The sequence below is a fragment of the Bos indicus genome, chromosome 6, assembly GCF_029378745.1.
Source record: "Bos indicus isolate NIAB-ARS_2022 breed Sahiwal x Tharparkar chromosome 6, NIAB-ARS_B.indTharparkar_mat_pri_1.0, whole genome shotgun sequence".
Taxonomy (NCBI): Eukaryota; Metazoa; Chordata; class Mammalia; order Artiodactyla; family Bovidae; genus Bos; species Bos indicus.
The window spans coordinates 117529652-117668303 of NC_091765.1; the positions used below are offsets into that span (position 1 = coordinate 117529652).

The following is a 138652-nucleotide window of genomic DNA, read 5'->3' on the forward strand; positions in this document are numbered from 1 at the left end:
AGTTTAGCATCTGGGAAAGCGAGCTCCCGCTCTAGCCTGGGAGTACTCTGGCCCCTGGACTGGGTGGGAACGCTGGAGGACGCGGCAGAGTCACGTGGCAGCCCCTGTCAAGGCCGACGTGGCCCCCAGCGGTCCTGGAGGCACAGGCGGGGGCCTTCAGCAGGTGCAGACGAGGCCCACCCTGGGCCCGGCCCCTTTCCAGCCCTGGAGGCTGTCAGGTCAGTTGGCTCAAGGGTACCATCTCCGCACCTGCCACCCATGAGCTAGCTGTGGCAGGGCCTCCTGTCCACCAAGCTCAGCTGCTGTGTCAGGGGTAGGGAGAGCCAGGCATGCGGGGAGCCCACATGTGGCCCTGGAGGCAAGCTGATCTCAGCAGCAAGGTGGGGGCTGCTGCAGGGCACATGGGGCGGGGGGCTCATGAGCCCCCAACTCCCGCTGACGTATCTGTCCTACGCCCCGTCTCTGCTCGAGTGTCCACCCAGAACTAGGGAGAAGGGCCAGGGCAGGCGGTCAGCCAGGCCGCCTCCCCCCACACTCCTGTGTGGCCATGGCCTGCAGTCACCTGGCTCAGATGCCAGGCTGTGAGGTACCCTGCGGGGCAGGGGCCACGGGCAGGTCAGTGTCTGCAGATAGGAGATGGGGAGCGGGGGGGATGACCGGGCCAAGCCCCTGCCATGGGCCCTGTCCCCCAGGCACAGGGGCCTGGCCGAGCCCCCAGCACAGCTGTCTACCCCCTTGGAGGCAGGCGGAGACGCTGGGACCCCGGAAGTCACGTCGCGGGCACGGCGAGTGCATGGCGGTCTCTACCTGCTGCGGACGACATCGGGCCGCCCCTGCCGCCACCGTGCCCACCCTGGGTCTTGGTGCCCGGCAGCCCTGAGTACGGTGGGAGAACCGGATGCAAGCCACTCTGCCCTGCCCCATGCCAGGCACTCGGGTGCCCAGTGAGGGCGGGGCCCATGTGCCAGGCCTCCCACTCTCACCCCAGGGGGACCCCACCCAGTGTGCCAGGCTCCCTCCTGCCAGCCCTGGGCAAGCAGGACAGGGGTGTGTGGACCCCCGTGCCAGGGGAACAGCAGGATCTACCATGCAGTGGCCCTGCGGGTGCCCGGCCTGGCCAGCCCACCAACCAGAGGGACGAGGGGGTGAGCCCGGGGCCAACTATTCCACCCGTGGAACCAGGGCCTCCCCCCACACCTACAGACAGCAGTGGGGGCCGGGGAGACTCAGTTCTGTACTAAAAGGACCGTCTTCTGAGCTCCGTCCTGCTTCGTTAAAGATCGCTTGCAGTTGGAGATGGGGGTGCTGACCAGCTGTAGGACACCTCCGCCTGCCAAGCGGCCCTCCCGAGACAGTGACCCATGGCCAGTATCAGCCGGTCCCCGTGTCTGTGTGGCCGCTGACCTCTGCGCAGTCGTTGGCTGCTTTTTAATTAACTTCTGCCATCTCATCCCCAGCAAGGAGGCCCCGGAAGAGGGAGGGGTCACTGTTCCTTCTGAAGCCTCTCTGGGCTGACTCGGGGGTCCCTGCCTCCACACCCCCAGCCCTGCGCCCCTCCAGCCCACAGTGCTAGGAATCCCACTGTGTGACCACAAGTCCCTCAGCCCTCACGGGCATCCTCCCTGGGACACTGCGTTTGCAGAGGAGCCAGGGGCCTTGGAGAGGCTGGGCCGTCCAGGGGACCCCTGGGGTGGGGAGGGGGTGAGGCCGCCCAAGTGTGGACAGGTTCCCTCGCAGGAGGTGGAGCTGCTGGCCTGGGGCCCGCTCCCCACAGCGGGGCTGCTTCTAGGTCCGTGGCCAGAGAGGACCCTGGGGGCACCCGCAAAGTGCTGGGCCTGGGGAGGAGTGGACGGCACACACGGAGGGGGCGCCATCTCCACCTGGTCAGGTCAGGGGGTGCCTCCCAGAAGCGGCAACGATGAAGTGAGGCCACGGTCCTAAGGCTGCAGGTGAGCTTGGCTGGAACACAAGAGCGTGTGACTGTGGGCTGGACAGGGGAGGCAGGAGATGGGGCGGGGAGGGGCTCTGGGGGAGAGGGGAGGCAGGAGACGAGGTGGGGAGGCGCTCTGAGGGGAGTGGGGGGTCCACTCTGGGAGGCTCTGCAGGCCAAGGCCCCAGCAGCTGCCTGGACCCCAGCCCGCGGCTCCCGGAGGGCAGGCAAACACTGCCAGGCAGTTTGCCACTGGGACCCCAAGTGAATCAGGCACAGACCTGTGCCCACCCCGCCCTGCCCCACCCCATCTCACCCCGCCCCACCTCACCCCACCCCGCCCAGCCTCACCCCTGCCCCATCTCCCCACTTTCCTCCCCCCACCCCATCACAGGCTCCTGTGCTTCAGCCACGCTGACCCCTGACCCCCAGGACGAGGGAGCAGATGGGGTGGGCCACACCCGAGGCTGCAGAGACGCACGCTCACGACCACCAACGCAGCCGTGACACTGACACAACCAGCGACACACACGCAGCAGCACACGGGGTCACCTCTGCGAGCACTCGGAGGCTCCCTAGTGCACACACACGTGCACTTGTGAGCACACGCACACGCACACTTGTGAGCACGTAGCTCACAGCAGTGGCACCAGCCCCCGCACGGCGCATAGGGGCATGCAGCACCTCACCCCAGCCGCCTCACTCACCAGGCGCCCTCTCGGGACAGCAGGGGCCACGGAAGCCAGGGTGGCCGCCGGGAAGCCTAGGGGCCCGTGGCCATGTGGGTCCTGCGTCTCGCCGACAGGCCCCCTGGAAGCTGCCCCCCAGACGGAAGGTACCCACACTGTGGGCTCGTCTCGGGGGAAACAGTCCAGCGCAAGGCCACCTGGGCCGTTGGTTGGAGGACGGCGCCTGGTGGGGGCGTCTGGGCTCGGCCGTTTCTGTCTGGAGGGGCCACTGGGGCTCAATGGGCGGCCCCAGGGCAGGCGGGGACCCAGCTGTACCCCGAACTCCAGCACATGTGGTGGGGACAGAGCCCAGCCCACGGGCATCCTGCAGCCCTTCCCCTTGCCAGTCCATCCCCACGACCGGCCCAGGGCTGGTGGCCCCCACACGGGGCAGGCTTTAGCGGTAGGCTCCCAGCCATCCCCCCCACCAACCTCCCCACCACCCGGCTCGGGCTCCTCCCTGCCCGCACCCAGGGTGAGGGGCCTCAGGCCCCTTTGTCCCCTCACTGTGCCGGGAGGTGCCCCCTTTGTCCCTGATGCCAGTTCAGGATGCCCGCCGCTCCGAGGAGCCTGCCTGCCCCTGCAGGAGGGGTCTCGGGCCTCCGTATGGCCCCAGAGTGGGCGGGCCCAGCCCTGCCCTGTGTGAGCACCAGATCCGGTCAGGCTGGGGCTCCTCAGGGGCACATCTGAGGGTCCGTCACCATGTCCAGAGCTCCTGGGTGGGCACAGGTGGGCGCGCAGCAGGCCCAGGGTTGGGGGGAGCATCACCAAAGCTGGTCGCCCTGAGCACGCTCGTGGGAACGGGGCCTCCTTGGAGCTGAGAGCCGCCAGGCAGGGTCCCGCTGGGGGGCGGGGGCAGCCAGGCGCCGGGGAGAAGCCAGGATTTCCTGAGTCAGGCCCCGCGGGTGAGCGGTCAGGGCCCCCACTGAGGTTCCCCAGCCGGAGGTGCCCCGCAGCTCAGCGCAGGGCGAGGGGGCAGCCTCTGCCTTCATGCTTTATTCCCTGACAGTATCCATCTTTCCAAATTGATTTTTGATATCCATAGTGACCTGGAAGGGAGACACGGTGATAACTCTCGGAAAGTGGAAAACAATATTATCGCCACAAATATGAATTACTGGCCGCCAGGTTAAATCTACTGTGCGATGAGTTATGTGACCCCGGCGCTCCTATAATTCTTGGGAATTTTATAGAGTCAGGAGAGGACTGTGGACGCTGACAAGCACTTAACAGCCAGAGCCGGCCCCCAACAAGTCTCGGGGCCATTTGATTTAGCCGCCCCGGGCACCGCGGGCCACTCGGTTCTGCCTTGGGGGCGGGAGGCGAAGGGCAGTCACTCCCGGACTCAGAGACTTCGTTTGTCGGTTCCTGCCATTCTCAGGGCTGGGGACGCCCACCTGCCACCCGGACAGAGCAGCAGAGCCGCCCACCCACTGGCACTGTCGTCCCGGGCCTGGCAGGGAGGGCCATGCAGACCAGTCTGGGGCTTGCTGAGTGACCGCATGCCCTCCAGGGGTGGGGGGCCCATGGGGCTCCCCGGGCCCCTCCCAGAAGTCACAGCCCCCAGGAGCAGCCTCCACCCCAGCGGGTGACGACTGGGGGCCAGCAGGACCCAAGGTGAGAGCCTGTGGTGAGGAGTGGACCAGCTCCCCGGGGGGCCAGGCCCACCCCCAGGTGGGCCATGTGGCACGGAGCGGGCACCGGGATCTTGCTGCAAGGCTTGCCTGCAGCTACCATCTCCTGAAGGAGAATTTACAAATGAATGAACAGGTGAATGAGCCAGAGAACACGTGAGCACGGAGCCTGGCCTGCACACGAGGCTGGGGGCCCCGGCCCACCACCACCCCCATCAGAAGGGGCAGCTGGGGGCCAGGGGAGGGGCGCTCTGCCCGGGCTGAGGTAAAGCCCACGAGGGTACCTCCTTCCTTCCTGCGGTGACCTCGGCCAGCCTGCCTCTGCCCCGGGGAGGGGCTCGGGCCTGAGCCCAGAGGTGTGGAGCCAGACACCACAGTAGGGGGCCGGGGGTGCAGAGGCCAGGGGCCGCCCAGCTGGGAGGGAGGGGCCGCCGGACGCAAGGCTGCTCAGGGCACCCTCCCCGCAGTAGCAGGGATGGTGCAGGCCCCTGGGTCATGCCTCTGGGACCCCGGCCTGAGCAGGACTCCAAGCAGGGCCTGGGGGGGCTGCGGAGAGGCCTGGTCTGTTCTGGGTCCCTCGTGCAGAGGAGGAGGGTCTGCGCCTGGTCCAATGCCTGTCAGCCCCCAGCTCAGGCTTTGGAACCATTCGGGGGGTGGTGATGGTGGGCTTCAGGTGGGCTGCAGGGCCCGGCTCTTGCCCCAACATTTGCAGGGCCGGCTGGTGTCCTCCCCTCCGCTGCCCTGGAACGCTGAGACCCGCCCCTGCAGGAGGGGCCTGGGGGCCGCACCAGGAGGGGCCTGGACACTGGCGCAGCTGAGGGGCGGGGTAGCCCTGGGAACCTGCTGTAAGCTGAGACCCAGAGCTGTGCGGGGTCTCTCTCGGTCCTGGGGTCTGGGGCCCGCGCTCTCCTGGGGTGGGGGCACCCAGCGTCCTGCCCGCATCGGGCGGCCCTCGGGGTTGGGGGACGGGCTGGCCTGGGCTCCCCCCGCCCCCTGCAGGGCCGCTGGGCAGGGACAGGCTGGAGGCAGGCCCTGCGGCCCGAGGCCCGTCTCCCACGAGCCGGGAGACAACAAACGGCGTCATTTAATTTACATGACAAAGTGCCGCCATTATTGCAGGCTGACAGAGAGCCGCTCAGGGCAATTTCCGAAAATTATTTAAACAATGTAATGAGTTAAATGTCAGCGCTGGCTAATTATGTTTATGCTAATTGTTAATTAGCCCCATAATGGAGACAGTCTTAATTAACAATAGTTATGAGTGTGGGAGGTGGGCTCCCCACTCGGGAGGAAGCAAGCCGGGCTGTGGCGCCTCTGGCCTCCACCCGGAGACCCCTGCCAGCCAGCCCGGGGTGGGGGGGGCACTAGCCATCTGCCCCTTCCTGCCCAGGGGGGAGGGGCCCACGCCCACCAGCCTCTGCCCACCTCAGAACGGCCCAGGCCCAGTGCTCCCCTCCCATCCCCTCCCACGCAGGGAGCCACCATCCCGGGAGATAAAAGGCAGCAGCGGCCACAGGTGCCCAGCTGGACGGGGGACCTGGGAGCTGAGGCCAGTGGGGCCCCACACCACCCCTCAGGTGGGAACCGGAGGCGCCCAGCCCTGCCCCAGGCCCACCCTAAAGGCGGGCTCAGCTCCTTGGAGGGACGTCACGGGGAGAGGGGTGTCCCACCCGCGGGCCCCTTCTGCGGGGTCACCTGGACGTCTGGGAGCCCCGGCGGCAGCTTGTGTCAGGAGAGAGGGCTGGGCAGACCCGGGGTGGGGTGCTGCAGGGGGCAGGGTGGGAGAACAGCCCAGGGCCGCCCTGTGGGGGCCGGGCCAAAGCCTGGAGACCACGCAGAGTTCCCACCCTCTGCGGGGACAGTGAGGACAGACAGGGACACAGGACGCGCAGGACACCAAGCCCACACTGCACCTGCGCCCCGTCCACCCACTGCAGCGCAGGTGGGGCGCCGGGGGGCGGGCGACGGCTCCCCAGAACGTGGGGGTCGGTGCCCCAGCGCTGAGGTTCCCAGGGTAGGTTGCCTGGCAGCACTGCTGGGCACCAGCTTCCTCGGCTCAGCAGGGACGGGGCTCCACAGGGACAGCGGGCGGGGGGTCGGGGCGGCCGGGGGGTGAGCAGCGTCTCCTCCATAGCTCCGTGGAGGGAGGCACACAGCGGCTCCACACACACGCACGTGAACACACACACACCTGCCTCATGCCAAGCCTCACCCCAGCTCCGGCTCTCCTGCTTCCTAGACTCGGAGTCACAGCAGGAAAAGGCTCCATGGGTGACCCCTCCGCGGGGGTCCCTCACTCAAAGCGGCCGTGGCAGGAGGGAGTGAGGGGCCCAGGACAGAATCTACCTGAAAGACTTCGAGCCTGAGACAGACAGACGGGAGGGAGAGACAGGCAGGCAGACAGACAGACAGAAAAACCAAAGCAAAGGAGCACTTTCCAGGAACATCTTGCCAAAGAAGAGACAAAAATTTGACCACAGTTCTCTATAAAAAGCAATGGATTTGCAGATGACAGAAATGGCCTTCGAGAGACGAATCCAGAGTTCAAACCAGAAATATAAAAGCTCGAGAAAGAAAGACAATGAAAGGGAATGACAAATGAGCTGACAGTCCTCAGGGAAGGAGCTGGAGTGAAAAATAAAGCTGCGCGTGAGCCGCTCGACCTGTTGATTCAAACGCGGGTGTGTTGGTTCCAGCAAAAGAGGGCACCCCACCACAGAGTGGGGGCCACGGAGCGGGGGCCACGGAGCCGGGGCCACGGAGTCGGGGTCACGGAGTCGGGGCCACGGAGTCGGGGTCACGGAGTCGGGGCCATGGAGTTGGGGGGTCACGGAGTTGGGCCACAGAGTTGGGCTGCTGGGATCCGTCTGAGAAGCTGACGCCCACGAGACAGGCGAGCGCTGCTGAACCAAACCAACACACGACACCAAGATTCCAGGAAATTTTAAAAATTAAAGAAAACATCACGGAAACTTGAAAATATGGTCCAGGACGCATAAGCCAAGAAAGCGCGCACCCAAGGGGCCCCCACGGGGGAACAGCAACGAGACCCGAGTCAGACCCCCGGCGGCCTCAGATTCCTCCAGGAGAGAAAGTCTGCTGGAAGGGACATCCCTGAAACATCACACAGACACTTCCTAAAGGGCCCCCGCAGCCAGTCCACCTGACCGGGAGAGACATGGAGACCGCGGTGGGAGGGCCAACACGGGGCTCCGTGCGGGAAGCAGACCGCTGCGAGCCAGCCACCTCCAGCCTCCAGGACTGCTGCCGGGAAGGGAGGGGATGGGGGCACAGGGAGCCGTGTGAGTGAAGGGGTCCCAGAGGAGAGGCCGGCCTGGAGCCCGTCTTCCCAACCCCCCATCTTTGGGGCAGCAGCTGGTCCTGGAGTCCCAGCCCCTCCTCCAACCCCGCCTGTGGCAGCCCCTCGTGCAGATGCGCTGCATGTGGCGGGGGCACGGGACACACACACACACACACACACACACACCCCGGCATCCACGGCTGCCGCCCACACACAGCCGAGAGGCCTTCCTGTCCGGGCTCTGTCACCATGGGCCACCCCCTCCCTGGGGGTCACAGCCCCAGCTCGGCCTGGGGGCTGGGCCTGAGACCCCCGCCTCCAGCCTGCAGGAGGCGGCGGTGGGCTGTGCGTGGAGCAGAGATGGGGACGCGCAGACTCTGTAACACAGAGGCCCCGGTCCCGGCCTTGCTTGATTTCTGGCAGCAGCAGTAAAAGTTCCATTTATGGGGCCTCCTGTTCCTGGCTCCCCACTTTCACAAGGAAGCTAACCAAGCCACTTCCTAGGCTCTGGGTCCAGGGGGTGGATGCCCGCGAGGTGCTGGGTTTCGTCGGCATGAAAGCCGGGGGCGGGGAGCACCGACCCCCTGACCCACACCCGCCCCTGACGGCGGCCTGAGGTCCCGGCTACCACCCCGCAGGCCCAGGAGGGTCTGGGGGCTCGTGGCCCCTCAGGGTCGCAGCCCAGGCAGGCAGGAAGAGTGGGGGTCGAGCAGCTGACTCTCAACCCGCCAGCTGGCGGTCTGTCCTGCATGATCGCTGACTGCGGCTCTGGGCCCCTGCTTGGGGACAGACCAGCCCCCGTCACACAGCGCGCCACAGCTGTGCCAGGGAGGGGTGCCCAGCCCAGGTGAGAAGTCAGCTCAGGCCTCTCAGAGGAGGGGCACCCCCAGCTGTGCTGGGGAGGGGGCGGCTGCAGGACCTCACTGGGGGACTGGGCATCCAGGCGGATGGCATCCTGAGGCATCCCCAGGATGCGGGGAGGCCTCCTGGGTGGTGCACCATTAGGGACCTGGTGAGGAGGGTTCTCGGAGCCCAGGGCGGCCCCTCAGGCAGTACCCGAGCCCAGAGTGTGAGGACTGTGTGGGCAGAGAGGGGGTGAGGAGAGGCTGGGCAGGAGTGGTGGTGATGTCACCCCGCAGGCCAGGGTCTCCCTGGATGTGCGGCAGAGAGGAGCTCTGGGCTTAGGGTCCCCGGAAGGGCCTGTCCCGGGGACAGCCAGTGGATGGGCCTGGAGCCCAGGGAGAAGGCCTGCCCTGAAGCGTGCAGAGGAGACAGGAGCGGGCGGGGCCCAGGGGGGAGGGGTGACAGGAGAGAGCCAAGGGCACAAAGTGGGGGGCCGTGGGGGGCAGTGGGACCCCCCTCAGGCCCCACCTGACCCAGAGCGCACGGGCCCCACCATCGGACGGTCTGATGCAGAAAGCTGCTCCACCCAGCTGGGCTGGGAGGAGGACAGAGCGGGCCCGGCTCTGACTGTGCCCTCAGGCCTGGCCTGGCGCTGGGGGACAGTTCAGGGTGTTGACCTTGGCCTAGATGTGGAGCCGGTGCAGACGCACAGGCGGGAACATCCGTGGGACCACGACCTTCCTCTGCCGCAGACGACTGACGCTCAGAATCGACTCTCAGGGCTTCTCTGACGGTTAGCATCTTGGCCCTTTCTCCTGCCCCTTCTCGTCCTTCCTGTAGCTGCAGAACCAAAATCCCACTGCTGGGCCTCGAGGTGGGAGCACTGGTGAGATTGGATCTGGAGCCTGCGAGCTCTGAGAGGCCCTGGGGGCGCTGGGCTGGGTTCCGGGCGCCTGCTGGGGGTGGGTGCTCCTGTCCCCTGGGAGGGAGGGGCCCTGAGGACACTGCAGTCATGGCAGCCCCCTGACCCCGGGTCCCTGTGCTGCCCCTTCACTGCCCTGGGTTTTCCCTGAAATGGGTCCAGGCTTCCAGAGGAGCAGCCAGAGGGACGTGTCTGCACCTACATGGAGCTGACTGGCGCTGTGGGGCCGGCTGCGGCTGGGCCAGGGGGAAGCCCGCAGGCAGGCGGGCGGTAGTGGGTCTCAGCACCCGCACGGCCCCGGCTCAGGGGAGGCTGCCAGGGGAGACCACATGCATCTTCCTGACATCCATGTCCTGCCTGACTGGACATGACCCACACCTGCTGAAGACCCAGGGCATCAGCTGGGGAGTGAGCGCGTCATGGGACTGCGCCTGCCTGCCCCCACCCTGCCTTCAGCCACACCTGCCGCAAGCTCCTGAGGCTCCTGAGGATGGGACGTCTGCTGCTCTGTGCTGGGGTGGGGTGGGGTGGGGTCGTGCACAGAGAACAGGCCGCCCCGAGGCTGGGGCTGGAGGGGAACCAGCGGTGCCCAAGGCCGCCATGCGCCAGCCCCTGGCAGAGGGGCCCCAAGGTCTGCAGCACCCCCGCCTCCCTCCCGGCTCCTTCCAAGCCCAGCCGGGAGTCTGCTCTGCAGATCGGGGTTTGGCCTGCAGCCCCTTGACGCCTGTCCCAGAGGCCTCGGCCCTGGGGAGAGTCGTCCCGGCTCAGGGACCCTGACCTGGGCCTGGAGCCTGGAGATGGTGCGGGGGGCTCTGTAAACATTTCTGGTTGTGGGCGGGGGCCCGCCAGGCCTGCGGGAGGCCAGACCAGGTGTGTGGCCAGCACAGACGTGTCCCAGGAGGCCCTCCCAGTGGCTGCAAGGGTGGGCAGGGCCTCCAGCACCCAGAGCCCAGCTCAGACCCCCTTCACTGCCCCTCGGGGCCAGTGCTCCTGCAGCCAGAGCCTGCCACCCCATTTCTCTGTCAGCAGGTCGTCGGGAGGGTCCACCCGCCCTTGGTCCCTCCCTCAACCCCGGCCCAGGATACGGCCCTCCCCGCGGTGTCCACAGTAAACCCCTGGTGTGGGCCCGCCTGAGCCCGCTCTGCTTGTTTGGGCATGTCTGCCCTCGAGGTGGGACGCTCCCGGGCAGGGAGCGCTGAGCGTGCTCACTCCTGTGTCCCCAAGCCCCGTGAGGTTTGTTGACCGACGGACTGACCGTGCTCTGAAACCGAGCCTTCTGCGGACCCCGGAGCCCAGCCCTGGCTGTTGGGTTGCTGGCCACGTTTCGGCTCTCACAGCGGCCTGGGCCCAACCCTGCGGGAAGCCCCATTTCATCAGGGGGTGGCAGGGGTAGGGGGATGGGGAGGCTGACCCGCTCCCCCTAGAGGCCCACCTGCCCGCAGGCCAGGAGCAGCACAAGCTGTCGCAGCGGCCACCCCAACCCTCAGGCCCCTGGCTTCCAACCAAGCAGTGGCCCTTGGGTGGCTGAGCCCCACATGGGAGCCGTGGCCAGGGCACATGGCCGGCCACCCTCCCGCCCTGCGGTCCCCGCACCTCCCCTTACACCCCGTCCCGGAATGGCCGATGCCAGTGCTGGGGCTCCGGCCCTGGTCCCGAGAGATGGCGCTGAATGAGGGCCTGGAGGCCTCCCTCCCAGGACCAGCCCCCTGGCCTTCTGACACGCGGTCAGCCTGGTGGACAGAGCTGAGAGGCGACCAGGACAAAACCAGAGAGGCCGGGCCCGGGTGCCTCCTACAAGCCGAACGTGTCGGACGCGCTTCCAGGACGCCTTCCAGAAGGAAGAGCTCCTGTTCCCGCATCACCGCCTCTACATATTGGTAAACTAGGGCTGGGGACTGACGTTGTCACAGATCCCGTTCGTTAAAGGCCCACCCAGTCCACTCAGCTCCCAGGAAGGAGAGCCTCAGACACCAGGCGGGGGCTTACAGACCCTCACCCGCTGCAGTGGACAGGCGTCCTGCAGCCCGGGCGTCAGCAGCCCAGACCCCACATCGGCAGCCTGTCCAGCTGTGGAGCAGGACAGTGCGGACTCCTTGCTTCCCAGCCCCCGTCCGCCAAGTGGTGGTCGGGCTGGGGAACAAGGACCCGGAGAGGGGGGACAAAGACCAGGAGAGGAGACCAGAGGCAGCAGACCTGCAGGGGGCTGTCGGACCACTGGTCCCAGACCACCTCCCCCAGCCACGAGCCCGGCCTCTCCTGCGGCCTCTGGGGCTCCTGCCCTGTTCTACGTGCTGTGCAGGCGCCCAGGCCCCGCAGCGCTCACCACTGTGCTTCAGGCCTGTCTGTCGGATGCGTAGATGGACCGCGAACATGGCCGAGACCAAACACGCTGTCACGTGGAGTTTTCCGAGACCCCCAAAGTGACGGGCGTGCAGGAAGGCCCCGCCCAGTGCAGCCCGGAGGCGGCCCAGCCAAGTGCGGCACGGAGGAGGCCCCCACAAAGGCGGGTGGGGGTGCTTGAGTCGTGGCCTCAACCGCTGGCTCAAGGGCCAAGGCATCTTAAGAAGACAGCCTCTCATGGGGCACAGGGGCAGTGGGGGTCATTTTAAAGCCAAACCCCAGGGCACACTCCCTTGCCCGGCCGAGCAGACACCCCAGGAGCAGGGTGGGGCGGTGAGGAGGGAAGGGGGAAAAGCGCCACCCTTGGGTCCACGTGGGGCACGATGGATGGTACCTCTCTTTAGGAGAAGAGAGGAGACTATGGACGCTGTGCCCACCGCCTGGATTTTCAGAAAAGAGGGACGAGAAGGTGAACAGAACGTGAATGAAAGCAGTTACCTCCGGGGTGGAGAGAGCAGGTGGCGCTGGGAGGGAGGCAAGACCGCCGTGGAGACACTGGGCCGTGGGGTTTGCACGCTGGGACCACAGTCTTACAACACCCTGGCCACAGAGCCCACTCACCGGAAAAGACCCCGATGCTGGGAAAGGTCGAGGGCAGGAGGAGAAGGGGGTCTCAGAGGATGAGGCAGTTGGATGGCATCACCGACTCGACGGACGCGGGTTTGACCAAACTCCAGGAGACGGTGAGAGAGGCGCTTGGTGTGCTGCAGTCCTTGCAGAGTCAGACGTGACTTAATGACTGAACAACAAAGGCTTTACAAAATAAAAAATTTAATAAACAAAGAAAATATCAATTCACCAAATTTTAAGACAAAATACGACCAGTGATCCAAACACAGAAAAAGGCTCACTCCACCTGACCGCGGCGCCCAGCGTTTTTATTGACGTGTATGTGCCGAGTGAAGCGCAGTCCAAGCACAAGCAAATGAACTGCATTAGGAAATCTCTAGACTTGGTGACCTTCTTACTGACACAGACTGGCACTGCTACTTTGAAATTATTGTAGGTATATTGTAGGATGAGGCACACAAGTAATTATGTTAACATCATTAGGAAACAGAATTTTTAGCATAAGAGAAGAAAAATGAAATTGCAAATCAAAGAAATGAAATGTAAAAGTGTAATCTTAATAAACTATCTGAAAATGAAACTAAGAAAACAATTCCATTTAAAATCCCATAAAATTTTTTAAAATAAAGTTAACCAAGAGGGTGTAAGACGGGCCCACTGAACACTACAAAACATTGCTGAGAGAAATTAAGAGCTGATGAGATGGAGAGATATCCTGTGGTCATGTTTTCAAAGACTTAATACTGTTTTCAGATGACAGCACTCTACAAACTGGTCTTCAGGTTCACTGAAATCCCTTTCAGAATCCAAACTGACTTCTTTGTACAAAATGACAAGCTGATTCTGTAATTTCCATGGAATCGTGCGGTACTCAGAATAGCCGAAAGAATCCTGAAAAAGAAGGAAAGAAGGACTCACTCTGCCCAGTTTCGAAGCCTGCGAAGTAATAATCATTCAGACAGCGTGGCGCCGCCACAGGCACAGACAGAAAGGAGAGTGGGCTCGAACAGAGTCTAGAAGCAGCGTGTGTCTCTGGTCAACTGATTCTTTACAATGGCGCTAAGACTGTTCAGTAAGGAATACTCTTTTCAACAAATGGTATTGGGAAGACAGAATATCCACATGCAAAAATACAGCTTAACCCTTTCCTCATAGCACATCCAAGGATTAACTCAGAATGGATTGAAAACCATGCAAAATTATGTAGCTCTTAGAAAAACAGATAGTGGTAAATGTTCACTGTCTCAGACTTGCCAGTGGCTTCACAGATGCGACACCAAGAGCGTCGGCAACAACCAGGAAAATAGACGCCCTTAAAGTCACTAATACCTGGGCTTCAAGGGCGCTATCAAGAAAGTCCAATGACATCCGTGAGAACAGGAGACAGTGTTTTCAAATGATTTATCTTATAAGTAGGCTGTATCCTGAATGCATAAAAAATTCTTAAAATTCAATAATAAAAGATCAAATAATTGCTTAAAAATAGGCAAATGATCTGAATAGACATTTCTTCAAGAGACATATACAAATGGCCAATTAGTTCAGTTCAGTCGCTCAGTCGTGTCCGACTCTTTGTGACCCCATGAACCACAGCACGCCAGGCCTCCCTGTCCATCAGCAACTCCCGGAGTTCACTCAGACTCGCGTCCATCGAGTCAGTGATGCCATTCAGCCATCGCATCCTCTGCCGTCCCCTTCTCCTCCTGCCCCCCAATCCCTCCCAGCATCAGAGTCTTTTCCAATGAGTCAGCTCTTCGAATGAGGTGGCCAAATATTGGAGTTTCAGCTTTAGCATCAGTCCTTCCAGTGAATATTTAGCATCAGTCTGTCCAATGAACACTCAGGACTGGTCTCCTTTAGGATGGACTGGTTGGATCTCCTTGCGGTCCAAGGGACTCTCAAGAGTCTTCTCCAACACCATAGTTCAAAAGCATCAATTCTTTGGTGCTCAGCTTTCTTTATAGTCCAACCCTCACATCCATTCATGACCACTGGAAAAACCATAGCCTTGACTAGACGGACCTTTGTTGGAAAAGTAATGTCTCTACTTTTGAATATGCTATCTAGGTTGGTCATAACTTTCCTTCCAAGGAGCAAGCATCTTTTAATTTCATGGCTGCAATCACCATCCACAGTGATTTTGGAGCCCCCCCAAAATAAAGTCTGACACTGTTTCCACTGTTTCCCCATCTATTCCCCATGAAGTGATGGGACCAGATGCCATGATCTTCGTTTTCTGAATGTTGAGCTTTAAGCCAACTTTTTTACTCTCCTCTTTCACCTTCTTCAAGACGCTCTTTAGTTCCTCTTCACTTTCTGCCATAAGGGTGGTGTCATCTGCATATCTGAGGTTATTGATATTTCTCCAGGCAATCTTGATTCCAGCTTGTGCTTCTTCCAGCCCAGCATTTCTCATGATGTACTCTGCATATAAGTTAAATAAGCAGGGTGACAATATACAGCCTTGACGTACTCCTTTTCCTATTTGGAACCAGTCTGTTGTTCCATGTCCAGTTCTAACTGTTGTTTCCTGACATGCATACAGGTTTCTCAAGAGGCAGGTAAGGTGGTCTGGTATTCCCATCTCTTCGAGAATTCTCCACAGTTTATTGTGATCCACACAGTCAAAGGCTTTGGCATAGTCAATAAAGCAGAAATAGATGTTTTTCTGGAACTCTCTTGCTTTTTTGATGATTCAGCAGATGTTGGCAATTTGATCTCTGGTTCCTCTGCCTTTTCTAAAACCAGCTTGAACATTTGGAAGTTCATGGTTCACGTATTGCTGAAGCCTGGCTTGGAGAATTTTGAGCATTACTTTACTAGCGTATGAGATGAGTGCAATTGTGCGTTAGTTTGAGTATTCTTTGGCATTGCCTTTCTTTGGAATTGGAATGAAAACTGACCTTTTCCAGTCCTGTGGCCACTGCTGAGTTTTCCAAATTTGCTGGCATATTGAGTGCAGCACTTTCACAGCATCATCTTTCAGGATTTGAAATAGCTCAACTGGAATTCCATCACCTCCACTAGCTTTATTCGTAGTGCTGCTTTCTAAGGCCCTCTTGACTTCACATTCCAGGATGTCTGGCTCTAGGTCAGTGATCACACCATCGTGGTTATCTTGGTCATGAAGATCTTTTTTGTACAGTTCTGTGTATTCCTGCCACCTCTTCTTAATATCTTTTGCTTCTGTTAGGTCCATACCATTTCTGTCCTTTATCAAGCCCATCTTTGCATGAAATGTTCCCTTGGTATCTCTAATTTTCTTTAAGAGATCTCTAGTCTTTCCCATTCTGTTGTTTGCCTCTATTTCTTTGTATTGATCGCTGAGGAAGGCTTTCTTATCTCTTCTTGCTATTCTTGGAACTCTGCATTCAAATGGGTATATCTTTCCTTTTCTCCTTTGCTTTTCACGTATCTTCTTTTCACAGCTAAGGCCTCTTCAGACAGCCATTTTGCTTTTTTGCATTTCTTTTCCATGGGGATGGTCTTGATCCCTGTCTCCTGTACAATGTCACGAACCTCATTCCATAGTTCATCAGTCACTCTATCAGATCTAGCCCCTTAAATCTATTTCTCACTTCCACTGTATAATCATAAGGGATTTGATTTAGGTCATACCTGAATGGTCTACTGGTTTTCCCTACTTACTTCAATTTAAGTCTGAATTTGGCAATAAGGAGTTCATGGTCTGAGCCACAGTCAGCTCCTGGTCTTGTTTTTGCTGACTGTATAGAGCTTCTCCATCTTTGGCTGCAAAGGATATAATCAATCTGATTTCGGTGTTGAGCATCTGGTGATGTCCATGTGCAGAGTCTTCTCTTGTGTTGTTGGAAGAGGGTGTTTGCTATGATCAGTGCACTTTCTTGGCAAAACTCTATTAGTCTTTGCCCTGCTTCATTCCGTACTCCAAGGCCAAATTTGCCTGTTACTCCAGGTGTTTCTTGAGTTCCTACTTTTGCATTCCAGTCCCCTATAATGAAAAGGACATTTTTGGGGGGTGTTAGCTCTAAAAGGTCTTGTAGGTTTTCACAGAACCATTCAACTTCAGCTTCTTCAGCGTTACTGGTTGGGGCACAGACTTGGATTACTGTAATATTGAATGGTTTGCCTTGGAAATGAACAGAGATTATTCTGTTGTTTTTGAGATTGCATCCAAGTACTGCATTTCAAACTCTTTTGTTGACCATGATGGCTACTCCATTTCTTCTGAGGGATTCCTGCCAGCAGTAGTAGATATAATGGTCATCTGAGTTAAATTCACCCATTCCAGTCCATTTCAGTTCGCTGATTCCTAGAATGTCGACATTCACTCTTGCCATCTCCTGTCTGACGGCTTCCAATTTGCCTTGATTCATGGACCTGACATTCCAGGTTCCTATGCAGTATTGCTCTTTACAGCATCGGACCTTGCTTCTATCACCAGTCACATCCACAGCTGGGTATTGTTTTTGCTTTGGCTCCATCCCTTCATTCTTTCCGGAGTTATTTCTCCACTGATCTCCAGTAGCAAATTGGGCACCTACCAACCTGGGGAGTTCCTGTTCATGGGGTTCTCAAGGCAAGAATGCTGAAGTGGTTTGCCATTCCCTTCTCCAGTGGACCACATTTTGTCAGATCTCTCCACCATGACCCGCCCGTCTTGGGTTGCCCCACGGGCATGGCTTAGTTTCATTGAGTTAGACAAGGCTGTGGTCCTAGTGTGATTAGATTGACTAGTTTTCTGTGATTATGGTTTCAGTGTGTCTGCCCTCTGATGCACTCTTGCAACACTTACCTTCTTACTTGGGTTTCTCTTACCTTGGGCATGGGGCATCTCTTCACTGCTGCTCCAGCAAAGCACAGCCGCTGCTCCTTACCTTGGATGAGGGGTATCTCCACATCACTGCCCCTCCTGACCTTGAACGTGGAAAAGCTCCTCTAGGCCCTCCTGTGCCCGCGCAGCCACCGCTCCTTGGAGGTGGGGTTGCTCCTCCCGGCCACCACCCCGGGCGTGGGGTAGCTCCTCTGGGCCGTTCTTGTGCCTTCGCAGCCTGGCACTCTCAGTCACCGCCCCTGGCCTCGGGCATGGGGTAGCTCCTCTCGGCCGTTCCTGTGCCGTTGCAGCCTGGCACTCTTGGCCGCCGCCCCTGACCTCGGATGTGGGGTAGCTCCTCTCGGCGACGCTATGGTGCTGTCGCAGCTGCCCACGTGATGTAATATGGTGTAGCCATTTTAAAACTTTCAGAACAGTTTGGCAGTTCCTCAAAAGATTAAGCATAGAGTTACACAGTGACCCAGCAATTCCACTCCTAGGTATCTACCTAGGAGAAATAAAACCTTTACATCCACACAGAAACTTGCACAGGAATGTTCATAGCAGCATCATTCATAATGTCCATCAACAGACGATTAGATAAAGAAAACGTGGTCTATCTGTATAATGACATACTAGTAGGCAAGAAACAGGAATGAAGAACTGACAGATGTCACAACACGAAGTCCCAGAGGAGGGGAGAGAGTATCGAACACATATTTGAAGAAATAGAGATGCCAAACATCCAAAATCTGCTAAAAGACATACATTTACAGACTCAAGAAGCTCAGTAAACTCCAAAGAAGGTAACCTCAAAACAAATTCATTCCCAGAAACATCATAATCAAACCACTGAGAACCAAAGACAAAAAAAAAAAAAAAAAACCCACGAGAGCAGCCAGAGGAACATGGTTATCTGCAGGGAAATAGCATAGAAAAGACTGTGGGCTTCTGGCAGAGACCATGAGAACAAGAAGGCTGCTAACAGGAATGAAATATCAACCCAGATTCTGTAGCCAGTAAAAATGCCCTTCAGATATTAAGCAAAATAAAGATACTCTCAGACAAAGGAAAACTAAGAGGATTTGTCGCTAGCAAACTTGTTCTAGAAGAAATGCTAAGGAGGGGGGCGGATTTCAGGTAGAATGAAAATTATACCAGAACGAAACTTGGAACTTTAGAAACAATGCAAGAGAAATCATAAGTGTCTGGGTAAAATCGTGTTTTCCTTCTTACTTTTTAAAATTTATTTTTGTTTTAAAAAAACTTTTGGCTGCATAGCAGCGCAGCACCTCAGTTCCCTGGCCAGGGATCGAAGCGGTGGAAGCAGGAGTCCTCCTCACTGGACCATCAGGGCGGTCCCTCTTCTCACGTCTTTAAAATACATGATGGTAGAGGACAAAAACTACAACATCGTCTGAGGGAATTGTGAACAGCTGTCGATGCAACGGGACGTCCCTGGTGGCTCCAAGAGTAGATGTGACAAGGAGACAGCTGCAAATGAAAAGAGAGGAAAAGGTTTGCATGAAGCTTCCCACATTCCACTTAAAGTGGAAAAATACAGATTGTGACAAGTTCAGTATCTGTATTATAATCTCAAGAACAATCACTAAAAAAATAATGATCCAAGATGTTCCCTAAGTGATTGTGATGACCACTTTGTGATACATGTAAACCAGATTGTTATGCTGTACACCTTAAACTTATGCAGAGCCATATGTCAATTATATCTCAATAAAACTAGGGGAAAAGGTAAAGAATGTAAAAAGATATCACCTGGAAACAATAATGAAGAAAGCTGAAGTGGTAATAATAATATCAGATGAAAGAAAACTGCTCGGGGTAATTAGAAACATTCAGTTCAGCTCAGTTCAGTCGCTCAGTTGTGTCTGATTGTGACCCTGTGGACTACAGCACACCAGGGCCCTACCCATAGGTAACTAATTACTCTGATTTATATAAGTTTCAGCTGTTTTTGAAATTTATATCAGTGTAATTATACTGTCTGAATTCTTTTGTGTCCAACTTCCTTTGGCTTCCCTGATAGCTCAGTTGGTAAAGAATCCTCCTGCAATGAAGGAGACCCCGGTTCGATTCCTGGGTCAGGAAGATCCCCTGGAGAAGGGAAAGGCTACCCACTCTAGTATTCTGGCCTGGAGAATTCCATGGACTGTATAATAGTCCATGGGGTCTCTAAGAGTCCGGCATGACTGAGCAACTTTCACTCACTTTCCTTTACTCAGGATTGTTTTTGAAATCCATTCATGCTGCAGGTGGTCAGAATATGTTCACTCTCCTTGCTCCGTAGCATTCAGTTCAGTCGCTCAGTCGTGTCCGACTCTTTGCGACCCCATGAATCGCAGCACGCCAGGTCTCCCTGTCCATCAGCAACTCCCGGAGTTCACTCAGACTCACGTCCATCCAGTCAGTGATGCCATCCAGCCATCTCATCCTCCTTCGTCCCCTTCCCCTCCTGCCCCCAATCCCTCCCAGCATCAGGGTCTTTTCCAATGAGTCAGCTCTTCACATGAGGTGGCCAAAGTACTGGAGTTTCAGCTTTAGCATCATTCCTTCCAAAGAAATCCCAGGGCCGATCTCCTTCAGAATGGACTGGTTGGATCTCCTTGCAGTCCAAGGGACTCTCAAGAGTCTTCTCCAACACCACAGTTCAAAAGCATCAATTCTTCAGCGCTCAGCCTTCTTCACAGTCCAACTCTCACATCCATACATGACCACAGGAAAAACCATAGCCTTGACTAGACGGACCTTTGTTGGAAAAATAATGTCTCTACTTTTTAATATGCTATCTAGGTTGGTCATAACTTTCCTTCCAAGGAGCAAGCATCTTTTAATTTCATGGCTGCAATCACCATCCACAGTGATTTTGGAGCCCAAAAAATAAAGTCTGACACTGTTTCTACTGTTTCCCCATCTATTCCCCATGAAGTGATGGGACCAGATGCCATGATCTTCGTTTTCTGAATGTTGAGCTTTAAGCCAACTTTTTTACTCTCCTCTTTCACCTTCTTCAAGACGCTCTTTAGTTCCTCTTCACTTTCTGCCATAAGGGTGGTGTCATCTGCATATCTGAGGTTATTGATATTTCTCCTGGCAATCTTGATTCCAGCTTGTGCTTCTTCCAGCCCAGCATTTCTCATGATGTACTCTGCATATAAGTTAAATAAGCAGGGTGACAATATACAGCCTTGACGTACTCCTTTTCCTATTTGGAACCAGTCTGTTGTTCCATGTCCAGTCATTATGATAAAAGGGCCAATTAATCAAGGAGTCAGGCAAGGCCAAATGTGCGTTCACCTAACAGCCTGAGCAACACGACCTTCAGAACACATGGAGCAAGAACTGAGGACCAGAAGCAGGAATGGGAATCCCACAGCTGTGGGGCCTGCTCTCCATGTCAGTAGAATAAGCAGACAGACCATCACCGGGAAAATAGAGGAGCTGGGCAACACCACCAGCCAGTGTTTCTAAACAGCGTTATAGAACAGCACTCCATCTAACAACAGCAAAATAATATCCTTTTCAAATGCACCTGTAACGCTCTCCAGAGAGACCATATGCCAGGCTATAAAACCAACCTAAGAAATTTGAAGAATTCAACTTACGTAAAATGTTCTTGACCACAATGAAATTAAAGTAGATATCAATAACGGTAAGAGACCTTAAAAAATCCCAGATGCAAGGCTTCCCTGGTGGCTCAGCGGTAAAGACTCCAGCTGCCAATGCAAGAGACGAGGGTTCCATCCCTGGTCTGGGAAGATCCCACACGTCGCAGAGCAACTGCGCCCTTGCACCACAGCCACTGAGCCTGTGCTCTAGAGCCCCTGCCGTGCAACCGGGCGAGCTGCCACAGTGAGAAGCCCGCTCTCCACAGCCAGAGGAAAAAGCCCCAGCAGCAACAAAGACCCAGCACGGCCAAAAATAAGCAAGCGAAAAATCCCCGATGCCTAGCAGTGAGCAAACTTCAAAATAACCTGTGGATCAAAGATGTCTCAAGGGAAATTGGAAAACATTTTTGAACTAAATGAAAATGAAAAACTTAAGTATCAAAACCACTTGTGGATTTCAGCTGACGCTTGGAAGGGAAGTTTATGGCATTAGTGATTATGTTGGAAAGGAAGAGAGACGACCTCAGTGATCTAAGCTTCCTTCTTAGCAAACTAGAAAAATAAGAGCAAAGCAAATGCAAAGCAGCCAGAAGAAAGGACATAACAAAGGTGAGGCCCAGATCACTGGAGTGAAAAACAGAAAAACGTTAGGTAAGATCAATGAAATCAAGAATCACTTCTTTGGGAAAGTCAGTTAAATTCCTTAATCTCTAGGTAGAATGAAATGGGGGGGAAGACACACATTACTAATAACAGGGGTGAAGAAAGAGCCATCACCACGGAGCCCACAGACACGCAAAGGACACCTGGGAATGACTCTACACGCTCAGATACAGCAGTGTCAGTGAACGGACCAATTTCTTGAAATCCACAAACCATCAAAACTTACCCCCTATCTAGTAAAGCAGTTGGCTCCATAGTTAATGACCTTTCAAATAAGTAAACTCCAAAGTCTGATAGTTTCACTGACAAATTCTTCAAAACACTTAGAGATAAAAATAACACCAATTCTACCTAACCTCTAAGAAAACAGAAGAGACAACACTCCCATTTTATGCGGCCCGCATTACCCTAACTCCAACAGCCGACAGAGGCAGAACCAGATAAAAAGCTACAGAACAACACCTGTGATGAACAGCCATGCAAAAATCTTCAACACAAAACTAGAAAACTGGATCCAGCAGCAGATAGAAAGAGCAAGCACGCTAAGACCAAGAGGCAGAGAGGTTCAACACTGCGACAGCCGTGATCATCCTCCAGCCAAGGCTGGTGGAGCAAGCGCTGCAGGCACAGGCTGAAAAGCGCACGTGGCCATACCAGCCGCTGCAGAAAAAGCACGTCCCAGAACGTGACATCCGATCACCACAAAGACTCAGAGGACCGGGGATGGGAAGGGGCCCCTAGGCCTGAAGCTACTGTACGTTTTTCAAGTTTCCAGTGGCCGATCGCTAGCAGACGGAAATTGACTTTTCCAGGGCTCGTGCTCTGAGCTGCCAACCTCCTGAGCCCCAGGAGGTCAGTGCGTGGGATTCTCTGGGTAATCGTGTGGTCTGTATGTGGGACGGTTGTGTTTTTTTCCTTCCCCATCTGGACACCTGTTTTTCAGCTTGTTTTCCTTGGCTGAAATAGTCACAGGCGAAAGGGTTTGATACCTGGAGATACAGTTTAAAACATTCTGGAAAGAAAAGTGTGGCTGTGAATGGATGAACCCGCAGAGACGAGCTGTCGATGGTTGTTGATCTGAGTGATGGTGCGAGGGAGCGGATTGTGCGCTTCTCTCTCTGTGTGTCTCAAGTATCTTATAATTAAGACATTTTAACCTGTTATTGCAGCACAACAACCCCAACAGCTGAACAAATAGGAGAGGGGCAAAGGCAGTTCCCGAAACCCACACAGGACCAGTGTCCGCCGAACAGAACTCACAGCCAGACAGCAGATCCACCTGCCTGGCGTCTGGGAGCTTGGGGCCAAGCAGGACTTCACTTCAACCTGGCCGCTGGTGCCTGCTGTCTCTTAAAGAGGGGACCCAAGATAAACCAGGACCCCTACCGTGGCACACAAGCAGCCCGTGCCACCTGGGTGCAGGGAGCCGGGCTCAGCTGAGGGTCAGCCCCGGCTTGTGACGTCACACGGGGTGGAGGACCCGCGGCACCGACGGCTGAGCTTCCAAAAGCAGAAGAGAGGATGGGAGGGGAGCGGGCGCAGGAGACGTTTTGGCTTCTCGGCACCTTTGTCAGCGGGTCCCCCCTGTGGTCAGAGGGGACACTGCGGGGCTTCCCCCTTCCGCTGGGAGCCTTGCCCCAAACCCATTGTCTCCGCGGCCCTCGATCCCGGGGCCCGAGTGTGCCACCCCTTCCCTGCAGACAGCGCTGGGGCGAGTCCACATCCGCTGTACACGGGAGGTGAGCGGGAGCCCAAACGCCCACCCGTGCCGGCGGGAGGGTGACGGAAGGCCCCGGAGAGGGGAGAGGCGCAGGGAGGAGCCTGGGGCAGGGGCGCTGTGTGCAGGGCGTCGGCACTGCGGCCCCAAGAGCCGTGGCCACCAGGATTTTAGACCAGGGGCACACGGACGGTTCTTGCCAGCAGTCATCAGAAAATAAGCAACCACAGCAAGGCGATCCAACCAGTCCATCCTAAGGAAAATCAGTCCTGAATATTCATTGGAAGGACAGATGCTGAAGCTGATGCTCCAACACTTTGGCCACCTGATGCGAAGAACTGACACTGGAAAAGACCCTGATGTTGGGAAAGACTGAAGTTAGGAGGAGAAGGGGACGACAGATGAGACGATTGGATGGCATCACCAACTCCATGGACATGAGTTTGAGTAAACTCTGGGAGTTGGTGATGGACAGGGAGGCCTGGCATGCTGCAGTCCTTGGGGTTGTAAAGAGTCAGACACGACTGAGCAACTGAACTGAACCAGACAGACAATAAACACCAATGGTGAGGATTTTCTTTTATTGAATTTTTATATCATCAATAAAAAATTTAACCAATTTAATACTAAAAATGCAAAAAAAGGGAAAAGGTAATGGGTTGGTACTTTTAGATCACATGAAAATTTTAGTAATTTTAATAATTTTTACTAAAATTTAGTATTTTAGTAAAATTTTCATCTGAGAATAACTTCAGGTCTGAGGGACAGTTGCAGAGTGCGGCAAAGAGCTCTGGAAGACTCCTCCTGGCCCCCAGGTCAGCTCCTCCCCACTACCCTCCGCACACCTGTCCCCACGGACAGCAGGGCTGGGAAACGGTCAAGGAAAACCTGGGTGGGGTTTCGCCAGCTTTCTCCCACTACCGTCCTTTCTTAGCTCCTGGAGCTGGGGCAGGACCCCCTGGTGCACTGGAAGCTGCGCTTGGGGTCTGCTCCGGAGCTGTGAGGGTGGCACCGGGAAGGGCACAGCAAGGTCACACCCTGCATCTGTCTCTGGGTCTTTAATTGGGGCCTGCTGTTTGCACGAGGCTGAGACTGGAGCACCGGGAGGGTGGCAGGTGTGGCCGGTCTGGGGCCCGGGGTCCCCATCAGCGTCTGCGTGGGTGACGCCCACACACAGGGAGAAGCTGACGTGGAGTCGGAAGTTCACAGACGTTTGTACAGACGACAGCAACCACAGCCACCGTCTAGAGCTTGGACCGACAAGGCATTTTTTTTCTGGGAGGAATATTCATCACTGACATCCTTTAGACTTGCCACGCTGGTGACAGTCGGAAGGGGCCAGCTGCTGCTGGTCTCACTCCTGTTTAAATTCCCTGCAGATGGAGTGGCCTCCTCCCGCCACCCAGCACCGCAGCAGCTGGCTGTGAGGAGGTGCGGGCGGGAGAGGGCAGGCTGGGCGGCAGCTGGGGGCTGCCGGGAAAGAGGAGGCACTGGGGTGAGGAGTGGCAGCCGCGCGGGGTCCTCACCCCGTCAGGACATCCAGACCCCAGGCTCTTCTGAGGCCCCAGGCCCCCGAGCAGGCAGACGCAGCGCCCCTTCCCCCCTTCCCACGGCCCATCCTAGCAGGACCGCACTCCTGGGAAGCAGCCACAGCGTGGTTTGGGGGAGGACCACAGCGAGGGCAGGGCGGCTCCGGTGGCTGGAGCACAGCCCGGGGCGGGGGAGGGGCGGGGGGAGGGGCGGGGGGGGGCGGGGCGGCGGCCCCACTGAGCTCCGCCGGCCCGCGTGTGGCCCTTGTCCAGACCCCAGCTCCCTGGTTCTGTGCCCTCAGGAGCAGCAGCACCGGCCCACCGTTCCTGCTCCAGCAAATCGACAACCGTCTGTGGTGGGGGTATCTGAGACAGGACCTTCGGGGAGGCGCCGCTGGAAATGAGCATCAGCGAGAAGTGAAATGTGTGTCAGTGAGAAGGTGGGCAGTTGGAACAAGGCAACAGCCAGTGCAAAGGCCCTGGCACCGCAGCAGGAAGGCCTCCTGGCCGGGGGTGGTGGGGTGATCCGGAGAGGTCCTCCAGACCAAGAGAGCAGGCCTGAGTTTTGTTCCCTGTGTTGGGAAGAGGTTGGATGGGCGTGAGGCGAAGACTGTGATCTGAGCTCTGGATCACAGCTTGGACCAGGAAACCCCAGGCCGGCTCTCACGTGAGAGAGAGACCGGGAAGCAGTGGACCAGAGGACCGGAGCATCCCTGGAGGAGGCCCAGGCCCTCCCCCTCGCCCTCCCCTAGCTGCTCAGAGGCAGAGACCCACACCTGTGACTCACGGGCCCTGCTTCCAGGGGCCGCTGCACGGGGCTGGTCCGGGACAGAGGCAGCCGGCCCGCGCCGGCGGCCGCAGCGTTCTGGGCCTGCACGCGGCTCTCTTGCACCTGTCCTCAGATTAGATTTCTCCTTTCTCATTACCACCGTAATAGGTCCTTCAGACCTCATTCCAGCCCGAGATATTATCTGACCCGTATAATTAATTAATTATAGCCCAAATATTATAGATTATTAAAAATAGCATAACTAATAGTGTAATATCTCAAGCTGTCGACTTTAATAGTCAACATTGTCTTGGCGGTGCTTATCAGCCCGGGACACCCGGTGAGAATATTGATTCCGGGTAATTTTAGCCGTCATCTGCCATCCTGACGGCCAATTGTCAGGTCCTCACCCAAGCCGGGGCTCATTTGAAATCGTTAAACCGCTGTGCGGCTCGCAGTGGACCTTAATGTTTCCTTTTCTTCCCCTTCAATATGTTTCTGCAACAGAGGAAAATAAATTGAGAAGTGGAGGGGAGAGGGGGAGGGGCTGGGGAGGGGAGGGAGGAGGAGGAGGGGAGGGGCGAGGGGAGGGGAGGGGAGGGGGCCTCTCTCGGGCAGAGCAGCCCCAGGACCCTCCTCAGCGCCCCCAGCCCGTCTTCTCTTCTCCGGATTCTCTGGGAGGAGCTTTGCAGGGGGCGGGGCCCGAGGACCGGGCGGAGGGGTTGGAATCAAACTCGGGACTCAGACCTGCTGTTGCCTGGCTCCGGCCTAGAAAGCCCCCCAACCCCGCCCCCCAACCCGGCTCTTCGGGGTGTTTCTACCTGGGCCCTCCGCCGGCAGGCGCACAAGCACACCGGTTACCGACACGCAGGGTCGGACCCACACCACGCACAGGGATTTACACCCCCCGCACACACACACACACACACACACACACACACACACACACAGGGGCAGACATGCAGAGACACGTGTGAGTCACACAGCGGCACCAGGATGCGGCCACACGGACAGGTCCGCAGACACGTGGAGTGCCTGGGGGCCTCCTGGGGGGCGATCGGGAGGGCGCCGTGAGCGGGGGAGGGGAGGTGCAGTCACAAACCCCGGCAGGGGAGGGGGGGCTGTGGGGGTCGCGGGGGTCCCAGTCTCCCCTACACCCCAGAGTCCTAGTGCCCCTCCCGGGGGACGGCACTGCCGGTGACCGCGCCGCAGCCCTCGGACACGCGCGCGCCCCGCCCGCCCCCGCGCACGACCCCACCCCCGCCTCCACTCCCGCAGACAACGCTCGCCACCCCAGGACACTTCCTTTTGCAAACACAGCACCCCCTACCCCTGCCGCCGACACCCCTTCAACCCGGCACGCGCCCCCCACCCCGCCCCACCCCGCCCCGGGCCGCAGGAGGTCACCGCGTGCCAGAGTCGCTGCTGCGAGGTTTCCCCTGGAGCGTTACTCAAACTTCTAATTATGATTCATGCGCGTGATAATAATAATTTAATAATCAGGGAGCCGCACAAGAGGCATTAACCTCAATTAAGCTCGTTAAGCCGCCTGACCGCCCCCCGCGTGCCCTCCCGCCCCGCGGCCGCAGGCCCCTGAGTGCCGCTCCTGTGAATTCGGTTGCGGAGCCTCTTCCGTGTCCCTGGCTCCCGCCCCCCTAACCCCGAGCGCGCTCGGCCGCCGCCCCCCGCCCCACGCAAGCTGTGTTCCGCGCTCCCTGCCCCCCTCCCTCTGGGCGGGAGAGAGGCACCTCCTCCCCCACCGCCTTCACCCGCCCTCCGCCCCTCAGGCTGCGGTCACCACCCGCCCTCCCCACGGGTAGGGGCTCCGGAGGCAAGACCTGCGGATCTTACTCTCTGCGACCCCCAGACCCAGCCCCCGGGCCTACGCCATCAGGCCTGTGGCAGAGAATGCAGAGTGATGAGGGGAAGGTCTTGGGGGTGGGCCAGGCTGTGACCGAGGGGTGGCTGAGTGGTGGCTAGGCCAGCTGCTGGACAGGGAGAGGTCTGGCCGCAGAGGGAGAAACGATGGGGGAGCCAGGAAGGCAAAGCATGGGACGGGTGAGTGGGGCTGACAAGGCCGCCTTGTCTCAGCCCTGATGCGGGGGCTGTGAGGGGTGCACTGTATCAGTCAGGGCTCTGCTGCCATCCTGCTGTGTAACAACCCCAAATGCTCAGTGGCCCACAGCATGGTCATTCATTTCCTGCTGGTGGACCAGGATCTGCTGCCAATTGCCACCCCCGCCAGGAGCCTTAGTGGGGTTCGGGCGGCCTCCACACCTTCCTTTCCAGGCCCAGCTGAGGGGCCGTCAGGGCCCTGGACAGTGTTCTGCTGGAAGAGATTGGAAGTGGCCACAGGTGGGAACAGGAGGCCTCTGAAGGCCTGAGTCAGGAGGCCTGGTCACTTCTGCCTGTGCATGTCACCTGGCCAAACCCACTCGGCCAAAGCCGGCTTCAGCAGTAGCGAGCATCCTTTCCCCACTGGAAGGGCTTGTTGGGGAGTGAAGGGAAGGGGACTTGGGCTGCACCATCCACCCCCTGGTGTTTCTGATTTCAATGGAGCTCTTCCAGCTGGATGGGCTGGGGGAGGGGAGGAGTTACTGTGAAAGTGTGCGTGTGCACAGATGCATCCAGAACCCAGCTGTGCACCGGGACAGCAGGCCCACAGGCCGACCGTGTGCCCTCGTGCAGAGGCAGCCCAGAGTACAGGTCCATCTCTAACCTCTGACCCCTGGGGAGGCCCAAGCAGAGCCAGAGGCAGCGATCGGGTGCCTGGGATTTACTGAGGCAGGAGAAATCCAGGCAGGAGAGAGGAAGAGGCCAAGCCAGGTCAGAGCAAGGACACTGCTCTCCCAGTCCTGCCCCAGAGGAGGGGCCCTTGGGACAGGCGCCTCCCAAGCAGCTCGTGGGTATGAGCCTGACCCACCGCACTCAGCAGCTCGAACCAGGAAACAGGCAGGGCAGCAGCTGTGTCCACTGCAGCAGGCAGAAGCCTGGTCAGCGCCAGGCCACAGTCAGCGGAGGACAGGCCCAAGTGGCCAGGGCCACCTCCCTGTTCCCAGGGGAGGGACAGACAAGGGAGCCAGACCGCTCCGGGGGTGCAAGTGCAGTGCACGAGCGGAACACTCTCCATGCTCAGCACTGCTCCTTCCAATTTTTCTTGTCAGTGTAAACCCGCTTTTGCATTTTGCATCCTGCATCTGCTCTGACAGGAGACAGGGAGCTAAGGGAGCCACACACATGATGTCCTGGAGCCCACGGTCTGGGGTCAGAGCTGCGGTGAACACATAAAGGCACTGTGACACGTAAAACACGACAGCGTGATGCTCGGGGCTTGGATAGGCCCCCAGGCTGACGCCGCCTCCGTGTGAGGAAGTCAGGCAGCTTCCACGTGGGGCTGCCACTAAGGTGAGTAGGCAGGATGTGTGTGGACAGTAGCTAAGGGCACAGTCAACAGAGCCACTCCACAGCCATACCATCTGGGCACAGCGGGGCTCTGGGCACAGGATGCAGGCCTAAGAGCCAGCAGGACCACCCACAGGACCCAGTCAGGAAGGCCTTGCTTGATTCAGGCTGCAGAGCCCTGAGTCAGCCCTGGACCATGGCAGCCTCAAGGAGTTGCTGGAACAGGAGGCCTGTGATTGGATTTGTGCTTTAGAATGATGGGGGGCAGACGGAAGGACTAGGCTGTGGCAGGGGCAGGAGAGGTGGCCACTGTCAGGGGACCCTGATACCCAGAGCTCAAGGCACCTGTCACTCCACTTGGGAGGGATCTTCTGAGCATTCACCCCTAGACAGAGGGACCTTGGGTGTTACCCTGGCTGGGGGGTGGGGGGTGGGGGGTGGGGGGAATCCACAGAAATCCCAGAAGCCTCTGGTGAGCACTGACTGAAAATGCCTGAGCGTGGAGCTCTGCGTCCGGCAGGACCCTGGAGGACAGGGAGGGGAGGTGGCCATCCTGGGCAGGATCAAACTTGGAACCCCTGCTGCCCTGCAGGGATGGACAGTGACAGGCAAAGTGGCTGGAGAGGACAGAGGCCTCAAGGGGGAGTCTGGAGGGACAGGGTCTGCTGGGGCAAGGACACCCCCCTACACCCCATCTGAACTGTCTTCCCTGTGTCAGCTGGTGGCCGGTTACCTGTTCTTTGTGCCATTAAAGATGCTGGCACCACGCGCCGGTGCGGCCAAAGGGCCGCAGGCACCGGGGACGCTGCCCCGAGGCAGAGAGCCAGGGGTCGGGGCACTGTCCGCGGTGCTGAACACGGGCCTGGGTGTGCGCTCTCCGCGGTCCTGAAGGCGCCTTGGACGCCAAGGCTGCATGAGGCTGGGTCCCCCTTGTCCCAAAGCTTCCGTGCAGCAACACAGGCCCCCTCCCTTCTCTGGTGTCTTGAGTGTGGGGTGCCCTTCTTCGAGTCATCAGGAGACCCCAGGTGAGGTCTCAGAGAAGATGAGAAAGCAAAGAAGCAGAGCGTTCCCCTTTCATGTGCCAGACTTCAGGTGACCCAAAGCCGTTGCCAGGGGGTATTTGGGGGTGCATAGGACAGGGGAGGGCGCACAGAGCCTTCTGTGGTCAGCCTCCACCTCTGCCGCCTGCATTCTCCCCACAGGTGCCTGGGGAGGCGCCTGCTCAGAGAGGGCACAGTGCCAGCAGAGGACCCAGTCTGGATTCAGGGACTGAAGCTGATCTGTGGGCGGGCTGGCCGCCCCTGCTCTGTGTCCCTCACGGGGATGTTGGGAGGATCCTGGGCTGTCAGCACTGGGGTGTGTTTTGTATGAACCAAATATCACTCAAAGCGGGGGTTGTTTATCCATGTGCCCTGGAGACCCCCAAGCACTGCTGCCCTTCCAGCTGCAAGAGGAGAAGGGAGCCCCGCCACCACCACTGTGTGCAGCAAATGCTGTAATTCTGCCATCCTTCGTCCTTTGAGGGGGGGCTATGGGGACCTTAGAGGTCACATGGAATCCAACTCCCACAGTTCACAGATGAAAAATTGAGAAGGGGGTTCACAAACGCATGAAGGGTTAATGGCAGAGATGGTGGGCTGCTCCTCCTACTGCTGCTAACCAAACACGAGGATACTGGCGGCGGCGGTGAAAGGACTGAGAGCTCAGCGCTCCCCCAGCTCCCTTGGGCACTCCCTCCCCTCCCCTCTTCCACATAATCTCAGCCCCCACCCACATGTGCTCTCGGGTCCACTTCGAAGGCCTTTTATCACCAGTCTCTCCCCAGATCTCTAACTTTGTCCATGTTGCTTCCAGCCTTGACACTCCCCCCTCCCGCACCAACCCGCCAGTGACCCCCTCTGGTCCTGACAGATGTGCAGAGTGTGGGGCTTAGCAATGAGGGGGGTTCCTGTCCACCAGGCAGGTGGAGCCGTCCCCACGTCAAGCCCTGATTTCACCTGGCATTGCCCACCTGGGGCCCCCGCAAGTGAAGCTGGTGGCTTGGAGATAACCCGATATGGCAGATGGGCAAAGATTGCACAAATGAGGGTCTAATTGACAATCAATTGTGATTAGGAGCAAAGGGACATCTTTATAGCCCCAGACGCTCTGAGCTAAAGTTGGGGAGATGGGAGGCCGTCTAGAGGAGTGGGTACTGCGCATCTCCACGACCACGGATGTTCCTTAGAGATGGGGGAGGGCTGAGGCAGGAGAGGACAGGACCATCTCCCCACCCCTGTCCACACACAGTACCCCGCTTCCCATGGGAAAGCAGCCTGGGGTCCCCCGTGTACTCTGGAGGACCCCCCACCCCCGACTCCATCGCCCCACGCTGCTCCGGGCTGCATGCTGCAGACTTCGAGATCCTTTCCTTGCCTGCCTGCCGAAGCTCCCAGCAGAACACTGCGGGCAGGGAAGAGGGGGAGGGGAGGACCTCCACGCTCCGGGACAGGCACAGGGCTTCCATCCATCCCATGCATCCGAGTGGCCCTCAGCCTGGACCAGTCCACACCTCTCGGGGCAAGAGCGCTTTGCTGCACTGAGTGTGCGTGTGTGCTTTGGAGAGGAGTGCGGCGTGGTGGTCTGTTATGGTAAGTATTCCATTACACTTACATATCATATGTAATATACCGTATTCTATTTACTGTGCTTTAGTGATAATCACCATACATTACACTACATCCACATTATACAGGCCGTCATTTCACCTGTGTGCTCATGTTGAATGAAAGTTGTATCAAGAGAGCTCATATGTCTCTTCCTCACGTGAGCGTGTAATCAGAGTGAGCGTGTAACCAGAGTGAGCGCAGGCTCCTGCCCACCCCGCCCTCCACCCACCCAGCAAGGGGTGGGGGTTCTGACTGCTGTGTGTGTGCCTCGCCTGGTGACCTGCGGTGGGGCCAGGCACGGTGTGTGAGCGTGCCCTGGAGGGGCTTGCGTCACACTGAGCCTCGGCCACCCAGAACCAGGTCAGGGCCCAGTCCAAGGGACTTGCCCCTTGGCGCCCAGGACAGTGCCCAGCAGCTGTGCCTGGCGGGGTGGGGGGGGCGGTGAGGAGTCCGAGCGGTAGCTCAGGGGACGGGTCCCCATGTGCCCCTCCTCATGGAGAGAGTGGAGGGGCACCAAGGCCAGCTGGGAGCTGGCTGGCAGGGGTGAGGCTGGCTGCAGGGATGTGACTGCGTTTTCATGGATTTGTGCCTGTGTGTGGTGTGTGCTGGTGAACGAGTGTGTGAGTGCATGCGAACGGGTGTGCGCATCTATGTTCAAACTTTGCTGGGGGAGGGGCAGAGAGAGCCTAAGAGTCCCTCCAGGAAGGTGGGGGTGGGAAGGAGATAATTACCTCTCTGTGATGAGAGATTATCCACCCTCCTTCCCCCAGAGGTGATTTATAATTTAAAGATAAAGAATAATCAAGTCCTGGCAAGGAAGGACACAGTGTTGTGGGTCTGATTAGAATCTCCGGACGGACCAGCACGCGGGGGAGGGGAAGGGCTGGGGGAGGGGACGTCTGGCCTCCCCATCCCCCCACCCCGCCCCCACCTCCCTGAGGATCAGCCTGTCCGAGCTTGGCCCAAATTACAGCCAATCGGTCCCCCATTATTTCTCCCAACTTTTAATTTCTGCTTCCAAAGGATCATTGCCCGCGGTAATTGCAAAGGACCCGTCCTTGTGTGCAGAGCAGGCTCCGGGGACCGCAGTGTGGGGCGGCGCAAACCGCTCGTGCACACGCCAGCGCGCACACCCCCGCCACCAACAGCGCACACCCTGAGGACCCCGCACGCGCGCTCCCACCGCCGGCTCCCACCTGGGTCCAGCGGCGGCCGGTGTGCTCGTCGGCGGGCGCAGGGAGGAGGGAGAGGCGGCCCTCCCCCGGACGCGGGCAGGCCCCCCGAGGGCCGCAGGGCCGGGCGGTGCGCACCTCGCGGTGTAGACAAACGCACACGTAACACCCGGACCGAAGGACTTCTCCGGGAGCGGGGAGGGGAGTTTGCGGTGCTGTTTCCCCTTCCGGGAGGCTATCGATTTTTGTGTAAGCCTCCTGCCCTTGGCACGAGTTTTTCGGCCCCCGTTTTGGGGCGGGGACGGGAGGCACAGCCAGCCGTCCCCGCGTTCGAGTCCACTTCTGATGAGCGACCCCGGGGGCCGTCGGCCCCGCCCCCGGCGCGGACACGAGGCCAGGCCCTAATTTGACGGCGCGAAGGGGCGGGGGCGTGCGGGGACGCCGGCCCGAATCGCTAAGCGAGCGAGACCCGGAGACTCGAGAGCAGACCCCGAGCGGAGGGACGGAGGGAGGCGGGACCGAGGCCCGCGGAACGCCCGGGAGAGGGCTGACTACGCGGCCAAGATCCCGGGGGTCGGCCCGCGGGGACCGCGCGGCAGCCTCGCGAGCCGCCGGGATGCCCCAGCCAACTCGCGGGGCGCGCCCCGGGGCCCCCGCAATTATTTAAGGGGCTGCCTCCCCCCGTCCCAAGCCCGGGGGGCCGGCGGCGTTTCCGGACGAGCGCAAGCGAAGCGAACCGCGACAGCCGCTCGCGCACCGCACTCTTCCCCGGGCTGCCCGTCTGTCGGTCGGGCCCGGGGTGCCGTCCGTGTGTCCCGCGCGGGGCCCGCCTCCTCTGCCCGGGACCGTTCGCAGCCAATTAGGCGCGCGCGCTAACGAGGGCGGCGGAGCCCGCGGCCGCCGGCGGGCGCACGTGTGTGCGGCGAGTGGGCGCGTGGGCGCCGCCGGCGGGGCCGCCATAAAGGAGCCGGCCCGGAGCGGCGGGCGCCTGAGGCGGCGGCGGAGGCGGCGGCAGCAGCACCGGCCGAGCGCGGGGCGGCGCGGGGCGCGAGCCGAGCCGCGGCGCCCGGGCCGCCGGGGATGGGAGCCCAGTAGCCGGAGGGGGCCCGAGCGGCCGACGCGCGGGAGGCCGGCATGAGCGCGAGCGGCCCGGCAGCTCCCGGGGACGGCCCCGCGCTGCCGCCGCCGCCGCCAGCGCCAGGCCCAGGGCCCGCACCGCCTGCGCCCGCCGCTGCCCGGGACGCCATGGACGGGCGCGCGGAGATGCCTGCCTTCCCGCGGGCCGGAGCCCCGCCGCTCGCCGCCAGCGACACGGTGCCCGCGGCGCCCGAGGGGGCTGGGGCGGCCCGGCCCGGCCCGCCGCCGCGCCCCACCTCCTTCTCCGTGTTGGACATACTGGACCCCAACAAGTTCAACAGCAGAAGACGCCGCTGTGTGCTGCTGGGTCCCGTGGCGCCCGCTGCCTGCGCCCCATGTGCCCCGGCCCCCGCCGCCCCGGGACGCCCGCCGCGCTCGGAGGAGCTGGAGCGCCGCGCCCTCGTCGCCGCCGGAGCTGGAGCCGGGACCGGAGCTGAGCCGCCGCGTGAGTAGGACAGGGCCAGCGCCGGATCTCCAGGGCAGGGGCACGGGCCGCGGCTACGCGTTCGCGTTCCTGGGACCCCTCGGCGAACCTGGCCGGCCCCGCGACAAGCTCCGTGGGAAAGTTCGCAGCGCGCGGGGCCCGCACCAGCCCGCCCGCCGCCTGCGTCCGACCCGGACTCCGGGCCCGCACCGCCCGGTGCCTCCCGGATGGCTCCCCGGGCCGGCGTAGGGCTGCGGGCCGCACGGCCGGCGCAGGGTTGGCCACTGCGCGCCCTGGGCATGGCGGGCTCGCGCGCCGTGACCTCCCCACTCCCGCCGCAGCCTCCCGAGACCCCCGCCCTCCATTCATTTTTTTCCTTTTTTTTTTCTTTCTCTTTCTCTTTTTTTGGGGGGACAAATCAGACTAATTGTGACAAAACGCTGGTTATCTCTGGAAAAACAATTAAATCTCTTCGATTACAGTTAAGGGGAAATGTGCTTAGCGGCGGAAAGCAACCGCTAATGGGGCGGCCCGAGCCCGGCCCGGTCGATATCCTATTACGGCTGCATGCATATCTCTTTCAAGCACCTTGCAAACTCCCCCCGAACATCTAAATTATAGGGTCAAAATTCGGATAATTACTCGATTAAAACCTATTACACTTATTAGGGGCCGCTATTGATCGAGAATTGCATTCGACCGGCTCCTGATTGCTTTCGGTGCCCCCTCCCCTGGCCCTTCCTCCAGCCAACTTCCCGGGCCCTCTGCCTGGCAGAAAGAGGCGCACAGGGCGGGCAGGGCTGGGGGCCCTTTCCAGGAGAGGGGCCTCCAGTTTGGGGCACCCTCAGAGCTGGACTGATATGAAGGAGGAACAACCCAGGCGGACTGGAGGGGGCCCTTCAGGCTTCCCCTCTGGCGAGGTTCTGAGAGTTTCCACATAGAGCCTCCACTCAAATGGGGAACAGTCAGAAGGAAGGCCCAGTTTCTCAGGTTCAGGGAGGGAGTGCTTAGGCCCCCCTTCCTCAGTCCAGCCCTGGGCAGAACAGGAGCAAAGTACTCTCGGGTTCATTTTGGCACAGTCTCTGCTCCCGGTGAGGGGTACGTGGAGGCCCGGAGGCCCGCCTCCGGCAGCCTCTGTGGTCGCCCTGGAGGCGTCTCCCAGGACTGCATTTGTCCTTTATTCTCCAATTCTCGGTGCCACCCTCACGGGGCCTGGTGCCCGAGGACGAGACACGGTGCTGGGGGCTTGTCCTGGCTTCTTTCCTGGTTGGTTGTACGACCACCTGTGGGAGCCGGGGCTGCATAGAAACCCCCCTACCCCACGCCAGGCTGCCATCAGGTCAGACGCTGTCCTCCAAATTTCTGAGATTAGGATTGCAGCCACCTTGCGGGCCTCTGCCTGGAGCATCCGGGGCTGCTGCTTAGACAGACCGAGCGGGGACTCCATCCCAGGGATCTCAGCGCCGCCCTGGACCCCCACCACCCAGGCCGGTTTTCCCCGTCAGGCCCAGTCCAGGTTCGCTGGGGCCGCAGCCCAGGGGCTAAGTTCTAGGCCTCAAGGCTCAAGGTAGGGATGGTTCCAGGGCAGCGTTTTCGGTACCCCGAAATCGCCTCTGGTAGCGGGCTCCAACCTCACCCCAGGCCTCTGCTCCGGCCCACTCTTAAACGCTCAGTAATTGGCTGGCCCAGAGCCTTGCGGTAATTGGAGGGTAATATACGCCGAAATAAATTAAATGGCCGTTAACTAGTTTGTACATTACACAAAATGAGTTTAATTAAGTTTGTATCTGTCCCGCGGATCGATGGGATCCTTCCCCCTCGCCGTAAGCCCGGCGGTCCGGTCTGCCCCGCTCAGGCAAAGGCGCAGACCCGGGAGACGGCGGGAAGAGGAGCCGCGGGAGAGGAAGGGTGCGGGGGTGGGTGGCGCGGGAGGAGGGAGGGAGCGGGCAGGGAAACGAGAGCGCCCGAGGCCGAGGAGGCGGCAGAGAAGAAACGGAAACGGGCGAGGGGGCTCGACCCGGGGCGCGGGACGGCGGGGACGAGCGCGGAAGGGAGCGCGCCGGTCCTAACTGTCCTGTCCTCCCGCCCTGCCCGGCCCACAGACGCCGGCGACCCCTGCAAGGCGGACGAGGCAGAGGCCAACGGCTACAGCAGCGGCGGCGGCCGCAGCCCGAGCGCAGACAGCGGGGACGAAGCGCCCGACGACGACGACGATGAGGACGAGGCGGCGGGGACGGTGCGCGGCGCGGAGGCGCGGGGAGGCGGCGGCGGCCTCGGGGCCCGCGGGTCGGGCTGCCAGGGAGAGGCCGAGGCGCCCTCAGGCGCCGTCGACGAGGCCGCGGCCCCGGGTCCCCGCGGGACCTCGCCCGGAGTCCCGGGCCCGCAGGGAGCCGCGGCGGCGGCGGCGCCTGGGGGCGCAGGGACGGCCTCGCAGGGAGCGGCGGCGGCGGCCGCGAAGCCCAAGCGGAAGCGCACGGGCTCCGACTCCAAGTCCGGGAAGCCGCGGCGCGCGCGCACCGCCTTCACCTATGAGCAGCTCGTGGCGCTGGAGAACAAGTTCAAGGCGACGCGCTACCTGTCGGTGTGCGAGCGCCTCAACCTGGCGCTGTCGCTGAGCCTCACCGAGACGCAGGTGAAGATCTGGTTCCAGAACCGCCGCACCAAGTGGAAGAAGCAGAACCCGGGCGCCGACACCAGCGCGCCGACCGGTGGCGGCGGCGGCGCGGGCCCGGGGGCGGGCCCCGGCGCGGGGCTGCCCGGTGGCCTCAGCCCGCTCAGCCCGTCGCCGCCCATGGGCGCGCCGCTCGCCATGCACGGCCCGGCGGGGTACCCAGCGCACGGCCCCGGCGGCCTGGTGTGCGCCGCGCAGCTGCCCTTCCTGTCGAGCCCGGCGGTGCTCTCGCCCTTCGTGCTGGGCTCGCAGACCTACGGCGCGCCCGCCTTCTACGCACCGCACCTCTGAGCGCGGCCATGGGACCGACCGGGCGTTCCGAGGACCCGAGGGCGCCCGCAGGCCGGCTTTTTGGCAAGGCCGCGGTCGCTGACTCTGTATATAGCCGATTGCTACAGAAGAGTTTTAAATTTATAAACGACTGTCCGCGTGCGTCGGGGCTGAGCTCGGTCCGCTCGGAAGCACTTTGCCGAACTCTACCCAATCAATAAACCGAAGGAGGCCCGCGTCCCTCAAGCTGCTCGCTGCCCTTCGGCGGGGACTTCGGCGCGACCCAGGCGCCCCGCGCGGGCCGTGGGCCCCCGTTTACCCGCCGGCCGGGGTTCCCGTGGCCAGGCTCGCGCGTCCTGCGCCCCGAGTTCCCCCGCGTGCTTGCGACCTTCGCTGCGGAGCCTCCAGCCCCAGAGAACCAGGTCCCCTGCCTTCCCTACTCTTTCCGTCCCCCAAGCCTCGGGACCTCCTCTTCCCCTCCCCCCGCGGGGGGCGCCTGGGGGTGAGGAAAGGCCGAGGCTGGCGGGCCGCGGCAGGGATCGGGTCTGCCCCAGCCCTGTGCTCCTGCCTCGCTGCGCCTCGGCCCTGCCAGTCCTGAGCACCAGGCCTGCCGAGGTGGCGGGGGCGTCTGCAGCTTCCTGGGGAGCCGCCTGAGCCCAGCCCGCGGGGTCCCGTGTAGCCGCGCCTCTCCGCCCGCAGCCCGGCGCCGCGCCCCCACTTGCCGGCTCCTGGAGCATGCGGGGCGGGGATGCAGGCGGCTGTGAGAGCCGAGGCTTCGGGATGCGGGCGCTGCTGCGCAGCGATGGGGGTCCCCTCCGCCGGCACTCAGGGTGGGCTCCCACGGTCGCTGGACACCGAGTGGCGGGGCCATGTGCCTGCCCAGCCCCGCAGCTGCTCCATGGCCGAGCCCTGCGCCCGCGGGCGGACATCCCTCTCCGTGAGCAACTCCCGTGTTCTCAGAGGGACTCTTCCCCGTGCTGGTCACTGACCACGGGGCCAGAGCTGGGGCTGAGGCTGGGGTCGTGGAGCAGGATGACCCTTCGGCCAGTGGGTGACAGCCACCCCCGGCCGGTGGGAGTGGAGGAGGGCGCCCGGCGTTGCCCTCGCCCTCTCCAGTGGGCAGAGAGAGGGTGGAGGAGGGGCGGGGGGTTGGGGCGGGGCGGCTGGACCGCCCCGCCCGGCGCTGCAGCCCCCACCCTGGCCTCCGGCCTCCCTCCTCACCCGCAGCACCGCCCCTCACCCCGGGCGCCCCACCTGCGCAGGGCCGGTGCTGCGGAAATTCTGCAGTAACCCCGCGGCTGGCGGTCAGCACCGAAGGGCTCCTCCACCCACCCAACCTGCAGGCAGCTGGGAGGCCCGAATCTCAGGACGCGTGGGTGCGGGAGTGTGAGCGCCCCCGGTCCCACCGCCGAGGCCTGGCTTCCGGAGGGCGCAGGCAGTGGACAGTGGGGCCCCGAAGGCTCTCGGCCTCAAGCTTCCTGGGTGACTGTGCGCTTAGCCCAAGCAGGGTCCCGGGGCTGCCTAGCAAGAAGCGGCAGCCTGTACTTCCGGCGCTGGGCATCCCCTCAGGACTGCGGAGGAGGGGCCAGATCGATCATCCGCCCGCCTCCCCAACGCCCACCTTGGGGAACCAAGGGCAGGAAGGAGGAGGAGTTTCATGCACAAGGGGCAGCGGCTCTGGGCTCCCTCTCCCCACCCCACCTGTCACCCACACTCACAAGGTCACCTGGACACGTGGCGGTCACACCTCTGGACCCCCCAGTGTCACCAGCCCTAGCTCTGGATGCGGGGAGGTTAGAAGCCGCGAGGCAGGGAAGCGATCCCGCCCCCCTCCCCACTCCGCTCCTCCTTGGGGCCCCAGACTTAGTCCCAAGCTGGTCCCACAGCCATGCCACTGTGGGCACCTGGGCAGGCCCTGCTGCGCAAGTTGGGGGGGGGGGGGGCTCCCTGTCACTCTCTGGGGCCCTGAGGTCTCCCTTCAGTGCTGAGCCCTTGTGGGGACGGAGCTGTCAGCCTGTCTGAGCCTCCTCGAACCCCAGGCAGGGGCGGCACGGGACTGGGAAGAACAGGCCTGGTCTCGTGGGGCCGCTCCTGCAGGCGCCCACAGGCCCAGCTCCCGCCCAGCTCTCCCGCTCCCTCCTACAGGTCATCAGAATCTGCCACAAACCAGAGAACTCGGGGGTGCAGACACCACCTCCCCGGGGACCCTCAAGCTGTCCCCACCAGCCTTACTTCCAAGAGGCTTTTCGGGGACCCCTGACTGCCCAGTTCTGGGGTTCCTGAGCTGGAGGCAGAGGGGCGTGCTGGCCCTGCTGGCACCTTACCCCTGTCCCCCTGTGGCCCCACTTTGCTGTCAGTGCTGTGAGGCTCAGCCCAGAATCTGGGTGCACTCTGGGGAGGCCCTCCTCCAACCCCCAGGACCAGCCCTGGCCCCCAATCCCAGAATGGTGCCCACACAGTTCATCCTGTGGAGGAGCAGGCCCGACACAGAGGCCCCCTGGGGGCTCCCTGGGGGCTCCCCTCTCTACACTACCCCCGTCTCCCGTCCAGGGACCGCTGAACCCAGTCCCCTCCCTCCTTGGCCCAGCCCACACTGGTGGGCTCTGGTCACTTGCTGTGTTAGGATTGGCTTTGGTTGCGTGGAAGAGAAAAGCTCAATGAATGGAAATTGAAGAAGATTGTTTGTCTCTCCTGTGTGAGGGAGAGCTGGCCATTGGAGGCCCTGGGCAGCTGTGACACCTTCCCAGAATTCTGAGGGCACCAGCTCTGTCCAGCTCTCCCATTGCCCCATCCCGGCTGGGTTGGGCCTCGTCTTCATGGACACACATGGAGGGTGTGGCTCCAGCCATCACATCCACGTTCTAGGCACAAACAAAGAGAGGAGAGGGGAGCGACTGCTTCCTTTAAGTACCTTTCCGGAAGCCCTTGTAACAGCTGCTCAGATCTCATTGGCCAGAACTTGGTCACTTGACCGCTCCTAGCCAAGGGAGGTTGGGAAATGTAGTTTCTTAGCTGGGGAGACCCCCCCCCCTCCCCCCACCAACTGCCCCATGCCTGGTAAGAAGGGGAGTGGGCATGGGGGCTGCCAGCAGACCCGCTCCCCCACAGAGCACCCTAGCAGCTTCATCTGTCTCCCTGCCCACCTGTTTCGCTTAACTCTGACCAGCGCTGTTCCATCTGGGCGTGCTGGGGACAGCCCTACCTTCATAGCCACACGCTCGGGGGCACTCGCCCAGCCAGCAGCCTGCCCTGGCCTGCTGTGTCGGCCACCCCACTCCCCTGGCAGGCTCGTGCCCCCAGCTCACCCTGCTGCTGTTTCCACCCAGCCCCACATTGCCTCTGGCTGCCTGCTGTGTGGCCTTCTTTCAGAGCCAAAGCTCCAGACTGTCCACACGGGCCGCCCTCCCACTGGGGCAGGCAGCCTGTCCCACTCCTTCCTTCTCAGGGCCTGGTGCCCCTGCTTGTCCTGCTGAGCTGAGGGGGAGCCCCATCTCACTTCCTGCCCAGGACGCCCTCAGCACCACTTCCCCAACCCAGGCGCTCCCGTCCTCGTCCCCACGGGCCCCTCTCCTCTGGCTGTGAGGCTCTCCTGTGCTGCCCAGCCCTGCCCACACCAGTGGTGTGGCCTGCCACTCAGCGGCTGATGCCCCTTCCACCCCAGGTTCAGTTCTCCACTTGTGACCACGTGCCCTTGCTCCTGGGCAGCCAGTGTGACCTACCACACCCCCACCCCCAGGGTGGCCCCCGGCTGGGCCACTGAAACGTCGCTCAGCGCAGAGGGACCGTCCCTGGCCACCTGCGGCTTTCTGGAGGGCGTGCCGTTTCCAGGGGACGGGCAAGGCTGGGTGGACGAAGTGGGTGACCTGGGGGTGGGCAGGGGCGTACAGGGCATCCTCAGAAACGCAGGGACTGTCACCTGGGGGTGGGGGGTGCAGGGCTGGGCACACAGGTTTCAGGGGACAATGGAAGGTGCCCTGTCCCACCCCACACCTTCAGCGGGGTGGTGGCCCCCTCTGGAGAAGCCCCTGCCAGGCGTGACCACTCTCTCTCTTGCCAGGACACAGACCTGATGGTAGCTGGGTGCTGATCCCCGGGAGACAGACCACCTTTCCTGCTTTCTGGGCAGCAGGACACTCCCAGGGGATTAGGTTTGGCCAAGTTGACATAAGCAGTGTGTGCTACTGGAGGAGTTCCTGAGGGGGCCCCTCACAGGAAATGGCTGAGGCTACAGCACAGCCGCCTCTTCTGCAGACACAGTGATGGCTGGAGCTCCAGCAGCCACCGTGGGCCAAGAGATAGTCTTGGGGGATACAGGCCTTGTGCTCTGATGCTGGGGGTGGGGAGGGATGAAGCCCAGTGGCTCCATGCAGCTTCCTCACCAATCTGAGCACCACCTGAGGACTTTCAGTTCAGTTCAGTCGCTCAGTTGTGTCTGACTCTTTGTGACCCCATGAATCGCCAGGCCTCCCTGTCCATCACCAACTTCCGGAGTCTACCCAAACCCATGTCCATCGAGTCGGTGATACCATCCAGCCATCGCATCCTCTGTCGTCCCCTTCTCCTCCTGCCCCCAATCCCTCCCAGCATCATAGTCTTTTCCAATGAGTCAGCTCTTCCCGTCAGGTGGCCTAAGGATTGGGATTTCCAGCTTCATCATCAGTCCTTCCAATAAACACCCAGGACTGATCTCCTTTAGGATGGACTGGTTGGATATCCTTGCAGTCCAAGGGACTCTCAAGAGTCTTCTCCAACACCGCAGTTCAAAAGCATCAATTCTTCAGCGCTCAGCTTTCTTTACAGTCCAACTCTCACATCCACACATGACCACTGGAAAAGCCATAGCCTTCACTAGACGGACGTTTCTTGGCAAAGTAATGTCTCTGCTTTTGAATATGCTGTCTAGGTTGATCATAACTTTCCTTCCACGGAGTAAGCATCTTTTAATTTCATGGCTGCAATCACCATCTGCAGTGATTTTGGAGCCCAGAAAAATAAAGTCAGCCACTGTTTCCCCATCTATTTGCCATGAAGTGATGGGACCAGACGCCGTGATCTTAGTTTTCTGAATGTTGAGCTTTAAGCCAACTTTTTCACTCTCCTCTTTCACTTTCATCAAGAGGCCTCATCAAGTTCCTCTTCACTTTCTGCCATAAGGGTGGTGTCATCTGCATATCCGAGGTTATTGATATTTCTCCCAGCAATCTTGATTCCAGTTTGCGCTTCTTCCAGCCCAGCGTTTCTCATGACGTACTCTACACAGAAGTTAAATAAGCAGGGTGACAAAATACAGCCTTGACATACTCCTTTTCCTATTGGGAACCAGTCTGTCGTTCCATGTCCAGTTCTAACTGTTGCTTCCTGACCTGCATACAGGTTTCTCAAGAGGCAGGTCAGGTGGTCTGGTATTCCCATCTCTTTCAGAATTTTCCACAGTTTATTGTGATCTACACAGTCAAAGGCTTTGGCATAGTCCATAAAGCAGAAATAGATGTTTTTCTGGAACTCTCTTGCTTTTTCGATGATCCAGCGGATGTTGGCAATATGATCTTTGGTTCCTCTGCCTTTTCTAAAACCAGCTTGAACACCTGGAAGTTCACGGTTCACGTATTGCTGAAGCCTGGCCTGGAGAATTTAAGAGCATTACTTTACTAGCGTGAGATGAGTGTGAGTGTGTGGTAGTTTGAGCCTTCTTTGGCGCTGCCTGTCTTTGGGGCTGGAGCTTCAACCCTGTGTTCACAAGGCTCTGTTACTGGAGTGCTCCATTCTGTGCAGCCAACTCTGACTCCTGCTCCCTGGGCAGTCTGCCCTTGGCAAGGGGGCTGCACCATACCACCCCACACCCCCGTGGCCCCGGGAATATAAAACGAAGAAGCCACGAAAGACTGGTTAAATTCAGCTACATTAAAAAAAAATCTACATGGCAGAAAACAATGTAAGCAAAATCAGAAGATAAAATTAGGATGTATTTGCAACTCATCATGTACAGCTTGTTTTCTCACTGAATAAAGCGTTCCCACAGTTTAATAAGAAACCCATAAACTAACAGAAAAATGAGCAAAGGGTATGGAATACAATTCTCAGAAAAGGATAAACAACAAATACTTTAACACATGGAAAATGCTTGGTCTCACTCCTAAGAGAAACATCAGTTACAACTGTAAGTGACGTTCTCACGGGGCAAAGATCCAAACATTCATGAGGTGAGAACCCAGTCACGGCCAGCATCTGGCTGGTAGAACACTGAAGGTATGCCCAATACCCCCACACACGCCCCCACACTCCCACGCACACGTGCATGCACTCATGCACACTCACCCCAAAGGCATGCACATGCACCGCACACATGCACATATCCACGCACACGCACCCCCCACACGCATGCACATGCACCCCACACATGCACACCCATCCCACACATATACACACACAGGCACACACACCCCACACATGCACACCCCCCCCACACATGCACACCCATCCCACACATGCACACCCATGCACACGCACCCCACACATGCACACCCATCCCACATATGCACACCCATGCACACGCACCCCACACATGCACACACATCCCACACATACACACACATCCCACACATACACACACCCATGCACACGCACCCCACACATGCACACCCATGCACACCCATCCCACACATACACACACACATGCACACGCACCCCACACAGGCACATCCATGCACATGCATGCACACACAGGCACATGCATGCACACACAGCTAGTCAGCAAAACCACAAGACTCAATGGATCAAAGCATATGAGGAACCCTAATGAGCTGATCAGCAAGCTGCCAGGCAAGGACTCACATGCCAAGCACAACAGGTGCAGATTTACACAACTGGTCCAGGAAACACACTGAACAAACAAACAGAAACAAATGTGGGGGACGGGAGGATCTTCCAGAGTTGCCACATCATATCACTTAAAAAAAAGAGAGACACAAGAAGAACCAGTAAAGTAGAGCCCACACAAAGGGAGAAAGTGGTCAAGAGAAACTTCTGGAATAAGCCCAGATGTTAAACTTACTAGACAAGTACTTTAAATCAGTTATTGTATGTTCATGTCTAAAGAATTAAATTATAAGAATGATGTCTTACCAATAGAGTATCAATAACAAGAAACAAATTAAGGAAGAAAACAAAACAGACTTTTTCTGGACTGAAAAAGTACAACCACTAAAATGGAAAGCTCACTAGAGCAACTCAACACCAGACTGTAGTTGGCAAAAGAAAGAATCTAGGCCCCAAAGATAGGTCAACAGGTCCAGTCTGAGAAACAGAAAAAAGAATGAAGAAAAAGAGGCCTGCGAGGCCAGTGTGCGCATGTGATGGGGGTCCTAGAAGAGGAAAGAGGGACGGGCAGAAAGAATCTTCGGAGAAATAATGGCCAAAAACCTTCCAAGTTTAAAGAGAAACCACCTCTACAAGCAAGCAGCTCAGCAGAGCCCCAGCAGCACACGGACGAGTCCCTGACTAGACAGGCTTTAGTTAACAGCAGGATGGTGAAGACGGGGCATCTTGAAAGCAGAGGAAAACCCAGCTCAGTATGTAGAGGCTTCTTTCCCTGAAAGACGGACAGCGGCCTTCTCGCCTGGAACCCTGGAGCCTAGGAAGCAGTGACATGACATAGTCCAAGTGTTGAAAGAAAAAACTGTTACACCAAGGAGTCCATATCCACCAAAACTACTCAAGAACGAAGAAGAAATGAAGACATCCCCAAAGAGACAAGAACAAAGACAGTTCACAGCTGGCAGATTCAGATCCTCAGGGAGACACAGAGTGCTGGTAAAGGCAGCCTCGGGGCCGATAAGTCAGTGTAAACATGTCTACGGACCTTGTCCTTTCCTCGAGTTAAAGAGCAACTACATAAAGCGATAATCACAAACCTATGTTGATGCGCTGACAACCTGTAAGATGCAACTTGTATGATAAGAACAGTGGAAAGGAGCCAGGAAGAAACAGCTCTAAGGGAGCAGCTCCGTAACCACTGAAATCAGTCGGCGTTAATCCACACTAGAGAGCAGTCAAGTTGTTCAGCGTAATCCTCAATGCAACCACTGAAAAAATTATCTACAAATAATGAAAGGCACAGGGAATTAAAGTATTACAAGGAATTAAACAGTTATTTAACACACATGAAATCAGTAACAGAGGAAGAAAGGTTTTAAGAGACATGTAGAAAAAAAAGAAAGATGGCAGACATAAATCTTACCTCATCAGTAATTATATTAAAGGGAAGTAGACTAAACATTCCACTCAAGCAACAGAGTCGGTAGAACGGACCAAACACATGCCATCCATTAGAAAGACTTGAGATTCAGAGACGGCGAGAGGGAAGGGCTGGAGAAGGCTGTGTCACGCGAACAAGAAGGTGCACTCACGTCGCACAAGAGAGACGTCAGGCAAACGCTGTCACTAGAGACAGAGCAGGCTGCGCTCTGAGATAAAAGGTCAATCCCTCAGGAAGAAATACCGGATATAAACATATATGCACTTAGCAACAAAGCCCTAAAGTGTACGAAGCAAAAACAGACAGAAGAGGGAGAAACAGATAATGTTAATAGTTGGAGATTTCAATACCCTACTTTCAATAAGGAATGTAACAGCTGCGGTAAAGATCAATAGGAAAAGAAAACCTGAGCAGCACGAGGCACCAAGCAGACCTGCAGACTCCATGGAACAGCCACCACCAGCAGAACACGGAGCCGCACGTAACTCTCCAGGACAGACCACGCGCCTCAAATTCTGAAGGACTGAACCGCACAAGACGTGCTCTTCGCTCAGTGAAATTAGAAATCAAGTGCCGGGAGGAACTCAGGAGCACGTGGACATTAAGCAACAAGCTCCTCAATAAACGACGGGCAGAAGAAGAAGTCACGAGAGAGGCTAGAAAATGCTCTAAGAATAAACAAACATGAATACACAATACGCTAAAATGTGCAGGACGAAGCTGAATCAGTGCTTAGACGGAAATTTATGCCCATAAATGTCTACATTACAAAGCAGACCTCAAGACAATAAGCTGAACTTGCACTGAAGGGAGTATGACAAAACTGAAAATCACACATGCAAGCAACCCAAGGAAATCAAAGTCAGAGTGGAAACCAACCAAGCAAAATGACAAATAATAGAGGACAACTTCAAACAGATCAATAAAATTGATAATTCTTTAGCTAGACCAACCAAGAAAATAGAGAAGACTCAAATTTCTACAATCAGGAATGACACAGGAGACGGGACAACCAGCCTTGTTCTTGTTGTTCCGTCACCAAGTTGTGTCCAACTCTAGGCGACCCCATGGACTGCAGCACGCCAGGCTTCCCTATCCCTCACCATCTCCCGGAGTTTGCCCAAGTTCATGTCCATTGAGTTGGTGATGCCATCCAGCCATCTCATCCTCTGTCGTCCCCTTCTCCTCCTGCCCTCAATCTCTCCCAGCATCAGGGTCTTTTCCAATGAGTCCCTTTGCATCAGGTGGCCAAAGTATTGGAACTTCAGCTTCAGCATCAGTCCTTCCAATGAGGATTCAGGGTTGATTTGAAGATTGACTGGTTGGATCTCCTTGCTGTCCAAGGGGATCTCAAGAGTCTTCTCCAGGACCACAGTTCAAAAGCATCAATTCTTCAGTGCTCTGCCTTCTTCATAGTTCAGCTTTCACAATCGTCCGTGACCACTGGGAAGACCATAGCCTTGACTGTGGAATCTCTGTCAGCAAAGTGGCGCCTCCGCTTTCTAACACACTGTCTAGGTCCGTCACAGCTTTCCTACCAAGAGGCAATCGCCTTCTGCTTTCACGGCTGCGGTGGCCTGAGAGCCCAAGGAGAGGGGGTTTGCCACTGCTTCCCCTCTTCCCCTTCTATCTGCCATGAAGAGATGGGACCGGATGCCATGATCACATTTTTCTTAATGTTTAGTTTTAAGCTGGCTTTTTCACTCTCCTCCTTCAAGAGGTTCTTTAGTTCCTCTCTGCTTTCTGCCATTTGAGTGGTACCACCTGCAAATCTGAGGTTGTTGGTATCTCTCCCAGCAGTCTTGATTCCAGCTTGCGCTCCATCCACGTAGCATTTCTTGTGATGTGCTCTGCACATGTTCAGCAGGGTGGCAGGAAACAGCCTTGGCTACTCCTTTCTCAGTTCTGAACCAGTCCATTGTTCCATACAAGGCTCTAACTGTTGCTTCCTGACTGGCATACGGGTTTCTCAGGAGACAAGTAAGATGGTCTGGTATTCTCGTCTCTTTTACGAGTTTTTCACAGTTGTTATGATCCACATTGTCAAAGGCTTTGGCGTAATCCATGAAACAGAGGTAGATTTGTTTTTTTGGAACGCCTTTGCTTTCTGTATGATCTAGCAAATGCTGGCAATTTGAACTCTGGTTCCTCTGCCTTTTCTAAACCCAGCTTGGACATCTGGAAGTTCTCAGTTCACGTACTGCTGAAGCCTGGCATGAAGAATTCTGAGCACTAGCTTATTAGCATGGGAGATGAGAGTGGCTGCCTGGTGGTTTGAACATTGCTTAGGGCAGCCCTTCTTGGGAACTGGGGTGAGGATTGACCTTTTCCAGTCCTGTGGCCACTGCTGGGTTTTCAAGTTTGCTGACATGCTGAGGTAGCACTTTGACAGCATCATCTTTTGGGATCTTAAACAGCTCTGCTGGAATCCCATCACCTCCACTAACTTTGCTGACAGCGGTGCTTCCTAAGGCCCACTTGACTTCACAGCCCAGAATGTCTGGCTCTGGGTGAGTGAGCACACCACCGTGGTTATCTGGGTCATGAAGACCTTTTTTAGTACAGTTCTGTTTATTCTTTCCATCTCTTCTGCTTCTATGAGGTCTTTACTGTTTCTGTCCTTTATTGTGCCCATCTTTGGCTGAAATGTTCCTTTGCTATTTCCAATTTTCTTGAAGAGATCTCTAGTCTGTCAGCCTTACGGAAACATAAATGATTATAAAGGAATACTATGAACTGTATGGATGACCTAGATAAGACGGGCAGATTTCTAGAAATATACAAACGACTGAACTGACCATGTGGGATTTATCCCATGAATGCAAGGGTGGTTCAATATATGAAAAGCAGTTAATGTAATCCACCATATATCAACAGAATAAAGGACAGAAACCACACAATCGTTTCAATAGATGTAGAAAGTGCATCTGACAAAAATTCAGCTCCCTTCATGACCAAACAAACACTCAGCAAACTAGGAACATAAGGGGACATCCTAAGCCTGCTGCGCAGCAGCTACAAAGCGCCCAGCCACCACCACACTCTGGGAAGAGACCAAAAGCTCTTCACCTCAGATCAGGGACGAGAATAGGATGTCTCTTCTCTCCAGTTCTCTCTGGCTCTGCTCTGACGCTCCAGCCAGGGCAACCAGACAAGACAAAGAGGTAAAAGGAATCCAAACTGCAAAGGAAGAAACACAACTTTCTCTTGCAGGTGACGTGACATTGTGTACAAAAATTCCTGAGGAATCTACACACACATACACAGCCCTATTAGAACTAGTAAGTGAGATGACCACTTTCAGGATATACGATCAATGTATACAATCAGCTGTAACATCTAGGTATTAATAGCGAACAATCCAAAACTGAAATTCAGAGAACATTTATAACAGCACCAAACAGAACGAACATTTAAGAATAAATTTAACAAACGCAGATCTTGGTATACAAAAAACTACAACTGTGAAAATACAAACAAAACCTAAGTACATGGAAAGATGCTATAAGTTCACTAAGTATAAAATTTAATATTAAGATGACATTGTTTGACCTCTAACATCACAGGGGTTGGGGGTACCTACCGCCCCTGCATCTGTGGTTCTGCCTCCAAGGATTCACCCAACCACAGCTCATGTGGGACCCTAAAATATTTACTGTTGAAAAAAATCCTCGCGTAAGAGTCAACACAATCAGTAAAATCTCAGATAGCTTTTTATTTCTTGACAGAAATTGACAAGCTCATCCTAAAGTTTATTTGGAAATGTAAAAGGCCCAGAATGGCGAAAACAACATTTAAAAAGAACAAAGTTGAAGGCTTTCAAAACTTCCCACAAGGCTACATCAGTCAAGACTGCGCAGTAGCAGCACAAGGTCAGGGAACAGAAGGGAGACTCCAGAAATAAATTCAGGCGTTTAGTGTCAACTTACAGTCAATAAAGGTGCCAAGACAATTCAATGGGAGAAAGAACAATCTTTTCAATAAATGATGCTGAGACAACTGGATATCCACACAAACGATGCACAGACAGAAATTAACTCAAAACAGTTGATCCACACCAAAGACCTAAGTTTAAGAGCAAGATCATAAAACTCCTAGAAGAAAACATGACTAGACTTGGGATTAAACAACCGTTGCTTAAATACGACGTGGAAAGCACAGGCGGCAAAATGAAAACCAGACGCGCCGGACATCCAAGGCCACGCGCTCGCGTTTCAGAAAACACGGCGAGAAGGAGAAAACACAGGATGGGGGAGAGTGATCGCAAATCCCATGAGGGTCTAGTGTCCAGAACACACAAAGCGCTCTTACAACTCAAAACAGCAACTCAACTGAAAACGGGCAAAAGATCTAGATGTTTCTCCAAAGAAGATAAACAATGACCAATAAGCACAGGAAAAGATGTTCAACACAGGTGGTCGCGTGGCATCATGACTCAATGGACATGAGTCTGAGCAAACTCCAGGAGATAGCGACGGACAGGGAGGCCTGGCACGATGCAGTCCCTGGGGTCCCAGAGTTGGGCGAGACTTAGCAACTGAACAACAAGATGTTCACCATCATTCATCATTAGCAAAGTGCAAGTCAAAACCACAATGAGATGCCACTTCACACCCACTAAGGTGGCTAAAATTACAAAGACCGACGACAAGTGCGGCAAGAACAGAGAAACGAGCACCCGGATGCCCTGGCGGGGATGTAAGTGGTGCAGCTGCTTCGGAAAACGTGTCAGCGGTTCATCAGTAAGTTAAACACAGAGTTACCACACAACCCATCCGTTTCATTTCTAGGCATAAACCCAAAAGGAATGAAAACATACGCCCATGCAAAAACTTGCACACAAACGGTCATGACAGTATCCGTAATCCCAAAGTGCAAACCACCCACATGTCCGCGATGCAGGGTAAGCGTGGTCTGCTCACACAGTGGAGCGCCGTCTGGACTGAGAGGGGGATGCGCTGACAGCACCAGGGGGGCCGCTTCGGCCGGTGGCGCCACGCCCAGGCAGCGCCCAGCAGGCGGACCCGGAGAGGACCGGAGAAGGCTGGGGCAGGGCGGGGCTGCACTCGTCCTGGGGGTTGAGCAACCCTGAGCCGTGCCACAAAGCGCCCAGGCCGTGCAAGACGCCCCCTGGTGGCCAGGCTGCCGCGTTCACCCCAGGCGACCCGGCAGGCGGGCCCTAAGCGCTGGCCGAGGTCCCTGCGGCAGGAACGTCCACGCCTCCGGGACGCTTGGATCAGAGTGCACGCCGGGCCCTCGCGTTAAACACCCTGGACGATGGCTGCTGCTGCGCACACACCCAGCAAGGAGGAGCGGACAGCGCAGGGGAAGCCCGCGCACGGGCCTGGCCCTCTAGTTCAAGGCGTAGTTGAACTGGTTTGCAAACTTCTCGTGCTTCTTCTCGTCCATCTGGTTCATGGCGGTGACCACCCTCTGCACGGCTGCCCTGCGGGGAAGCACAGCGAGCCGTGACCAGGGAGGCCGTCCGGGCCCCGGGCCCCTGACAGCAGCCTGGGGGGACCGACCCCGTGCTGGGGTGGCTGCTGCACCTGGACCACTGGGAGCCCCCTGCAGAAGGGCGTCACGGCACCACGGTGAGGGGATCTGCCCCCAAGGCCACTTTGGCCTCGCGTGGCATGCCTCCCACTGCTCCCTGAGCCCCAAGGGCGGCCTCCAGACCCCAATCCTGCCCATGAGAGCACAGTCCGCCCAGCAGCCAGGTGGGCAGAGGCAGCAGGACACGCTCAATCCCCTCAGCCCAGCTTCCTCCTGCCGGGCTGCGCACGGGGCCCGGCCCAGAGCAGACACACTGTGAGGGGCAGCGGTGCGGGGGAGGAGGTGCGGCCCCCCCCCCAGAGCGCACTGCGGGCTGCACGGCTCGCCGCAGGGAGGTGCTCGGGCCGCGCGGGGAGGGTGACCCAGGCCATGCTCCTCCTGGCGTCAGCACCCACCCTGCCCTCCACCCCGGCTGAGCCACAGGGAACCAGCCACGAGCCCGGAGCCTGGGGTCACGATGCCCTGGACGCAGCCCCTCCTGTGCCCACAGCACAGGGGCTCCACGGGGCACTCAGGAAGCCACCCTCTGGCCCCCCAGACGCAGTGGTCACCGGGAGCACATCCCCTGGCCAGTGCAGCGAGTGGAGCACCGTCCCAGCATCCAGCCTGAGGACAGCCCCACCCTGAGGCCCGGGTGCTGCCCAGGCGGCGCCCCTGCGGCTTCCCTGGGCACTGGCGGTGGGCAGTGCCTCTGGCTGCCACAGCAGCGGGATGGACGGTGAGGCACTGGGCAGGCGGCCCCTCCACCCGGGGCAGAGGACGGGACACCGTGAGAAGCGCTCACTTGGCGAAGACCTTCTTGGCGATGCGCGCGCGCGCCGTGTCAGCCTGCCGCTTGAGGTCGGTGAGGCCCGAGTGCTTCCGCCGCTTGCCCTTGCCTTTCCCGCCAGGCCTGGACGAGCCCAGGTCCACCCCGGTGGCCGCCTCCACGTCCCTCAGGAACTCGGGGTCCTGCCAGTCTGTAAACAGACCCTGAGATTTCAGAAAACACCCACACCAACCTCACCAAGGCTCAACCCCTCCACGGGGGGTTAAGGCCGGGGGGTCCCCATGGAGCCCTTAGGCAGGAAGGCAACCAAGTCTGGCAGCCAGGGGACAAGGCCACAGGCGAGTGGCTGCGTCAGGCTCCAGGTGGGCTGTGGCCCACTCGGCCCCCAGCGGGGCCCTTGGCCTGTCCCTGCCGGAGGGTGGGCGCAGGCCAGCCACGGCCAAGGGAGCGGCACCCGCTGCACCTCCTGATTGGCCTGGAGCTAACTTGGCCCCAGGCCCCCATGAGGAGGGTGTCAGCTCACCCAGGCCCCTCAAGACAGCAGGAGCAGGTGGTCCGAAGGGAAACAAATGCCCCCCAGCCCCGGCCTGGCCTCACCTGCCCCAGCTGCACTGGGGCCACACCCGTGTGCCCACTTGCCAGGACGGAAAGCGTTAATAGTCCAACCTGGCAGAAGAGCTCCCAACCCGCAGGCAGAGGCCTCAAGGTCCACTCGCCTCAACCTGCTTCTCTCCCGGGGGCGGGGTGGGGTGGGGCTGCGTGGAGGTCCCTGAAATCCAGTGTCCATCCAGCACAGCCCCCGCCAGCGTCCAGACCTATGGGCCCTGGCCCCGGCTGGCAGAAGGGCGCCAGATACCCCAGACCCCGGCAGTGAGCAGCCCGAGCTGGCAGAGGGGCCGGCAGTGAGCAGGCCACGTCCAGTGGGGGGCAGCCAGGCGCCCAAATTCAGAGATGGCACAGCCTCCCCAAGTTGATTTCTAAAGTGAAGGGATACGGGGCTGCACAATCCAGATACAGGAACGATTAATCCAAGATTAAGGAAAACTGTCCAAACAGTTTATCTCCCAGTAATGGGAAGGCGTCACAGTTTAGGAACCCAGTGAATGGAGCGATTGTTTAAACACAACGGAAAAACGCTGGCACCCAGTAGAGATGGAATGAGCATCTCAGGAAAATGAAGGAGCAATTTAAAAGCCTTTGAAGAAAATCAATAGGAGCCGGCAGCGGGCGTCCTGCGTGCTGACGGGCCCTGGAGCCCCGCACGCATTGTCACCGAGGTGAGCACCGGGGAAAAGAAAATTGCCCGCGTGCGAGGGAGGCGGGATCGATACTGCAGTTAGTAAAGAGACGCTATTTCACATCTGACTGGCCAGCACTGGCCGCGGCCTCGGCCGGGTACCTGTTGTTAACAAGTCACCGAGGGCTGCAGAACCTGATACTCTTCAGGGCTGACACAAAAAATAGGCACTTAATTTGCTCCTGAGTGCGGGCCACCAGGGGAGGCCGCGGCCCCTGGATGAGCGGGTCAGGCCCCTCCCTGCCACCCTCCAGGCCCAGGGCCCAGGGGCTGACCCTGCTGTGAGGCTGAGATCCAACACCGATCTCTCCTGACGAAGGAAGGACCTGCTCAAGTGGCACGTGGCCCGGCTGGGACCTGCAGGCCGCCAGCACCGCCCCGAGGACACAGCCACCCTCTGCCTCGGGGGCTTCTGGGCCTGAGCCCATGCCTCTGTCAATAGAGTGGGGCCTCCAGACCTCAGCCCAGGTTGACAAACCATGGGATTCTGACACAGGTCAGGCCCCCGCCCCACCCCGAGGGCACCCGGGGCTGCCCTGGCAGGGGGCCGCTTCTGTGGGTCCCCACCCTGCTTGTGGCTCAGGGGCCTCTGGGAGCCAGGCAGCGGCCAGCCCACGCCAGGGAGCAGCACCGGCTCACGTGCAGCACGCGGTGAGCTCCGTGAGGGGCGCAGAACGGCGTCTTAGTAGCTTCAGTCCCTTGTCCATTTTGCATGAAACTGGCCTATGAGCGAGAAAACGGGGACCTCGAGGAGGTACCCCAGAAAGTGCGCCACGCTCAGCGGCCCGGCAGGACTGCCTGGGACCACGGGCAGGACCCTGGCCTTCTGCTCGCGTGCCACGCGGTCCACACACGCTGTACACCACGCGCCCCACAGCCCGGGTGCACGGGCTGGCCAGGCAGCAGGCGGGCGAGCAGACAGGAGCTGGCAGCCCCAGGCAGCCCCAGGGCTCAGCCCTTTCCCTTCCTCACCTTGTTCCCTCACACGCTTAAACACAGGCTTAAAAACCCCGAACCCCAACAGATGATGACAAAGTGGTTTCCAGCCACGGGTGTACCCATGCCACCCATCGGGAGCCGTGTGAAAACGTGGCCGGGACGGAAGCTGAAGCTGAGGGTCCCGTCAGCGCCGAGGGCCGCACATCCTGGCTGCAGCTCCTGAGCTACGGTCACCGCTGTCCTGGAGGCGGCAGCTGACGCCCACAGGAGCTGCGGGCTGGCCTGGAGGCCGCTGGGTGCAAGGCGTCCTCACACCAGGCCCGCCCCTTGTCCCCCAGACCCACCTGGGCGCCCTGCTGGCCTCTGCAGCTGCTGCCTCTGCTCCCGGGCCCTGTCCTCCGCGTTGAGGGGCCGTCCCGCGTCATCTCTAGGGATGATCTTCCCGTGGAAAGGGCACTGTGTGGAGAACGCAGCAGTTCTGATGCAGACAGGCTGCCAGCCACCCCACTGACAACTCTGAGGAGGGCTGGCCCACACCCCCCCGCCCTCCCATACAAGCCACACAAGGCAGGGGCCCTCAGGTGCAGCGTGACGCAGCCAGGCAGGGAGGGCAGTCTGCGGTCAATCCGTCTCCATGGACCCCGGGCCCAGCACAGAGCGGGCTCAGGACCACGCGGGCGGGGATGCAGGGACCGAGGTGGAGTGGCCCAGCCCTGTGCCCACCCAGGGGGTCCTGGAGCCAGCAGGCTGGAGCCCAGCCCAGCCCCACCTTCAGGCGGTCCTGACGCGCGCAGAGCTGGCCGTCGGGTCGTGGGGCGCGGCAGCGGTGCTGCACAGGCTCGAACTGCCCTGCGAAGGTGATGCGGCGGCTCCGCAGGGCCTCGGAGACACTGGCGCTCTCCACCTCAGCGTCCACTTCGCAAGGCTTCCAGAAGCGGTGCTCCGAGTCACACCTGCACACAGACCCGCCTCTCAGCGCCCACAGTGAGGCTGGGCCTGTGAGTGCACCCAGGGCAAGCAGAGATACGAGCACAGCAGGGGTACACCAGGCACAGCCCAGCGGCCTGACACCCAGTGTGGCCTGGACCTGGGCGGGGCTCCTTGACGGGCGTTAACAAAACACAGACCTGCGTCCCCGCCCCTCAGGTCTGCAGACAGAGTGCGGGCCAGTGCAGCAACGTGCAGCGTGCAGGAAGCCCCTCGTAAAGCCCCGGGCCCGGCCCACAGGAGCCCAGGCAGAGGACAGGGAGGTGGTGACGCGGGCCCAGGGCAGAGCTGGGAGCGTGGGCTGGGCCAAGGGCCTCACACCTCGTGATGCTCCATCAGGGCGGTGACAGGGGAGGCCCCTCAAGGGGCCACAGGGAGGTTCAAGAAGCCCACGGGCCTCTGGGCAAGGCCGGACCACCGCCCAGCCCTGGGCCTTCAAGGGCCCACCGGCCTCAGTGGGCAGGCCGCTAAGAGCTGTGTCCACTGCGCGCAGCAGGGCAGGGTGTGGTGCCCTCACTCACTTGAGGATCTTGCCGGCCATCAGCTCCTCCTGGCCCCAGGAGCACAGGTCCACCCCAAAGGGTACGACAGGCGCCCGGGCTTGCTCTGCCGCCCGCCACGCGGCCTGCTCCGGTGCCAGCGGAGCCCTGGAGAGTGAGCAGGGCTCAGGGATGGGGAGCCCGGGGCCGCCCTCGGCCACCTGCCTCTCCCGTCCCCCAGGTCCTGGGGACACCCCTGGGCCCTGACCCCCACCCCCTGCACCTCGGGCCTGGACCAGGGGAGCCAGCCTCACACCGCACTCCTCACACGGGGCTCGGGGTGCCCAAACATCTGTCCCTCTGGCCCCGGAGCCTCGGGCCTTTCCTTGGGGTGGACCTAGCCTGCACGCCAGCGGAGAGGACTCAGGGCGCCAGGTCCCCACCCCAGGACAAACGTGGTAGGCACCCGCCCTGGGGTGGCCTGGGCGTCACCTGGGGCTCGGGGGCGAGGCTGGGGGCCCGTGGGGCCGGGGCCACTGCTGCTGGGCGGCCGCAGAGGTGGGGTCGAAGGCCTCCATGTCACTCCCAGGCCTCTTCCTCGCCTGCGAGCCTGGGGCGGCCAGACCTTCCTCCAGCCCTGGAACACAAAGATGTCTGCTCTCCGTCGCCACTTGGTGATCCCGCACAGAGCCCTGGAGGGCGCCCCGCCCCGGTGACGGCACAGCCCGTGAGCGCACCTGCCTGGCCGGCCCAGGCCCATGGCTGGCTACTCACTGCCAAGGCCGCCGGACACCGACCTCTGCGGGCCAGGTGCTCACGCCGAGCGCCCATGGCAGCGGGGGCCATGTCTCTGACACCCCTGGACGCCATTCACCAGGCCCCCCTGCCAGCCGGTGCCTGGGCTCTCCCTGACCCCTGCCAGCCCTGCCCAGCTGCGCACGGGGCCAGCGTCCCGGGAGGCAGGGGGCGGAGCCATCAGGACCCAGAGGCACTCCACCCCGGGGGCCCTGCCCCCTCTCTTGAGCTTTCCTCCACACGGCAGGAAAGACAGTGAACAAAGCACCCAGAAGATGAGAACTGAAGAGATGCTGGAGACGCAGCAGAAGATGAAGAGGAGATCTGAGCAGCTTGGGGAGGACGGCCCCCGGCAGGGATGTGGGACGGGAGGCGGCCACACACACATGTGGGCAGCTCTCAGCGCACGGAGGCATGACGTGTGTCCACATCCTCGTCACCTGACCCCAGGAGAGGAAATAACTGGAATGGGGAAAAGAGAATCCAGGCTTCCTGGAATCAGAGAAAGACCAAGGGGTTTCCTGAGGGCAAGAAGGAGACAGAGAAAGAACAGGCAAGTCACTCAGAGGAGCGGTTAGAAACATCAGAGGGGAAGAAAAAGGTCTAAACAGCTTTCCTCCCGAAGCTGTGACCACCCACGGGCACCACAAGCAGTTGAGTGTGAGGTCTGAGGGGTGGTGTTCAAACTTAGACTTTTTCACCCAGCTCCACCAAGTGTCAAGTTCACGGCTTCTACAGCAGATACCATGGGCCTCCCATCCGAGAAATCCTTCCCAGGACACAGAAAACTGACAGGCCGGCCAAGTGGGCAGCTCCAGGGGCCACAGGGCCGCCGGAAGAGCAGAGCCACGAGGACACCGACACGCCCTGTGCCCGGCCTCCGGACGGCACCTCCGACCTTCCATCTATGTGCAGGGACTCACTCAGAGAAGCGAGAGAGAAAATAGGAAGCGATGCAGCCTGGTGTCTGCACGCGGCCTCCCAGTGCACACAGAGCCTGGTGTCTGCACGCGGCCTCCATGCACACAGAGCCTGGTGTCTGCACACAGCCTCACACGCACCCATGAGCTGTCCGGTGCTTTTGCAGAAGCCTCATGATGCCACAAATCTGAAAATGTTTTCTCCAAGTCCCTCACGAGACTCGCCTGCCCTCCCTGCTCCAGACGCCCTCCGAGCTCGCACACAGACTGAGAGTGTGGGGTTCACCCCTGCTTCTCGAGTGCCCGTGGCTGAGAGTGGAGGACTGGGGCAGAGCCACTCATCAGCATGGCAGGTCCGTGTGGGTCACCTGCAGCCCCCAGCTCTGAGCACACACGGAAGGCAGGAGGGGACCAGGCTCTGTCACCAGCACACCCCAGGTGCAGGGACGAGGCCTTCCGGGCGCCCCACCCGGGACCTCGGCAACGCCGCACTCCCAGCCGGTGCAGACGCACGGCCACGCGCACGTGTGGGGAGGCGGGCCGGTAAGTGGCCGCAGTGGCGCTTACGAAGACGGATACAATCGCTGCCCAACGATCGATGTGAGAGTTCCTAAGAATTACAAGAATGAAATATACTTTTCATTGATTTGTTGTTTTAAACCATTAAAAAGACGAGTAAGCGTGGTGAAGCAGGGTAAACAGTCAGGGCGCTGAAGACACTACCATCCTCACACCGCGGTAGGCAATCAATCTCCACGACGCACTTTCAAGTAAAAATCCAAAAAGCAGGTGAGTCCATGGCACTGGGAACGGCGCTGTTGGGGAGAACACCAACGGGGAGCCCAGCAGCCGCGGGCCCCACCTGGCGACCAGGGCGCCAGACCCAGGCCCGGACCTCGGCTCAAGTTCACTCCCGCGACGGCTCTTAAGAAAAACCACAAAAAACGCCTAAATCCCCTTTTTGTTTAAAGTGACCAAGCAGCACCTATTTGCGCGGTGGCAGGCTGGGCGGCGGGATCGATGGCAGGAAGTGGGAGGCGGGGGCGAGCGCGGGGCTGGGCTCAAGCCTGACACTATTGATCGTACCTAGTTCAGCTGGCCTCGTAATTAAAATGTAAATTTGAGAAAGAGATTACGTCCTGACAGAAATGGTAGGATTAAGAAGAAGATAAAAGCCCCTCAGTGAAAATTCAGAGAAAGAAATGAGAAAGAAACGGGCGCCAGCTCCCCAGCTGCGGGTTTGGATGAATCTACTGCAGAGTCATCGCCTTTAATTGAAAACCAGTGACGACCATCAGCTGGCATTATGAACTGGCGCCCAGCACTTCCTGCACTGCCCTGCAGCGCCAGGGTCCACGGTGCAGACCCGGCCCCGGACCCCTTGAGGAGCAAGGGGTCTCCCACCACCGCCGTCAGAGGCCCGTCCTGGGGCACAGCGGCCCCTCCTGCAGGGGGGCCTGCCTCCTCCCAGGCGCCCGGCCCACGAACCCCCAGGGAGCAGCTCGCCTACACTCTGCGCACGTGGCCATCGTGAGGACAAGCGGGGGCCGGCAGCACCCGGGGGGGGTCACCTACGCTGGTGCCTGCAGACCGAGCACCCCCTCGAGGGAGGTGGCCGGGGCAGACCGAGGAGACAGGCCAGGCCCCTCAGCGCTCCAGCACCCAGCCCTGCTGCCTCATGGGCGCGGGATGAGGCCTGGGGGTGGCGGACCCAGACCAGGCACCTGGAGGGGCACGGCAGAAGGCCAGGCCCCAGGAGCAGCCCAAGGTTCAGAGGAGACCTGCGCTGGGACGGTGTGGCCAGTGAGGTCAGCGTGACGGTGAGGCGGGGGCTAGAGGGCTGGGGTGGGCAGCGGCTGCACCCTTGGGTGTCCAGGGAGGGCCTCAAGGCAGCAGACAGGGGGTCTCGAACAGCGGGTGTGGGACACCCTGGTCACATCCACACTCCAACTGCCTGAGCACCTAACTCCTGAACAAACTCACTCTCACCTCACACACCAACTCAGACCTCAAGGCGACAACTCACTCACTCTCCACACAAGCCACATGTGGCAGGCTGCACTCGCCCCTCTGGACACAAGGCGCCCCTGCGCACACGCGGCTCCTGGAGGCTTCTGGAAGAGAAACCCCCAGCAAAGGCAGGGGGCTGCAGCGCCTTCCCGAGGGGCCCTGGGGCTCCTGGACAGAGGCTGAGCCATGACCCCACCAACAGGACCAGGACTCAGGGAGGCCCACGCCAGCAGGCGCCTGGCCACATGAGGAGAATCAAAATTTTCAATGAAAGTGGCTCCACAGGGGCAACCGGTGGGATGGCAGAGACCCCAGGACCAAGTGGCACAGACTGGGCACCCCTGAGGCGGGCCCCCCGCTCTGCGGGCCCAGGCTAGACCCAGGCCCGCCCTCAGGGGCCGTGTCCTGAGGGCCCCCTCCCGGGCCCATGCCGCTGCTCACCGCACTCAGGCCGCAGGTGCTCGGGGACACAGGCCTCGTAGCCCTCCTTCTCCGGGACCTCCACAAAGTCGTCCTCGTCTTCATCCTCGTCCCCGGGGGCTGCCGTCTGGGGAAATACCCCAAGCTGTGAGTGACAGCCACAGGCAGAGCCCCGGCCCCGCCTCCGGGTTGGGGCTCAGCGCTGACCATGTGGCCACATGCACGGTCCGCCCTGTTCCCTAAACTGCAGCGGCCCCCATGCGCCTCCGCCAGCTGGCCTGCTGAGGCCCACAGACGGGCACGCTGCAGCCCAGGGAGCCCCACGGGCCCGCGGTCCTGGCCCTCCACCCAGCTCCAGCCAGACCAGAAGCATCACCCCTGGGCTCCAGACACTGCGGCTGTGATCATGGCACTTCCAGAACGTCTCGTCCTCGAGAGCGGCTTGTTAAAAGGCCACTGAAGAGAAAGCCTCCCCTGGACGGGGCAGCCCTCCCTACTGTTCTCTGAGCCTGGATCCCCCAAGCCCCCCCACCCCGAGTCCAGGGCCCCGACATCCACTCCCCCCCAGCTCCCTCCCTGGTGGCACCCAGCTGGGCTGGAGCGGCAGGGACCCTGAGCGTCGGGGGCTCACTGCAGGGGGCGGGGCTCCTCCGGAAAACAGCTTGGAGGCGGCCTCGCACTCCCCCCACGCAACCTGAACCAGGGCTCAGCAGCCTACATGTCTCAGGGAGAGAGCCCCCCCCCTCACATTCTCAACCCTTGCAGCCCCACGACAGGGCATGGGGCCCGTCCTTCCCGAGAGGGTCACCGCACTTATGTACCTGGGAGCTGGGTCACACGGCCAGCGCCGCCAGGAAACACCCAGAGTCTGAGGGGCCACAGCCCCAGGCCCAACTGCAGGAAACGTTCAGAGAGATCGTGGCGGGGCTGATGCCCACTGGACTCTCACCCTCCCCTCCAGGGTCCATCCCAACAGCCAGGCCCTAGGGCACACGGCTGACCGGGGCAGACAGACGAGGGCCGGCCCGCCAACCCCAGGGCAGGCGGCTGGCCAGGCCACAGGCGCCCAGGACCCAAAGGCTGAGGAGCGGCTGGGAGGCCTAATCAGATGCAAATGCTCTCAGCTTGGGCGCGAGCCGCGACGCGCGTCTGGGAGGCACGGAGACATTAATCATTGGAAACTGTAATTTTTGTTATCAGTCTAACACTGATCAAAAGGGAAGCCTGTCTCCACCGCTGACCTGTGAAACGTCCCAATTATACTCTTTGGAAATGACAGGGGCACTTAACTCCAGAGCCGAGCAAATGACGACGATCAATCACGTTTGAATAACAATGAGCCGCGGACCTGAAAATTATTTTTGTATAGAATCTACCCAGGAATTTATGAAAGGTGGAGAGCAGCCCAAGGTTTTCGGGCATTACGGTCCCGGCTAGTGCCGTGCGTATCAAACACTAAACAGAATTTATGTGTTTTAATTTTCCAAAAGGTAGATGTGGACTGGGTGCTACAATGCATAACACACCGTGCCAGACTTTAAATATGGAGCTCATTTTCATAAAATATTATGCTTATTGCTCACACCCTTGAATTTCACCTGGGACTTTTATTAAATTTTCATTTCCTAAAAAACATTTGGCTGCTTAGCTATTAGGAAATATACTCTCTCTCCCCCCAGGTAAAACTGTTTGTCTCTGTGACTAAGCCCGGGAGCCCTGGCTCTCGGGCTTAGACGCACGCTGACAAGGCCCGCAGGCCTCCAGGGCAGCCTCCTCAGGCCCCAGACCCTGGCGCACAGCTCTGCAGGGCAGTGCCAGCATCCTCCTGCAAGAACTGCTGCGGCCGTCGCTGCCACCCGCACGTCCCAAACCCCTCGGAGGCCGGGGTGAGCCTCAAACCAGGCCCCCGGGGAAGCAGGGGCTCCACTCGCAAGAAAGGTCTAGTTCTCTGGGCTGCGTGGGGCTCTGAGGTGCTGACTACCCTGAGGCCCTCCCACATCCAGCCCCGGGGGCAGCCCAGCCCCGGAGACCAGCAGAAGGAAACCCCCCACCACCCAAGCCAGGCAGTCCTCTCCCAGCCTTGGAGGAGCACTTGGCTGGGGACACCCAGGCCCACGGAGAGTGTCCACCTGCACTTGAGGGGCCGGCCCAAGGCTCCCAGGCGCCACAGTGGCAACCTGCTTTCGAGGTTAAAGGTCAGGTCAGAAGCTACACTGGGCATGGGTGGGAGGCAGCTGGGGGCACAGCAGGGGCACAGGGACCCCTCAGAGTCCTGGGGGACATCATGGCCTGCGGGCATCAGGTGGGCAGGCGGCCTGCACAGCAGGGTCAGACTCGCTGACGGTCCTCAAGAGCAGTTTGCTGGTAGTCAAGCTTCCCCGTTGTGAAGAGAGACCACCAGACGCGCTCGAGAAAGCAGCCCGCACTCGCCCAGGGGCCCAGAGGTGCACCCCCCCTGCCAGGTCCACTCCCAGGCCTGCCTGGCCCTGCGGCTGACGCCCAGGCCCCGGGACAGAGCCCGCAGGGCCCCAGGGAGGCAGAAGGCGCCCCGGGCCTCCCTCTCCTTCCACACAAGTCGATTCTCACCCAGTGAAAAGGATGTAGAAAAATGAGGCTCTGGGATCATAATTAAACAAGCAATAACCGTGCTGAAATACACAACGTAACCCGATCACGGAAGTGGGTAGCGGGTTGCTCATTACTCGAGAAGGATGGGAAGGGCCACCTCCCAGACCTGCCTGCCCAAGGCCTGCCGCGACAGAGCTGGGCCATTAAACACATTCTGTGCGATCCAATTAACTCGGGGCCCCACTGCCATTACTTTTCACCCAAGAAATCACTTTTGTTCAGTTTTATGTGTGTATGTTTCTCTTTTAAAAAAAAAAATGATGTAAGGCCCCGTCAGACAAGTGAGCGCCAAGCTGCATCTGTCTCCTCAGCTTGATGGCAACGCACTTAAAACCCCATTCTATCTTATAAACCAAAAATTAACCGTGCTCAGCTGTGAGGGTCGTCATCACAGCTGCTATTTATATGCTAATGCCCTCCCCGGACCGCGTGCAAATTGCCCAGCCAGGCCAATATCTCACGTGCATCTCTGCTGCCTGGACGCACCTCGGCGGGCGTGGGCCTGCTGCGGGCGGGTGGTGACCATCTCAGGCCCCGAGTGGGCGCAGGGCGCTGCCACCTCCCTGCACGGAGGGGCCCGGAGCCGCCAGCCCCTCTCTCACTGGCTCCCGCCGCTCCAGCACTGAGGCCAGCCGGCCGGGGTGTGCGAGGCCGCCACTGCCCCGTCAGGCCCACCAACCATTTCCAGGCGGAGGAAACGGGTTCCTGAGTCTGTCCTGCGTCCAGACAGGCAGCCCCTCCTCCAGGGACCCCGCCTGAGGCCTGATGCAGGCTGGCTGGCCTCGCCTAGCCTGGCCTCTGGGCGATAACGCTTTCTCACCATGCACCCCGGCCTTAACAGAAGATCCATGCAACTCTCCCAGACTCAGCCTTCCCATCTGTAAAACAGGGTTAAGGATGGAATCGACCTCACAGGGCTGACTCTGGAATTAAGACCACCCGTGAAAGTATTCGGGAGAGAGCAGCCACCCTGGAGGGTGCTGGGGAGCTGGGCTGTAGGGCAGGGAGGGCCCAGGGCCTGTGGGGGCGGGGAGCTGCCCCCACAGCAGCCAACGTGCTCCCAGTCCTCACAAGAGCACAGGCAGCCCCTGCCCCAGCTGCTGCCCCGCAGAGCGGCCTTTAGCGCATGAGTGACGGAGGGAGCAGTCGCCAGGAAGGTTCACTGGCCCAGCCGGGCACAAGCCCCTCACGGCAGCTGATTCAGCTCCCTGCCTCCCTGGGGCCACGGCACGGTCAGCGCTTCACCCCCAGGCTCTCTGCTCAGGAAGCCAGCATGGGGCTCCTGAAGCACCGAGTGCCATCCAGCCCAGCACAGCCGCGAGAGCCCAGCACACCCGGCCACGAACAGGAGAAAAACGTCACCCAGAGTCACGCGGGATCTGCGCCCTTGCAACGAGTGGGAGCGTGCAGGGGTTAAACCCAAGGCTGCTGGCAGAGCGGCAACGGGAGAAGGGGAACATTGTGGGGGTGCTCCAGCGGCTGCGGTGAGGAGCCCGGGGCCGAGAAAACACCTGCTCTGCACTCAGCCTGCACAGACTGATGCAGAGAATCATTATTTTCTGTCTTACTGGTGGGGGGAAATGAATATTTTGTGAATCACACAATACCAAGTAAGTGGTCATCATAGCTACACAATTAAACAACAGGCAATTTAAAAGTTTCCCAAGGATTTTTATCAGCGTAACAAATGTAGCAGCCACGGATTATTAGGCCTGTCCTCCAGCAACAAGGCTGGAAACTAAATCTACCAAACGACGCTCCACATCAACCTGGCTAAGACCGGTCTCTGCCTGCTTCCACACGGCGCTGGGACGGACACTCCATAGAACAAAAAACTACATAAAACCAAAGTCACACACGTTCAAGCTGGCTTAAACACTCCAAAGACAGAACGCCTACATCAAAGGAACAGAACACAGCAACACAGACTCAAGTGGGAAGCCTGACCAGAGACCCCAGCCAGGTGGCGGGGAGACGCGCCCTACACGCGGCGCCATGCGGCGGGAGCAGCAGGACCTCAGACCCGCCAGTCTCCCAAGGTGTTAGAGTCCAAGTACTGAACCGCAGGCTCCAGGCTCAGCCTGCTAGTGGAGACACCAGGCAGAGACTGAAGCTGCAGACATTTCATGAGAAAACGACTAGGCAAAGACACAGGTCTGTGCGCTCACCGCGGGCGCGCAGAGCTGCGCAGACACTGCCGCGGGGCTGTTCTGGGAGGCGGGCTGCCCGAGCAGGCGCTGCCACTCAGCCACACGCCCAGTCACTCCATCCAAAGGCCCGAGGCCCAGAGAACCGACGCGCACGTGCTCAAAGGCTTCAAGCCTCTAGGTCGGCTCTTAGAGGAGAATTCAGGGCAGCCCCGCTTCCTCCTGCTGAAGCCACCACGCGGACCCCACGCCCCCTGACCCGACTGGACTACCCCAAACACCCCTACGTCCTCAGCCTCCTCTCTGCAGAGGGCCCCCCCTGACCTGACCACGTGCCTCCCAGGCCTTGAGGCTGGCCGGCTGCGGTCAGTGACCTGCTGACGCTCAAGCTGGATCGGGCCCCAGCCGTGAAGGGGTGCACGGTGCTGACCCCCAACCCCCACAGCTCTGCTGAGGCTCAGAAACAGGGACGCGCACACAGGACCCACCGCTCTCCTGTGCCCAGAAAGCACCCTCTCTCACTGTGAAACAAGCATCGAGGTCACAACTGCCAGAATTAACTGACTTCTCATTGAGGTGTGTGCTCAGCAAAGCCCTGTAGAAAGCAGGCCTTGGGAGCAGCCCATGACCAGGTCCAGCCGCCCATGCGCCCGCCGCAGGAGAAGGGCGAGAGCGCCCCCTGCCGGCCCCCGAGGGCCGCGCAGCGCAGGGGGCGGGGAGCGGAGGGCGGCCTGAGCTCAGAGGCCCTCTCGAGCCGCGCCTCAGCCCACGGGCAAGGTCGAGGGTGCGCCAAGCTCAGGGCGCTGGCCGCTCTCCATTCTAAGTCCGGGGGCCTAAACCTGACCTCGTCCTCAACAAAGAACGGCACCTGCCCACCCCGGGCCCCTCGAAAAATGGGAGGGGGCGGGACCCGTCACCCCACACCCACTGTGTCTCTTCCAGGTGGCAGAGCTCGACCTAGCGCTGTCCGGCTCTCTGTGCCCCAAGCACTTAGGGAGCCCTGCTGCCTGTTTTCGCACCAGTTCTGACCAGAACTTATGGGTTCTAATCACTAACGTGGTCAGCTGCAGATCCTCTCCCCCAACACACACACACACACCCTCCAGCTGCGGATCCCTCCCCCCCCCCCCACACACACCCTCACACACCCTCCAGCTTATGGGTTCTAATCACTAGCGTGGTCAGCTGTGGATCCTCTCCCCCAACACACACACACACACCCTCCAGCTGCGGATCCCCCCCCCCCACCACACACACCCTCACACACACACACCCACACACACCCTCCAGCTTATGGGTTCTAATGACTAACGCGGTCAGCTGCAGATCTCCCCCCAACACACACACACACACACCCTCCAGCTTACGGGTTCTAATCACTAACGCGGTCAGCTGCGGATTCTCTCCCTCAACATACACACACACACACACACTCTCCAGCTGTGGGACACGAATGCACACACCCTCCAGCCGTGGACCCCCCCAACCCTGCGCACATCCCCTCCAGCTGCGGTTCCCCCGCCCTGCACACACGCCCGCCAGCTACGGCTGTGCCCCTGCCCACACACACTCTCCAGGTGCTCCAGCCCTTCCCCTAGGACATCCTTGGAGGACCCAGGTTCCTCTCTCTGTCAGTACCTTCCTAACCTGAAACTCCAGGCCCTGGCAGGCCACCAAGCCTGTAGGATGGGCCCCTTGGGCACTGCGGGAGCCGCCTCCCCTGCTCCCCTCCTGGGCCCCTCACTAGAGCCCCAGCTCTCCATCCTGGGCCCCTGTCCGCCTCCACAGCCTCCTGCCCAAACCCTGGCCCAGCCCAGCCGCCTGCGGGCAGGGCCTGGCCACGGTCTCTGGTGCTCAGATGAGTCCGCTCCTGGCAAGGAGACACCAGGACCCGCGGGGCTGAGCTCGGACTGGGGGATGTGCCCTGGCTACCCTCACAGCCAGCTAGGGGCACTCACCTCCCCACTGCGGCCCTCCTCTGGCACGATGTCCAGCTCCCGGGACCTCTTCAAGGCGGCTTCCAGCTCAGCCTTCAGGTGGATGGCGCCCTCCAAGTGCCCACCATATGTCCCTGCACGGGTGAACAGCTGCAAGAACAGGGCAGCACCTCCTAGGCCGGGCACTCGCTCTCCCCCAGGGCCAGCCCTGCACCCTCTGTCGGCACACGCAGCCCATCTGGACCCAGGGCCTGTCCTGACCAAGGAGCACACCCAGGCCAGGGGTCTGCCCTGACCCAGGAGCCCACTGGGACCCAGGAGCCCGCCGGGACCCAGGAGCCCGCTCTGATCCAGGAGCACGCCCAGACCCAGAAGAACACCCAGACCCAAGAGCCCACCCAGACCCAGGGGCCCGCCCTGACCCTGGGGCCCACCATGACCCAGGAGCCCGCCCAGGCCCGCCCTGACCCTAGGGGTCACCCTGACCCTGGGGCCCGCCCTGACTCAGGGCCATACCTGGACCCAGGAGCACGCAGCTGGCAGGAGCTTGTTCTGGATAAGCCTGAGTGCATCCCGGGCCGCACGGATGACGGCCGAGTTGTCCTCATTCTCACGCACCCTCAAGCTGTCTGCGGCAAATGCACAGTCAGCTTAGGGACCACCACCCAGGCAGGTCACTGGGTGTCCCAGACTGGACCACCCACCAACCACTCACCATCTGGCACCCAAATCTGCCTGCCCAGGAGACTGTCTCGTGGCTTTTGCCATAGTGGATTTAGCCTAATCCCAACGCCCCTCTCCAGGCCATGAAGTCAGGGGACCCGTCCCACGCCCACACTGCCCTCAGGATGGAGGCCCCACCCGCCCCTCAGCCCAGGGTCCTCCCTGTGAGCTCTGCCACCCCAGCAAGCCTCAGCCGGCACCCCCTCCAGCGTGACCCGTGTCCAGGCCTTGGCACTCCCTTGCAGGGTGGGAGGTCTCGCTGTGGCTGCAGAGGGTGGGTGACCTCCAGCCTCACCCCACCTCTGAGGGGCCTGGGCCACGTGGGGTGGGACGGTCAGTGCCCCTCACCCACGGGGGCCGGGAGGCAGGAGCCCCATGGTGCCAGTGTGGTCACGGCCCACGTTGTCACAAACGCGGCCAAAAAACTGTTCCTTTTGATTCCTCCTCCCAGCGGCCTCTGGCCCACAGAGCGCCCTGCACGTCCGAGGGCCGGCGCCCTGCGCCCCACACGCCAGAGTGCCTTCCCGTGCTCACCTCACAGCCCAGAGGCCCGAGCAGCGGAAGTGTCCCGGGGCCTGTGGCCAAGGCGGCCTGGCGTGGGGGCAGCCCTACCTGAGGACAGCTCCACGTCCAGCGTGTACTGCCGGGAGCCAAGCCCGTGGCGCCGCACGAACCCGTCTGGGTCTCTGTCCTCGTCCTCCGAGGGCGGCCCTCCCGCGTCCATGGCTCCCGGGCGGTGTGCGCAGGCGGCCAGGCTTTTGCTGCAGCAGGGCTGCTCCTCGTCCCTGTCGCCCTTCTCGGGCATGGGGCACCAGGCGGCCCCGGGGGCCAGGTCGAGGTCGAAGGGCAGCAGCAGTCGGAAGCAACTCTCCAGCTCCGTGAGGCAGCCCCGGATCTCCGTGGACATCTCTGTGAGGATAGACTTGGCTCGCTGGGCCCCCGTGGGAGTGGTGTCCAGGAGAGGACACAGGACGCCCCGCCCCCTCCTCCACAGGCAGGCGGGCGCTCTGCTCCGGACTCTACGCTGGGACATTCTGGGCGACACCCTCAACCGTGCCCAGTGAGAGCCTCCCTGGACGGCACTCCTGCCGCTCCCTGCTGAGCTCAGCTCCGCCCCAGCAGCCCATTCTGGCCGTGGCTGCCCGCGGGATCTCCCAGCCCTGTGGCCTTCCTGAGGCCAGGCTTCTGGAAGGGCCTTCGACCAGCCGCCCTTCAAGCTGCTCCCACTCTGGGTGCCCCCCACAGGGAGGGCTGGCACAGGCATCTGGGGAGCAGACTGGCAAGACTGCCGTTGGTGGATGTTGGGGTCACATGGACGGTGACGCTCAGGCCACCGTGGGACGTGTGTCTGCCACGTGGCCGCCGGGGCCGCAGGAGAGGGTGGGTGGCTTGCAGGGGGCCTCTGCTGCTCTCAACTTGAACCAGCTCCGTCCACCTTGTCTACCCACCTGCCCAAAACCCCCAGCGAGCCTCGGCCAGCACCTCCTCCAGTGCTACCCCTAGGCCCACGGCCCGGGCAGCTCTTTGCAGGGTGCCAGGTCCCCGGGGATCTAGGTCTTCCTGTGGCTACAGGGCTGGATGACCCAGCCTCCTCCTCACCCCCCGCCCCCACCAAACTCCCAGAGCAGGCCCTGCAACGGGGGTGCACTGCTGGGCAGGACCTGAGCTCTGCCTGGGAAGGAGCAGCAGGCTGGGTGGGGGGTAGTATCCCCATTCCCCACAGCTCACCTTCCATCTCCCTCGCTGCCCACTCGGACCTTTCCTTGTAGATTCTGTCCAAGCGCTTCTGTCTCTCTTCTGCTCGCTTTCTTTCTGCCACAGTGCGAGCATCCACGTCTTGGAAGTCTACCTGAGAAGTTTAGGTAAAGGTCAGGCCCAGCTACGAAGAATCCAACGAAAACCTGAGCTGCAACTAGGCCTAACCGCAGACGCAGCAGCACAGCTGTGCTCAGGAGCCTAACGGCAGACATGCAGCACAGCTGTGCTCAGGAGCTACAGGCCAAAGCGCCATGGCTTCAGGCTCACGCGTGCTGCTTTAACACACGAGACGGCACACTCAACGGTAACACTAAACCCCCAGATGAACACAGCCATCGGCGTCTCCTAGTCAAGTCAGGTAAAAAGACTTCCAGTCCCACACGTACTCCAGTGGCGAGGGAGGCTGCTGGGCAGACCCAGGGGCCTGAGAACAACGCTCGAGGGGACCCAGGGGCAGTGGGAAGGCAGCAGCCACAGGCCCGGAGTGGGGGGGGGGGGGGCAGTACCGGTCCTAGCAGGTGTCGCCCACCCAGACTGGCTGGGCCCGGGCGCAGAGCCCGGCAGAGAAAAGGGCAGTGTTGAGCAGGTGACTCTCACGCTCCTTTTCATCTTGTGGAAACCAGGGCTAAAAGCTCAGCCCCACCTACACGCGGGGATGAGCTGAGGCTCTTCCCTCACAGCTGCTCCTCCAGCTCCAAACCACCCCCTGCCCAGACTGCACGGGCAGGCAGTGCAGTGCAGGGCCTGCCCACCTGTTTGCTGTGCTTTAGGAAGTGGAAGCCAAGGGCCAGCTTCTTATAGGCCGCGCCGTACTTCTCATTCCAACCACGGATGGCCTGGGTGGCCGCCTGCCTCAGCCTCTGTGCCACCTCCCTGGGGGGCGGCAGCGGCCGCTCGTGGTCGGTGCCCAGCGTGAGCTCCAGGAACTCCTGGAAGTTGGAAACGACCAGCGTCCTGAACTGGTGAGACCTGGCAAAGAGCTGGTCCAGGACCTGGAAGGCGGACAGGCGGATCTCCGCGTGCTCCTGGCTCAGCTGTGCCATCAGCAGGTGGTAGGCGTGGCCAAGCTGCTCTTCTGAAGACCTGGAGACACAGCCGCAGTGGCAGGGACGCAGGCATTTCCAGAGCCATTTGCCCTTCCCCCAGGGCAGACGAGCACTGCCCATGTGCCAAACCTGGCCCCTGCCTGTTGCTGGAGAGCCCACAGGGAGAGGTTTTAACTACTTTCATGAAGACAAACAGAAAAACAACATTTCCTGAGACGAGAAAACGCTGTGAAGGTCAGTGTCAGTGCGTACGATTTCACTGGGACCCAGCCAGGCGCTTTCACTCATTCGGCCGGCTGACCGCCCATCCACAGCTGAGTGCCTGGGAGCCTGAAGGACTCTTGGCCCGCCCAGCCAGCAGCAGTGCAAAGACCCCACCCCAAGGGGAGACCACCCCCCAGCCCCCTGGAAAGCTCTGTGGCCTTCCGGGAGCTACCCCAGGAGGCGTGCAGACCGCAACCCCTCTTTTGTTCCTCTTTCCAGCTATCCTCACCCTCCCCACCCCGCATGCCCTGCTCTTTGGGGGTTTTCAGGGAATGCAACAAAACCTGACCTGAGTCACCATGTTTAACCAAAATGTAAATTCGTATCACTTAAACGATCACCTAAGTTCCGTTCTGTAAACCACGTGACAAGGATAACCAACAAATTTCCTTGCTTCTGTGGCTAGCACCTGAGAGGCTCTTGGCTAAGAGTTTTGTCCACAGACAGACAGGACCCACCCCCAACAGAAGAGTGCACCTGTGTGACCTCTAACCTTCCTCCCACACATGTTCCAACACTAAGTAACCCTTAAGTCACGCGCGTGCGCTCAAGGACAGTCACCCACACAGAGAGCTGAAGAGACCTGTTCTTCCTAAGACTGCACACCCCTGCCTGGAACTGCTGCCCCAGAACAGGGCCAAGCACTCCCGGGGAGATGTCCTGAGGGGGCTCCTCTGCTGGTTCTTCCCCAGCAGAGAAGCTGACCCCAGGGTAGCCCCACATTTTCCTAGGGTTGGCACAGACTTGCTGAGACATTGAGCCTTAAGACATACTTGCAAATTTTCTTCAGTTGCTTCATTTTCTCGGGGTTCAATTGGGGCTCTCCTGAAGTTGTGAGCTCCTCGACCAACTCTGAAAGCTTCTGATCCATATCTAGAAACAGGAAACGCAGAGACGCTGAACGACCACCTAGCATCTCACAGCTCTGGGTTTTATTAGACGTCGCTGCGTTCCACTGTGTCAGGCACAGAGTGTTGGCACAACGCTGACGAGTCCTTGCGACCTGGCCTCTGTGACATAACCCCCGATGCCGAAACTTAACAAGTCAAGGTGAGATTCCGGGCCGGGTCAACAAGACATTTTTGATGGTAATTAGGAAAAGGGCAACAACAGGTGCTCTGGAGGTCTGCAATCTGAGCCCACCAGCGAGAGCCACGGAGCACGCAGTCACGCTCGGCGGGAAGGCAAGGACCAGAACGGCCTGAATTACACTCAAGCTAGCTTTCCCGCAGGACGGCAGGCGCACCTCTCCCCTCGCCAGCTCGACCATCCCTCCGAAAGCCACAGGGTGGCCTCTAGACCCGCAGGGCGAGTTGCTGCAACTCGACCTGCTCGCGGGCAGCCGCCTGAAGCGGGTATGGAGGAGGCCGGGGCGCCGCGCCGCACGGGGAGGGCCGGAGTCGGGGGAAGCGAGGACGCCCGGCGGTCCCCGCGTCTCCCACCAACAGTAACGTCCGCCGTCGCTGATGCTCGGCCGCCGGGGCGCGGCCGCCCCGACCTCCGGGACAGAGCCCCAGCTCCCCGCCGCCCTCGGGCCAGTCACGGCCGACGAGTCCCAGTCCTAAAGCCCGGGGCGCGGCCGGACCGAAGAGAGCGGCGTCCAGGGAAGGGCGCGGCGGGGGCATCACGGGGCGGGGGACGAAGGAGGCGCCCCCGAGAGAAGGCTCCCAGCCCCACCTACCGCGCTCCCTGCCGCTCGCCTCAGCCCACCCTTCCGGCGAAGGGCCCGCCCTCCGTCACGTGCCCCACATCGCGACAGTCATTGGCCCGCCCTAGCCCGTGCGGCGCGGGGGCGAAGGTCGGAGCAGCCAAAGCCCCGTCTAACCCGCTTGGCCGCCGCTCTCTGGTTAGCCCGCCCCTTCCGGCTCAGCCCCCGCCCTCTCCTGTCACGTGACGCCCAAGCGAGGCGAGCAGTGGCCCGCCTGGACCCCGAGGCGTGGACGCGGGGTCAGGGCGAGGCCGGCGCGGTGACGCAGACGCGCTCCCGGCCGAAGGCGGGTGTGTGGGGCGGGGGGGGGGGGGGGGTCTGACGGCGAGCGAGAAAAAAGGAGGCGGGCGGGCGCGGCAAGGCCTTAAAGGGGCCGCGTGCGCGTGGGCTCTGCCGGCCCGACTAGCGGTGCGCGCTCGGCTTTTCGGCGTCAGCGCCGGAAGCGTGGCGGCTCCCCGGCTCCGGGCCGCCCGGTGGGTGCTGCCCAGAGGGCTCCCCGGGCCGGGGCTTGGGCGGACGCCCCAGCCGTCCCCGAGGGGTGGTGCCCCCGCTGGCAGCGCCCTCCCCGGTCCGTGGGCAGCGCGGGGAGCCCGGCCCGGGGGACCCTCCCCGGAAGACCCGCCCTGGCTCGTCTGCCAGCCGCTCGCTGGCCGCACGTCCCAGGGGCGGGACCGGCGCGGGGCTGGGCGTTGGTCCTCCCGAGGCCGCGGCAGGGACGCCCCCAGGCCTGGCGGCCCTGGCGTGCTCGGACGCCCGCCGTAGCCGGGCCCTCGGGAGGCTCCCCGGGCCCACGGCGCCCGCACGGACCGGCGAGCGGCAGCTGGGGTGTGTGCCGGTGTCCGGCACACCGCGCCTCCGCGGGCGGCGGTGCCCGACGCGCCGGGCTCCCGTCTCGGGACGGAGAACAGGACGCCGATTGGACCGTGTGGTACCGCTGACACAGAACGCCCAGAAGAGGGGGACCCCGAGCGGAGGGAGGGGCGGGGGACCCGGGATCGGGGGTGGTGGTTGCCCAGCCTCGTCTGTGTTGAAATGTTGAGTTGTATCTTTGGAAAGGGTGGCTCTTGTGGTATGTGAATTACACTTTAATAAATAGCTATTAAGAAAGGGTGGCGGGAAGGAACGAAAAATGAGACAAAACAAATTAAAAAGCGAAAGAAGAAATGACCGCCGGCCTCCCTGCGCAGGCCCCCGCCTCTGGTCTCCCTTCTGTGGCTACAGAGTGTTTCCCGTGCGAAGGGGACCCCCTCTATCCAGCTCCCCTTCCCGGACTGCCCTCCACGGCTCTCGCCGCCCAGCTCCTGGAGACCTGTCTCTGCCCCACCACCCACTCGTCTCAGCTGATGGAGGGTCCTCTGTCCTTCCACGCTCTCGGGCCAATGATCTAGGAGGACCCCTCGACCCCTCTTCCTTTCCCCCAGCCCAGATGTCCGGACAGCCCCACCTTCAGAGGGGATTCAGAATCTGCGCACTTGGTCACCCTACGGCCACCACCAGGTCCCTGCCACATACCCTCAGCCGGTCACCGCAGTCACCCCTGCCCTCCTGCCCCCTAGAGACCATTCACCTCGCAGCAGCCAGAGGGACCCCCTAGAGGCTAAAGTCAGATCGTGTGATCCCCTCGCCCCTTCAGTGGCTCCCATCTCAGGGTGAAGCCAGAACCTTTAACAGACCACGGGGGCCTTCCGGGTCTGTGCCGCTCACCGGGCCACCTCCCTCCTGCTCTCCCTGCCCCTACAGCTGGTGGGGCTTCCGGAAGCCACCCCACGCCTGCAAGGCTGTGCATCCCACCCTGCATGTCTTCCTTCAGCCTCTCACCTCCCTTGCTGTAACAAGCCCCCACCTGCCCTTTCTTCTCGGCTGTGCTGGGTCTTGGTGCACACGTGGGTTTTTCTCTAGTTGGGGTGCACGGCTTCTCATTGTGGAGCACAGGCTCTAGGTGTGCAGGCTCAGTAGTTGTGACACACGGGCTGTGTTGCTCTGCGGCCTGTGGAATCCTCTGGCCCAGGTATCAAACCCATGTCTCCTGCACTGGCAGGTGGATTCTTTACTGCTGAGCCACCAGGGAAACCGCCCTGCCTGCCCGTCCCACGGCGCTTATAACCCTCACACAGGCTTGTAATCTCATCCTAAGGTTATTGGGGTTCTTCCTCTTCTGTTCTCAGGAGGTATGCTCCATGATGTCAGGCACACAGTAGGTGTCAATACTTGTTGAATGTTGAATCAACAAGAACAAGGAAGCACCTTAAAAGCAGTTGGAGAGAAAAGGGACATCACAAAGATAGGAGAGCAGCGAATTTCTTGGCCAAAACAACACAAGCCGCAAGGCAATGAAGGAAACCCTGCAGCAGGAAAAGAAAACACACTGTCAACCTTGGACCGTACGTGCCGTGGAACGCGCCCCCAAACTAAGGAAGCTGGGATGCAGGCATTTCGGACAAAAGCTGAGGGAATTCATCACCAGCAGTTTTACGGTTTAAGAAATGTTACAGAACTTCAGAATTAAATTCGAATTTAATATTTGGAAAATTTCCACATATTTGGAAATTAGCCATCAGACATCTAAATAGTCATGGTTCACGTGAAACAATCACAAGGGAGACTAAAGTATTTTTAACTGCGTGAAGATTAAACATTAAAATGTAGGGGTGTTTATGTTAGAGATGAAAGGTTCCACAGCAGTGATCTTCCCCTTAAGAAGCTAGAAAAAGAATAATTAAATCCAAAATAGCCTTTATTTTCTTGGGCTCCAAACACACTGTGGATGGTGACCCCAGCCATGAAGTTAAAAGATGCTTGCTCTTTGAGAAAGCTATGACAAACCTAGACAGTGTTAGAAACCAGAGACGATCACTTTGCCAACAAAGGTCCCTATAGTCAAAGCTGTGGTTTTTCCAGCAGTCACGTATGGATATGAGAGTTGGACCATAAAGAAGACTGAGCACCAAAGAGTTGATGCTTTTGGACTGTGGTGTTGGAGAAGACTCTTGAGAATCCCTTGGATAGCAAGGCGATCCAACCAGTCCATCCTAAAGGAAATCAGTCCTGAATATTCACTGGAAGGACTGATGCTAAAGCTGAAGCTCCAATACTTTGGCCACCTGATGCAAAGAACTGACTCATTGGAAAAGACCCTGATGCTGGGAAAGATTGAAGGCAGGAGGAGAAGGGGACGACAGAGGATGAGATGGTTGGATGGCATCACCGACTCAATGGACATGAGTTTGATCAAACTCCAAGAGATTGTGAAGGGAAGCCTTCATGCTGCAGTCCATGGGGTTGCAAAGAGTCGGACACGACTGCGCGACTGAACAACAACAAACCCAAAATAAGCAGAAGGAAGAAAACAAGAGCAGAAATCAATTGAAAATAGTCAAACAATGGGAGGCAATAATCCAAAATACGCTTTGTAATATCTATAAAATTGAAATTCTGATTGATAGAAAGCTGACTGTAGCTAAACTGATCAAGGAAAAATTGAGAAACAAATGATCGAGAAGAGGAATGGCTGCACCTCATGACAGGTCCTCCAGGCGTTACATGTAACAGCACATTACAGATGATGCGCTCAGCGAGGGCCCAAGCAGGTCAAACCCAGCAATACATAAAGAACACAACATGCCAAGTGGGGTTTATCCAGGAAGGCAAGTTTTGTTTACCCATTCAAATCAAAGAATGTAATTCTCCGTATCAACAGAATAAAGAAGAAAAATCACATGGTAATTTCCTTAGACCAAAAAAGAAAACATTTGACAAAATTCATCAATTCACGATAATAATTCTCAGGAGACTCCCTCAACGTGCTAAGGAACACCCTGGGAAATCTGCAGAAACATCAAACTTCTCAACAGTGAAAGGTGACACTCTCTGCCCAAGAGTGGAGACAAGGCCACGACACCCCCTCCTGTTTTAACCATGAGCTGGAGGCTCTGGCTGGTACAAGAAGGGAAGAAAAAGACACAAGACATGGACATCAGGAAGAAGTGAACTCTCTATTTACAGATGATACAACTGTGTACACAGACTATGTCTTAAAATTTACCGAAAAGTAAGACTAGGGAGGGACTTCACAAGGCACAGGCTACAAGGTCTATACAAAATCACTGTCTGTTACCACACTGGAACCACTGGAAAGGGCGATTTAAAGATTGAGCGTACAGTAGCATTAAAAATCTTGAGGTAATTAGGGTTAACAAAATATGTCCAAGGTATGTACACTAAAAACTATAAAATGTGAATGAGAAAAATCAAGTAAATCTGAGTGAGCACGTGGTGAGATGCGTATCATGGGCTGCAAGACTCAGAACTGTTGGCTTTAAGCCCCTGTTACGGACTAGATCAGGGCCCTCCTGCAAACCGTTATCTCCCTGTGACTCTGTTTGGAGGCAGTTAAGTGAGGTCACAAGGGTGCGAGGGTGGGACCCCAATGCTGTAGGACCAGTGTCCTCCTGTGTGGGCAGGGGGAGCAGGTGCTGGACAGGGGCTCACCAGGATCCAGCTGCCGGCACCTTATTCCTGGACCTGTGGCCTCTGGGATCACGGGAATATCCTCCCATCTCAAGTAGACAGAGACCGTGCTCAAGTTGATCTAGAGATTCTACGAAATTCCAGTTTAAACCCCACAGACTGGTTTTTTCCCGGTAGACCCTTATGAGCTGGTTCTAAAATGCAGTTTAGAAAACCAAGACAATGAGTCAACTAAAAGGACCCACACTCCCTGGTTTCAAGGTTTCTGGGACACCAGGACACAACAACTCTACTTGCAGGCGTCTGCCCAGGAGGAATGAAGACACGTCCGGAGTCGTGGTATCAGCCATCCTGGGTACCAACTGTCCTGGGAACTGCCTGCGTGTCCGTGGCGGGCGGACAGCCACACTGGGTGTGCGTGGAGAAGCAGGGCCGCAGGGACCTGGGTGTTTCTGGGTGAGACTTGGCAGAGACCCAGAGCTCAGTCTGTGATTCGTTTTGAGTGGAGGTGAAACTCAACCTGAATCATGAAGACAGGCACGATGGCTGTGTGGGGTGAGTAGAGTCTGGGGGGCCGGGGTGCCGGCTACCTGGGGCTGCTAGCTGAGGTGTGTGAACATTCAGCAAAACTCACCCAGCTGTTGACTCAGGACCCATGTTCCCACACATGCCATGCTCACAGCTGAACAAGCCCATGGCAAGCTGGCGCTGACAGCCAACAGCACATCCAGCGTACATGGAAGGTGGGCGCCAAGCCTGACGAGGGTGTGGGGCCCACGCTGGCCAGCTGTCTAGCAAACATTAACACACAACCAGCAACCCCACATCCTCCCATAGAGCGCAAGTGCGTGCTCAGCAAAAGTCATGCCCAAGAATGCTCATGGCCGGTTTACCTGGAAGCAACCTATGTCCACTGGTGTGCAGACAGAAAGTCACCCTCATGCGCCAGTGGGCACCACGGGCAGCAAAAAGGATGAGCTGCCTTGCCTGTGGGTGAGCCACCAGGGACCTGAGAGTGGGGTTCTGTTTGCACCATGCCTGAGTGGCCTGGCTGAGTCACTCTCACCAAGAAGCAGGGTTGCCCAGGACACTGGCCTGGGAAGGCCTTGGGGGCAGCCCAGAGGGCTGGACTGGCTTGCAGGCCATGCGCACCAGACACGTGGCCAAAATCCATCTCCTCCATGTGCTCGTAAGACCTACTTCCATAGAAAGCAAAGAGCAAGAAAGCAGACCGAGATGCGGGCAAGGCCAGCAGAGACCCCCCACTGTCCCCCGCCCTGGGTATGGATGGCAGCAAGGAACCCATCACCCCACTGACAGCTCTGCCCAAGTGCCTGCAGAGCCGCACGCCCACGTGTGCCGGGCCTGACAGGCGGCGTGTGGACGCGGGCCCGGGGAGACCCCACTTAAATAGTGCTCTATCCTTGGCCCCAACTAAGCAGAGCAGTCACAACCTGGAGGCCACACTCTCCTTGGGACGTGGACCCAGGGCATAGAGGTCAGCGTGGGCACCTGGCAAGGAAGCAGAGAGCCAGATCGAGGCTTGAGGCTAGAGTGGCCAGCACCAACAAGGAGGCCGGGTGGGCTGAGGGCCAGGGCAGTTCAGTGGTGAGTCCAGGAAGGAGGCAGCCAGGAAACGCGGCAGAGAACAGGCGTGAGGAAGTGGTCAGCAGAGGCCACGGAGCCCACCCTGATCCTCACAGGAGGTGTCTGCAGAACGATGGGGACAGAGGTGAGCGGACCAGAGCTCACCTGGGCTGGGCACCGGGGACTTGATGGACCAGGCGGCCCAGGAGGTGCGCCCTGCCTTCACCAGGCCAAGACGGCCTCAGCTGCTTCCGAGCCCTCTTTGGCCACCGTGATGTGGCCCCCGAGTTCTAACCCTTAACCTCCCAGGGCACCATTCCTGCTGATGGTCAGCAGGCAGGGCTGCACAGCAGCCCCCATTCCTGCTCGGGAGGAGGCGCTTCAGATGCCACGAAGGACCCCAGGGGGACCCCCAGTATCGGGGGTTGCTTAGGGATGCCATGAGGCTGAGGGTGCCCTGGGGCAGGACGCGATCACGTGAGTGCAGCTCTCCGGCGCCCCGGGGCCCACCCTGAACTAACAGCCAGGCGGCAGACACCACCCACAGGGTCCGACGTGCTGCCGCCGCACCCGAAAGAAAAAGTAGAAACGCCTTTACTGGCGAGTCTTACGTTTACAGTTTATTAGCTAATCAACATCAACATGCAAAAATAAGCGCTGAGTACAAACCTCTACCATACGGTTTCGTGTAAACTACAACAGTTCGTCTGATTTGAAAAGTCATTGGTGGTTACTTCAACTGAACTACTGGCTTCTGTAATGAATAGTGTTTAGAGCTAGAGTCACTGAGCCGTCGGCAAGGCCTCTGCAGACACCGGTCCAGTGGGTTTCCACGAGATACATTCTCAGGCAGGAGATGAGGCGGCGCGAGGGACGTCACCCTGAACCCACACGGCTGAACGCGGCCTCTCGGGTGCGGCCCCGGGCAGGCAGCGGTCCTGGAGGCCAGCGCCACCTGCAGCCGTGGTGCCCGCATTTTGGCAGCAGCTCTACAGAGAAGTGACAGGGTCCCTCGTGGCACCAACTCACCACAGGTCGGTCTGGCGTGGCCACCACTGCTCCCGGGCCATGGCCAAGGGCCAGTCCGCCCCGGGGCGGGGGGGGAGGGTTACTTGTTAGCAGAAGGGAAGGGACTGTGAGAACACAGGGAAGGAATCAGTTCCTGTGGTGAAAGGTTCCAGCCTCCCTCCGCATGGTCAGTCTGTAAAGAAGTTTCTCTGAAAGGTGAAAGCACTTCAGAAGCGTCAACAGCTGACATGTTTCAAAATCGAGTGCACGCTTGTTAAATCTTTCCTCCTCTCTTCCCAGGAGTGTTGTCGTCGCTCACTGATCTTTGGTCGCAGAAACAGAAAGGCAGGTAGGCAGGGGCCTGAGGCCGCTCGGCGTGGCGACCGCCTACATGATGTACACCTTCTCAGCCTGGGAGAAGTGGAAGACCTCTTTGGTTCTCGGGCAGACGACCTTATCATCCTGCCGGATAGAGAGCAGGGACTAAAAAGAAAGACCAGGCGCATTAAGAAGGGCCAATCCAGTTTACATCAAGGTTTCTTATGAGAAACCCACAGAACCGACTCTCAGGAAACAAATCGCTTCATTTCACTAAAGTCACTTTCTGCAGGTACCCCTGCCAAGAAGTCCTGAGCTTTCTCCACTGCCCCCAACCTGCCTGGCAGACAGATCAGGCACCAACCCGCGGGGCGCTCTGCCCTGGCCCCGCCCCACACGTGACCCCGCCCCCTCCGCACAGGCCCTGCCCCCCGGCCCTCACGTTGTAGCCGTAGACGTAGCCGTTGGGCAGCATCATGGGCGGGTTGTTCTCGTTCATGACATCTCCCGAGATCTTGCAGACGAGGCGCGAGTTGGCGCAGTGCGCCATGGGTAGGGGCTGCGCCAGCTTGTTCAGCGAGCGGCTGCATACCGGGCAGTCAGGGCTCCGCGAGCTGCCGTCCTCCTTGTAGCACTGCCTGCGCACGGGTTAAGGAGGGTGGGCCAGCCGAGGTCCCAGGGTCCCGAGCACCCCACGGAGGCTACTGAGCGTTATGGTCCCTGTCTGGGCACGGGAGCCCTCCTGGCACTGTCTCAACACTGGGGCTGCAATGCAATTAAGGCAGGGGCTGGGGGCTGGGGGCACTGCACAAGCTTCAAGGACAGGGACTAACTGGTGAGGAGCGGGGTCTGGACACCAGCCCCGCACTCGGAGGGGCACGTGGGGAGCACTCCCCGAGAGCAGGATACGGGGTCTTTATGGCCGAGAGGCCGGCCTGCAGGGTGAGGGTGAACACTGAGCTGTTTCCCAGCTGGTGCAGTCGGTAGTTGTCGTACCGGAACTGCTGGATCAGCATCCGCCACCGCGCCGGGTCCAGCAGGTCCTGGAAGAAGCGGGGCAGAGTCGTGATAACAGGAAACAAGCTCGAAGTCTCTTCCCGGCAGACGCAATATGAGAGCCACCCCGCTCAGCCACGCGCCGGCGCCCAGAGGACAGCCTCGACTTCCGCCCGCTGCCAGGCCACCGCTGACTCCCTTTCTGGGACACCGACTCGTTCTGAGCCTACGCTGATGCTCTGGAGTGTGTGTCCTGTGGCCCGGAGACAAGTCAAGGACTCGGGGCTGGAAGGAAAGCCACTCACTGAGCAAGGTCCAGAACCTCTTGCTAAGAGCATTAAGGTTTGCAAGGAGAAGCCTTATTCCAGGGAACAGCTTATTAGAATAGAAAGTTAAATCTGGCTCATGTTGGTCCCTAAAACCACCTAGGTTTAGACTCAAGAAGGGGTGGGGGCAGGAACGGAGGGGAAGGCAGCCAAGCAAGGGCAGTCAAAGGTTCTGTGAGCTCCTCAGAGCCCTGGCATAGGGCGCACATCACACTTCCAACATTTACAAAGTGATTTTTAACATTTCTTTCATCCAACGGTCCATGGTGAAGGAGGACCACCCCTAGGGGCTGCCACACCCAGCACCAGCTGTGAGCCCTGCAGTCTCTGCTGCTGCTGCTGCTAAGTTGCTTCAGTCGTGTCTGACTCTGTGTGACCCCATAGACGGCAGCCCACCACGCTCCCCCGTCCCTGGGATTCTCCAGGCAAGAACACCGGAGTGGGTTGCCATTTCCTTCTCCAGTGCATGAAAGTGAAAGGTGAAAGTGAAGTCGCTCAGTCGTGTCTGACTCTTAGCGACCCCATGGACTGCAGCCTACCAGGCTCCTCCGTCCATGGGGTTTTCCAGGCAAGAGTACTGGAGTGGGGTGCCATTGTCTTCTCCGAGACTCTGCTACAGCCCCTCTCAAAACAAAGTACTTTTGTCCATTCCCACTGTGACCCATCTGGACACGTCTGACCTCTTGCCACAAGGGATGAAGGCATCACTCCCTTAATGAGGCGGCTCCAGCACGTGTCAGGAGTGTCTGGTCCCCTGCTCCTGCTTCCAGGACAACCGTCCCAACTCTGTTTCTGAGCTTCCTGTACCTGGGACCCCCCACCTGTCATGGGGGGGTCATGGCACTCCTGTCATCCAGGTCTCTTTGGTGCTACTTAACCTGCCAGACCAGCTTTCTTGGACTATAAAGAAAGCTGAGCATGGAAGAGCTGATGCTTTTGAACTGTGGTGTTGGAGAAGACTCTTGAGAGTCCCTTGGACTGCAAGGAGATCCAACCAGTCCATCCTAAAGGAAATCAGTCCTGAATATTCACTGGAAGGACTGATGCTGAAGCTGAAACTCCAATACTTTGGCCATCTGATATGAAGAGCTGACTCATTGGAAAAGACCCTGATGCTGGGAAAGACTGAAGGTAGGAGGCGAAGGGAACAACAGAGGATGACATGGTTGGATGGCATCACCAACTCGATGAACGTGAGTTTGAGCAAGCTCTGGGAGTTGGTGATGGACAGGGAGGCCTGGCGTGCTGCAGTCCATGGCGTCGCAGAGTAAGACATGACTGAGTGACTGAACCTGCCAGACCAACCTTAACAGCCAAAGGCTGTTGTGTCCCAGTTTGTGGAGAACTCTGCCCAGGGGAGGGGACGCCCGCCCTGGGGTCTGTTCCGAGGCTCGGTCCCTCTGGCTCCAACAGCAGCGATGACATTGCTGCCTGGCTCTTTACAGCTGCTGTGAGGCCTCACCAAGGAGTGAAGGGACGTGCTCCACACCCTCCTGAGCTGCTGTGAGGCCTCACCAAGGAGTGAAGGGACGTGCTCCACACCCTCCTGAGCTGCTGTGAGGCCTCACCAAGGAGTGAAGAGACGTGCTCCACACCCTCCTGAGCTGGGCAGCTCACCCCCAAGGGCAGCCAGCCTTTGCTGCACTTTGAAGAGAAAACGCTATGAGTTAAAATCTGAGTTTAGACCTGAAGATCTTTGTGACCTGCTGATTTATTACATTCCCAAACACCACAGAAAGTGTGAATTCAGTTGGGAAGAAGCTTCCAGCAGCTTTCAAAGGACCTGCAGGCACTTTGGGCGGTGGGGGCTGGGTCTGCCCAGAGGCTCCCACACAACACTGAGGGGCAGCGGGGCTGCAGGGCAACACTCAGCCTTGGACAGAGGCCAGCTTCACGGCCCAGAGGACACAGTGGGTCCAGCACCCAAGGGTTTTACCCTCTGCCCACAAGTACACCGCTGAAACACTGAGGCCCACAGTGACGGCTGGGAGAGGCCCTCTGGGAGGGGATGAGGTCATGGGCAGGGGCTCACAAATGGGATTACTGTCCTTCTAAGAAGAGCCCCAGAGAGCTCCCGACCCTCCCACTGTGGGAGGACCCAGCAGAAGTGACCCAGGCTGGCGCCTGACCTTGGACTTCCAGCCTCTCGAACCCTGAGCAGTCCACCCTGCTGCTCACAGCCCTGGTCTGTGGTGTGCTGTCGCAGCCGCCAGGAGAGGTTAGCAGAGGACGGCTACCAGGCGTGGACGCTGTGGCGACAAGCACCTGGACCCGGGGGTGGGCTCCACCACACGGAGCAGCAGCTAGACCAACAGAACGGGCCCTCAGAGTGAGGGTTCAGGAAGAGAAGGGAGTGGCAGAGCACACCCCAGTCTCCATAGAGAAATCTAAGAGCTGTGCACCAGCACCATCAAGGCCACTGTGATGAGACCTCAGACCCCGCGAGGACCGAGGTACTGGGAACTGGAGCGAAGGCTCCTGTTACACAGGGTGGCGACCTGGCAGAGCTGTGCTTGTGGACGGGGGCTGTGGGTGGTGAGTCTAGCATCCAGCTGAAGCTGTCTCTGGGCAGAGTGGGGAAGGTGTGGCTTGGCTTCTCTTGGGTGTTTATCCTGGGAGTGGGGGGGTGAGGGGAGATGAGCCCAGTGATCCTGACGCAGGGAAGAGAACACAGAGCAGGAACAAACGAGGTCAGCAAAGACGCCAGCAGAACCATGCAGAGGCCAGGCCTGTCCAGCCTTGACCGGGCCTCCAGAGGAGTGAGCAGGCACTCGGAATTGCCCTTTCCAGCAGAAGTGCTTTAGGAGCCATTCTGATCAAAGATTTTGCCAGCAAAACGGGAACAAGGTGGGAAAAAATGCCTAGGTGGTGTACGGGCCATGCTGGTCAGTGGCAGTGACTGCAGGCCCAGCCCAACCCTAAGCCCGGGGCATGCAGTACCTTGTAGGGGGAGATGTGTGTGTCCGGCGGGAAGGCCAGCATGCCCATGACCTGGCGGACCTCGTCCAGCTGGCTCCCCTCAGCCTGGCTGAAGTGCTTCCTCGCATGTCTGGAAAGGCAAGCGCAGCCTGAAGACGTCTGCATTCCCACCGCCCCCACCCAGGCACCAGCTGCGCCTGCCCACACCTAGCCCGGGAAGGGCCCAGAAGCCTGCCCCGCACGTTGGGGGGTCCTACCTCACTGCATCCAGCCTCTTGTTCTGCCTGATGAGCTCAATGAACTCCTGGATCCTCAGGCTAAACTCCAGGCAGCTCTGAGGGTGAAGACAAGATAAGGACCAGCTTAGCCAGGCCCACCTGAAGCCACGTCCCGGCTTGAGGCCGCACGCACTGCTACAGAAGCTCGGCATTGCCGGGGAGGCAGGGCTGCTGCTGAAATCCTAATTTCAACCTGCCGCCAACACTTGCTGGGTCCTGACAGGCCATGGCCCGGCCCCACCCCACATCTCTCAGGGCCAGGCCAGGGAGGGCCGGGCGGACATGGGGCGAGGAGCAGCAGGGGTGCTCCCAAGCTGCAGCTGGCTGCACGGACGCAACAGCCTGGTCAGCAGACTCAGCACAGTGCCCTCGCCACTCCCTCCTACCCACAGGCCTCCTCTTTCCAGCCCCGGGCCACACTGAGGGCTCCGGGGGGACAGAGCCCCGCATGAGGACCCTCTCACAGTGTGGGCCACGGCGAACCTGGGAATGAGCCAGCTCAGAGGCCCTGGGTGGGCGGGGCCTCAGCACATGGCCAGGACCGGGCGAAGATGCCAGAGGTGGACAAGCAGGTCAGGGCCGGCTCCTGGAAGAGCCCAGGATGTGCCGCGGGTGCGAGGGCCCTGGGGCTGGGGCTGCTGTGCTGGGAAGCGGCTGTGGCCCAGCTCCATCTGGGAGGCATCTGTCCCGAGGCTCTACAGGAGACCCGGGGGGATGCTAATATGGCCGCATCAGTGGGGCAGCTTGAAAGGAGCCAAGCGAACTTTGAAACCTTAGCAATATCAACCCAATTTGGGCTAAAACTCCTGCAGCTAGGGGTAGAGGACAAGCAGGCAAAATTAACTTTTGTGACCTAAGATAAAAAACCTGGATTATTTTACCAAAAAACTAAGACTATAACATCTTCAGCATGGCTTCAGAAAACACTCAGTGTTTCCAACCAGAAAGAGTATGTGGAGTACACAGCACGGAGGCCAAGCTCAGGACTTCCGCTGTCGTGCCCACAGTGCCCAGGCCCTGATACGAGGCCCTGCCTCGTGCCTGCTGCTTCCACAAGTCTGCCAACCTCATGACTTGCTCCCCGCCCCCCAGCCTGGCGTACACACTGCATTCTGGGCAAGGGCCTGGGCTGGAGGGACCCTGGGAGGACACCCTCCACGAGCCCCCAGCCTGGCCCCAGGCACATCAAGTGGAGCGCAGGCTGACCTGACTGCAGACCGTGCCGCCCGGTGTCAGGGGCACAGCAGAGGTGCAGAACCACTCACCTGGTACCCACACGTCCACTCCGCAGGGGCTCAGAAAAGGTGGTCTGCCTCCCTGCCCAAGCCCCCCTTCCCAGCCTCTGTGCAGGGCACTGCGCCCTGGGCAGCTATCTGTCCTGACCCCAAATGGGTGGGGCAGGGCGAGGGTGGCGTGGCAGGCGTCACATAAACCAGTGAAGAAAAACCCCTTTCCGAGGCCGGACGGGCAAGGCGGAGCCGGGGACGGGGGGGGGGGGGGGGGGGGGGGGGCGGGCGCTGCCTGCCTCCAGGCCCCTTTCAGAGGCCGGACGGGCAAGGCGGAGCCGGGGACGGAGAGGGGGGCGCTGCCTGCCTCCAGGGAACGGTGACCGCTTCCATCTGGGGCTCCCGGTCGCGGAGCGTTACCAGTAAACCCTAGGTCAGCTCTATAAAACCAACCCAGGGAAATGTGTCTCCTTATTTATGGTGGGTCTTTGCTCTCCAAGTTAACCCTCAGACAGTCCCCTGAGGGCGGACACACGCAGGTGTCCAGACTGGACAAGGACGGCTACCATCTGGTGAGCATATCACACACGACCTGAGCAGCTCTGCGCGCTCCCGTTCACAGCCCCACTGAGGCTGCAGACACAGCACGCACGCTGCCCCTGCCGGCCTGATGTGTCCAGAAACCCGCCTCAACTCACTACTTTGGAGGTATTTTCAACGACGGGAAATGCGGGTCTCAAAGCTTCTTTTCCCATCTAGAGCCTCAGCACGGATCTGAGGGACCCCTGGCATCTGGCATGGGCCCCCTGACCCCCCGCCCCCAGCCTGCACATGTGATCAAGTACCGGCGCTCACGTGTGCCCACAAGGGGACAAGCTGGACAGAGCATGCACACCGGCTTGTGTTCAGCGGAACTCTGTACTGAACGCGTTCTGGTGCCCTCTCAGCTTCTGGACGCGCTTCTGGACAGCTACTTATGTTCCCTCCGGGTACGTGGCGAGACCACAGGAGCCTGCCCTGGTGGGCTCGCCCCGCCAGCCCACCCCCTGGCAGGCAGGTGCAAGGCTCCCCGCTGCAACCCGACCCCCGTGGCGTGCCTGGCCAAGCAGCAGTGTTCTCGGGGAGGGAGCAGGGCTTGCAGAAACTGCCTGTTGCACCGGAGGCCTGTTTTCCTTCTGCCCTGGTTCCCGCCGAGCGCACAGCCGTGGGGGTGGAGCAGAGCGCGGGCGCGTGTTACATACCAATTCTGGCTTTCCTTTTATGGTTTCCATACCAAGATCCTCACTCTCTTTAGGGGAGCCACTGGCCACTCTACTTTTCCGTCCCGTCTTCGCGTCGTGCTCGCTTTGGCGGCCCTGAGTGGCAGAGAGTGTCACCCTTGGCTGGTGACTATGTGCACACGACAAGCTCAACGGGGCGGGGTTAAAGGCACTCGGTTTAGAACAAAGTTTTTCTAATGGAGGCAGGAAAGGTTAATACAATCAAGCATTTCTGCAAGCCCTAAGGCGTTGACACCTTTCAGGAAACAAGTTTAAATTCTGCAATTTATGTTTAAGTGTCTATTTTTTAAGCTGCTTCTGGGTCTTAAGAAAGGCTGTATTCGAGAATATCCCAGCCTGGAACTCTGCACCCTCACAGGCGGGCACCCACTCACTCCTCGCAGGGTGCCTTCCTAAGTCAGTGAGTGGGTGGGTAGGAGCTGGGCCCACCCGCTCCCATCCCCGGCAGCACATGCGTGGTCCACACCATGTGCCTTCAGAGCTTCACTCAGCATCTGTCCAAACCACAATGCAGAGTGCCCTTCGGAGGATTTCCCCCAAAACCCAACACCACCCTCTTATGTAACAGCCCCAAACCCACACCAAACCCAACAAGCCCCCGTTATGCATCCACACACAACTCCGAAACAACAGGCTCTGGGGCAGGTGGCGCTGCCCCTCCGGGCTCTGCAAGCTCTGCCCAGGCACGCCCCGCCCCCTCCAGGAGCCCTGCCAGGTAGAGCCCCGCCCCGGCGCGGCCCCGCCCCTCCGGGAGCCCCGCCCCCGCGCACCTTCATCTTGCGCAGCCGGGACTTGTTGTCATGGCACCAGGCCAGGCAGGTGGCGGTCTCGCGCCTCTCCAGGGACTCCTCCACCTCTTTGGCAGTCAGGAACATCTCGATGTTCACTAAGTCCTGCAGTGAAGGGAGCCCTGGCTCAGAGTACTGGACCCCGGGCCCGCCCAAGGCTGGACACGGCGCCCGGCAGTTGGCATCCCGGCCTCCTCTCATGCGAACACCCTATCCGGTGCTGAGACACCCCGCCGCAGGCCGGGTCTGCACAGCACGCAGGCCTGGGGACAGCCCAGGTCCTGCCAGAACCTGGGGCCCCACCAGCTCTCACAGGGCCAACATATGGAGAGCCCGGTGGTCCATACTCTCAATTTCTATGGGTTTTACTCTGCAGATTGATTTCAAGTTTAGGCTTTTGAGAAGGGGCAGCTGGGGGGCTGCACGTCTCTCGCCTCTGTGGTCTGCTTCTCTCCCACCCTGAGGAGTGCAATCTGTGCAGGCCAGCCCAGTACCGCTGAGCTGGAGGATCCCAGCAGAGCCAGGGACCCACAGGAGCAAACCCACACACTCAAGTTCACACCTGCAAAGTCGAGGGGGCGCTATGGTGCCAGGAAGTGTGTGGGGGGGGGGGCGGGGGGCGGGGACAGGAAGCTTGGGGCCCAAGCAAGAGGTTGGAGTAGCCAGCGAGAAGGACCTCCCTGACCACACTGGGCAGGTAATGGACGTTCCGAAATGACAAATGAGGGGTCGCTGGGAGAAAATTTCAGAAAGTGAGTTTCTCTTCCCTCAGGAGCAGATTGAGGAGGCCATTTTCTGTTAGCAGGTGGAGGGATATCCAGCACACAACAGCCCTGGAGCTCTCGTGTCTCCAGAGCCTCCACCTAGGCCTCGCGGCCATCTGGACCACAGAGCACGGGACAGGACACCGCCTCGCCCGCGCTCTCTCGGCCAAGGCAGGCCACGCAGAGCAGCTCGGAGCTCGCCACGGAGGTTCCGTGTGCAGCACCATAGCCACGTCAAGCTCCGCGCGGGAGCTGTGCTGCAGAAGGACGCAGAGCCCTACTGGTGGCCACAGCACGAGGAAGGGATGCCTGCTCTACTTCAAGAGAAAGTCAGTGGAGGCACACGGCCAACGATGTTGCCGTGAAACCAAGGACTCACAGCAAAATCAACAAGAGGCTCCACCAGCAGCCCCGGGAGGGACAGTGGCAGATGCTGGCTGGAGCCTGCAAGACGCGCCCCCAACTGCCCCAGCCTGACCCCTCCTCGGCTCCACGTCCTAACTGCCAGACAGCAGGACACGGTCAAAGAGGGCTGGAGCGTGGCCGAGCCAGCACCGGATTCCAAGGCTTCCCGCCACAGCCCATGCTCTGCGCCCAGCTGCTCCCCCGGCTTCCCCCTGAGCGTGGGGCTCAGGTGAGGAAGTGCCCTGTGGTTGTCCAGCCAGGACTCACTAATCCAGCCCTTGGCTCGCTGCCCTCCCTACAGAGGGAGCCGTGTTCTGGTGCTGCTTCCTTGGCCGTCTCTGCACAGTCTTCTTTTTCCAGAATGTTTCCCGCTAGGCCACGGCTAGGCTGTCAGATGACACGCTGTCTTCCTTCTCTCCTGTGTCCCGTCCTTTCCAGGCCTTTTCTAACTCGCAGGCGGTGGCCTCTCCTACCCACCCCCAGAGTCTAGCCTTTCCAAGTCTCTCCCTTTCCTGTGGACAGTCCTCTGATGACTATGGACCCTGGGTTGTGGGAGCCACGGTAAAAATGCTAAACCAGTCAGCCGAAAGTGAGCCATAGCAAGAGAGCACCACCCACAGCCCCCTCCCGGGAGGCGCCACCATGGAGGTGGCTAACACGGGGCCACGGCTGACTCCACCAGGCTTCCTGCCCACCACAGCCACCAGTGTGGCCCGTGCGCCCTTCCGTCTTCACTGTGTCTTTGGATGAGAAGGAGCCCCAGCGCTACAGCCTGTTCCTGGGAGGCCTCGCCCACCCCAAGGCCAGGACAATGCCCTCCTGTGTCTGCTTCAGAAAGAGAGCTGCGTTTCTGTGCTCAGTTTGAGGCTGGGGCTCCACGGGAAACCCCTTCTGGGACTGGCTCCTAGACGTTCACACCAACTGACCTTCTTCTGAGGCCCCTGCCCGCCCCCCGCTGCCCCTCTGCAGACAGGTGACCACCAGCCCCTGCCCGCCCGCCGCTGCCCCTCTGCAGACAGGTGAACACCGGCCCCTGCCCATCCGCGCACTGCCCCTCTCTGCACCTCTGCAGACAGGTGACCCCCAGCCCCTGCCCGCCCCCCCAACTGCCCCTCTCTGTGCCTCTGCAGACAGCTCACCTTCACCACATCTGGTCTGGCTTCACGCTTCTCCCCCACGGAGCACACCCAGGGGCCAGGAGGCACAGGGAGCTTGGGCCTTGCCAGCCAGCACGGGTGGGTGAGCCTGGCCACGCCCTCGCAGGTGCAGGGGAGGGCGCAGGAGTGAAGCCTGACAGACGGACAGGCTGTGTGGAGGTGAGGCAGGGAGAGCCTGTGGTGAGGCGGAAGCTGGCATGGTGGGCTAGGGATCGGGCGCCGGGGACCACTGGGCACCAAGCTGAGACTGGCAACTCTGTCATCCACAGCAGGAGCCTGGGCCTGGGCACACCCAGGCCCGGGGCTGGGGTGCAAGTGGGAGGACGCCCACCCCTAACCCCCCACGAGTGTATCAGCCACGTCGGAGGAAAGGCCTGGAGCTGTAACTAGGTGAGGACACGGAGCCCGTGGGAAGCAGCTGGGCCGGGCACGCTGCTGGGGACCCCAGGTTCCTCCTGGGACGGGAGCAGGGTCACACACTGGGGTCTGGAGCCACAAGGGCCGAGCCCTGTCAGCCCCGAGCAAGAGCCACGCACACTGGGTGGGGATGGATTGTGGTGGGGGCCGGGGGGCCTGAGGACACGGGGCGAGGAGACTCAGGCCGGGGGTCCCAAGTGCAGCAGAGGAGCCGGCTGGGGCAGGACCCGGGATGCAGAGACAAGGACACCGCCCTCAACAGAGGAGCTCCCGCCAGAAGCTCCAGTCATGGGAAGTGGGCACATGGGGCCGGCCATGCACTCCTGCCAGGCACGCCTGACTGCTATGCCCACCGCAGTGAAGGTTGCCCCTGGGACACTGGGGTACCGCTGCCCCCAGCCAGCGGCCTGAAGGCTGGAGCACGGCACAGGTGGACCCGCAGAGGCCAGCGCAGGCCACGGACAGCCCGATCACCACCGCACACAGCCTGGGGCATTGAGCGCTTCCACACCTGCACCCTGGGGCCACCACAAAGGGACTGACGGAAAGCACACCCAGCCCAGAGAGAGGCTCACACACGAGGAGCGGGCACAGGAAGCCTCTGGCTTGGGGTGGCAGGTGCGACCCCGTCCATACCCCTGTTACTCCAAGTCATCACGCGAGGGAGGGGCTGCCCGGCTCAGGACACGGTGAGGGTCCCGTCCGTGCCCACCTCGATGCCGCTCTGGCGTGCCAGCTTCACAGCCGTGTTGTAGTAGCCGCAGCGCAGCAGGTGCTCCACCATCATGCGGTCCATGCGCTTCCTCTTCCACACGCTGGCCGCCGCTGGCTGGTCACTGCTGTGCTCCTTGAGGTGCTCAATCCGGCGCTTGCACAGCTTGGCGCTCTCATCCTCCGCCTGGATGGACTCCACCGCCTGTGCCAGTCACAAGCGCTCAGGATCTCCGGCTGCCCAATGGACCGCCCAAGGGACTGCCACTGGACTCCCACCTGGACCGCCCACCGGACTCCCACCCGGCCCACCCACCTAGACCGCCTACCCGGACCACGGAAGGCTGGGCAGCAGGGAGGCCAGAGTGGGCAGCAGGCCCCTGGGCCACACAGGAGGGGAGGGGAGGAGCTACTGTTTCCAAGGCGAAGGTAGGGTCTGTCCTTCCCCACAGGGATGTTACTTTCTGTTTTAGGTACTCAAGGTGCACTGCCCGAGGCAGAGAACTTTACATATGTCCAGCTTCCCGGTTAATGAGCCCACCTTGTCGTTATAACCTGAGTTTCATCTTTTGTGATACTTTCTCTAAAGGCTATTTAGCTCAGAATTACGATGGCCAAGCGGCAGTGTTCTATACCCGCTAACCACACAGCAGCCACTGGCGACCACCTCAAGTGTGGCTGTGGGACCCTGGCACCGGGTCCGTGACTTTTCCATGGGAACGTCAGTGGCACCGGCGGCTGGTGGCTACGCACTGGACACCATGTGCGGAGTCCTGGTCAGCCCTTGGCTGCTTCCAGCACATTCCACCGTCAAGAAGTCGGCTGTCACGGTATTTGCTGCTCCTTGAAAAAGGGACTCTCCTCTACCTGCTTTTTTAGGTTCTTCAGTCTCACTGAGTGAAAATCCCAGGTAGGCTCGTTTGCATTTATTGTGTTGAGGTCTCTGAGCTGCGGACCGTCAGTGAAAACCTCCCGGTCCCTCTCCCTGCACTCGGGGCCCACGGCAAGCTCTACCCCACTCGCCAGTCTCTTGCCCTCTTTTCATCTCTGTGCTGTATCCCAGGTAATTTCCTCAAGCCCACCTTCCAGCTCTTTAACTCTCCTTTTAGCTGGATCTGATTGTTAAATGTTAAAATATTTGTTTTAAATAAAATCTGAGTTTTTCATTTATCTTTCTTTTCTTGAATTTTTACTTGGTTGTTTTTAACTTCAAATCACTTTCACTTTCTACCCCCTGCAGATATTTCCAAGCTGTTTTTCCATCCTTTAAACACAGTGAAGTGTGATAGATAGCTTCTACCTCTGAAGTCTGTGCGGATCTCCTATTCCTGCTGAGTCTCCGTCATGGTGTCCTGTGTACCTGTCACCTCCCACTGTGCTGGCTACTGTCGCAGAACAACCTGATGCTCAGACGGAAGGCAGTCTCCACCGGAGGCCGGAGGTAGCAGCTGCTGGGTCCACACCTACCAGACGCAGGCTGGGGGCGGAGTCATGGCGCACAGTGTGCGGCTGTGACCCCGGCGCCAACGCCTGCTGGGCAAGCCGCTTCTAGGCTCCCTCACCAGAGGTGCAGCGTTCTTGCCATCAGACCCCTGCTCTTAACAGCCCGAGGCCTGGGCCAGGGAGGCCCTTGGTGGGGGCTCTCCCGAGGCAGCAGGGATCCCTCGCCTTCTGCCCCACCCAACCCCAGACCGCGTGTTCTCCAAACCTGATGATTCCTCTGTCATGAACTCCTGATACTTGTGATAAAATGTTTTCAAATATCTTATCTCACTTTGGGGGTATATCTACCATCCTCAGAAACAAGAAAGCCAATGTGCTGTTTTGAGGTGAAATGGTAGAAATAATAAACCTGCTCCCATCCTGGGCCCAGGACACGTGGAGGCAGGAACCGGGAGGGGGGTCGGGAAGCCAGCCTGGCGGCGGCAGAGGCCAGAGCAAAACAGGGAGGACCACCCTCCGCCACAGCTCCCCCCCAGGGCAGCCGGGGAAGGGGGCACCCGCGGGTGCTGGCAGCTGGGGGCAGGGCAGGCGGCGCGGCCCGGGAGAGCACTGACCTTCCTCTTGAGGACGCTGAGCTTCTCCACCACACCGTCCAGGAGGCTGACCACAGAGTCCACGGCTGGACAGCCGCTCAGCGTCTTCTCCAGCTCAGCCACCACCATGGTGACGTGGCTCGTCTCGCGGTCGATGTTCTTCTGCGCAGCGCGGAAGCGCTTGTTCAGTGTCTCGTAGGGCACCTGCGGGAGACGGAAAGCCGCTGCGTCCGCGCCCCCAGCGGGCAGGGCGCTTCTGTCTCCTCTAAAACCTGCCTGAGCCCACAAAAGGCCCATGTAAGCGAGGGTCACCCATGTTCCCAGGCAAGGACACGAAGGCTGACATGCGCCCAACCCACGTGAGACGCAGGGCAGCCTCCACTCTCCCCAGAAACCTCCCTGTGCTGGAGAACAGAAGCGCCCCTAAGTTCATCTAGAACAACACAAAGTTAAGGAAAAGACCAAAAAGCAGAGCCATGCTGGGGGCGGGAAAGCCCACAACGACCCTGTGCTGGCCCCGGGGCAGCGAGCAGGACGCTGATGAGGCCAGGAGCACAGACAGGAAGCAGCCCCTTGGACGAGGTGGTCAGGAAAGCGGAGGCAGGAGAGGACGGGCAGATGGACTCTCAGAGGACGCCCATTCCCCAGAACACAGGACGGCAGGCAGCCCATGAAGCGCCACTGAAGTCACCGCGCCCTGGGGACTCCAAGAGGGACTCCCCACCAAGAGCCGGGCTCCCCGCCGGCACACGCTGCTCACAGGGTGGGTCTCCGCGGAGCTGTGCAGCGGCTGCCCCAAACCCGCCCTGCCCCAGGCAAGGACCGCTCGCGGGGGCCCTGCTGGCGGCCCGGACACTCAGGAGGAACCAATCCTGAGCCAGGCGCTGTGCTGGGCAGGTAGGAGATGGGGCCTGACCCAGAGCCCGGGCTTCCCAGGAGCAGAGATCCCCGGGGTGACGGCGGGGCCTGGCCAGGAGACTGGGAGACCCGGGAAGGCCACCACCCGCATGCCCCGGCTGCCACTCCCACTCAGCGTGGAAACACGGCTGCCCATACCTCGGCTCTCACCAGCGGGAAGCTAAGCCAACCCACCGGGCCTCGGGCTCCCTGATGACTGTGGGCGGGGTGGTGGCTCTCAAAACACAACTGAGCTACGAGCGCAGGCCCAGCGGACACGGGCGACGGCCTGACAGGCCGTTCAGGCCCCTGCTAGCGCTGGACGGCACGGCCTCGCGCAGACCACTGCCTGGTCCCCTGGTCCACCCCGCACACCGCCAGCCCTCTGGACCCAGTACTCCTGTAAGCAAAGTGGAGGCTCCTGAGGGGCCCACTCGCAGCACCGTGCACCAGCACCCAACACAGAACCAGGCTCGAGGCAGATGAGCAACCAGTGACTCAGCCCCTCGGTGGAGGGTGTGCCCCGCCTCCAGATGCGATTTCTGGAGGGGGCAGGCACACCTGGCCTCCAACCACTGCCTGTGGGAGACCAGACTCGGCGGGCGGGGGGCGGGGGGGGCATCTGCAAGGGGACGACGGCAGGCAGAGCCCCCAAGACCACACGGCGCCCACACTAGGGAAGACGCCGCAGGGCGCTGAGCCGCCTGGGATCTGCGACCCAGCCCCGCCAAGCAGCCTGCGTGGTAAGAGCATGCGAGACACCGTGGGGGCGCAGGGCAGGGGCTGGCGGGGGCGTCACTGACAACAGCAAACCCCCTTCGAGAACCCAGGCAGTCTGTTAAACCCAAGTGGCAGTGCTGGCTCCACTGCATGACAGAGTGAGCGCTCGGCTGCAGGGACCCCCACTCTGCCTGCTGTGCCCCAGGGAGCCCTGCCGGGCAATGTGCCCCAGGGACCCCTGCCGGGCAATGTGCCCCAGGGATCCCACCCAGCAGCTGTGCCCCAGGGACCACCCTCCCCCCACCCCGGCACTCAGGGGCCACACACGCCCGGTGCTGAGTGCTCCAGTCCCCCTTCTGCCACCCAGGCCTCCCACGGACCCAGCCTCCCTCCCCGTCACCCCTTCACAAGCTCCTGGAACCCATGTCCTTTCCGGGACACCAGGCCACCCAGGCTTTGCCTCTCCCACTGTCCCCAACTGTCCTGTCATCAACAGCTCCACAGGCGCCTTCCTGAAGGGCTTTTGCCAAAAGAAGGGATAGAATTTCAGAAACGCTGCAGACTGAACCGCTCTAAAGTATCACTGAGAACAAGGCAAAACTGAGATGCTTTCAGAACGGCGAGACTTCAGGCTTAGCTGCCAAATCCTCTGGCAGGAGAATTACTCAGAGACAGTCCTGGTGCACATGACAAAAAAATCATGGAGACGCAAGAGATACCAGTGAGGATGGAAACCAGGGAAGAGCCAGACCCAAGAGGAGGCGCCGCTCGACACGCGCCCAGACTCCGGGAGGAGGTGCTGCTCCTCGACACGCTCCCAGCAGGACAGGCAGCAGAGACGGGATGAGCAACATTCAACTTTAGAACTTCCGTGAAACCAAAGAAACCACCATCAGAGGGAAAAGGCAACCTAGGAACAGGAGGAAATTGTGAACCACAGGACCTGGCTGCGTGAGGAGCCTGACGACCCCCATGACAGACAGACAAGAACAGACTGAAAAACAGGCAAAGGACCGGAACTGACACTTCTCTGAAGCAGACAGACACCGCCCCGACATGTGAGCACGGGCGCTCAGCCCCTCCGCTGTCGGGGCAACGCCCCCCCAAGCCTCCCAGAGTGCGCACACCTGGGACCTGTGGAGGGACAGTGCTGGGGGCGTGCAGGTCCCCCCTGCCCTGGGTCCCTCCTCCAGGACTGGGAGGAACACATGTGCTGTGGCACGCCATCAGATCATCGGAAGCTGATGAGAGGGGGAGCTGAGCTCCGTGCACGACAGCCCTGCTGGACGCTCAGGAACGATGAAGATGGTCACCTGGTTTTTATCACAGTAAAAAAAAGATTCTGAATGATTTTGTTAACATATGGACAGTGGTGCCTGATTCAAAGCACTGGTCCAGGGAGGCTCGGAGACCAAGGAGAGGTGGACCTGGTGGGAACCCACGGGCACAGTCTGTATGGCCAACCAAGGAGGCAGGGCAATTCAGGGCAGAGGACCAACCACATCTGCAGCAGAGGCACCGGGATGGACCCCACATGCAGAGGGCCAACCTGCGCCTCATACAATCTGCAGATTCCCTGGAAAGGGACCGCAGGTGAAAACGTGGATGCTAAAACTGTAAGGTGCCCAGTGGGAATACACAGGGTGAGACTTCCTGGCCCTCAGGGAAAGCTCTCCTGCAGGGATACAGACAGCACCAACTGTAAAAGAAATCAACTAGTCAGTCTTTATCCAAACCAGGATGCCTGCCTTTCGAAAGACAATTTAAGAATAAGGACGATTTACAGTAAGCCGCATCACTTTCTATTTTACAAATTTCTGACGTATAATTCAGACACCATAAAATTGACCTTTGTAACTCAAGTATACAGCCCAGCGGTGTTTACTATGATCGCCAAGGCCGTGCAACCATCAACACCATCTACTTTCAGAACATTCTCATCACCCCGAAACAGAAACTCCTGCCTACAGAATTCTTGCTCCCAGTCAAGGAACCAGCCAGGGATCTCCCGTCTACCTAAACGGACCTGCCTGTGCTGGACACTTCGTATCAATGTAACACATAATATCCTCTGTGGCCCTTCATGTCTGGCCTTTTAACCGAGCGACATGTTTCCAGGGTTCAGTCTGATACAGCGTGCGCGTCACTCCTTTTCACGGCTGAATGGTGTTCCCTTATGGGACCCACATTCGTGTCTGTACTGGTAGAGAGATGGACACTGAGGCTGCGTCCACTTTCAGAGAGATGCCTGCACAGGTTTTGTATGGGCATGTTCGCATTTCTCTCAGAGGGGAACTGCTGGGTCATACGATAACTGCTTAACCGGATGGCTTTCCTCAGCGGTCACACCATTTTACACTCCTTTAGCAAGGACCAGGATTTTGGTTTCTCCACATCCTCATCCAACAAGCCTACTGTCCATCCTTCTGATCAGTCACTCCGTGGGTATAAAGTGGAGCCTCACTGCGGTCTCACGGTTTCACTGACAATGGTGCCTGTCAGCCATTTGTCTCTCTCTTCAGAAGAGTCTCCTCATAACCATCTGCTCGTTTTTGCAGCTTGTTTGTGTTATTGAACTGTAAGAGTTGTTTATATATTCTGGATACTAAAGCCTTAGAACTTATTTGCAAATATTTTCCTTCTGTAAGTAGTCTTTTTACTTCTTTAAACAGCATCCTTTGAAGAACAAGCTTTTTCAGTTTGATGAAATTCAATTTATCATCATTTAACTGTAAACAAAATTGTTTCCTCCGTTTCCCTTTCACCGTTCATTTCTAGGGTGGAAAACAAACACCATCTGTACTTGCCGGTCTCGTGTCCTGAGGCTGCTCGGAACCAGACCATCATCCTGAGACTGCTCTGAACCCGACCATCATCCTGAGGCTGCTCTGAACCAGACCATCATCCTGAGGCTGCTCTGAACCCGACCATCATCCTGAGACTGCTCTGAACCCGACCATCATCCTGAGGCTGCTCTGAACCAGACCATCATCCTGAAACTGCTCTGAACCAGACCATCATCCTGAGACTGCTCTGAACCAGACCATCAGCCTGAGGCTGCTCTGAACCCGACCATCATCCTGAGGCTGCTCTGAACCAGACCATCATCCTGAGGCTGCTCTGAACCAGACCATCATCCTGAGGCTGCTCTGAACCATCAGTTCCTGTAGGTCTGCGTGCGCGCTGCGCACGTGTCTTCCTTAGGACCTTCCATGTACACGATCATTTCATCTGCAAACTGTCACTTCTTTTCCAATCTGATTGCCTGCTATTTATTTTTCTTGCCTAAGCCCCAGTGAGAATCTCCAGGGCAACACTGAATGGAAATGGTGAGTGGCATCCTTGTCTTTTTGCTGACCTTTCCGCGTTTCACCACAGCGTGTGATGACGTCTGTAATTTTCTCAGAGACGCTCTTTATCAGGTTGAGGACGTTCTCCTCTATTCCTAGCTGGTTCACGGTCTTTATCATGAAACGCTGACGGGTTTGTTAGTCTGTGTCTGTTGAGATGATCATGTGGTTTTGTCCTTTATACTTTCAGGGTGGCAATGCACTGGCTTTTGCATGTTGAACCAACCTCGCATTCCTGGGGTGAACCCCGCTTCGTTACGGCACATGACCCTTTTCATGTGTTGTCAGATCCAGTCTGCAGGCACTGCTGAGGAGCTCAGCACCTATACTCATTCATAAGACTGGTGCGGTTTTCTCGTGGTCTGTCTGTCTGGTCCTGGTATCAGGGTAAAACTGACCTCATTAAGCTGAACAGTGTTCCTCTCCCATATTTTGGTTCTCTGTGAGGGAGCAATGCTACTTCTTCTTTAAACACTTAACAGAATTCACCAGAGAAGCCATCAGGTCCTGAGTTTTTCTTTATGGGATTTTTTTAAAATCTCTTTACTTGTTACAGACTATTCAGTCATCATTTTCACAAAAGAGCAATTTTATGGCTCAACTCCACACATTCTTCCTTCTACATTTTTGTGTTCCTTCTACATGTATTCTACGCGTGTATTCCTAGTCCAACACTCAATAAGGAAGAGTCTTGGAGCTTTCTCATCAACTGGAACCAGCTCTTTATGGTTCACATGTGGTGGATTTTTTTTTTAAGGTTTGTCATTTGCTTCTGAATTCTGGTTTTGGGACTTTCTGGTGGTCCAGTGGCCAAGACTCTGCGCTCCCAATGCAGGGGGCTCAGGTGTGACCCCTGGTCAGAGAACGAGATCCCACATGCCTCAACTAAAGCTCCCCTGTGCTAAAACTATGACCCAGTGCACCCAAAACAAAAATAAAAAAAAAATTCTAGTTTTACCTCATCTAGTTATACCAAAGATTTAAACCTGTATTAATCAAACCTACTTAATGTTTCCTTGGTAACGTGCAGCGATACAGCTTTTAAGATTACAGGATTTCCCCACTTAATTAGCTGATGTTAAACTATTTCCTCCAGCACCTCCTTGACCTTCAGTGGCTCACAGAAAGTAACCCTGCCTGTTTTCGTGACTGAAACAGATCCTGGCAAACACCCTCCGCTGAGACCTGCAAGAAACCTCTGTAACTCCCGTCCAGCTCTACAGCCACCCTCCCACACAGTCATCTGCTTCAGGATGTGTTGCTTCAAACCTTCTCCAGGGTTTGCTGTGGGTTTCCTCATCGTATTTGCTGACAAAGAAGTGCATTTTCGTTTGTCATCATGTTTTCAGCCACTTTCGCAAGCACAGGAAGGAAGCATTTTGCCAATGGCACAGGCCTTTTATCTTTCACAAGAACCTCAGAGGAGGTTTCTACATATTTATCACAAAGCTAACGGAATCCTCTGAAATTCTGGGCTGCACCCTACACACAGCAGATGCCCCTCCCTGTCCTGGGCTGACCGCCCCCGGCACAGCACACCCCTGCAGAGGCTTGTGAAGGACAGAAGGGCTGAAAATCCCTATTTCTAAGCCCCCTTCTTAGGAAGATGACGTTTCTGGTCCCCGCCTGTGGGCATGGGGTGAGATGGACCAAGCAGGAGGAGGGACGGGTATCGCTGGCACCTCCGTGCTCCCTGTCTCAGCTCGACCGGAGTCCGAAGTCTCTCCACGCCGCTGGCCCACCTCAGCACAGGCAACAAGCACAGGGACAGGGGAAGGGCTTTGCACAAGTAAACAGCAGCAAAGACTCTGAGGGCCCTAGTGCTGGCATGTCCTGTAGCAGTGGGGAGGCCACGGCGGCTCAGTGTCTGAAGGGGTCGGGGAGCAGGTGGGAGGGGGAGTGGGGAGGGCAGATGGGGGAGGAGGGGGGAGAAGTGGGGGCAGTGGGGGAGAGGAGTGGGGAAGCGGAGATGGGGGAGGAGGAGGTGGGGGAGGGGAGATGGGGAAGAGAAGGGGGAGGGAGTGGGAGAGGAGGAGGGGGGAGGAGGGGGAGGGGAGGGGAGATGGGAGAAAGGGGGGCAGTGGGGGAGGGGAGATGGGGGAGGGGTGGGAAGGAGCAGTGGGGGAGGGGAGGGGGCCGGGGGAAGCTGGAAGGAGGGGGAAGGGGGTCAAGTCACTGCTGGCCAGGGGCCACTCTAACAGCCCTGGAAAGTGAAAGTGTCAGTCGCTCGGTTGTGTCTGACTGCGACCCCATGGGCTGTAGCCCACCAGGCTCCTCCGTCCGTGGGATTCTCCAGGCTAGCACACTGGAGTGGGCTGCCATTTCCTCCTCCAGGGGGCCTTCCCTGGTCTCCAGGACCGCAGGCCAATTCTTCACCACCCGAGCCACACTGAACTTCAGTCCAAGTGAGATGGGAGCAGCCCAGCGGCTGTGCGGGGCACAGCGGAGCTGGGACAGCGAGGGCCGCCCCGCAGCCCAGGGAGCCAGGGCGAGAGGCGGCCAGAGTGCGAGTCTGTCCTGCAGGCAGAGTGAGGAGGGGAAAGCTGGGAGAACGGGAGGCCAGGAGGGCTCCACGGTGTAGCCCTAGGTCTGACTCAGCCAAGTCTCCCCACCGGGACTAGGACGATGGGGAGTGGGTCTGGGGAGGCGGCGGGCACGGGAACAAGTTTAGACCCCCAGCTGCTAAGAAGCTGGACAGACCAAGACGGGACATCTGACCAGCTCCAGGCCACCGCTCTGGGGCTGGAAGGGGTCCCGCTGGGAGTCAGGGCACACAAGGGGGTGCTCAGAGAGGGTCACCAAGGCCACGAGCGGCCCCGATGGGGGGGTGAGGTGCGGCCGGGAGCATGGGAGAGCCAGGCGCGGCCGCGCTGTGGGAGCCAGTTGGGGCCGGATTCGGAGGAGGGGCCCGGGGCAGGAGGCGAGGTGAGCAGCAGACCCTGTCAAGGGTGCACCTGGAGGCCCTGGCCAGAGCCCTGCTGGGCAGCGACTGGGCAGGGCCATCCTGGAAGCCAATGGCTCACGAGGCCGGGTGGTGGCCCTCTCAGGGGGCCCGAGAGGCTGCCCACTCGCCACCCAGAAGGTCCCAGCACACACCTCTGGGCCAGGGCCAGGGCCGTGAGCAGACCCTCCTCCCCGTCAGCTGACCCTTCAGAGAGGAGAGGGGTGCGGTCAGAAAGGACCCCCACGGCCTCACACCCACACCGCTGCTCTCAACAACAAGCAGACGCCAGCACCCGCGGGGCCCCTCACACAGAGGGGAGGCCCACCCGCAACAGCGGCCCCAGTGCCCGCCTCCCTCAGGCCAGGCGCCATCCCAGACACGGCCCCTCCCAGAGGACCAGGGGCCCAAGAAGAGTCTGACAGAAAAAGCACCAGACGCTGAGTGAAGACAGAAAGAAGAAACCAGGGCGAGGCCAGGGCCACGGGGCCACGTCCTGGCGGCAACGCACGGGCCCAGCCGCTGCTGGGGCGTCCGGACGCCCGCTCCGACGGGCAGGGCCCAGGGAGAGCCACAGGCCGAGGTGCGGAGGGGGCCGGGGCCCAGGAGCGGTCTGCTCGGATGGGGCCGGTGACCCGCTGAGAAGGGGCAGCTCGCCCACAAGGGCAGGCCGCGGCTGAGAGAGGAAAGCGGCAGGGGTGAAGGCTGGGTCTCTGGTCCATGAGGTCCCTGGGCAGCCAGGGCCCCTCTACTCAGCGTGACACGTCCCAGAGTCAGAGAGAGAGACAGTTACTAAAGGATCTCTTTAAATGAACAGACTGAGGTATCTCTTTAGCGGCTGAGCAGTCACTGCTCGGCAACACTCAGTTGTTAAGTGACAGCTTGCAGTGACCGAAACAGTGAACAGCTCTCCTTTCCAAAGAGTCTGAACGACGTGCACCTGAGAATAACCGACTGCCCGGGGAAGCTGCTTGGCAGGCGCAGGCGGCGTCAGACTCCGCCCTGGGCCTTTTCTGCCCAAGTCCCCACGCCGTCTCTTCCCTGCCCCAGGCACGCAGTGCCCCTGCCCTCTGCAGGGCTTCAGGGACGCCTGGAGCCGCCTGCTCCAGCTGGACCACAAGCCTTCAGGGTCAGGCCTGCCAAGATTTCAACTCAGCCCACGCAGCTCCTCTCCAAACCGGCCAGCCCGCCCCGAGGGCCCTCCTCCCCGCCGGGCCTCCCTGAACCCCAGGTCCCCAACTCGAGGCCTCCTCCACCCAGCGGGTGATGGGGACGACCCGACGGGGCTCCACCTGGCCCTCCGCACGGCCACCCAAACAGCGCGCACCGCGACGGAGGCACCTGTGGGGATTCGCCTCCCAGGTGCGGCCCTGAGTGTGGCCCGGCTGTGTTCTGAGCCTCACTAGAGCACAGAGGTGACGATCTCGGTGGGCACGGTCATGACAGAGCTGCCCGAAGTCTGGGGCCTGCAGCGCGTGGCAGCGGCAGGGCCCTCGGCCAGCACTGCCCGGGGCTAGGCTCCGACTGCAACAGCTACACAGGAAACTGGAGACCAGTAAGCTCTCTTGCCCAGACTTGAATCTGTTTAAAATACAGCGACACTTAAAGCACAGCCAGCCTGCAGAGCGTGCAGAGCACCTTCCGGTCAGGCTGCATCTCTGTGGGAGGGTCTGGGACAGAGGCCGTGCCATCGGGTCTCCTCCATGACACCCCACGTCCCAGCGTCAGCAAGCGACGCAGCGATGTCAAGCCGGGAGGCCGTGCAGGGTGGGCGCGGGGCTTCAGAGAGGGCCTTCCAGCGAGCGCTTGGTCTTCGGGCTCTGGGAGGCCAAGGCTGGGCCGGGGGCGCTCTCAGGTGAGAGCAGACAGCGTCTGCAGGTGTGACGAGGCTGGACCCGCGAACGGGAGGGCAACCGCGCTGCAAGTGTCTGCGGGAGAGGCGGTCACTCTGTGATCACAGAACCTAAAGTAAAAAGCTCCCGGCTGGTGCTAGTGGTAAAGAACTTGCCTGCTAATGCCGGAGATCGAAGAGATGCACGTTTGATCCCTGGGTCAGGAAGACCCCCTGGAGGAGGGAACAGTAATCTACTCCAGTATCCTTCCCTGGAGAACCCCGCAGACAGAGGAGCCTGGAAGGCTACAGTCCATAGGATCGCACAGAGTTGGACACGACTGAAGCGACTTAGCTCACACGCAAAGAAAAAGGAGGTAAGACCCAGCCCGCCGCCACCATGCCCTCATCACCAAAGCCCTGTGCTTTGCGCCACTGGCACCTCTCAAACCTGAGACCACACGGATCCCCAAATCCAGCTGAGACCAAGTTGGGAAAACTGAACTGAAACTTGTAACTTTAGGCATATACTTGGCATGCAAAATACAAAGCCAGGATTTGAAATTGCAGATAAGTACTTGGTCAACAAAACTGTCACCACGCTAAAAGTAGAAAACTTAAATACTTCTGTGGAGAATTAAAAGACACAGGCAAACCCGTCCCCAGATAGAGTGAGGGGCGACGTGCCGAGCAGGGGGTGTTGGGAGAGGGTGCTGATGCGGGGGACCCCTGGCCAAGGCGCCCAGACGAGGCTCCAGGTGCCCGGGGGTGGGCCCAGGGGGACCCACGGGAGGAGTGAGGTGCAGGGCCGGTCTCCCACAACCAACGCCACGTCCCTGATCCTGGCTGAGCGGACCCCGCTGATCCGTGGGATGACAGACAGGCCTCTATAAAATATGATTTTCCTTCAGCTATCTGAAGGGAAAAAACAGAAGTAAAAACCCCAAAACTGAATGGGACAGTCAGCAAAATAACTTGGAGAATAAACACAAATTGATTGCTTTCATAATCAGAAAACACTTCCAAAGACGAATTAAAACAGGGTTTCCAGTTCACAGGTTTCCACTCCTCCTTCCCTGAGGCCCGGGGGCATGACCCACAGCCTGACACCCGACAGCACTCCAGGGAACTTCCCCAGCCAGGCCAGGGCCCAGGCGCGTCCCCAGCACCCGCTGCAGGGAGAACGCCTTCCCCACAGCGAGGGCGTCCAGGCCAGCGGCTCTCACCTGGCGGGGTGGAGGCCAGGGCTGCTGCTGGGCCTCCTGCAGCCCCCACTGCAGAGACGCGCCCCAGCGTCCCCAGGCCTGGGGTCGGGGAGGAGGGCAGGTCAGAGGGCGCCAGCAGCCTCAACCCAGGCCGCGTCCCACCGCCCCCCACCTCCACCCCCCGCCTGTCTGAAGGAGGCTTGCCCGCGGCGTGCTCGTCCCCACTGCCTGCGGGAGGACCTGCCTTCGCGCTGGAGAAGCACGGCCTTCCAGCACCGGCCTCAGCCCCCACGCACCTCTGCACCCCGCTCAAGATGAGACTATCAGAGCTCCGGAGGCAACCGCTTTCCTGTGCTCTGTCTACTTCCCAGCCGAGCAGCCCTTGTGCCCAGTGAAACTTCCTCATCACCCAGCAGGAACTAGTCCTGAGAAAGGTTTACCAGCAGTGACACGTGTGTCAAGAGGAGAGGAATTATTCTGCAGGATCTAAACAATCTGTAAGGGAAAAATGGACAGAGTACCTTGTGAAAATTCTACTTTCCAAAATCATTCCAACAAGGAACTGAAACGCTTTGACCTGGCAGGCTCGAGGTGCCACTAGAGCGTTTCTCTGCCTCTAGGAACGTCGGCACGCCTCCTCTGCGCCTGTGCGCTCAGTCGACTGCAGCTCACCAGGCTCCTCCGTCCATGGGGGTCTCCAGGCAAGAACACTGGAGGTGCGTTGCCACTTCCTCCTCCAGGGGATCCTCCTGACCCAGGGATCGAACCCACGTCTCCTGTGTTGCCTGCATTGGTAGGTGAATTCTTTACCACTGAGCCACCTGGGAAGCCTGCATGACTGCTTTAGTCAAAGTCTATTTAATAAGTTTGGAACTCAAACTGCGTTCATGATTATGAAATGAGAGAGGAGGACTTGGAGGAGACATCCTTCCTGTCTGGTGTTTGCCACCTTCTCATGTCTCAACTTTCTCGTCTGTCAGTCGAACGGCAGGCCTGACGGGGTCTGAGTGAGATAATGGGTCAGCAGTTAAGGGCTCCCTACTCACACTTTGTTTTTTTTTGGTGGAGGGGGGTGGGACACTTAGTCGGGTGCCTGGGGCAGCAGAGAACCCTGGCCTCTGAGTTGCAGGGTCTTGCCCGAGTTGCGTGTAAAAACACCACCCCCTACAAGCAGGGTCCAGCAAGCAGCCCTCTGGTTCACGCCAGCGATGCAGGGCTTCCCTCCCTCCCTTCCCGTCAGGGCTCAAGGAGTAAGGACTGTGGCAGTACCTCCCCCAAGCCACAGCCCACATGGCACCCTGAGCGGGGTAAACAATCTCAAAGGGTTGAGGACCCTCCCCAGGTCTCCCGAGAAGTGAAAAGAGCTCATGGCAATCTTGCCACATCGCACCCACCACCTGTCACCGTTTTGGTGGACAGGGAAGCTGGGCCCTCCAGGAGCAGAGACGCTACCTGACCCCCAGGGAAAGGAACTCGGACTCACACAGGCTCAGCCGCAGCTCTCCTGGGAATGTTACAACCTTGACGGTTGAAGGAATTTACTCCCAGGTGTTTCATTGCAGCCAATCACCACTGAACCCTCTAGTAACGAGGTAAGAACTACGAGGGTCCCTCTCCCAGGAACAGCGATTGCACTGCAGTCTCAGTCGACTTGCCCAAGTGACCATCCAAGGTCACGCAACTGGCGACCGAGCGGTAAGGGCTGTATTTCAGGTTTGGTGACGCCCCGCAAATGGGCTCCCATTGGGTCGTGAGGCCTCTCCTCACAGGTCCCTAATGAGAGGCTGGAAGCCATCCGTCAACACCGTCTGACAGAAGCTTCCGGGACGAAAGCTGGACACAACCGCCGGCTATGGTCTCTCTCTAGCTGGGTGCCCCCGACCCCACACCCCCGAGACCCCCGCCTCCAAAGCAACCAGCCTGCCTACGGCCAGAACGGTCCCTGATGAGATTCGCGTTCTTTTCAGGACGAAGGGGCCACCATCGGGCTCCAGTGGGCGAAGTGGGGCGCCAGGGAGACGCGCTCCCTGCCCTGTCACGGGGGCAGGCGGGGGCATAGACGGCCACACGCCGCACCCGCCCGGCCAGCAGGTCCCCGGCCCCCGGAGGGCACGGCTTCCAGCCCCCAGGCCTCCGGGGAGCCCGGGACCCAGACAGCACCGCACCCAGGCCCCAGACCCCGGGCAGCCCGGCCCCCAGAGCCCGGCCCCCAAGCCCTCGGCCCCTGCCCGGCGCCCCAGGCCGCGCCCCGGCCTCGGCCCCGCCCCGCCCCCACCCCCCACCCCCGCGCCCGGTCGCCGCCCAGCCCGCGGCCCCTGACAGGCGCGGGAGCGCCGCGGCCGCAGACCCCACCTTGAGGGTCGGGTACTCCTGCACCTTCAGGGTCATGGAAAGCTGAGCGGCGGACTCCTGCACCGCCATCTTGGATCGGCCAAAACATTAGCGGGCGGAGGGGAGGTGCGGCGCGCGGCACGCCGGGAGTGACGTCGAGGGGCGCGGCGGGCCGGCGTCCGCACCAATCGCCTCCGCTCCCCGTTCTGCGGCTGAGGAAGAAGGCGCGGCCACCGGGCGCGCGGCGAGAGGCGTCCTGTCCACCCAATCAGCGCCCGCCTTTCTCCCGTTCAGCCAATCAACGGGAAGCCCGGCTGGGCGGGGTCCCTCCTTGAACCTGAGGCGGGGTGGGACGGCTGATCAGTGCGGGAAGCCCCCGGTTCCCTGCGGCTCTGGTCCCGGCGCTGGCGGTCTGGGGCTCCCGCGGGGTTCGGAGCGGGCTCCCGCCGTGGCGGTCACTGGGCTCTCTCGGGCCGGCCTCCAGCTAGTGAGCCCGCTGTGCCAGGACGTCTGCAGGCCACCAGCGCCTGTCCGTGGGCTGCTCTCCGCAGAAGGGTGCGGCTGCAGCCCGAAGCGGGGCCCAGGCACCCCCGTTGGGGAGGGGAGGTGGCGGTTCTGAACTCGGTAAGGAAAGAGGCCGCCACAGTGTACAAAGGCCCGGTGCGGGCAGAGCCTCCGGCGTCCCTGGCTTCCACACCGATTCAAGTTGCCTTTCAAACCACTCCATATACTTACCCCTTTAGTCCTTTCAAAAATAGAAATTAAATTAGGTTTCACTAGTTAGAAGACTTTCAAATTAAGCCAAATTTCACACTCTTTTTTGAAATGATTTTTTAAAAGAAACATTAGTGTTAAAAACCCATACACCTGAGGCGACACAAGAAATCCACTGTTGCAGGGGGGAGCCGCCTGGACCTCTACACCCATCTTCACCAGCCTCACCACCGCCCGCCACCCGCCCCCCCCTGCCCCCGACCATGCCCTGCAGCATTCTAGCACAATCCTGGTGATAACAACCCCACGAGGATGAGAAGCTTCCTGTCCTGGATAAACCAAGTTCCTGGAACCTGACCATGTCAACCTGAGTAAATGCATCAGGGCAATCAGAGTCTGCGCAGCTCAAGGCTAACGAAGCCTCTGTCAGCTGTAATAGTATGACAGCCAGTTGTTTTCACCAGAAAACGAGGAATAAGTGCGTAAATGAAAGTCGCTCAGTCGTGTCCGACTCTTTGCGACCCCATGGACTACACAGTCCATGGAATTCTCTAGGCCAGAATACTGGAGTGGGTAGCCTTTCCCTTCCCCAGGGGATCTTCCCAACCCAGGGATCGAACCCAGGTCTCCCGCATTGCAGGCAGATTCTTTACCAACTGAGCCACCAGGCAAGTGCAGAATAAAAAGATCTGTAATTTAATAATAACGTAATTTTTTACGTGGGCAACACATTTCAACAAAGAAGGTACACGGATAGCTAAAGAACAAATGAAAAGATCCTCAATACCATTAGCCACAAAGACATACCACTTCAAGCACCAGATTAGCTATATTAAAAACAGTGGAGGAACTGTAACTCGGAACGCACAGAGAGTGGCCGACCACCAGCAAATCCAGACTACAAGCCCTGGGAACTTGCTTTTATAGGGAAAAAACCTGGGCGGGGCTCTGATAGCCAGAGTCCACTGGAGGAGCAAAGCCTGGAATCTCCCGATTAGCTGAGCTGCTGCCGTCTCTGATTGGCTGGGCTGCTGGGGGCGGCCCAAGGAAAGTTTTCTTCTTCCTGTGGGACAGTAGGTAGAAGTCTCTTCCGGTTAGGGAAATTGACCTGCGAGGAGGGTGTGAGAGCGCCTCCTACGGGCCTGCCTTAACGCCAAAGGTTAGCTGACTATTCCTTAACGAATTCCACATTTTCCCCTTTTGATCAAGATCTTTCCTTGAAAGCATCACTGATAAGGAATCAGAGTCTTCCCACCTAGCGGTTTGCCAGTGGCTTGTGGGAAAGGCTACCCACTCCAGTATTCTGGCCTGGAGAACTCCATGGACTATACAGTCCATGGGGTCGCAAAGAGTCGGGCACGACTGAGCGAATTTCACTCACTTCACTTTGTAGGATCTTAGTTCCTCCACCAGGGATGAAACCCAGGCCTCCTTTGGAGTCTTAACCACTACACCATCGGGGAAGTGCCAGCTCACCCCCTCTTCTTATGATGTCCCATCTCTGGGGGCTCCGCCTCCAAGTGCCTCCAAATACAGCAGGTGGGATATCAGTGTAAGACTCCAGGAACATGAAAGCCCAGAGATTTGCATGTCATAGACGTTGTATAAATCCCCCCACAATCTGTCTGGGGGAATTCATTCTCAGAATTCTTGTATTTGAAGACAAAACTGCATTTTAATTACTTGGCCCTTTTTGAATAACCTTTATTAGTATAAAAAAAAGTTACTTACTTTGTGTCCCTTGCATAAACATGAATCATGCCCCAACCCACGCTTCTGGAACCGTGTTGGATGATGGGCCAGGCTTTGTGGCTGGTGCTCTGGCCAGTCAGCCCCATGGAAATGGTCACCCCTTCAATTCTGAGGGCCCGGGGACTGCACGACCCCATCCTCTGAGGGAAACAAGTTGACACCTCATTTAAACACCTTTCAGTTACCCTCTGTTCTGTGACCTGCCGGGTACGAGGGATGCTCTTACCCCTTTGCTTTAGTGGACTGTGAGGTGCCCATGTAACAGAGACGCTGATGCCAGCGGGGGTGGGGGTGGGGGTTGGGGTGGGCTGTTAGCCTCCCAGCCTCGCCTCCTACCACCACCCCACCATGTGAGAGCTCTGACCCTGTCTCCAGTCCCGCCCTCCTCCCCCAGGTCCGAGGGTGGGGGCTGGGGGTTCTCATCCCTGGTCACTTTGCCCTTCTTGTGACTGTCCTGATGCTATTCGGGGCCCCAGCAGAGTCACCTCATTGGCACAGACAGCTGTGCTGGGAGGGGCTGGTTGTGAATAACAAAAGACTCTCTTGTCACCCAGGAACAGTCAGGGATTCAAGGAGCAAAGGCCAAAGCTGATTTTGTTATTCCTCAGTGCCTACCAGCTGCTGGGTCCTCTCCAGCAAACTTCCAGAATCTTAGTAGCCAAAGTCCACACTCATGAGCTGTGTCGGAGCAGGGGTGGGTCATGTGAGGGTTCTGAGACCCCCTTCTTGGCAGGTCAGGGGACCTAGAGAAGAAAAGCTGGTGGCTCAGGGTCACTGGGAACTTGACCCCAGGCCACGGGCTTTGGAGATGAGGGTGCGGACTGTCTGTCACAGGGTGGGGGCCAGCCACCCTGTCTGGACCCAAGGGCCTTCTTTCATCTCAGCAGCCCAGAGAACAGCGGAGTAACAACCACCCACCAGGGCTCAGGAACACTGCCCAGTCCAACTGGAACTGACCTCTGATGATTTTGAGCTGCATTTTGACCTCATCGGGGGCAGCCAACACCTGTTAATTCTGTTTCAAAAACGGACTCTTCAATTAAGCATGTGCCCCACCCAGAGTGATGGGCTTTATCCATAGTTGGCTGCTTACTGGTAAGAAAATGACATCACTCGGTTCCCCTGAAATTATTCAGTAATACAACCTATAGTTAGTTTCTATGACAACGATAGAGGCTGAATCCACCCAAACCACATAATCGTTATTTTGATAAACTCTCCAGGGGAGCTTCCAGGGTCGTGAGGCTGGAGGCCAGGGCACTGCTGGGCAGAGGGGGCCCCCGGGTCCTGAGGTGGGTGCTCGAGAGCCTTCCCTCTGAAAGATGCTATGAGCCTGAAAGTAAGAAGCCTGGGACTCAGAGCAGAGTTGAGACCTCGATAGTGTGGCCGACGCTGCTCGCAGCTGCGAGCAGATGGGCACTGCTGTCCAGGTGTCCGAGCAGCTCCAGCTGAAGAAATCAGGCAGCTGTGTGCATGCGTGTGTGCGTGTGTGTGTGTGTGTATTGTGTGCGCGGCCCCTGCTCCCCAGTGTGAAGCCTACCTGAAAGGATGCAAGCGGTGTCTCGGGAGGTCTGCCTGGAGACACCCCCCGGGTTTAATTTGGGAAGTGGGTGTTGGGAGGGAGGAAACGGTGCCCAGGGTGGAGAGCAAGTGCTCTGGGCGTGACGTCACCGTGGGCAGAGTTTTCTTCTTCCTGGGGTCACAGTAGTGGAACAGCGGCACCCTGCCCCTAACTCTCACCAGCTAAGCCCGCAGATAATCCCTGCGCTCACAGCAGAGGCGGGACGACTGCCGCCCACTCCAGCAGGTTGCTAAGGAGACCAGGACCCTCGGCTTTCTTGATCATGTTGCACTCAAACTAGGAGAAAAAAGTGTGTTTACCCCTGAAACAGCAAAGCCTGTCTCTGGAGCCAAGGAGGAGCTAGGAGCAGAGCACAGAATTTCTAGAGAACAGTTTTAAAAAAAAAAAAAAAGAGCACAGTGAATTCACAGCTTCAAAAAGTCTCATTAAAATTAAGCCATAGTGAGATATCAGTTCACACCTGTCAGAACGGCTGTTAGAAAAACAGCGCAGGTAACAGACACTTAGGAGGACGTGCAGAAAAGGGGATCTCGGTGGGCTCTTGCCGGGAATGTCAACTGCCACAGTCGCCATGCGAAAGAGTCTGGCCTTAAAAACTAAAAGTAGAATGACATGATCCGGTAATTCCACTCCTGGGTATCCATCTGAGAAAAACAAAAACCCTAATTCAAAAACATACATGTAGCCCAGGACTTCCCTGGTGGTCTAGCGGCTAAGACTCCTCGCTCCAGATGCAGGGGGCTGCTGTTTGACCCCTGGTCGGGGAGCAAGATCCCAAATGCCGCAACTAAAGGTCCTGAATAACGCAACTGAGGCCTGGCACAGCCAAACAAATAAAAATATTTTTAAAGTAAAATAAAAATTGAAGTTCTCTACATTTACACGAAGCATGATAGGTTCAGGAAGAAGCAAGTGTGAGATGCATTTTAAAGAAAGATACATGTGCCCCGACGTTCACAGCAGCTCTGTTGACAACAGCCAACGCATGGGAGCAACGCAAGTGTCCGTCGACAGGTGAACGGATAAAAAAGATTCGGTTTATATATACTGTGGGACATTGCACCTGTGATGTGCATGCTGACTCGCTCAGTCATGTCGGACTCTTTGCGGACTCTCTGGACTGTAGCCCGCCAGGCTCCCCTGTCCATGGGATTCTCCAGGCAAGAATACCAGAGTGGGTTGCGATGCCCTCCTCCAGGGGATCTTCCCGATTCAAGGATCGAACCCATGTCTCATACATCTCCTGCATTTGGCAGGCGGGGCCTTCACCACTAGCACCGCCGGGGAAGCCCACAACGGAATACTGGCCATAAAAAAGAATGACATTTTTGCCATTGGCAACAATACGCTAAGTGGAATATCAGAGAAAGACAAATACTGTGTGATATCACTTCTGTGTGGAGTCTAAAGAAGAAAACAAGCAAATGTATATGAGAGACAGACTCGCAGATAAAGAGAACCAGTCAGTGGTTACCAGTGGGGGGAGGGAAGTGGGGAAGAGAAAGAGCGAAGCATCAAAGACTCTTTCACTCAATGAAAAAGTTGTATTAATTACAAAAGAAAGAAAGAATAATCTACAAGCTGTATTGTTTAGACAAGATAACAGTAAAAGAAAGCAGAAAGAAGAAATAATAAAGGAAAAATTAAAAAGTTAGAAATCTTTACAACAGTAGAACCGATATATAAATGCAGAATATGGTTGTTCACAAAATAAAATAGATAATTCTACTAGCTGACTACTTTCTTTTTAAAGAAAAAAGCAAAATGACAGAAATATGGAAGGTAAGAAATTACAACAGGGAAACGGCTAAGAAATAAAAGGAATTACAGGAACCGTAGAAGAGCAGAAGCTTCTGGAAATGAGGGAGCCCTGCCTTCCACCCGGTCTGTCCATCAGGTGGACCCACACGACACATGGACGTCCTCACCTGGCTTCTCCCGTCAAACAAGCAGGCGAGGTCCTCACAGTCCGTCAGTCAGCAGGCCATCCCTCGTGTTGCCAGCACATGGCTTGTCCATCCGTCCTGCTGAGGCGGGTGTTGGGGCTCTTTCCAGTTGGACGTCCCCGCCGAGCACTGCTGTGCCCCAGCGCTCAGTCCTCTGGGAGTGTGTCTGGAACAGAGGTGCTGGGTCAAGGCTGGGGCGTTGGGTTGTTCAGTCGCTCAGTCATGCCTGACTCTTTGCGACCCCATGAACAATAGCACACCTGGCCTCCCAGTCCCTCACCATCTCCCAGAGTTTGTTCAAACTCACTTCCACTGAGTCAGTGATGCCATCCAACCATCTCATCCTCTGTTGTCCCCTTCTCCTCCTGCCCCCAATCCCTCCCAGCATCAGGGCCTTTTCCAATGAGTCGGCTCTTCTCATCAAGTGGCCAAAGTATTGGAGTTTCAGCTTCAGCATCAGCCCTTCCAATGAACTCCCAGGACTGATCTCCTTTAGGATGGACTGGTTGGATCTCCTTGCAGTCCAAGGGACTCTCAAGAGGCTTCTCCAGCACCACAGCTCAAAAGCATCCATTCTTCAGTGCTCAGCTTTCTTTATTGTCCGATTCTCACATCTGTACATGTGAGATGTTGGGAGAGGAGGGTTAACTTTATCAGAAACTGCTCAACTGCTTTTCAAAGTGACTGTCCCAACATCTAATCCCACCAGCAGGAGACAGTTCCAGTTCCCAACGTTGCGCCTTTTCAGTTTTACCGTTTTCGTGTATGTGCTTTAAGTTTACTTTTCACCTGACTCATGGCATTGAGCGTCTCTGCATGTGATGATTGGCTATCCATATGCAAACACGGTGTGCAAGCTTGCTAAGTCACTTCCCTTATGTCTGACTCTGACCTATATAACCCTATGGACTGTAGCCTTCCAGGCTCCTCTGTCCGTGAGATTCTCCAGGCAAGACTACTGGAGTGGGTTGCCATACCCTCCTCCAGGACTCATACACAACGTAAATTGGCTGTTTAAATGGTTTGCTTCTGTTTAAATTGCGGTTCATCTTTTCATCGTTGACTTGCCCAAGTTCTTTTAAGTTCTTCGTATACTCTGGACACAAACCTTTTCCCAGAAACATGTTTTGTGATATTTTCCTCCCAATCTGCTTGGCTTTACTATTTACTGAAATTGCCTTTCAGCCAGCAGATAATGTTAATTTTAATGAAGTTTAATGTAATCTATTTTTTTTAATGAAGCACGGTTTTTGTTTCTTATCTAGAAACATTTGACTATCTGAGAAATTAAATATCCTAACTCTGGAAGCTGGATAACTTTAGTTTTCACATCAAGGCTTATGTTCCACCTTGAATTAATTTGCAATCTGTGAGGCAGCAGCCAGGGCTCATTCCGTACAGACACAGGCGGAGGAGGAGATGTTCCGCCCTGTGCATTTAAAGCGTTTCCCTTTCCCCATGGAATTGCATTGGCAGCTTCATGTAAAGTCAATTGATTGCTTTTGTGCTGGCCTATTCCTGGACTCTTTATTGAGTTCCACTGACCGCTTGGTCTATCCCTACAGCAAACCACGCTGTCCGGATTTCTGCAGCTTTGTAATAAATAAGTCCTGAAATCACAGAGTGCAGACCCTCCAACTTTCCTTTTTTCATCAAGATGGTCTTGGCTACTTTAGGGTTTTCCTGGTGGCTCAGAGGTAAAGAACTCACCTACCAAAGTAGGAGACCTGGTTGACCCCTGATCAGGGAAGATTACACACGCCGTGGAGCAACTACGTCTCCGCACCACAACTACTGAGCCTGCGCTCTAGAGCTTGGGAGTCACGACTCCTGAGGCCCGAGCGCCCTAGAGCCCCAGCTTCTCAACAAGAGAACGATGAGAAGCCCGGTGCACCGAACCAGAGCGCAGCCCCCGCTCAGCACAACTGGAGACAAGCCCGAGCAGCAGCAGAGACCCGCACGGCAGATGCATAAATGAATTAAGGCAATTATTTTTTGAAGAGATTGTCTTGGCTATTTTAGACCTTTCTGGTTCCATTTAAATTTTAGAATAAGTTTGTCAATTTCTTAAAAAAAAAAGTCTCGTTGGGGCTTTGATTAACAGTGCGTTGAATTTATACATGACTGTGGGGGACAACTGACATCTTATGCAAAAAAAGATCCTCTCGGCCCAGATAACCACGATGGTGTGATCACTCACCTACAGCCAGTCATCCTGGAATGCAAAGTCAAGCGGGCCTTAGGAATCATCACTATGAACAAAGCTAGTGGAGGTGATGGAATTCCAATTGAGCTACTTCAAATCCTAAAACATAATATTGTGAAAGTGCTGCACTCAATATGCCAGCAAATTTGGACCACTCAGCAGTGGCCACAGGACTAGAAAAGGTCAGTTTTCATTCTAATCCCAAAGAAAGGCAATGCCAAAGAATGTTCAAACTACCGCACGATTGCACTCATCTACACACTGGCAAAGGCAATGGCACCCCCTCCAGTGCTCTTGCCTGGAGAATCCCAGGGACAGAGGAGCCTGGTAGGCTGCAGTCCATGGGGTCACTAAGTCGGACATGACTAAACGACTTCACTTTCACTTTTTGCTTTCTTGCATTGGAGAAGGAAATGGCAACCCACTCCGGTGTTCTTGCCTGGAGAATCCCAGGGACAGGGGAGCCTGGTGGCTGCTGTCTATGGGGTCACACAGAGTCGGACATGACTGAAGTGACTTAGCAGCAGCAGCACACACTGGCAAAGTAATACTCAAAATTCTCCAAGCCAGGCTTCAATAGTACACGAACTGAGAACTTTCAGATGTTCAAGTTGGATTTAGAAATGGCAGAGGAACCGGAGATCAAATTGCTGACATCAGTTGGATCATAGAAAAAGCAAGAGTTACAGAAAAACATCTACTTCTGCTTTATAGACTACGCCAAAGCCTTTGTGTGAATCACTAGAAACTGTGGAAAATTCTTAAAGATACAGGAATACCAGATCACCTTACCTGCCTCCTGAGAAATCTGTATGCAAGTCAAGAAGCAACAGTTAGAACTGGACATGGAACAATGGATTGGTTCCAAATTGGAAAGGAGTACGTCAAGGCTGTGTATTGTCACCCTGCTTATTTAACTTCTATGCAGAGTACATCATGTGAAATGCCGGGCTGGATGAAGCACAAGCTGGAATCAAGATTGCTGGGAGAAATATCAATAACCTCAGATATGGAGATGACACCACCCTTATGGCAGAAAGTGAAGAGGAACTAAAGAGCTTGTTGATGAAAGTGAAAGAGGAGAGTGAAAAAGCTGGCTTAAAACTCAATATTCAAAAAACTAAGATCATAGCATCCGGTCCCATCACATCCTGGCAAACAGATGGGGAAACAGTGGAAAGAGCAACAGACTTTCTTTTCTTGGCTCCAAAATCACTGCAGATGGTGACTGCAGCCATGAAATTAAAAGATGCTTGCTCCTTGGAAGGAAAGCTATGACCAATCTAGTCAGCATATTAAAAAGCAAAGAGAGTACTTTGCTGACACAGGTCCATCTAGTCAAAGCTGTGGTTTTCCCAATAGTCATGTATGAATGTGAGAGTTGGACTATAAAGAAAGCTGAGCACCAAAGAATGATACTTTTGAACTGTGGTGCTGGAGAAGACTCTTGAGAGTCCCTTGGACTGCAAGAAGATCAAACCAGTTAATCCTAAAGGAAATCAGTCCTGAATGTTCATCGGAAGGACTGATGCTGAAGCTGAAACTCCAATAATCTGGCCACATGAAGTGAAGAACTGAGTCACTGGAAAAGATCCTGATGCTGGGAAAAATTTAAGGCAGGAGGAGAAGGGGCCGACAGAGGATGAGATGGTTGGATGGCATCACTGATTCAATGGACAGGAGTTTGAGCAAGCTCTGGGAGTTGGTGATGGACAGGGAGGCCATGTCAAGCGCTGCAGTCCATGGGGTCGCAGAGAGTCGGAGATGAATGAGCGACTGAACTGAACTGAACTAACATCTTAAAGATCCTGAGTCCTCTAAACCATGACCATGGCCTCTGTGGGTGCTGCAGTCTGAACGTGTGTGTCCTGCGCTGGCAGTGGGGGCGGGGATGAGGAGGGGGCTGGGTTCGGCGGTCTGCAGAAATCTCCTGGGTTCCTGCTCCTGCCTCAGGCCAGTCTGTCTTTGGGCCACAGCACGCGGTCCTTGCCCTTTGTGAGACTGGCCTGTGTCTCACTGCACCCAGGGAGGAGGGCCTTACTGCCTCCAGCACCGGTGCACACTCAGAGCCCCTTGTAAACATTCCGCCCAGAGGCTCGCTTTCCTGGACGGTCACTCACTCCATCTGCTGCTAGAACACAAGTGCCCACAATCCCCACGGATGGAGGAGCCCGGCGGGCTACAGTCCACAGGGTGGCAAGGAGTCAGACACGCCTGCAGAGGCCGAGCACGCACGCGGAACGCTGATGGACACGAGTGCTCACAGAGCCCCGTGATCCACAGCTGCTGTTAACTCGCTTCTCATTCCGAAGAGTTCTTGTTCTCTTGTTTTCCATTTGAACAGAAGGACATGCCTTCCAGATGCTTGTGTATTTTTTTTTTATTTTATTTTTAAACTTTACAATATTGTATTAGTTTTGCCAAATATCGAAATGAATCCGCCACAGGTATACCTGTGTTCCCCATCCTGAACCCTCCTCCCTCCTCCCTCCCCATACCCTCCCTCTGGGTCGTCCCAGTGCACCAGCCCCAAGCATCCAGTATTGTACATCGAACCTGGACTGGCGACTCGTTTCATACATGCTATTATACATGTCTCAATGCCATTCTCCCAAATCTCCCCACCCTCTCCCTCTCCCACAGAGTCCATAAGACTGCTCTATACATCAGTGTCTCTTTTGCTGTCTCGTACACCGGGTTATTGTTACCATCTTTCTAAATTCCATATATATGCGTTAGTATACTGTATTGGTGTTTTTCTTTCTGGCTTACTTCACTCTGTATAATAGGTGTATAACAGTTTCATCCATCTCATTAGAACTGATTCAAATGTATTTCTTTTTAATGGCTGAGTAATACTCCATTGAGTATATGTACCATAGCTTTCTTATCCATTCATCTGCTGATGGGCATCTAGGTTGCTTCCATGTCCTGGCTATTATAAACAGTGCTGCGATGAACATTGGGGTACACATGTCTCTTTCCTTCTGGTTTCCTCAGTGTGTATGCCCAGCAGTGGGATTGCTGGATCATAAGGCAGTTCTATTTCCAGTTTTTTAAGGAATCTCCACACTGTTCTCCATAGTGGCTATACTAGTTTGCATTCCCACCAACAGTGTAAGAGGGTTCCCTTTTCTCCACACCCTCTCCAGCATTTATTGCTTGTAGACTTTTGGATCGCAGCCATTCTGACTGGCGTGAAATGGTACCTCATAGTGGTTTTGATTTGCATTTCTCTGATAATGAGTGATGTTGAGCATCTTTTCATGTGTTTGTTAGCCATCTGTATGTCTTCTTTGGAGAAATGTCTATTTAGTTCTTTGGCCCATTTTTTGATTGGGTCATTTATTTTTCTGGAGTTGAGTGCTTGTGTATTTTTTAAAGACCAAACTCTATTTTAATTGGCAAACACATGGATCTACTGCTTTTATAGATCAGAAATTGCAAAATATCAACAATTTCTTTGGGAGTTCAACCTAAAATCACTTTTACTTTAAAAAAAATATTTAAGAGCAGCGTTAGGTTCAAAGCAAAATTGAGAGGAAGATATAGAGATTCCCATGCACCCCGTCGCCCCCCAACCCCCACCATGAATACCCCCCACATACCATCATCAACATGCCCCGCCCCCACGGCCACATCAGCATTGCCCTCCCCCCACCCCCTGGGATCCCTCCACTGGGAGCTGTGATGTCGGAGCCCTGCCTCGTCCAACACGTTTAGGAAGGATTTGGCCTGAACGATTTTTCCGTTTTTATTTAGTATTTATTTGGCTGCATCAGTTCTTGGTTGCAGCGTGTGAGCTCAGGGATCAAACCCAGGTTCCCTCTATTGGGAGCCTGAAGTCTTAGCCATAGAACCACCTGGAAAAGTCCTTTAAAAAATGGTTTTCTAAAGTACAATAAAACTAAAGTTATTATCATCTGCAGTTGGATGCCCCTTTTGCTTCCTAGGGGTAATTATTCATTCTAGGTTTTCCACATTTCACACTGTAACTCCTTGTTTTTGTTTTTTTTTTAGGCTGTGCTGGGTCTTCATTAGTGTTTAAGGGCAATTGCCAGCTACTCGTCACCGAGGTGCTCAGCCTTCTCACGGTAGTGGGTTCTCTTATTGCAGAGCACAGGCTCCGGGCGTGTGGGCTCAGAACTTGCGGCCTGAAGGCCCTACAGCGCGCAGGCTCGGAAGTTGTAATACACGGGCTTAGCTGCTCTGCAGCATGTACGATCCTGCGGGACGCGGGATCCAACTCGTGTCTCCTGCGTCGACAGGCAGATTGTTAACCAGTGAGCCACCAGGGAGGCCCATAACTCCTTGCTTTCTGATGATGTTTTCATGCTAAATCACCACTGCATGCTGACAGGTCTGTTTATTTTACTCACTAAAGCTCACAGGCAGGATTTTACTGAGAAAATCTCTTTAAAGCACTAATAGTAATTTTAAATTCCTTTATAGAAAATATGAGACAAAGAAGGAAAGAGCTGAGCTGACAAAGTCAGTCTCCCAGGTCCCCTCTCCCGTCTACGTGTAAGCCCCCCTACGAGTGCACAGATGCTCAATATCTTTAAGATGTTAGTTCAATTCGGTCCAGTCGCTCAGTCATCTCCGACTCTCTGCGACCCATGGACTGCAGCCCACCAGGCTCCTCTGCCCATGGGATTCTCCAGGCAAGAACTCAGGAGTGGGTTGCCAATGCCTTCCCCCAGGGGGTCTTCTCAAGCCAGGGATCAAACCCAAGTCTCCCGCATTGCAGGTACATTCTTTACCATCTGAGCCACCGGAGAAGCCCAGGAGTACTGGAGTGGGTAGGCTATCCCTTCTCCAGGGGATTTCCCTGACTAAGGAAACAAACCAGGATCTCCTGCATTTCAGGCAGATTCTTTACCAGCTGAGCTACCTGGGAATCCCAAGCCCTGCCGTACTGATGGTTAATTCAGTTTATACAGCCCTTTCCTACTGGGAAAGTGACCCTGTGCCCAGCGTGGTTTGCACTCTCGCTGCTGAATGGAGGCACACCAGACAGCATGGTCCTTGGTGTCCATCTCAGGCCACGCCTGCGCTGCCCCCCAGACCCCACTGCAGATGGTTCACAGCCTCGGAGTCCCATCTCCCACCCTGGAGCTGTCCTGGCACCTGTTCCCCAAAAGCCGGGGGTTGGCTGGAGGCCGCTGACAGAGGAGGAGGGCAGGGTGGCCATAGAAGTGTGCCTGCTGCCCTGTGGCAGGACGCATGGAAACCGAGGTGCAGCCCTGGAGCAGGGAGCGTGGGACAGAGGCCGGGGCAAAGCCTCCCTCAAGAGACCTAGGACTCAGCTCGGTCATGATGCCTAGACATGATGCCAAGCGGCAAAATTTGAAAATACAAAGATTACACTTCATCAGAATTTAAAACTTGTGCATCAAAGGACACCATCAAGAAAGGGAGAAGGCAACCTTCAGAATGGGGGCTGCTGCTGCTGCTAAGTCGCTTCAGTCCTGTCCGACTCTGTGCGACCCCACAGACGGCAGCCCACCAGGCTCTCCCGTCCCTGGGATTCTCCAGGCAAGAACACTGGAGTGGGTTGCCATTTCCTTCTCCAATGCAGGAAAGTGAAAAGTGAAAGTGAAGTCGCTCAGTCGTGTCCGACCCTCAGCGACCCCATGGACTGCAGCCTACCAGGCTCCTCCGTCCATGGGATTTTCAGAATTGGGGGAAATACCTGCAAATCGTGGACTTAGTGTCTAGAATACAAAAGAGCTCGACTCGGTGACAAAGACAGACCAAAAAAAGACATAGGAACAGCAAAAAGCACAGCAAAGAATGCTCAGCATCCCTGGGGCAGGGGCTCAGACATGCCGCTCCATGCAGTGCCAGTGACACTCGGGCTCTTCGGTGTTAAAGGCACTTGAGACACAGCAGGCGCAGGAAGGGCGGTCTCACAGCCCTTGTCTTTCTGAAAGCAGAGGTGAGAGCCCGTGTGGAGGACACCCTCCTGCAGCGAGAGGACACCAGAGAGGGGTGACTGGTCGAGGGCTCAGCAAGCAGACCCGCACGGACATGTGGAATCCCCCCGCTGCAGATCTTTCCGCTTCTTTCCCCAGAGTGCCACTCTTCTGTTCAATCTTCTTAGTAACACCTCGTCACCTCTCAGGGTGTGGTTCTGTGAGGACCCCCACGCCCATGTAGAATTTTGTTATTAATAAATAAAACGTGCCTGTTTTTCTCCTGCGGACATGTCCTACATCCATGTAGCTGAAGGATGAGGAGATAAAGGAGAAGCCTGACCTCCAGTTGCCAAACAAAAATCCAAAGCCAGAAAAAACAAAATCATCCAAAAAGAAAGCAGCAAGTGTCAGTGTCTGTGAAGGTGTGGGCAAGACGGAGCCCTCCCACACTGCAAGCGGGAAGGCCGCTGCTATGGAAGCCAGACTGGCGGCCGCTCAGCAAGTTACGCCGGACCCAGCAATCGCTCCTGGGGGAAACCCCAAAGAGCCTCCCAGAGAACCTGACTCAATGCAGTCCCTTCTGCTTTGCCGTGGGAGGTGAGTCCTGGAGGGTGGCCAGGGGCCGGGCCTGGCGCTACCCGACCGCCCAGTCCCTCTCGGAAAGACGGGTCCTGGTGCACAGCTGGCGGGACCACAGTCAGCGTGTCAGGACGTTTGGCTGTTGCTGCTGAGATCGTCCACAGCCGTACCTCATCAGTTCTGGAGAATGAATGGAAGCCACGTGCCCACAGGCTCTGTACCTATGACAGAGAACCCTGGTCGGGGGAGAGGCCTCAAGCAGTGGGCCCACCATGCTCAGTCCCCACGCAGACGCCTGGCCAGGCTGCGGCTCCCCAGGGCTCCAAGCACCTTCCGTCCCAGGCCTGGAGGCTGGGCTGAGTGGACAGCCCAGTGGCGGCCCCCACCGTGCATCTCCACATCCTTTGTCCTGGGACTGCCTTGGGCCCCGCCCCCGGGTACGCTGAGCATGGACCACCCAAGCCGCGGCGCCCCGGTGTTCTGTCCCCACGAACCCAGGGCAGCCGGCGCCCCAACCTGTCTCCAGCCTGGCCTCGCCCACCCCCCCACCACATTTGCTCCCTGGAGTTCTGCGTTAGCCTGGCACCTGCTGCCACAGTGTTGAGGTCCAAACCCAAGTTCTGCCACCAACTGGCTGGGATGCCTCCACCAGAAAGGGTCTCTGTTGGAATCCCTGGGTGCGGCTCCCCTCTGCTGGTTTCTCTTCCATCAGAGTGGCACCTGGCGCTGGCCGTGAGCCTGGGGGATCTGCAGTTCAGGCCCGGCTGGCTCGAGGGTGAGGACACATGTGGGCTGGAGCAGCCCTCAATCCCAGCACAACCATCACGGGACACTGTCTTCCAACACAACTGTTTATTCACAACTCATACACATGCTGGTCAGGCCAGCTCCTTCCCAGGGTTGGGGGGTGCACAGATGACCGGTCTTTGTGCTGTGAACCTGTCCCGGGACACAGACTTCCAGGAAGCCCAGGAAGTTGAGGAAGAAGCCCTCCAGCTCTCAAACCCGTGCCTCCTGCCGCCCCAGGTGCTCAGCGTTTTCTTGTGGTGCCTCCACCTCCCCCTCCAGGTGGGAGAACCTGTCCCCGAGAAGCCCCAGCTCAGCCAATGAGTCCTCTGTGCGTGGGGCCTGGGGCTCTCCTGGGACATGGCCACGGGTGCCCTGCTCAACATCAGCCATTCCACTTGGCAGCTCTTTCAGCCTCTCCTGTCCGAAGGCACGGCATCCCTCTCGCCCTCTGGAGAGAACTCTCCAGAAGACCAAGACACCCCAGCACTGGAAGAGCCAGCTAAACCTGGTCCCAGGCCAGCGGTCTCCAGGCCCACGGCCCATCAGTACCTCAGCACTGAGACCCACCAGGGGGACCACACCCTGCACGGCTCCAAGCACCGGCCACGAGACGCTGGCGCTTCCGAGCCTGTCTCCCAGGAACGCAGCCACCACCAAAGCCTGCAGAGACAGCCGCCTACCCGGCCCCCGCGGTGGAAGGCCGAGGCCCGCCGGGGCCAGGGGTCTCGGGTTGGTCCCGACTGGGTGAGGACGCCGTGCTTCTCTGGATGCAGGTGGCTCTCCCGCCCCCATTTCCCGGTCTCCCGCCAGCCTCACCGAGTGATTGAACTGCTGCTGGGGTTGAGGGGCTACTGGAGCCGGCCCTTCCCTTTTTGGGGGTCGGGGCGCCACCGGGGCATCAGGGAGCCAGCTGGGGCCAAGGTTGCCTGGCGGCTTTGGGAGGGTTCCGAGGCCGGCCTCCTCACCCTCTGCAGGCTCTGGGCGCTGCTACTGGGAGGAGTACGCAGAGGTGGGGCGCACACTGACAGGAATGAAAATTTTCTCTTCCACCAGGTAGCAGCCCCTTCCAGCCAGCTCCCCTGGGCTGAACAAAGGCATCGAGGCCACAGGCAGACAAGGACTCAGGTGTCATCATGGGAAAGCTCTGGGCTGGGTTTCCGGCCGGCATGTGGGAAGGGTCCTGAATGAGGGGGTGCGGGGGATGGCCGCTGCCCTTGAGGGGGAGAACGGTCAGTGCTGGAAGGCCTGGAGGGTCTGCAGGGCTGTGGAGATGGGCACGTACACTTAGGGTCTAGCTGGAGGCCAGGCGCGTTTTGGGGGTGCTATGCTGGCGTGTGCGGAGCCGGTGTGCGGTCCCGGAGGCCTGAGGGTCCCCTGTGCTCCGGTTCTCGGCGCCCGATCTCCTGCTGTGGGAGGGGAACACCAAGGCGAGGAGTCGGGCCAGCTCCAAGGGGCTGGAGTCAAAGGGGACCTTGGTTTTAAGGTCCCTAGGTGGGTGACCACACAAGAGCCTGTGACCCCTGGTCTGTGGCTGCCCTTGGCTCTTCGGGGAGCCCACTGAGAGGTTTGCTGGCCGTGGGTAGGAGTCCCGGGAACTCTCCCTATGAGTCAGCGACAGTCGTTCGTGGAACAGACATCCTAGGTGGGGGCCCTGTGAAGGAGGAAACATAAGGGGCTCTATCTTGAAAGCAGGACGCCATCTTGGGTCGGACTGTGGACTTTGAGCTATATGCCCAGTATCCATGGAAACGGCATAGCAATGGAAAACCAGACCCCTGGATGAAGGAGCCTCGGGACTCGTACCTAGACTGTTCCTCGCCTAAAGGAATATGCTAATTATCTCTAACAGAACAAAGTCGTAAACCCCATTATGCTTAGCGGGGTATGACCACAGGTCTATTGATCAATGCCCACTGTTTAACTATCTAGGCTTATGACACATGAATCATGGCTTAACTTCGATGGTATCTCTCTTTTACCTTGTCCAGACTAGTTTCAAGGAATTTGGGCAGGTGCGTTTGGGCACATATACTTAGGGTATCTAAGGTTTTCACAAACACTGGTCGGGGTCCTTGGCTAAGAAGAGACTCTGCCTTGGGCCTGCGGGTGTAATAATCTACCCTCCACCATCTGCACTGTCCTTCTGAGTGAGTTGTTTCCCGGAACGCGTGACTACAACACCTGGACCTGTTGTAGGGCGCTGCTCCAAGGTCGACGAGCGTCCGAGTCGGAGTTGGAGGCCGCCCTCTGCTCAGCGCTGAGCTGGAGGCCAGGCGCGTTTCGGGGGCGCTCCGCTGGCGTGTGCGGAGCCGGTGTGCGGCCCCGGAGGCCTGAGTGTCCCCTGCGCTCCGGTTCTCGGCGCCCGTTCTCCCGCTGCGGGAGGGGAACACCAAGGCGAGGAGACGGGCCGCTCCCTCCGCCGAAGTGGGTGCGCGGACTCGCAAGCCCACCTAGCGGAGCGAAAGTGGCCGCGAACATGAACATGGAGTGCACGGTATGGGCCAGAGGCCCGGGGCAGGAAGAATGGGCGCTGGTCGCCAGAAGGGCGGCCGAAGAGGCGGCGAGGAGAAGCAGGAGCGGCAACAGCCCCCATCTCGCCTCTCCGCTCTGCTCTCCCTGAGACACCTCAGCGGCGCCCGGCAGGTGTACGCGCCCCGTGCGTCACCCCGCCTCTCTGTGACGTCACGGGCACCTCCGACCAATCGCCAGGCGGATTTCGCCGCAGCGCGCCGCGGGACAATTGCGGGGCGGTCCTCGCCTTCTCCCTCCTATCTGGCCCCGCCCGGGTTCCCGCGGGATCCCTGAGGCCCTGGGGGGCGGGGCGGTGCTTCTGAGAGCCGGTCGGGGGAGGGCGCTCCAGGGGTTGCCATGGTGACATTGAACCTGCCTGGATCCTAACGCTCCAAGGGCTCCCTTTGGTCTCTCAGCTTCCGATAGCGTCTGATAGCGGATGGAGGACAGGCGGTCCGCGAAAGCGAGGCGGTGTGCAGGGGGATGGGCTGCAGGAGATGTGGAGAAGGATAGAGGAGGTGAGATACTGGGAAGGAGGCAGGGGCTCCCATCAGAGGGTCGGGGCAGCAGAGGAAATGGGCGACCCCCCTCTGCTGGTTTCCCTCCCGTCAGAGTGGCACCCGGCACTGGCCGTTAGCCTGGGCGATCTGCAGTTCAGACCCGGCTGGCTGGAGGGCGAGGACACGTGTGGGTGGAGCAGCCCTCGATCCCGGAGCCACCATCAGGGGACACTGTCTTCCCGCACTACTATTCGGAACTCATACACATGGTGAAGGTCAGGCCAGCTCCGCCCCCGCTTCCAGGCCCCCTTCCCGGGGTTGCGGGGTACTCAGACGACCCGCCTTCGTACTGTGAACCTGTCAGGCTTCCAGGAAGCCCCGAAAGTTGAGGAAGGTGCCCTCCAGCTCTCGAACCCGCGCCTCCTGGGGCCCCAGGTGCTAGGCGTGTCCTTGTAGCGCCTCCACCTCCCCCTCCAGGTGGGACAACCTGTCCCTGAGCAGCTCCAGCTCAGCCAACAAGTTCTCTGTGCGTGGGGCCTGGGGCTCTCCTGGGACATGGCCACGGGTGTCCTGCTCAGCGTCAGCCACGTCCAGGGACACCTGTCCTTCCCGGGACAGCTGAAACAGATGTTTCCACCTTTGGTTGTTTTCTTCAGACATTCTGAGCAATTCCTTCAGTTCAGACACTTCCCTGGACAGATTTTAATAATGTCCCTCTTTCTGTGAAAAGCTGTCTTTGCAGATTTAAGTTTCCTGTCAAACTCATACAAAGCTTTATCCATGAGTTTCAGTCCAGTTCGGCAGCTCTTCCAGCTCCTCCTGTTCTAAGGCAGGGAATCCCTCTCACCCGCTGGAGATAACTCTCCAGAAAACCAAGACACCCCAGGTGACACAGCACCAGAAGAGCCGGCTAAACCTGGTCCTAGGCCAGAGGTCTCCAGGCCCGCGGCCCATCAACGCCTCGGCAGAGACCCACTGGGGGACTACACCCTGCACGGCTCCAAGCTCCGGCCACGAGGTGCTGGCCTTCCCGAGCCTGTCTCCCAGGGACGCAGCCACCATCAACGTCTGCACAGACAGCCGCCTACCCAGCCCCCACGGTGGAAGGCCGAGGCCTGCCTAGGCCAGTGGTCTCGGATTGCTCCCGACTGGGTGAGGACCTGGATCCCGGGCCTAGGGGCCGAAGTTGGCATTTTTCTCCCTGGGAGCCCTAATGCGACGTGGCCCAGAAACTGCTTGTAAATGCATCCTGTTTCTGTTGTCTTCCTTCTGCCAGAGCTGGCTTTGCTCCCCACTTCAGCATTTCGGATTGCCAGGGGGCTAGCTGCTGCCCTTGAGGGGGTGAAGGGTCAGTGTTGGAGGGCCTGGAGGGAGGGTCTGCAGGGCTGTGGAGATGCAGATAGGCCTCTTTGCGGGAGGGAGGTTTCCCTTGGCTGAGTGGGGAGCCCATCTTGGGAACAAAGGGGCTGGAGAATGCAGGTGGGCGAGCGCACGTGGCGTTCCGAGGGCAGGCCAGGGGCAGCCCCGCGCCAAAGGCACTGCCAGGTGCAGAGAGGTTGGAAGGAGGCCGTGCCGGCAGATGGAGTTCGGGGGGCCCTTAATGTGAGGGGACTGTTGCTTTCTGCTGACCAGGGAGTGCTCGGCGCAGACCCCAGCTTCACGGTCCATGAGAAGATGAGGGTCTGTGGGCTTCTGTCTGCTCCTGCTGGATGGCCCTTGGCTGAGAGGGGCCTCAACTGCAGGCAGCTTGGTGGGCAGCGGGCAGGGGCCCGCAGGGCGCTCTCAGCTGCATGTGAAGGTGGCCCCTTGTCCTGGGGGGAAACTGAGCCAGAAACCTTGACTTTGGTTCCCCAAGTTGAGGGGCACCCAAAGGCCTCTTGGTGCTGGTGAGTGGCAGTCTCCTACTCAGCAGGGCATCCAAGGTGGGGACCCTGGATGGAGAACATGCAACTGCGCACATGTTGCGGAATGGCAGACTGTGGGATGGGGCTTTTCCGGCCACGGGAGGACACTCAAGCCCAGTCAGATGAGCTGGAGGGCCGCCAGGCTCAGCGGGGGCCAGGGGCATCCCAGTGTGCATTAGTGACTGACCTTTGCCCGGCCTGGAGTCCAAGGGGACCTTGGTTTTAAGGTCCCTAGGTGGGTGACCACACAAGAGCCTGTGACCCCTGGTCTGTGGCTGCCCTCGGCTCTGCGGGGAGCCCACTGAAAGGTTTGCTGGCCGTGGACAGGAGTCCCGGGAACTCTCCCTATGAGTCAGCGACAGTCGTTCGTGAAACAGGACATACAATGCTGCTCCAAGGTTTACAAGTGTCCAAGTCCGGGTTGGAGGCCGCCCTCTGCTCTGCGCTGAGCTGGAGGCCAGGCGCGTTTCGGGGGCGCTACGCTGGCGTGTGCGGAGCCGGTGTGGGGCCCCGGAGGCCTGAGGGTCCCCTGCGCTCCGGTTCTCGGTGCCCCCGATCCCCCGCTGCGGGAGGGGAACACCAAGGCGAGGAGTCGGGCCAGCTCCGTCAGCCGAAGCGGGTGCGCCAGGCGCCGCGTGCGGGTGCGCGGACTCGCAAGCCCACAGAGCGGAGCGAAAGCGGCCGCGAACATGAACGTGGAATGCACGGTATGGCCAGAGGCCCGGAGCAGGAAGAATGGGCGCTGGTCGCCAGAAGGGCGGCCGAAGAGGCGGCGAGGAGGAGAAGCAGAAGCGGCAGCAGCCGCGGCAAAATCGCCATCTCGCCTCTCCGCTCTCCTCTCCCTGCGAGACCGCGGCAGCGCCCGGCCTTTATACGCGGCTCCGCCAATCTGGCCCCGCCCCGCTCCCCGCGGGGTCCCTGAGGCCCTGGGGGGCGGGGCGGTGCATCTGAGAGCCGGTCGGGGGAGGGCGCTCCAGGGGTTGCCATGGTGACGTTAAACCTGCCTGGATCCTAAGGCTCCAAAGGCTCCCTTTGGTGTCTCAGCCTCGGATAGCCTCTGATAGCGGATGGAGGACAGGCGGTCAGCGAAGGAGAGGTGGTGTGTAAGGGGGATGGGCTGCAGGAGATATGGAGAAGGATAGAGGAGGTGAGATGCTGGGAAGGGGGCGGGGGCTCCCACCAGAGGGTCCGGGCAGCAGAGGAAACGGGCGGCCCATCTGGTCAGGCGGGTGTGTGCTCCCTAGACGGATCCCAGCACTCCTGTGCAGGTGAGTCTGTGTGCCACTGGCACAGCGAGGCCAAACGATGCTGAATCCTCGGAATCTAGAGCAGAGAAAGGTTTATTGCTGCACGATGCGAGGAGACGCGTGGCTCCCACCTTAAAAACCCCAAACTCCCCAAAGGTTTCAGCAAAGCCCTTTCCTGGGAAAAGTGAGGTGAGTCGTTGCAAACTTCCTGGTGTCAGATTCTTTGTTCTTGAGGTCAGGTCATGGTCAGGTAACAGTGTTCCTGTAAATGTCTCTAAATGAATGCCATTCTCTGTTCTGACAAGACAAGACAAGGTCTCAAGGCTCAGCTTTCACCCTCCAAGGTCCATGTCCTGGCTAAGGCGGGGGTGGGGTTGGCGCTCCCTGCTAGGGCCAGTCAGCCTGCCCAGGAGTCTTCGTCCAGCACCCAGTCTGGGTCCTCCCACTAGCACCCAGGCCGGGCTGAGGAGGCAGATCTCAGCTGGTGGTGCCCTTGGAGCCAGGTCCCCAGACCCTGTCCAGCTGTCATCTCTGAGGCAGCTAGGCACCCAGGACCCAACTGGTCCTCAGTCTCCTCAGGCCCCCCAAACAGCAGGGGGTCAGGTCCCTCGCACGGCAGCCAGGCAAACCGCTGCTGCCCTTAGGTCCCAGTGTGGGGACTGGGGAGACCTTCACTGCGGCCTCTCGGCCTGGGCCCGGCCAGCGGGCAGCATTGGCAAGGGCGTGGAGCCCAGCAGGACAGAGCCCCTAGCCTGTCCCCCGACCCCATCCACTGGCCTGAGGCCAGGTGAGCAGGAGGGCTCCGGGGTGAAGGCTGGGGTCCGCCTCTTACCTCCCTCTCTGCCTGACTACCACCACTCCCCTGACCGCTGGCCTAACAGGCCTTTAATCACCACCCTGGCAGTCTCTCAGTAGCGGCCGCCTGGTGACTGCTGCCTGGTAACGGTAGCTGTACTGGCCGCTGCACCCAGGCCTGTCCCCACCACACACTTGTCCTTTCTCTGTCACGCACTCATCCTTGGAGACGTCAGCCCCACTTGCTGGCACCGCGACCCTCCTGTCTGTATTTTCCACCGGACAGTCTGTTTTGTCCTTCGGCTTCTGGTGCTTGAACTTCTTGCCTCCCGTTGCAAACACTGCTGCTCTTTTCCCCAGCAGCTGTTTCTTCTATGCCGAATACAATAAATACGAATACATAAAATGTCAGCTGTCCTGGTCTCCAGGTGAAATGGGCTCACAGAAAGTAGGCCCATCCCCAGGGGATGAATCTTGACTGGAGGAAAGCAGGCATGGCCCTCTCTTTCCTCTGCTGGAATGGTGGGAGTGGAGAGAACACATGACCCAGTTCTGCCCAATAGAGCTGAGAGGAGCCCTGTTTCGGAGGCAGGTGGTGTTTGGGAAAGTTTCATCTCTTTAAAGGAAGGCGGGTGGTGGAAACCAATCATCACTGTTTTCCTTCGACCTGGTAGGGGGAATGTGATGGGAGGAGATGTAGCAGGCAAAGTGAGGCCGTGAGGAAAGAGCTAAGGAGAATCCCAGAGGAGCTGGTTCAAAGACCTGCCCTTGCTGACCAAATAAACTAATCAACCCCATAGCCTCCGGACTCTGGAGTCTTGTTGGCAAGATCATCACCCCTGCACTGAAGCCATGTTGGGCCAGAAGTTCTGTTATGGGATCCATTTCATTCATTAATTCAGAATAATTAAGTACCTTATTAAATATTTCTTGTGCTGATTCCACTTTCTAATCAGCAAAATCTGACGTGCACAGAGATGATGAGGGGCAGTGGAGAGGATGAAGGCGCAAGGAAGAGGTCTCGGAGTGGACAGACTGTAGACAGAGCCTGAGGACACGCGGACCTGGGGCACCACAACCGCCCTGCAGTCCACCCCAGTGGGCTTGTCCACAGCTTGCTAGCGGGTGGGAGAGACGCTGGGGATTGCTAGGCGGCCTGGAGGTGGTGCTGGGGTGATGCACCCTGGGAGAGAGACTGGGGAGGGTCACCAGGTGGCCCTGGAGACCGCCCCAAAGGCAGAAGAGGGGCAGCCTCAGGGCCGACCCTTCAGGGCGCAGGTGAGGTTCTCCTTGGTAATAAGCCCTTTCCAAGTCCGCCCTGTAAACACTCCTGTTGGTATTTCAAACCAATGCAGGCAGCGCTCCTCCCTGCCCTCCCAACACTATGCCCTCCAGGCGTATCAGCCTGGTCCTCTGTAGACCCCACACAGGGTCTAGCGGGGGTCAGATGACCACATTCTGCCCACCACTGCTGATCTCTGGCTAGGAAGAGGCAAGGGTTCACAGCCTCCATTTTCCATTGCCATTTCACCCCCTCCTGTTCCCCTCCCCCTGGCTCCATTCAAAAAACTAAGATCATGGCATCCAGTCCCATCACTTCGTGGAAAATAGATGGGAAAAAATGGAAACAGTGGCAGATTTTATTTTCTTGGGCTCCAAAATCACTATGGACAGTGACTGCAGCCATGAAATTAAAAGATGCTCGTTCCTTGGAAGAAAAGCTATGACAAACCGAGACAGCATATTAAAAAGCAGAGACATCACTTTGCCGACAAAAGTCCATATAGTCAAAACTATGGTTTTTCCAGTAGTCATGTACGAATGTGAGAGTTGGACCATAAAGAAGGCTGAGTGCCGAAGAACTGAGCCTTTTGAACTGCGGTGTTGAAGAAGACTGTTGAGAGTCCCTTGGACTGCAAGCAGATCGAGCCAGTCAATCCTAAAGGAAATCAGTCCTGAATATTCATTGGAAGGATTGATGCTGAAGCTCCAATACTTTGGCCAGAAGAGCCAGCTCATTGGAAAAGACCCTGATGCTGGGAAAGATTGAAGGTGGGAGGAGAAGGGGATGACAGGATGAGATGGTTGGGTCGCATCACCGATTCAATGGACAGGAGTTTGAGCAAGCTCTGGGAGCTGGTGATGGACAGGGAAGCCTGGCGAGCTGCTGTCCATGGGGTCGCAGTCGGACACGACTGAGCGACTGAACAACAGCAACGCCCCACCTGTGGGAACGAATTTGTGGGGACGAATTTCCCATCAACCTACTTTAACCTTCCAGCTGACCCAAAAAAAGTCTTGTCAAACACCCATCTTCTCTCGGCCCTCTTTATCCTCCCAACAGCCCTCAAAGAGGGGATGTTCCGGGCAGTCCGGTGGTTAGGACTCCGCACTACCACTGCAGGGGGCATGGTTTGATCTCTGGTCAGGGAACTAAGATCCGTGAACTCCCAGCTGCCCACATGGAAGGTGCTACTGCAGCCCCCACTGCCACGAACGGAGAAGCAGGCTCAGAGACCACGAGCCCCTGGCCACACCTGCTGCCTAGCGGAGGCCCCAGAACCAAACTGGCCCTGAGTCCTGGGGTCCATGTTCCACTCCTGACAACAGCAGCTTTCCACAGGACTCAGGAAAATGGACACATATGTGTCAGAAATGCCAGATAACCATCTGGAAAGGAAAGCGGAAGTTTATCTGAGCAGAACCTAGGAGCTGAGAACGGGAGCAGAGATCGGCGGTGACAGCGTGAAAGGCCTCCTGGCGGAGCGGGGACGTGGAGGACAGCACTTTCCAGGGACTTCATCTGGATGTGGGCTCTGCTGGGAGCGGCCGGCAGACCCTGGCTCATCCGTGCTCCATCCCCGTCTGCCCCCCCGAGGAGGAGACCCTTTCCCAAGCCCCGATGCCCACTGGTGCCCACCCCTACCCAGCACAGGGGAGACAGTGGAGTCCTCAGCTCCTGAGTGTCAGCATCTTCGGTGGCCTTGGTTCCTCGGGTGCTCAGCGCCACGCAGAAGGCTCAGCTCTCATCTCACTGAACAATCTAAGCCTGAACTGGGGAAGTGAGGGTCTAAGGGCAGGGGAATCTTCGTTGACCCTCCCAGCAAGGGTTTGCGGGGGAGACAGCAGCTCTCCCGAGCCTGTCGGGGCGCTTCTGTGCCTGACAGGGTAGGGGCGGGGGAACCCAGGGTCTCCACAGCCATCCCCAGGCACCGCCACCCCACGCTTCCTGCTGGAGGAGGAGAAGCCATTTCTGTGCAGTGAGAAAGCTTCCTCGCCCCTTACCACCCCCCAGCAGACCAACTGCAACAGCACCCAGAGCTGCTGGAGGCCTCTTCCACCCTCCTCCCTTTTGGCCAAACCCTGACCTGCCATCTGGGCCCCTTGTCAGAGGACCTGTGTCCTCAGCCTACCTGGGCTCCTCGGGATGGACTGTAGCAGAAACAGGAGGCCACTTTCTGGGAGGGCCAGCCCTGAGGAAGGCCGGGAAGGCGACAGGAGCTGCGCAGAGGGCTCTGCAGGCGGGCAGATCCCCAGGTGGGCGAGTGAGTGGCCAAGATGGACGGTGGGGCGGCTCAGAGGGTGTCTGTGCCAGGTGTGGGGGGCGAGGGAAAGCGGAGCCTGGAGCAGGAAGGGCCTGAGGACTGCCAGGTCAGCTGGTCTCTGTGCACCTTCCCCCAGCATGAGGGGTCTTCCTTCAGGTGGGCCGAGGGGAGCAGGTTTGGAGAGACAGTCAGAACACAGCAGCTGGGGACCCTTGGGGTTGCAGGCATGCCCACGCCACAAGGGCTGGCATTCTAGGTGCTATTCTGCACCTGACTGGACCCCCATGCCCTAAGCAGTATGTCAGCAGGAGGAGTTCTGTCTGCAAAACAAGAGCAGCTTGGTGTGGGGAAGAATCCATTACTCGCAGAGGTTACTCTCTTTTAGGTTAAGCTGGGTTGATTGGAAAGCGTAGCTGAGGGGCCAAGGAGCTAGCAGCACATGCACACAGAGAAGTTTTTCTGGAATCCAGCCTTGGGGACAAAGAGGTAAGAAAGCAAGAAGGACAAATCACAGAGCAGCAGCATCCATGCTCCAGGAGCGCTGCAGGGGCTGGGCGGCGTGAGCGGCAGGACCCAGAGGAGCTGGATCCTCTGGAATTCTAAGCCTCGACCAGCAGGCTGGAGGGGCCACTGGCTGAGCAGGGGACACACTACAACAGAGCAGGAGGGACGGGGCAGCCCTCGCCCTCGCCTGCTGCAGGCTCTGCGGCCCGCTCCATCGAGGCCCTCCGCAGAGGGATGCCCTGCATGCCCCATGTCCTCCCGGAACTGCTCTTTCCTGGCTTTCTTCCTGGCCCTTGTCAGCGCCTGGCATTATGGGATCTGCTCTCTGTACCCCGTGGCCTGGCAGTTCCACAAGCCAGGCTTTGTCTTTCTTGTTCCTGGCCACGTGCCCAGCCACTGGAGCGGCCCCAGCATATAGGAAGTGCTCAATTAATATTTTTGAATGAGTGAATTGTGGCAGCATATCCCGTCAAAAAAGCCACTAGAGATCAAAGTCCATTGCCCACAAATGAACAGTAATCTCATTGACAGCAGACTTCTCCTCAGCACTGCTGAGCAGTAGCTCCAGATGCTGAGGGGAAAGAACATGCAGCTGGAGTTCTGTGCACAGCCAAGGGGTCATTCAGGACCAGCCAGGAGATGCCTTGTTTCCTGGCATACAAGGATTCCAAAAGTTTATGCTCAAGCTCTCTGAAAGGATCGTTAAAGCAAAAAGAAAACCAAATCTTGGATACAAGGAGCAACGATGAGCAAAAAAATTGCTGATGTTTACAGCTGAGTGTAAGGGTACATTAGTGAACTGGAGGGTTTTAAAAATAAACTTTTAAACAATTATCTGTGCCTTTAAAAATAATGACTTTGATTTTAATAATGATACTGATTATAAATGATATCAACACAGAAGGGGCACGTGAGCAAAGGGCACGGGGGCAACCCCACGTGCACAGAAAGCGCCTATGCGCAGTGGACCCCCGGAATGTCCTGCAGTGCTGAGCCGAGGCTCGCCGGCCAGCGCCCACCCTCAGACTTCTCCACCCCTGGCATCTCCAGCTGGGGCCGGGGGCATCTCCACCAGCTCTGATGGACAACTCTGCAGAAAGATGGATCCGCTGAGGAAGTGAGAGGCCCTCTGGCATGTTGGACCCCAACCAGGTATTCGGGGGTGAATTGCACCCAGCAGTGAGATATGCTGACGTTCTGACCTCCAGGTACTCAGGAAGTGACCTGAATTGGAGACAGGGTCATCGAAGATACAATTAAGGCGAGGTCACACCAGAACAGGGTGGGCCCTTGGTCCAACGTGACCAGTGTCCTTATAGGAAGGCAAGAAAGACGAGAGCACGTGTGGTGATGGAGGCAGAGACTGGAGTCTGCAGCGTTTATCCAGGGAACTCCTGGGGCTCTCAGAAGCTGGAGGAGGCAGGAAGGACCCTACCTGGGAGCATGCGGGAGGAGTGCAGCCCTGAGGCCACCTTGATCTCAGGCCTCTGCCCTCCTTGACTGCAGGACCATAAACCTCTGTTGTCAGAAGCCACCTGGCTCGTGGGTTCATTGTTATGCTGCCCACGTATGGCACCCTGGACTTCTGGAAGCAAACCCGAACCCTCCAGCCCGTGTGCAGTAAGCCCGTCCACGGCCCCAGTCGTGGTGAGGAAAGTGCAGCATTTGTTGTCGGGCGCCCAGCACGGAGCCCACCAAGGAGAGTGGGCAGCCTGGGGCTGGGGGCTGCAGGCTGCCTGCTGAGCCTCTGCACGTTCTCTGATCAGTTGGGGGTGAGGCAACCGGGAGACGTTTCCGGAATCTCAGCGATCAGTTTTCTCGTTCCAAGCGGCCTGGGGTCTGCGGTGCATTTCCTGGTAGGCAGGGTGTGTAACTTCTCCCACCTGGTGGGGCATTCAGTGTGGGCATGACCGCTCAGAGATAGGGCTCAGGATGTTAACTGCAGCCTTGGAGGAAGAACTCAAGGTCCTCGACTTCACGTCTAAACTACTCTTATTTTGTCTCGTTGACTGTTTTCGTTTCTGCATTTTGTCACTTCAGTTAAATTTGCTCTTTAGAATCCAGGGAAGGCCTAGGAGGCTGAAGCTTGTCTGTAAACAAGAGGCAGGCTGGGGATGTGGCCCCCCCAAGGCCCGGCAGGACCCTGCTTGGTTACAGTAGGGAACCAGCACACCAGTTCAAGATGGTTTTCTCTCAAGATTTTTGAATCAATGAAATGGTACAAAGCAACACTTAGCAGGGAGAAAGAGGGGCTTCCGTAGGGGCTTCTGTGGGCCCTGGCTCCCGAAGCGCCTGCTGTCCTGCCCAGCAGCGGGCTCCACACCTGCAGCTCCCAGGTCTGTCCGAGGTCTTTCGATCTGCTCAGATACTACTGTTCTTAATAAAAAAAATGATGCAATCTTACGATAGCAACCCAGGAAATAGAGAAGTACCAAACTTCCAAAAGCAGCTGCCAGCTCCTCACCCGCCGTCCATCTCTCACCCCATGAGCGTCCTTTGGGACGGCACTTCCAGACGTTCCAGCCGGAGTTAGAAAAGGTGGAGGAAGCAGAGGTCAAATTGGCAACATCCGCTGGATCATCGAAAAAGCAAGAGAGTTCCAGAAAAACATCTATTTCTGCTTTACTGACCATGCCAAAGCCTTTGACTGTGTGGATCACAATAAACTGTGGAAAATTCTGAAAGAGATGGGAATAGCAGACCACCTGACCTGCCTCTATGAGAAACCTATATGCAGGTCAGGAAGCAACAGTTAGAACTGGACATGGAACAACAGACTGGTTCCAAATAGGAAAAGGAGTACGTCAAGGCTGTATCTTGTCACCCTGCTTATTTAACTTCTATGCAGAGTACATCATGAGAAATGTGGGGCTGGAAGAAGCACAAGCTGGAATCAAGAATGCTAGGAGAAATATTAATAACCTCAGATATGCAGATGACACCACCCTTATGGCAGAAAGTGAAGAGGAACTAAAAAGCCTCTTGATGAAAGTGAAAGAGGAGAGTGAAAAAGTTGGCTTAAAACTCAACATTTAGAAAACTAAGATCATGGCATCTGGTCCCATCACTTCCTGGGAAATAGATGGGGAAACAGTGGAAACAGTGTCAGACTTTATTTTGAGGGGCTCCAAATCACTGCAGATAGTGATTGCAGCCATGAAATTAAAAGACGCTTACTCCTTGGAAGGAAAGTTATGACCAACCTAGATAGCATATTCCAAAGCAGAGACATTACATTGCCAACAAAGGTTCGTCTAGTCAAGGCTATGGTTTTTCCTGTGGTCATGTATGGATGTGAGAGTTGGACTGTGAAGAAAGCTGAGCGCTGAAGGATTGATGCTTTTGAACTGTGGTGTTGGAGAAGACTTTTGAGAGCCCCTTGGACTGCAAGGAGATCCAACCAGTCCATCCTAAAGGAGGCCAGTCCTGGGTGTTCACTGGAAGGGCTGATGCTAAAGCTGAAACTCCAATACTTTGGCCATTTCACGTGAAGTTGATTCATTGGAAAAGACTCTGATGCTGGGAGGGATTGGGGGCAGGAGGAGACGGGGACGACAGAGGATGAGATGGCCGGATGGCATCACCGACTCAATGGACGTGAGTTTGAGTGAACTCCGACAGTTGGTGATGGACAGGGAGGCCTGGCGTGCTGCGATTCATGGGGTCGCAAAGAGTCAGACACGACTGAGCGACTGAACTGAACTGAACTGAGAGCCCATGTTCAGGGGGCGAGTAATGCTGAGGAAACAGGAGGATGAAGGGGCAGATAAAAACAGAAGTGACTCCATCACAAGGCTGTGGCAAGGCAGGCGCTAGTTTCATAGCATTCATTTTCGTTTTCCTCAAAGTAACAGAAGAAAAAAGGCAGGGAGAATGGAACAGACTGGTGAAGGGCAGATGTGGGTTTTCTACTACAAGAGATACTTGTTTCCCCAAAGCCCCTCCAAATTAAGAATAAAGATGATGAAAGGCAACAGGGGGGTGAGCTCTCGGCCGGCTCCCCGCAGCAAAGCCACGCAGCGGGGGTGCTCATTCAGCCCCGAGCCCAGAGGTCACGGCCCCCAGTGGCTCCAGGGCAGGCCCTTCCTGTCCTTTGGCTTACAGGTGCCTGGCGGCCTGGGGCAGTGCTGGGCTTGCAGCCATGGCCTTCCTGTCTCCGCCTCCCTCGCCATGTGGCTTCTCTGTGTCTGTGTCCACGTTCCCTTCTGCTCATAAGGACGTCTGTCAGCTTGGCTCAAGCCCACCTAAGGACCTCGTTTTAACTTGACATCTGCAGAGACTCCCGCTTCCAAAGCAGGTTGCACCCGCCAGATGGGGTTAGGTAGAACATGCCTTGGGGCAGGACGCAGGTCCACGCACACCAGTCATTCTGGGTCCCTCTCAGAGCGAGTTTCTGGTGTGAGCCAGCGCCTTCCACACCGCCTGGAACCCGCACCCCGAGCCCCGTCACCCCCGCCCCCTCCTGCGGTCTGCGCTCTTTCTCTTTTGCCTGTGCCTGCGCCGCCCCCGCCGCGTGGCAGCTCTCTGCCTTTGGTTCTTGCCTGAGGGTTTGCACCACAGTCTGCTCCCGATGACTCCTGGGCCTGGAGATCCTGAGCTGATCCAGGCCTGCAGGGCCACCCTGTGGCCCCGGGGAGAACCGGCTTCCTGCCCCCAGTGGGTCTGGGGGTTCCTGGGGCACCTGTGCTGGGAGAGGAGCTTTGCTCGCTGAGCCAAGGTCGGCTGGGCTCTGAGGAGGCCCCTGCTTCGGCTGCCACCACCCAGTTCTCTGCAAACACCACCTCACTAGGAAACGCAGTCTTTCCTTCCCTTTGGATGAGCCCTGCCGGAGGAGGCACAGCTGTTGCTGTGGGGACAGTGCTCGCTCCTCCGCCCTGCAGGCAGGACCGTCCACTCTGTCTTCAGAGCCGCAGTGCTGGGGCGCTCATACACCCCGAACTCCTGTCACAGAGGGAGGGAGAGCAGAAGGGAGGCAGGAAGACGGGAGGCAGAGGGGGAGGAGGGGGGGGAGGAGGGGACATATTTAGCATGATTTTTGTAAAAAATAAAAACGGAGTAGCTATGGTCCAGGTTGGAGGAGGAAATGGCAACCCGCTGCAGTATTCTTGCCTGGAGAATCCCACGGACAGAGGAGCCTGACGGGCTGCAGCCCATGGGGTCACAAAGGGTCACACACGACTGAAGCGACTGAGCACAAGCACACACAGGGTCCGGGCACCCACAGTGCAGCCAGGAGTCCAGTGTGGATGTGGTTCAGACACTTCCTGCATCGCTGAGAGCTTGCAGTTCTCTGAACTGCATCAAACTCAAGGACACCACCAGCCCTGTTCAAAACAACACCTGTGAGCAGCGGCCACCTGCAACCTTGCAGCTTCAAAGTCCCCCACTCATACGCACTTAGCTTCTTCCAGCTCCGATCCGGATCCTTGGGAAGCATTTTCTGTCAGCAAGCCACGTGCTGCCTCTCTAGGCCCGCACCTTGTAGGCTGCAGCTCACAATTCCAGTGCTTGGATCTGGGCTGCACACCCCAAACCAACCCCCAATAAATGCCTCCTGATTACAACCAGGTCTTCGCTCTTGGGCACCGGAGGGAAGAAGCAAGCAACCATTAGGGCTTTCGGTCCTGGGGGCTGACAGCTCTGGCCTCGTCCTGCCTTCTTTTTGGCGCTGGGCTGTTTGCCATGGACATGTGTGACCCTGTGTGGGGTTGAGATTTGACGTCAGATGAAGGAAGTGCATCAGAGAGGCCCCTCCTCCCCTTCCGCACCCTGACCCTGGCCCTGGGAGGACCCCGTGGCCCACACACTTGTGATCTGTGATAAAAACAACATATGGGGGTGGGGATGGGACTAAGTGGGAGCAAAGTTTTGTAAGCTTTGGAAACTGTGCATGTTAATTCAGAATAGATTATTATAAATTGTTACTTGTAATACACAGAACAACCAATAAGATAATAAAAAATATATGTATATATTCCCTCCTCCCCAGAACAAAAATACTTAAGACAAATAGAAAACAAGTAGCAAAGTTGGTGGAAGGAAGTCCTTGTTTCTCAGTAATTACACTAAACATAAGTGTACTGAATTCTCTAATAAAATAAGCCAAAAAAGTGGAGACCACTCAAATGTCTATCAACTGGGGAAGATAACAAAATGTGTATCTATACAATGGAATTTTATCCAGCCAAGAAAGGAATGATGCACTGACATATGCTACAGCATGGATGAACGTTGAACACATTATGCTAAGTGAAAAAAATAGACACAAAGAGCTACGCATTGCATGACTGCATTTAGATACATTATTAAATAGGCCATGAAAGCCGTATAGCCTATATTAGGTTATTGGGCCATAAAGAAGGATGAGCACCGAAGAATTGATGCTTTTGAACTGTGGTGTTGGAGAAGACTCTT

General features: G+C 58.2%; 4 protein-coding genes and 2 long non-coding RNA genes across 18 annotated transcripts; 3 read left to right on the forward strand and 3 right to left on the reverse strand.

Moving 5' to 3' along the window:
- Window positions 1-33780: 33780 nt before the first annotated feature.
- NKX1-1 (NK1 homeobox 1) lies at window positions 33781-37448 on the forward strand. The gene is made up of 2 exons (XM_070790983.1): window positions 33781-34228; window positions 36310-37448. Exons 1-2 carry the CDS (start codon window positions 33781-33783, stop codon window positions 37167-37169), a joined length of 1308 nt encoding a protein of 435 aa, XP_070647084.1. The 3' UTR covers window positions 37170-37448.
- Window positions 37449-43028: 5580 nt separating this feature from the next.
- Window positions 43029-71894, reverse strand: UVSSA (UV stimulated scaffold protein A). 3 transcript variants are annotated; one of them, XM_019963187.2, is made up of 14 exons: window positions 71759-71894; window positions 70851-70950; window positions 69520-69850; window positions 68738-68858; window positions 67622-67918; window positions 66803-66915; window positions 66308-66436; window positions 59596-59701; window positions 55922-56066; window positions 55472-55597; window positions 54733-54916; window positions 54308-54419; window positions 51743-51917; window positions 43029-50848 (listed from the first exon to the last, which is right to left on the reverse strand). In XM_019963187.2, the coding sequence occupies exons 2-14, from the start codon at window positions 70946-70948 to the stop codon at window positions 50755-50757; spliced, it is 2031 nt and encodes a 676-aa protein (XP_019818746.2). In that variant the 5' UTR covers window positions 70949-70950; window positions 71759-71894; the 3' UTR covers window positions 43029-50754. The 3 variants fall into 3 exon arrangements, with proteins under 3 accessions (XP_019818746.2, XP_070648047.1, XP_019818745.2); XM_070791946.1 differs by lacking the exon at window positions 71759-71894 and adding an exon at window positions 71324-71752; XM_019963186.2 differs by lacking the exon at window positions 71759-71894 and having other exon boundaries at window positions 70851-71752.
- A 6538-nt stretch (window positions 71895-78432) lies between these two features.
- MAEA (macrophage erythroblast attacher, E3 ubiquitin ligase) lies at window positions 78433-105921 on the reverse strand. 5 transcript variants are annotated; one of them, XM_070791947.1, is made up of 10 exons: window positions 105765-105921; window positions 92490-92672; window positions 90434-90637; window positions 86961-87083; window positions 86152-86265; window positions 83664-83740; window positions 83428-83536; window positions 80075-80208; window positions 79608-79803; window positions 78433-79330 (listed from the first exon to the last, which is right to left on the reverse strand). In XM_070791947.1, the coding sequence occupies exons 1-10, from the start codon at window positions 105831-105833 to the stop codon at window positions 79235-79237; spliced, it is 1305 nt and encodes a 434-aa protein (XP_070648048.1). In that variant the 5' UTR covers window positions 105834-105921; the 3' UTR covers window positions 78433-79234. The 5 variants fall into 5 exon arrangements, with proteins under 5 accessions (XP_070648048.1, XP_019818741.1, XP_070648049.1 ...); XM_019963182.2 differs by lacking the exon at window positions 105765-105921 and adding an exon at window positions 103934-103957; XM_070791948.1 differs by lacking the exon at window positions 86152-86265.
- Window positions 87686-99247, forward strand: LOC109560718 (uncharacterized). Of its 6 annotated transcripts, none has more exons than XR_011567324.1 (4): window positions 87686-89166; window positions 89278-89463; window positions 89574-91873; window positions 96864-99247. It is a non-coding gene; the product is annotated as an uncharacterized lncRNA (long non-coding RNA). The 6 variants fall into 6 exon arrangements; XR_011567322.1 differs by lacking the exon at window positions 96864-99247 and having other exon boundaries at window positions 87686-88376; window positions 88830-89166; window positions 89574-92195; XR_011567320.1 differs by lacking the exon at window positions 96864-99247 and having other exon boundaries at window positions 89574-92195.
- Window positions 105922-121280: 15359 nt separating the features above from the next.
- Window positions 121281-124021, reverse strand: LOC139183700 (uncharacterized). Of its 2 annotated transcripts, none has more exons than XM_070791952.1 (2): window positions 123414-124021; window positions 121281-122638 (listed from the first exon to the last, which is right to left on the reverse strand). In XM_070791952.1, the coding sequence occupies exons 1-2, from the start codon at window positions 123714-123716 to the stop codon at window positions 122555-122557; spliced, it is 387 nt and encodes a 128-aa protein (XP_070648053.1). In that variant the 5' UTR covers window positions 123717-124021; the 3' UTR covers window positions 121281-122554. The 2 variants fall into 2 exon arrangements, with proteins under 2 accessions (XP_070648053.1, XP_070648052.1); XM_070791951.1 differs by having other exon boundaries at window positions 121281-122883.
- Window positions 124022-124074: 53 nt separating this feature from the next.
- On the forward strand, window positions 124075-128595 carry LOC139183701 (uncharacterized). The gene is made up of 2 exons (XR_011567326.1): window positions 124075-124261; window positions 124356-128595. It is a non-coding gene; the product is annotated as an uncharacterized lncRNA (long non-coding RNA).
- Window positions 128596-138652: the final 10057 nt, after the last annotated feature.

Excerpts from the sequence above, each read along its gene's own strand:
- UVSSA (XM_019963186.2), bottom strand. The coding sequence starts at position 70,993 with ATGCTAGGTGGTCGTTCAGCGTCTCTGCGTTTCCTGTTTCTAGATATG. Across the intron at positions 66,437-66,802 it reads CTGCGTGCTCCTGGGTCCAG|CTGTTCACCCGTGCAGGGAC; the intron begins GTATGGCCCTGA and ends CTGTTCTTGCAG. Across the intron at positions 54,420-54,732 it reads CGCGTCAGGACCGCCTGAAG|TGCCCTTTCCACGGGAAGAT; the intron begins GTGGGGCTGGGC and ends TTCTCCACACAG.
- MAEA (XM_070791947.1), bottom strand. The coding sequence starts at position 105,833 with ATGGCGGTGCAGGAGTCCGCCGCTCAGCTTTCCATGACCCTGAAGGTG. Across the intron at positions 83,741-86,151 it reads TAAAAGGAAAGCCAGAATTG|AGCTGCCTGGAGTTTAGCCT; the intron begins GTATGTAACACG and ends CTTCACCCTCAG. Across the intron at positions 79,804-80,074 it reads CTCTCGGCCATAAAGACCCC|GCAGTGCTACAAGGAGGACG; the intron begins GTATCCTGCTCT and ends ACCCGTGCGCAG.
- NKX1-1 (XM_070790983.1), top strand. The coding sequence starts at position 33,781 with ATGAGCGCGAGCGGCCCGGCAGCTCCCGGGGACGGCCCCGCGCTGCCG. Across the intron at positions 34,229-36,309 it reads GACCGGAGCTGAGCCGCCGC|ACGCCGGCGACCCCTGCAAG; the intron begins GTGAGTAGGACA and ends CCCGGCCCACAG.
- LOC139183700 (XM_070791951.1), bottom strand. The coding sequence starts at position 123,716 with ATGTTCATGTTCGCGGCCACTTTCGCTCCGCTAGGTGGGCTTGCGAGT. Across the intron at positions 122,884-123,413 it reads GCGCCCTACAACAGGTCCAG|GGCCCCCACCTAGGATGTCT; the intron begins GTGTTGTAGTCA and ends CCTCCTTCACAG.